General features: G+C 36.8%; 1 protein-coding gene across 1 annotated transcript; it reads left to right on the top strand.

Moving 5' to 3' along the window:
* Window positions 1–2090: 2090 nt before the first annotated feature.
* On the top strand, window positions 2091–84260 carry TBC1D32 (TBC1 domain family member 32; the record flags this gene model as incomplete). The annotated part of the gene is made up of 33 exons (XM_082305566.1): window positions 2091–2245; window positions 5860–6021; window positions 7782–7959; window positions 8588–8659; window positions 11822–11947; window positions 12866–12944; window positions 13092–13192; window positions 13279–13340; window positions 13846–13990; window positions 14729–14788; window positions 16242–16341; window positions 16617–16754; window positions 18150–18242; window positions 18493–18635; window positions 24036–24163; window positions 25290–25491; window positions 28507–28586; window positions 30287–30425; window positions 31134–31221; window positions 31851–31969; window positions 32592–32708; window positions 36093–36181; window positions 45337–45459; window positions 46647–46755; window positions 47590–47683; window positions 57358–57483; window positions 65362–65445; window positions 74628–74697; window positions 75511–75626; window positions 76582–76736; window positions 78199–78339; window positions 80218–80406; window positions 83676–84260. 33 exons carry the CDS (start codon window positions 2091–2093, stop codon window positions 83793–83795), a joined length of 3903 nt encoding a protein of 1300 aa, XP_082161692.1. The 3' UTR covers window positions 83796–84260.
* Window positions 84261–144179: the final 59919 nt, after the last annotated feature.

A 144179-nucleotide genomic window follows, 5' to 3' on the forward strand; every position in this document is an offset into this window, starting at 1 on the left:
GGCAAAGCCCCTCTGTGCCTTTAGCAACAGCGTGAGAGAAGGAGCGGGTCAGGTTTAGCCGCTTCTCCTGACGCTTTGAAAAAGACAAGCTGTTTTCATGTATGAGTTGTCATTAGACATCTGGTTACTGCCAAAAACTGACACGCAGTTGAATGACTGACGGTAAAAATCGAGAGGGGATAGGAATTCTCGCAGTACTCTTATTGCCCTTAACTGCTGTCCTTGGTTTGTTGCTAAAATTGTCACCTTTTTTGTTGTTCAAAGCCTTGCTCAGACAAGGGGGTTGGCTGTGTAAGGATAAATGCTGGCTACAACAGGCCGCTTCTGAATCATCCCGTGGGTTTTGCTTTGCAGTTGTGGGACAGTGCCGGGAAAATGAATTTGAACTTGAAAAAGCTGTACAAACTGGGCTTGGGGTGAGGTTGTTTAGGGATCATTTAAATTTTGCCCAGAAACTGGATGGGGGATATGCCTGCTGGGCAAAAAAAAAACCAAAACCAACCCAAAACAAAAAACCAAACACAACAAACCACAAACCTTTACAAATTAATTTTAAGATAAGTATCTCTGTGAGTGGTTACATAAGTCAAATAAGACTTTTCAAAGCAAGCTGGAGGTGAAACTGCAATATTCTCATGATCTGTGTTTATGAATAATTTGAGTGGGGCTTTGCACTGATTGCCAACCAGTATCCAGATACTTGTGCTTTTAAAAATTCCTAGTTATACCAAAATACTAAGTGAAGTTTTTTGCAGGGGATTAGGATATTATCCAATCTTAAGGTCAAAATAGACTTATGAGAGTGGTTTATATAGACCTAAAAATGCATTGACTGATTAAATACCTTCAGACTCTTAATTTATAAGAAACAGGACTGCAAATCAGGGAGTTAAGATTATTACAAGGGATTTGTGTGGGGTGTTTTTGTTTTTAATTTTATTTTAATGCTATTTCTGGTAAGATGATTGAGTTAATGTTGAATTATGTCTGATCAAACTAAAATGTTCAGCAACTGTGCTACTTACCACAGAGAACTGCTAACTCAAGGAACCGTTACCTTTCATAAAGGGTAACTCCTCCAGCTGGTGCTATATGGCTTTGATTTTTCTGTTACTGTTTAAATCTGAAGAAGTAATTTATTATATTGTCTGTTCCAAGTGTGCATATTGTTTATTCACAGGTGCTTAGAGAGCCCTTGATTGACCTTTTTTTTTAATTTATAAAAAAAAGTCAAAGGTCTCTAAATCATTTTTCCTCAAATAGACTAGAAATATATAAGCTAGAACTGCCGCTGGGGGTTGGAAGTACTCCTTGGCATATAAAGAAGTTTAAGGTATGAATTTAGGTTAATTAATTAATCAAGATAGAAATGGAGCTTTTGGGGTTTTTTTTGCAACCCTTGAAAATTAAACTGATAAGACACCGTCTTCTGGACTTGACAGATGTTTCCAGTTTCACAGTGCTGCTGCTCCTCCCAGTTTTCCCCAGTAGCTGTAGGGTTAAATTGACAGGACTCTGTCAGGTCACTGCAGTTAATTACTGCAGGGAAATTAAACAGTTCTGATAATTCCACCTGGCCCTTGCAAAAGCTGCCAGCACCTTTGATCACGGGCATGGCAACAGCTCTGAGTAGAGGAATCCAAAAGTCAGAACTGGGTAGTAATAGTGGATGAGAAGCAGCTGAGAGACTTGTAGAGGTTTCTTATCAAAATACAGTCATTACATCCGTAAAAACACCCTTTTTTAAAATTACGGTGTAGTCTTGTGCCTATTTGATGGGCAAGTCCTCAAACACCTGCAAACAGGAATATTCAGGCTTTTCTTAATGCAATATCTCATTTAAAAATATTGTACTAAGATAAGAGGTGGTTTATTAAAACTGATTTGATTATTTTGTTTGCAGTTAATTTGAAGATAAGCTCTATCAAATATTTCCTGTCTGCGGTTGTGTCTTTTGATAGAAAATGTCATGTTGTTGATAACAGGAAAAAAGTGCAATTTAAGGGATTTATGCCTTTCTTAGCATCTTGAGGGGAGGAAAAAAACCCAAAACTATGAGAGCTTGTTATTCTTATATTTGCTTTATACAGATGTCTCACTTTACAAGTGAAGATGAAGCTCTGTTACAGTCTATGCTTAGACAGTTGCTGCAGAGTGTGAAGGAAAAAATCACTGGAGCCCCATCAGTAGAATGTGCAGAAGAGATTCTCTTGCATTTGGAGGAAACAGATGAGAATTTTCACAAGTAAAAATATTTTTGCTATTTTTAATGTTTTGAAGGAGGTGAAATGTGTTGAACTATATTATTCTTGGGAAATGCTTATAATTTATATTGCTGTGTGAATGTGTATGTATTTATATATATCTCTCTAGATATTCCTGTCACTAATCAACTCTCAAAAGATGCTAATTTGGAGAATAAAAGTAATTTTGCCATTTTTCTGGTTTTTTTTTTTTTTTCACTCGATAATATATTTTTACTGTAATAGTAATTGATGAGCTGTTTGTGAGAGAGGAACTTGCAAAACTACCTGACTTAGTCAACTCTGATACACGTGTACGTGTAATGAGCTAAATGCACATGTGAACAGAAGCTAGAAGAAATCCTCACTGAAGGCTGTCAGGCAGTATTTTTGACAACTGCTAGACAATATAATTTTGTTTTTCAAAATAAGGTAAATTTTCAGAAGGCTACTTGGCTTCCATATTTGATTGTTCTGTCTGGCTTATACTACTGAACCCTTGTATATCTTATCAGGTAGTCGTTCTTTCAATTTATGTTTTGAATAAAGCAGAAATGTATCCCCATCACACTTCTTAAATCAGACTTGACAGTGACCTCACATGCAGTCTAGATTTCTGGAGCCCACACTCCTCTTTCCTTTCCATGGTATTCTAACTTGTTTATTTTTTTACTGCATGGGAGATTTTTAGTATGCATTTATGACAAGTCAAGAGAATATCAAGCTGAAATGACCTTGAAGACGTTTTAATAAGGACAGGAGTTCTGTGACCTGACGTCTTCTGAGAAATCTGGTTCCCTGCCATTTTTTTCAGAAGTCGCACTATCTACAGTCTCTTAAATTTATCTAGTTTTTAGCATTGCTTTGTCAGTGGTAGAAGTTAGGTAAAAGTAAATAAGTGAAATAGAACTAGGGTTTATCTAAAATTTCACTATAATTTTAAAATGTTCATGCTTTTGTGTCTTCTGAAGATGCTAAATGTTTTAAAATGTATTTTAGCTCAGTTTTAATTTGTATTACAAGTTGTATCAGATAACAGTTTTGTTGGCAGTCTTGTGACTTTGAAGCACCAGGTTACTGAGTGAGAAGCATGAGTTGGTTATGAACACACTGAAGTTGAAAATTACATGTAATTTTGAAAGAAAAACATTTTTATTTAAAGGACGATATATACAGTAAAAAAACCCAAACAACCAAAAGCTTATGAAATTACTTCTGTCAGTATTTCTTCTGAGGACTTATTAGGAAAATACCTAGGATGAGGGAGTAAAGTCTACAACTGGTGGAAACAATGCATACATAGCTTTCCCCTTCAGAACAGTGAAACCATGGCATCCATTACTTTTTCTGTTATGTTAAAAAATTGGTGATCCTAAAGATACTTTCATTTCATGAGGAAAGTTTTAACTTACATTTAATGAAAAATCAAGTGATGCTTTAAATGCAGAGAGTGAGCATTACTCTCTGGCGCTGGAATATTTCTGGAGGTATTCTAGTCTTGTTCGTAACCCACAGCAGTATAGGTTGGCTTTCATGGAAGGTCAGAGAGGTCATATGGCAATTTATTAGTGAGACCATTAAGAAACTTTCCTCTTGACCCTTACCCCAACCATCCAGGCTTCAAGCTCCTTTATTAGTAGTGTGTGTTTTTGGATTGTCCAATGTGCTAGTTCAGCTCAGCATTTTGATCAGCACTGTTTCTGCCTCGTGGTTATTTTGCCTCAGTAATTGTGTCAGATTTTGAGGCCCGACATTGTCCTTTTTTCCCACTTTGATGTAGAAAAGACAGAAACACAGGATCCTCAGCTAACAAAAAGGAAAATTGAATCAAGTTCAAAATGTATGTGTAGTAGTACAAATCAGGATTTTTAACTATAAGTAGCATGTTTCCTGTTGTATTTTTTTCCTAAATTAAAGTCCTAGAGTTTTTTTCGCACTTTTTTTCCCCCCCGGTGCTTCCTTTGTAAGCCCAACCAGATCAGTCTGACTTGATTCTGCATGTGAAGGAGTTCTGTCATTGCTGAAACACTTTATTTGTTGCAAAACATTTTTAAGGTGGAAGAATGATGCAGAAGATCAAGGCTAGGGCATCAAGCAGACATAAACTTAGTGGCATGAATAATGATGCGATTGCCGTGTATTTCAGAGCGAAGCAGTCACTGCAAAAATGCATACCCTGGAAACGTTACTGTCATAAAACAAATGGGAGAAAGTTTTATGAAAGCTTTCATTTAGTGGAGACTTGTGTGCAATTTCATTATTGCAGAAGTAAAAAACCAGCCTTGAAGACAAATGAAAATGCAAATAAACATGTTTGCATCTTTCTTGAGATGTATTTCTGTTACTTTCATTGAGAACAAAAGTGATGTAGGAATGGAAATAAGTGGGAAATGAAAAAAAAAAAAAAAAGGAGAGAAAAAAAAGACTGTTATACCTGATGGAACTTCAGGTCGGCAATCCAGTGATTGAAGATACAACATACAATATTATCATGATACATTGTATCATGATACAAGACACAATTTTCTGTGCTTATTTTTTTTAATATGTATCTTGAATGTAGTCTGATTTTTTTTTTTTTTTTAAATATCCAAGAAAGGCAAAAGCTCGTGCCTGTTCTAAGAGTTGCTTTTATTTACATTTGCATTTTATAGCTTTGGACTCTGTACCTATGTGGTGAACTGACTTTTTTATTTGAATTTTTCTCGGTCTGTATTTATCCAAATTAACACAAAGTAGTTGCACATCTACATTTGATATATGATATATATTTGATATATGATGCATCTAGTGTTTATGTATGATTACTTTTTTATGTGTTTCTGTTTGCCTTGTCCTTTTTACAAATCAGAAGACTAACAAAAAAATGTTTATATGTTCTGAGCACTACTTTTTAGCAATTTCTCTAGCTAATACAGAGTCTGAGGGCACAGCGAGTCTTTCGTTTGAAATCCCCCTCTGATTATTCTTTTGTTTAAACAAGTTTCTGAGAGTATCTAATAACAAGAGCACAAAGTGGCAGTTTCCTTTCGTTTAACATGTACATGTAATGACAGACAGCTAGTTTGTCAGTTTGACTGAGATCTTCTGCATACTGTCGTGACACACAGACTTTCATAAGCCTTAGACATGCTCATATGCTAGAATTTATAAATTGTGTTTTCTGTGCTGCTTCTCATTTTGTATGTATACTGCATAAATAATAATACTAGATGGATATACTGTAAGACAGAGCTATATTCAGGATGCTCCAAGTAATGTTTCTTCTGGAATTTTAAATTTGAGATTTCTTGATATTTCGTGATTTTTGTCTACAAAACCTTAACTTTTTATCTGAGTAGATTTTTACATTTAGAAGAAGCACAAAAGGAAGTTAGAAACTTATTGGGTATTGTTTCTTCCTGGAATATGCTGATAATGACCACATTGAAGAAAATCAAACTTTATTGTGTTTTTTTACACCGTTGAAGTTTATTTCGCTGCAAGTCATAAACCCTTACCTTAAAGTAACAGGTCTGCTGGGAGAGAAGATAGTGAATGTTAGTATAATGTTGAATATGTTTGGCAGTGAGCTCAAGGAAATCTATTGCATTTTACTTTTGTATATTTGTTGCAGCTATGAGTTTGTGAAATACCTTAGACAATATATAAATAATACTGTGGGATCTGTGATTGAAGAAGAAACAGAAAAATGTACTTCTGCTCAAAATCAGGGTGAGGTATCTGGCTATGACACGCTTGTCCAACGTGTTACTAAGAAGACCCGTGAATCAAAAGAGTGAGTATATATGTATAATTCACATTTTTGTTTCTTCTTGGTCTTTGTCTTCCTTTCTCCTTTCCAGAACTTTTTTTGAAAACATAAATTCTGAACCAGTGAGTAACAAAAGTGATTCTTTGCTTTCAAAAATCAGTGCTAAGCAATTCAAATATTCCCACCCTACATTGCTATTTGTCATGCTTCATCTCCCTCTGGAATTTTTTTTAAAAAGTGAATCATTTCATTCACTGAAATGGTGAATGTTGAAAAATGAAAAGCAGCCAAGCAATGCCACACTATTTTAGCATCAGTGGTCACTTTTATGTGTTGCAGAGGAAGAAAACAAGATAATTTTTGACTCTCATGTATTTTAACCACTAAAATGATTTTGTACACTACTTCAGCTGAACCATTTTTTCACTTATTTCTGTTGCACAATCTTAACTTCATCTCCATCTCTCTTTTTAGTGGAACTAGAGTTTTACTGTGGTGCCTATTGTTTACTATGTGTCCTCAGTAAGAAAGGAATTAAAAAATCATGTATGTTTCCATTCTAGCAGATTTTATTTTCTGTTTGTTTCAGAAGGTTTCGTATCTAGAAGTACACAGAAATGCTTTATGCACCATGCTTTTATAGGGTCCTTTTCTTGTCACCTGTCTGCGAGCATTCTGAATTCTGATCGAGCATTATTGGGTCTCGCTGTGATGGTCTTGATATAACTTCAGGATCATTCAAGGTTCCAGTTTTGTTCATTGTGATTACTAATTTTCCGTGGTAGGTAGTATACTTAAATGTATTTATGGAGAAAAATGTATTAAGGGATTTAACTCCTTAGTGACACATTTTGTATTTTCATAATACAGTCATTTATATTAGAAAGCAGTTCTTAATCAACTACACTTGGCTTTTGTTTTCACCTAGAAAATACATGTTGGGATGACTGTTTTTCAAATTATGCTGTTTGTGTCTTTTTGTTTCGAGGATCAGGACCTTAGGGTTCTCTTGCTTGTTAAAGTTGGTAGAAGACGCTCCAATGAACTAAATATGCCTGTATCTTATATTTTTAATTTGAGAGGTAGGAGGATATTAAAGCACAATATGGTAATTTATATCTTTGTGGACTGTAAAATAAGTAATAGTACCCTTAAAGTAAAAAATAATTTGAAATAAAATCCCAACATTTTACAATAGGATGTTTTTCTGAAGCAGCTTTTATTTTTGAATTGCTTCCTTGTGAATATTATTATTCAATTTATGTAACTTAGAAAAACCCTGATTTTCTTGAAAGAAAATTATTTTGTGTGCATGACCTGTACTCAAGATCATGAATCCAGATGATGTGTTGTCTTCTATTGGTTCTGCTTGAGGCTTATAGCAGAAGAAAAATTGGATGTTGAACTTGAAGAAACATAAACAGTAACAAGAATGAGAACTGGCCTGTTTTCTCAGGGACAGATTCTTCCTGTTGGTGGATTCACATTGTTCATTCTTAAGAACCTCCCAGAACATGATTATGTTAGCAATATTTCACTGAATGGTTTTAGAAGGGCAAAAAGGAATTTTATTATAATTTTAAAATATAGTTATCTGAAATGTATAAGGTACATACATGTTTTGTTGCTCATTTTGGATTTGCATTTGTTTTCTATTAATTTTTGTAAATTCAGTGAGTCTGGGTGTAAGTAGCATTATTCTATATTCAGTTATTAATGATTTAGTGTTTTTTTAATTAGTGAATTTTATGCTCTTTAATATTAAAATCATCTTTACTTTGAAGATACAGGGAAATGATGCACGCTTTGAAGAATGTCATGATGGTTGTAGTAGAATCTTTGATTGACAAGTTTGAAGAAGATCGAATACGTAACAAGGAGCTGGATAGTAAAACAAAGAAAGAACGTCAGAGTGGCTATTACACAGACAACTGTTCTGACAGCGATTCCTCGTTCAACCAAGTAAAATATGTTTTCTCTCTATGTTACGAAATAAGCATGGTAGTGCAAAATTGTTAAGTTTCTGTCAGTGGAGATTGAGAAGTAGCCCTAGAAAAAGATTCATCCTTCCTATCTTTGATATATCCTAAACCAAATTAATTACCTTTCTTTCACTCTGATGTACTAAGCTTATACTATCTGTCTAACCTTTAGACAGCATATGCTAGATGAGATGAATATGATGCCCATATGCTCTAAAGTACCTATGCGAGTACTGCATAGAAAAAGATAAAATAACGGTAAAAGCAATACATCATCTAACTTATTTGATTTTACTCTAGGAGCCAAGTAAAGTGCAGTTCATTTCCAGACTACTGCAGTATGCTATATTACTTATTGAATGAATTCTTATAAGGGATTTTGTGAAGATACAGGAAACTTTTAAGTAAAGCAAAGCAAAATATGTAACGAGAACTTTAGGCAAACAGCAGAAAACATTTAGAATGTTGACTTTCATGTTAAATTAGTATAAATGTTGAAGTCCTAATTATTAAAATTAAGTTAGATATCAGAAAGAGTGATGATTTTAATCTTCTGCTGTTCAGTTTAATAAAATATTCTAATGATCATTTTATAATGTGTATTACAGAGTTATACGTTCATGACTCAAGAACAGTTGCAGCTGCTTGTAGAAAGGCTTGACCCTATTCAGCCTAAGGAAGTAAGTTACAAAGAAGAAATAAAATGTTAATACAAATTAATGTTTATGGCATATTGGAAAACAGACTGTATGTACATAACAGTTCGTATGTACCTAAGTGGAATCTTGTCTTTGTTGGTTCATATATCTTGGCTTCAGTGGAGCAACTGCTCTGCAGTGCGGTATTTCATTGTTCATAACCATCTGGTTCAAAAGCTAGTGTTGCAGCAAGTATCTTTTTTTTTTTTGTTAGGAGTTTATGGGCATTTTGAGTTTGAAAAAAGTTGTTCTGTGAGAAGTGAGAGCTTTGGATGGAACTGAAGAAAAAAAGGAGAGCTTACCGCCTTTGGAAGAAGGGGCAGGCAACTCAGGAGGATTACAAGGATGTTGTGAGGATATGCAGGGAGAAGATCAGAAAGGCAAAGGCCCAGCTGGAACTTAAACTGGCCACCGCCGTTAAAGACAACAAAAAAAGTTTTTATAAATATATCAGTGACAAAAGGAGGGCCAGGGAGAATCTCCCTCCTTTGTTGGATGCAGAAGGTAACCTTGCCATGAAGGATGAGGAGAAGGCAGAGGTACTTAATGACTTCTTTGCCTCAGTCTTTAATAGTCAAGCTGGTCATACTCGGGTTTTTCAGGCCCCTGAGCTGGGAGATGGAGATAGGATACAGAGTGAAGTCCCAGTTGTTGAAGAGGTTGCAGTCACTGACCTGCTCCTCCACCTGGATGCGCGCAAGTCCATGGGGCCAGATGGAATTCACCCGAGGATACTGAGGGAGCTGGCAGAGGAGCTTGCCAAGCCACTCTCCATCATTTATCAGCAGTCCTGGTCACCCATGGAGGTCCCAGCTGACTGGAAGCTAGCAAATATGACGCCCCTCTACAAGAAGGGCAGGAAGGAGGATCCAGGGAACTACAGGCCTGTCAGCCTGACCTCGGTGCCAGGGAAGGTCATGGAGCAGATCATCTTGAGTGCCATTACACAGCACGTGTGGGACAACTGGGGGATCGGGCTCAGCCAGCATGGGTTTATGAAAGGGAGATCCTGTTTCACTAACCTGGTCTCCTTCTACGACAAGGTGACACGCTTAGCGGATGAGGGGAAGGCTGTGGATGTTGTCTACTTGTACTTTAGTAAGGCCTTTGACACTGTCTCCCACAGCATTCTCCTGGAAAAGCTGGCTGCTCACGGCTTGGATGGGTGCACTCTATGCTGGGTTAAAAACTGGCTGGACGGCCGAGCACAGAGAGTGGTGGTGAATGGAGTAAAATCCGGTTGGCGGCCGGTCACGAGTGGTGTTCCCCAGGGCTCAGTGTTGGGGCCGGTCCTGTTCAATATCTTCATTGATGATCTGGATGAGGGGATTGAGTGCACCCTCAGTAAGTTTGCAGATGACACCAAGTTGGGTGGAAGAGTCGATCTGCTGGAGGATAGGAAGGCCCTGCAGAGGGACCTGGACAGGCTGGATCGTTGGGCCGGGGCCAACTGCATGAGATTCAACAAGGCTCGGTGCCGGGTCCTGCACTTGGGTCACAACAACCCCAGGCAAGGCTACAGGCTTGGGGAGGAGTGGCTGGAGAGCTGCCTGGCAGAAAAGGACCTGGGGGTGTTGGTTGACAGCTGCCTGAACATGAGCCAGCAGTGTGCTCAGGTGGCCAAGAGGGCCAATGGCATCCTGGCCTGTGTCAGGAATAGTGTGGCCAGCAGGACCAGGGAGGTGATAGTGCCCCTGTACACGGCACTGGTGAGGCCACACCTCGGGTACTGTGTTCAGTTTTGGGCCCCTCACTACAAGAAGGACATCGAGGTGCTGGAGCGTGTCCAGAGAAGGGCAACGAAGTTGGTGAAGGGTCTAGAGCACCAGTCTTGTGAGGAGGGGCTGAGGGAGCTGGGGTTGTTTAGCCTGGAGAAGAGGAGGCTGAGGGGAGACCTTATTGCTCCCTACAACTACCTGAAAGGAGGTTGTAGTGAGGTGGGGGTCGGTCTCTTCTCCCTAGTAATGAGTGACAGGACAAGAGGAGATGGCCTCAAGGTGTGCCAGGGGAAGTTTAGGTGGGATATTAGGAAAAACTTGTTCACCGAAAGGGTGGTCAAGCGTTGGAACAGGCTGCCCAGGGAAGTGGTTGGAGGTATTTAAAGGATGGATAGACGTGGTGCTTGAGGACATGGTATAGTGATGGACTTGGCAGTGATAGGTTAATGGTTGGACTCGATGATCTTGAGGGTCTTTTCCAACCTTAACGATTCTATGATTCTATGATTCTAAGTAACGTTATTGAAGCTTATTTTCCTGTACACGTGCTCCTTGCCCTTCTTGGTATCTCCATGTTGTCCTTTGTGTTACCCTTAGAAGAGAGATGCCTGTTGATTTGCCAACAAGCTGCTGCCGGTTGGAATATATAAAGTCCAAGTTAGGTTTGCCTTACTGTCAGTGGCAGTACTAATTTTGGTCTGTAACCACCAATCAGCAGCAGCTGCTGCCATTTTTGAAGCTTGGAGAAACATTATTTTGAGAGTGCTGTCTCCATAAGATTTGTTTGGGATCGTCTGGCAGTTGAAAAAGGCATGGTAGATGGGAACTGGTATAAACATTGTGGTCGAGTTTTCATAGAAAAACAGGTAAAAAGTCTGATGCTATTAAATATTGTTACAATTTCCTACAGTTTGTTTCAGTAATATGAAATAAATTACTAGAGATTACAGTTGGCTACATATAGAACAAAATAAAAGTCATTTGAAATTATTTAAATTATAATGCTGATGAAAATTCAGCAGTAAAATATAGTGTCTAGTAACTCTCTTTCCACTTTCCCTTACTGACTTTTTAGAGAGCTGCTAGGCACATTTGTAGTATTTGGTGATAGCTTCCGATTTTCACTGATAAAAAAATATTTGATTACAAGCAGAAAGTAGAACATAATCCTTGCATCCAGTATTGAAAACCTGTATAAAACGGTTTTGTTGCTTCTTCAAATATATATTTGGGTTTTTTTTTCTCAGCGATGTAGTGTTTTATCTAAATCACCATAAAAGTATAGCAGAAGATAAGTATTCTGAAATTCCTTATCAGTTTTACAGCCAGGTCCTGTTCCTTCCTTCCTCCAAATTATATTGTAAATTACACATTTGAGAGGTTGTTGTGAACGGATTTGTGGTGTTTATCTTTTTGAACACTACAGGTTCGCCAAGAAGCATTGCAGGCACTGTGCTTTGCCCCTCCCTCTGATATACTGAACTCTGAGAGTTGGCCAAATCTGCGTAAGCATCTAACGATGTCTCTGTCAGATCCTGATGCAACGTTCAGTGTAAGCTAATGTTCTGTATTTAGTTAGCAGATGTGTAGCCTTAGTAAAGAGTACTGAAGAGGAATAAGAAGTTACATATGTATTATGAGTAGTCCAGCAGGGTCCCAAGGCATTTTATTATTTGTGTATGTATCAGGTAAACTCTTTGAAGTAGAAGAACTGTATGATTCCAGTACATCTTGATTTAAAGGATTACAACAGGATTTCAGTAGGATTTTTAGAGACTGGAGTACTCATTTACGTATCTTTTAATGGGAATGAAGAGGTTTGAGTGTCTTCTAGCAAACAGATGTAAAAAAAATTGACAAAACTTTTCTGTAAAACATATAATGTTAATATTTCCTATTTAAGTCAAGTATATGCTCCATGACAATGAGAAAATGATAATAGTAACATTACACAGGCACTGATGAGGGGAAAAAAAAATGGCAGCTGCTTAAACTGCTTTCAGATTATTTGTTATGCCAATTAAGCCTTTTTTTCTTTTTCTTTCAATTTTAAAGTGATTATCAAACAAATATGAAAGTTGCCCCAGCTGCTGTCACGTATTTCTCTTTCAGCTTAAAAGCTCAACAGTTTCTTTTGAAACAGTGCTAGTTACAAGTCATTGGTACATTTAATAATATAAAAACATTAATGTTAATGGAGAAGTACGGTAATATTCCCTCATCTGCTTCTTTGTATCTCAGTGAGGCTTTGCATTGGTGCTGTCAGTTAAAGTATTTGAGTAAAATTTCCTTTGGACTATAGGTTTCTGTGGTCCCAAACTGTATATTTTTATAAAATATGCTTCACATCTGTAGAGATATCTGAGCAATATGTAATATTAAGAATAATGCCACTACATACTGATTATTGTGCAATGATAATACACGGTTACATGACTATTTAACACATTGGTTGCTTTTTCTCCCTTAGGAGAAAATTCTTAGGTTCTATGCAAAAACCTTTTCTTCTTCTCCATTTAATATGACAAGAGAAGTCTATACAAGTTTAGGTATGTGCATTTAATTACATTTAAGACTTCGTGAGTCATGTACTTCCTGAAAATCAGTTAACTTTTATAATGAAGCTGTATAATACAGTCTGTTTTGCCACTATTGTCGTGGAGGTGAGTGGGTGTTTTTTTTTCCTTCTTTTTTAGCAAGACACTTGGAGTTGTACTTTCTTTCTGGAGAATATTCTCTTCATATTTCAGCTGGTCTGGATGTATCTAACGCAGACATAAATCGTTTACTTAAAAAGGTATAAATGAACTCTCCATACGTTTTTTGTCATTACTGAAACATCATACATTATTTATTTTTTAATTTTAATAATTATGTTTTCAGGTGCGCCTTTTAAATGAGTACCAAAAGGAAGCTCCCTCTTCCTGGATTCGACATCCAGAAAAGTATGTCACCTTCAAAAACTTGTCACTGTTTCTTAATTTAATGTTTTTTGAGGTATAATTAGATGCATATAATTTTAGCAAAAGGTTGATTACAGGATGCACGGATGACTGGTCAGTGATAAGGAGGGGAATATAAATAGAGGGTAGGAAAAGTGGAATAGGGAAGTTGCATAGGAGTAGTCATGGGTCATATTAAGCTGCTTACTTAGCTTTTGAAGTGTTTTAAGTGCTTTTTAACAAAAATAAGTTGGGTGTTTTACAAAGTAACAAGTATAATAAAATACGTAATCACGTAGGAGAATACACATGTATGTTGTTATTAGTTTTATTCATGGTCATACAAAGAATGAATATCCTTACAAGATCAAGTTAAAGATAATGTTGTTGATATATATGATTTATCTGAAGAATGAGGTTTTACCGGAAGTTTGTTCCTGAGTCTTACTGGTGGAAAGATTTAAGTGATTTTTGTTTTCTGTTCATTTTTTCCTATTCGTGTCATAAGGTACATGGAAGAAGTAGTGGAGAGTACCTTTTCACTTTTGTCAGTAAAACACGACCCTAATCATCCTGCCTCTGCAGATTTTTTGAGTCCGGTCTACTTCTTGGCTCTGCTGGATATCAAAGCAATATGGTTTAAAAAGTGGACGGTAAACAAAAAAAACCCACCCCAACAACCCGTAACTTATTCGTGTCTGACATGTATTTTGAAAAGTTTGATTTATTACTATTATTATCACAGACCTATTGTGACCTGATAACAACCTATAATGAGTACTGTAATTAAGGACGTCTGGGGTTTTTTTTTTTAGGCATTTATGTCCTTTGCCCTTTAACACTACTTTCTCCCTCCATTTCTATTCAGTTACTAGTTTTCATAAAATTTCTGAAATCTGCACTTTGGGACTTCAGTCCCTTTGTCATAATTGACTGACAGCCATCAAAAGATGCAAATATTTTTCAGGAAGAAGTGATGAGCATGAAAGTAGTTATGTATATGTGATATGCTGGACACAACTTACTAACCTCAAGTGGACATTAGAGCTTTTTGCAGCCTACCATGTATAAACTTATAATTTAGGATTTACATGGCAATGTCAAAACATGTTCTCTAACATTTCAGCATAGTTATTGTTTTTCTCTTTATTGCATGTTCTGCTGCACATTTTTCTAATGACATAATTTTTTTTTTTGTCGTCTTAAATGTACTGCAAACAAAAGGCTCAGCTGAGTATAATACTAGTTTACACAAGCTGGAGTTCAATACATTGAATATGTACTGTGCACAGGATCTCTAATAGAACAGAATTGGAAATAATTTCTACTCTTTAATTAAAAAATAAAACTTCGTGTTTGAAGTTGACATTAGGTCTTCTTTGTCATTTTAGCATGCGTACTACAGCAGAACAGTGGTATTTAGGCTTTTGGAAAAGAAATATAAACCTTTGGTGAGTATATCCCAAGGCAAATTTACTTGGAACTTGTTCTTGCTTTGCACGTTGTGGCTTGAGCATTTTTTTTCTTTTTTTTCCCTTTTGTCAGAGCTGTTCCATGTTGTTTAGCTAGATGAGCCTTTTTGATTTTAATTTTTTTTTTTAATTTCTTTTTGTTTTAATGAATCATTGTTAAATGCAAAGAAGGGTATGTGACCAGCTCTTGAGTAAGGGGAAATTTGGATGTTTTACAGCAGATGTTTAATTAGGATTATTATTTATTAATTTCTTATGTTGCATTCATATTTAGAATTATTTCTGACAATGTATAAAAATAGAAAATGGTGCATGAAAAAATATCATGAAAACTCTATGCTGAATTTTGATTTTTGATGGAAAGAGACTAAAATACCACCATTGTGTTCTTTAAGTTGTGATATGAAGCATTCAGGATTCAAAGTGACAGCAAAATAAATCAAACTGGGAAAACATCTTTAGTAACATAGGTGTTAATCCTATCACATATTCTGTATGGGAAGATCTCTTCACTGGGATGGAAGTTTCATTGTTTTCAGTGAGACCAATATAGATGTGAGATCCATTCATATAGACAGGACTTTGTAAAATCTTGTAATACAAATGAAATATAATGTAAAATATATGTGACTGATAAAACCTTAAGATAAGAGACAAGGATACAGACAACTATAAAAGGTGTTTGTCTTGTTTATCTGTATGCATAGAACAGAGCATAGAATAAAGCATGTTCCATGCAACAAAAAGTTTACAATAGGAAGTCCATGAGCAGGGAAGTTTAATCTACTTTATAAGCATAGAGTAAACATCCGATTAGATATTTTTTTATTACATATGTCTGTACATTTTACGTACACTTGTGAATGAATCTTAGCAGCTCCAAACTGTAATAAATCTAAATGTACTTCTTTGTTCAAATGCTGTATTTGTGGTTCATTTCTAAACCCATGCTGATAATTTTTAAACTTTTATATACATTGATTAGATGATAATGCTATGATAATGATACAACACTTCTGCAAAGAACAGTAATAGCACTGACAGCACCCAACAACCAAACTTACAGTTTAGTAAGTGTATTCAAGACAGTTTTTCACATGCGGAAAATGAAAATCTTCCATAGTAATGACAAAACGGCAATGACAGAGTGCCATTAACTTCTCAAAATACTTGCATGTTCTCTGTACTCTTTTTCATAGATTGGCTTAATGCTTATAGAGCTGCTAGTGTGATAATGTAATAATGGCAACGTGTTTTAATAGTCCTGTAAAATTTTGCCTCCTGTTGGTTAACCCATCCAAAGCACTGAAACATGAGGTAATTGCAGTGAAGTGGATATTTAGGTTCTTGTGTTAAGGGACAGTACTTGGATACAAGAGAGAATGACTTGTTAAAGACCAGGTATTTTATTATTTTGTGCTTTTATCAACAGATTAATGCAGCTGTCCAGCAGTGTCTTGATTATTTTGAATTTTGCAAGGCAGCAGTTAATAAAAACTCCGGAGTCAATGACTTCTCCCAGCAGCACTGTAGTGAGTATCTTTGCATATCTTGCATTATATGCACATGCGTCCACATTCTCTAGGTCTCTGAGCATGCTACCTCAAGAGGAAGGCATTCTATCTGTTTCTTTTCTTCCCAAAATATTGTATGTCTATCTTTTGAGAGAACACTAATAGCAGTGATTAGTTACTTAAGCTGCCTGCCTTTATATACAAAATGATCCATGTATGTTGCAGGTAGTAGCTGGGTACTGTGCACTAAACTAAAAAAGTCAAGTTCTAATTTTTTTGTTTTATTATTAAAGGTGATAAGCAGAACTTTTCTTACACTGGACCAGAATTGCAGTACATCTATTTTGTTCATTCACTGTGCCTTTTAGGAAGATTGTTGATCTATAAGCAAGGCCGAAATCTCTTTCCAGTACAGCTGAAGAATAAAAAAGGTAAGGGGAGGGCTGAGGAAAATGGAACCTGTTGAGCAACACTTTATCCGTACCTGATATATGTTTGCACTGAATATTGTGGACATTATAGGACAATACTCTGTTCAGCAATTCTGTGCCTGGAAACCTTTCTTAAAAGATGGTACAGGTAATTTTGAGCATCAACACAGTTTTTTAATCTTTGATGGATGTGGTTGAATAGATTGCTTTTATCCGTGACGTTTAATATATTAATATCATGTTGAAGGAAAGTTGGATCAGTGTGTAAGTGATGCAGTCTTTCTAGGTGTGAGTAATAGCTTTTGTGAAACCAATTGATATAATCGGTTGGAAGAGAGACATGTCCAGGGACCAAAACTGTTTTTCAGGTGTGAAACAAAATCACTAATTGCAAATTGAAAACAATTGCTCTGAGCTTAACCTATTAATCTAATTAAGGTAAAACAATGGTAGAGGAAAAGGTTGGTACCTGTCAAACAGACGTGTTAGTAAGGACAGAAGACAGGAGATGGAAAAGCCCTTGGATATCTAGAGAAATCTGCATACAGTGATACATTGTGCAGGGTTGGCAAATGCAAGTGTGTGAGAAGAATTGTAGTGTTCCATTACACTAATGTCTTTATTAATTCAGTGTAGAATTCAAAACATTACTGGATACTAATTCTGAGACTTGTCTTTTGAAGGTATTTTGTCCATCTGCTTTGAGGATCAGGACTTAATAGATCCAATGTAGAGCAGTTGTGAGGAAGAAACATCTACTAATTGAGTGCTTTTGTCATTTATGGATTATCTGTATACCACCATTCAAGCAGTGATCCATTGGTGATGGTTGGTTTTTTCTTTCTCCCCTACAAAAGTAACAATCTCGCCATCTGTCTTCTTAATAGTGTCCTTCTCAGCTTCATAGATAGCAACCCTTTCCCCACAAATTGTCTGATTTATTAACATAATTACATTAAACTTGGAGCAATAGTTCCCAACCTGCATTTAGCTACGTTTGTTGTTTTTGTTTCAGACCTGAAGAAGAGTTGTCTGACAGCTTGTCCCTTTTCCAGTTTCACTTAATCTAATAGCAAGGTAATGCTTTTTCCTGCAGCTGTGTATATTGAGCATTCTCAAACTTTGGCTGCCATTTGTTTCAATTAAAGACATGGTAAAATTGCAACTGGCTAAACTGTGAGCAAGATTAAGCCTTATAAGTTGATCATGAAATACCATGGTAGAGTCCCAGGGACATGCATGTCCTTTGCTTTATCAGTTGTACATATGTCGATTTCCTCAATAAAGCAAAGCATTGTTCATACATATTTACAAAATCCATTTCATTTGTAAAACTGAAGTTTTTGCACTTTAATTTTCAGAGTACTTTCCTTTTTTTTTTTTTTTGTTTAATAGATAGTGTATCCATAACCCATCTGTTGGTATTATTTACTCAGCTTATTTATTACTCTCCAAGTTACCCAAAGACAGCTTTGGCAGTGCGTACAGGTAAATGTTTGGTTTTAATATATGCTAATATATGTAATTATAATGAGGCATGCGGTAACTTCTTCTGTAACTTTTAATTTGAGTCTATTATTTGTGCAGATTTTTCTCTTCCCTTCCTCCCTTATCTTTCCTTCTTCCCTCTGTGTTACATCAGTGCTTAGCAAAATTATAATTCAGAAGCATCTATATAAGACGTATAGATATGTTTGTGTAAGTTAAAGTATAAACACATACTTCTTCTGTTCGCCAGACAATTATTCTCCAGCAAGTCTTGTTATGGATATTCTGCAAGTTTTTTGTGATCAAACAGGATGTGCTGCTGAATGTTTATATACGGATGCAGTGATAGATGCCTTACTTCATCCTGTTCAAAGTTTACTGAGTGGAACAGAGGTTTGTAGTAATCTTCAAATAATTTTTAAATCTATAGAATATTATCATTTTTCTGTATTTTCTATGTAGAAGATTTATTTAGTCACATGGTAACTTCTGTAGTATTTTTACATTAGCTATTATAGTTTGCTTTAAATAGCATAGGCTATCATTATGATTGATCTGACAAACTTGGTTTTCTTAAAATCTTGTGAACAGTAGCAAAAATTGTACTGTAGTGAGACCATTCCCTTGGGATAATCTCATAGCTTTTTTTTTTTTTTGGTTGCTTGTTTTTTTTCTTCCAATGTTTTTGTGTGCCTTTTGGATATTTCTTGGATACTTATTTGCTCTTCCTGCTATTTAAAAGGCAACCTACTTTTATTCCTTTATAAGTTCAGTTGGCAACTTGAAGTTAAGTGTTCTCAATAATTAGTAAAGGTAAAATATGTAATTCTTCATGGAAAATTATTATTTTCCAAATGGGTAAAAGGAAGAGTTTGGGTTGGGTTTTTTTTAACATTTCTATAAGAATTGTAAAAATCTTGGGAAACATTGTCTACCTCTAGGTACTTGAAAGTCTAGTTATAGTTTCAGCTTGTCCTGTTGGCTTGGATGGGTGCACTCTGCACTGGGTTAAAAACTGGCAGGATGGCTGAGCCCAGAGAGTGGTGGTGAATGGAGTCAAATCCGGTTGGCGGCTGGTCACGAGTGGTGTTCCCCAGGGCTCAGTGTTGGGGCCGGTTCTGTTCAACATCTTCATTGATGATCTGGATGAGGGGATTGAGTGCACCCTCAGTAAGTTTGCAGATGACACCAAGTTGGGTGGAAGAGTCGATCTGCTGGAGGATAGGAAGGCCCTGCAGAGGGACCTGGACAGGCTGGATCGTTGGGCCGGGGCCAACTGCATGAGATTCAACAAGGCTCGGTGCCGGGTCCTGCACTTGGGTCACAGCAACCCCAGGCAAGGCTACAGGCTTGGGGAGGAGTGGCTGGAGAGCTGCCTGGCGGAAAAGGACCTGGGGGTGTTGGTTGACAGCTGCCTGAACATGAGCCAGCAGTGTGCCCAGGTGGCCCAGAGGGCCAATGGCATCCTGGCCTGTATCAAGAACAGTGTGGCCAGCAGGACCAGGGAGGTGATAGTGCCCCTGTACACGGCACTGGTGAGGCCACACCTCGAGTACTGTGTTCAGTTTTGGGCCCCTCACTACAAGAAGGACATCGAGGTGCTGGAGCGTGTCCAGAGGAGGGCAATGAAGTTGGTGAAGGGTCTAGAGCACCAGTCTTGTGAGGAGGGGCTGAGGGAGCTGGGGTTGTTTAGCCTGGAGAAGAGGAGGCTGAGGGGAGACCTTATTGCTCCCTACAACTACCTGAAAGGAGGTTGTAGTGAGGTGGGGGTCGGTCTCTTCTCCCTAGTAATGAGTGATAGGACGAGAGGAGATGGCCTCAAGGTGTGCCAGGGGAAGTTTAGGTGGGATATTAGGAAAAACTTGTTCACCGAAAGGGTGGTCAAGCGTTGGAACAGGCTGCCCAGGGAAGTGGTTGAGTCTCCATCCCTGGAGGTATTTAAAGGATGGATAGACGTGGTGCTTGAGGACATGGTATAGTGATGGACTTGGCAGTGATAGGTTAATGGTTGGACTCGATGATCTTGAGGGTCTTTTCCAACCTTAACGATTCTATCATTCTATGATTCTATTGTTTTTGTTTTGACCAAGATGATTTAATTGATCTAGGTGACTATAAGTCTCAAGACAAGAGAGGCTGAGGGTCTGAAATGCCCATGGAGGAGCATGAGCTGTCTTACATAAAGAGACTTTGAGAGAAATTAATGGCTGAGGAGTTTTGAATTTACTTCCTGAGACTCATGCTTGCAAAGACAGTCTGGTTTCCTAACTTAAATACATCATCTTAAAGTTGAATTTTGTCAGTATTCTTCTGATTATTTTTTCAGTGCAGTTTGTTTGTTTTTCAGAAAAGACTCTTCATATTAATTCCTGAAAATATTTTTACTTATACAAAAATATTCCAATACTATTTCAAAAGTGTAAACAATCAGTTTCCAAGTAAATATTTTAAAGTATGTATTTCTGTAAAGGTTAAAACCATAGTCCTGCATAAACTTGGATCATGTCAATAATTTAGCTCTTCTGTGGGTATCTGTACTAAGTACAGCAGTAGCATTACTTATACATTTTATTATAAGGCTATCTATGGATGCTTTTGCAAGATTAACACGTTAAGTTGTCTTGGTTTTACTTTATATTGCAAAAATTTAGTGCAAATTTTTTCGTGTACAAAAAGTGTTTGAGCCTGCATATGCTTTGAACACCCGTAGTCAAATTTAAAAACAGTACTAAGGCAACGCTTCATTGATCTGCTGTGATGGAGGCCTCTGTAATCCCCCAGGCGATCTCTATGGTCACATGGCATTCTAAAGCATATAGAACTATCTCTCTTCTTTATTATACATTAGTAGTTAGAAATTATCTCATTGTTTAACAGTTCTTCCCTTTTTTTTTGTTTCTGCCATGCTCAACTGTCTCTCAGATGTAGCTGAACTTTTAACAAATTCTAAGCCCTCCTGTGACTTAATAACTGGTCTGTTTAAAAAAACAGGTCATGTTCCGGACTATTTAATGCACAGTAGCTGTAGTAGGTTGGTTATGTGTTGTGAATCTGGAATATGTCGTATTTGTTCTAACGAAGGTGCAAATAGTTATGTATTGCATCTGGCAAACCAATAGCTAGAAAAGGTAGGCTAAGTCAGAGTGACCCTCTTCCTCTTTTACAAGAATTTGAACTGGTTTTGCTTCCCAACCAAACCGTTGGCACTTCTTAGACACCCAGGAATCCTAATGCTGAACTCTAATACTGGACTATGCCTATCTCAAAAGGAAGGCTACGGCCACACATGCATCTTTCTTCAGCTGGAGTTAGGGGGTGGGTAGCACTGGAGCTGCATCTGGGGCTCCTTGGCTGTACGGTGGGCCTAATGAGCAAACACAACGCTGTTATTTTACATTTGAGCTCTGAATTTACTCAGATAAGTGCAAGCCTTACTTGCCTTTTAAGCAGAGTAGTATTGTGTATCTGTAGTAGAGAGAGGAGGAGAAACTCAGTGGCTATAAGCAGGAGTTGTCAGAAGGATCAGTTTGTGGGCAGCACTATTGACCTTTTGGGCTCTGTAGCCTCTGAGTTGCTGCTGAAGCATAGCTGGTGCAGAACATTGCATTCACATTTTAAATAAACAAAGTACCATGTTTTGGGTTTTTTTTGGTGTTGTACAGGGAAAGCAAAATAACAACATTCTCGAAGAAACGGTGACAGCACAGTATGTTCCTTTCTTAGAATCCTGAACAATGATACCCAGTAACCTAAAAATAAAAGGTCAGGGAGATTTTTAACCCTCTGTATCACTGAAAATTTTAACTAAAAAAATGAAGTCGAAATGGTGTTTTTCTTTTGGGTTACTTTGACCACCGGCATTAATAGTAAATTCCTTAAATTTTAAAGTAGGAAGACTATTTATTTTTCCTCTGTGCACTATATAAAATATAGAGCTACCTGTAAGAGAAGAAGCAGGAGCTGGATTGCATAGCATTTTAAAAATAATTTCTCTTTGAGTCCAGCTGTCCTTGATGAATAAGAGAAGAGTGGAAAAGTTACAAGCAGTGGACTTCAACTTCAGGAGAGTGGTGCTTTATTCCCAGTTCTGACATACTAGATATTTGACAAGTGTTACTGGGAACAGTAGTCCCCCCAGCTCATCTCGCTGTTGACTCCACTCTATTGTCCCAGGTGTGGGTAGGGGGAAGCTACCAAAGAAAACTCACTTTGAAAACTGTCCTTCTTCTTTGTAAGTACGTTTGTGTGTAAGTCCTAGGAATTTGGAGTGTTTCTCAGTCCCTGTGTGAGAAGGTATGCTCTGATTATCGCATGACCAAATTATTGAGGCATATGGACAGGAACAGAGTTTTGGTGAGCACCTTTAGGACACTGCGTAAGTCCTGCAGAATTACAGCTCTGTCTACTGTCAGACCCTCGGCATATCTCCCCATTATTTCCCCTCCCATGGGCTTGGCAGCCTGGGCTCAGAGCCAGCATAGGTAATAGTGTGGGTGTCCAGCCTTGAAGAGAGCTGTTTGAGAAAGCTCTGCTAGGAAGCCTCAGCAGAGATCCCCCCAGTGATGACTGCTAATAAGCCTCGGTGTGGACTCACTCCACCTTCCACTCAGGAGAGTTTTTTAAGCTCAGATTCTTGTCCTCATTCCCTGCCTGTACTATGGTGTAGCAGCATGGAAGCCTAGTGTCCCATTGATCTGAACCCTGACCCACAGACGTGGCTTCTTCACTTGCTTTTCCTCAGGCCTGCGTTGTCACTATAGATCCAGTTGCATGGTGATCATTGGGCTGTGTCTGACCCTGTGTACTGTGTCTGGAGCAGACCCTGACTCACTGACTTGGCTTCCTGCCTTAACCTTGGACCTCCCTCATCACTGTGGAGGAGATCTGGGTGTTGGGTGAACCTATTTACTGTCACTAGACTTTGTCTACTGACCTAGCTTGGGTATGGTGGGATTGCCTGCCCATCCAGTGACAAGCCACTGCCTCTGCCTACCTTGTTATCACGGTCAGTTCCTGGCTTCTTGTCCCTTGCAGAGCATCCTGCCCTTGCTGCTCCCTGACAGGTTATTCCTGGAACACCCATGTTCTGCTTGTCTACTATTGGAATATTGACTTCACTTATTAATGAGCAATAGCCAATTTAGCGTTAATTCGGGTAGTACATTCATTAGTGATGATGCCAGACTGAACAGTCTGAATCCCAGTGTTAAATGTTCATCTGCTTGACTACAGCCTAATTGTGCCTATACAGTGCTCTGAAGTCAATAAGGAATTGGCAGATGACTTTTGCTTTGCTCCGGTGTGGAAGACTTTCCTCATGATTCCAAAGCTGTTTGGGCCTACCGCAGCCTAGAAGTGAGGTGGGCACAGAAGATCTTTTTGGGAACTAGAGTTCTATTTCTAGCCAAAGAGTTTCCAATGCATATGCAGCAACGAGGGAGTTATTGCATTTCTCACCTTGATTCAGGTATTGCATTTATACCCCTAGAAGGCATATCAAGAGCCTTTCCACATTCATGGTAGGCAAAGAGAAAAAGAAGTTTAGAAATGTCTGTTCTCTATATCTGTGTGGTCATTCAACTTCTGCCACAATCATTAAAAGTGACAACTATTGCCATTTGTGAATATTTCTGTGTGATGGCATTTGAACATAAGCTGTTTACTTATTTTGTTTAAGCCATTAAGCAATCATCAGCAAGGTGACCTTCAGGTTCTGCATACATAAGCCAGACTTGAATAAACAGCTTTCACAAAAGCACTGAATCAAAAACTTTTTTCCTTACTTCCAAACAGGTGTATATAAATTGTTTCGAAACCACTTTAATTGATGTAGCTGATATTTTGGCAAGGATTGCTGCTGTAGAAGATGGTCTTTCTCTTCTTCTTTATGGAGAAAATGAAAAAACTGCCAAAGAAGATAGGTAAGAGTGCATTAATGAATTGCATTAGCGAGTACTTTAATGAATTACATTAGTCTTATGAGACTCATTTTTTCTTTTTTCATTTATCTATAACCTGATGTGTTTTATTTATGTTTGGAGTAAAATATCTGATTATCAAGTAAAGTAAAGTATTTTAGAAAATGTATTAGGGAGACATTTATGTGTATAACCAGGTGAAATGACAATTTAAAGAAATACTTTTATTGAGGGAGATTTCCATGGTTTACTTGTTTTTCTTATTCATGTGAGAGCTTTCCTTTCTCTGAATGTAGTTCCATTATATCCATAGTGCTGCTGTTCAGGCCAAAGGCCTCTCTTCTCTGTTTTTTGTTTGTTTGTTTTTAGAATAAATATTAAAAATCAACCTAATTTATTGAAAGAATAGATTTAATGTAGCATTCACTTTTCAGTACATCTAGTAGAGACAGATCTTGTAGCAGAACCTGACATAAATAACACTGTACCTAATTTAGGATCTGTGTGATCCTATGGGTATTATATTGTTAGCTGATGCTAAAACTTGAAACAGGGCAGTAAAATTGAGACTAGCCTTTAAAAATATCTAAGCTGCAGGTCATGAAAATGTATGAAATGTATGTCTTCTAAGTGGCATATGTTTTTAAGGAGGCTTGGAAGTAAAAGATAGTATTTTGGAGAAAGAGTTGTTCTTTGCATTACAAGCCTAGAAGACTTCAGAAGGAGATCACAGATAGGAAAAAGGAAGAACAAGAACAAATTTTGCCTTTTAGTGGTATCCTTAACACTGATTAAGCAGAAGCTAAAATGATTGTCTTGTTCTTCTTCCCAACTGGACTCCTATAAAACACACAGTCTGTGTTCGTGGCTATGTGGGCTGGATGGAAGACACTGGATGCATTTTTGCTTTATGTAGACCTGTAGCCAAAGTAAAATCACTTGCTTTACATTTCGTTTCTTCTGACTGGTGTTACAAGTTATAATGTAGTTGGCCCCTCCATAGTGGATCATAGTTTCTTTCCATAGTTTCGCTTCCCCTAGAAAAATTTAAATGTTTAGTCAGAGGATTTGTTTCAGGGCTTATTGATGACTGCAAACCAACATTTTAAAAGTGTTATTTTATTTCTAGTCCTACAGCTGCTCATGTAATTGTTCAGTTTACAAAGAAACTTCTTCATGACGACATTTCTCTTTTATCTGGATCCGAGATTTTGCCAGTTGTTAAAGGAGCTTTCATTTTTGTATGTCGTCAGATGTACAGAACTTGTGAAGGCCTGCAGATGCTAATTCCTTATGGCTTGCATGAATCTATTGGAGAGGCCTGGAAAAAGGTAAATCTTGTTTTGGATTGGGAAGACTGGAAAAAATCTTGATGTAAGAGGTTCAGCTTATGTAATAGTTGTTCTTTGCTTCAAGTTGCTTATATTCAAGTAGTGAGATAATGCTTGGAATTGTTCTAAAAATGAAGTTGTACTTTTCAAATTTTCCTTCTGTATGTGAACCTAGCAGAAACTTAGCTTGAGACTTGTGTGCCTTAAGATTAAACCAGGAACTCTCAAGATGCATCAATAGACCTATTATACATAGTTCAAATCCTTTCTAAACATTGTCCTTGATGCTAGAGGTCACCTGATGTCATGATAGCCAATGTCCACCACAGATCTGGTCTTCACTCTTGGTTTGGGATATTTTGAAAGGAAAAACTCCTGAGATGTGGTCTTAATAATTTTTAGGTTAAACTAGTTAGTTTCAGTGGGAGATATGGAGGAAAAAAGGAGATTCCAAATATTTGACTTAAATAGTTAGATGCCATTGAAATATTCTCAAGAGACCGTAATGAGAAGTACCAGCCAGCAGTTCTTGTCTTACCTGTGTATTTGGATATCTTACGAAATGTAGAGTCTGTACTTCAACTTCAGTTTGATTGCTAGTCTGATGCTTTTTCTGCATGAAAGAGCTTGGTTCCAACAGTTCCGTGTATTCTGCTTTCTGTTATAAATTTACTGAACAAAGTATAAGGATCTCTGCCTTATTCACTAAAGTTTTCTGTTTTCATTGTTCTGGTAGCTATGTGCAGTGTGAAAATTCTTAGCTATTACTATAAAAATTTAGCTAAGATGGAAAAATGACAGCAGATGCTGCAAGAGCAGTTTTCAAAAGGTTCACAGTGAAGTGAAATTCCAAAAAATGTTCGAATCATTAAAATAACATTGGCAGCATTTAAGTAAGTGTAGCATACAAAGCTTCAAATTCGGTTTCCAGCTAAATTGAAAGCATATTTAAACAATAGGTATTAGAACTCTTGGTGGAAAACCAAAATTTAGCTGTGTTGTTTCACTTTATACTGAAAAATGGAACTACATCTTTTTTTTTTTTTTTTTCTTTTTCCTCCAGTGATTGTAAAATATTTTCTTAGAGAAGGGTCAGACCAAACTGGAAGAAAAAAAAGTCTAAAAAACTAAAGATTCTTTTTAGAGGTGAGGAAGCAGGAGAGACATTGAATGCAAGGGAAAGAGAATGGAACATCTATTCTTCCTGTCAAATGCTGTATGCTTTTATTATGATTAGAAATTTAAAAAATACACTCGCAATGTAAACTGAGGCAGAACATATCAGAAACATAGAATATGAATAGAAGATAGATTTAAATCACCATCTTGTGGTTATTTCTCACTGCTTTTATATATGAATATTATCATGAAAGCATAGAATTTGATTGAAAATAAAATATATTATTACTTACAATCATAATTGTATCACAGTAAACTCTGTTTCTCATCAAAGAATGTTGGTTTTGAAGCATACATTCTTCCTTGCATTGAGAACTTTAGGATTTTATTGAATTAAGGAGTTTAGTTCACTTGAATCGTGCTGTAATTTACATAACTCGACAATCTGTCTGTCTCTCTGTGCTTTTCTGTTGTGTATCTAGTCAATCTTACTTGAACTAACCTGTTACTCTATTTAATATTTATCACAGGCAGACTGTTATATGCTCTTGATGGGCATTTCCTGTTATTTGCTCTAAAGCACCACAGCATTTGCACATGCACAAAAGACTTCTTTGCACATCAGAATCCTTTATTATGGTATAGAACATCATTTAGACAAATTGTTTTGACATACAAGATAAGTAGGCTGAATGTGTCAAACTTACAAAAAACCATGAAACAACAACAAAAAAAAAATCATGAAACAACAAAATGCCATTTCTTCACATCACTTTGGAGGTCAAATTGAGGCTGAAGTGGAATCTACATATTCAGGACTTCAAGAGTTGACAAGTTAGTACAGGAAAGTCACATTTTCAACCCTGCTATCTTGATTACTTTTTAAATTATTTTCTGTCATTGTTCGATTTTAGAACATCTGCAGTTTATAAAATACTCTACCATTTATAGTGTAGCAAAAATGGTGGACTTTGGACTCTATTCAAGCAGTAGTGACAATTTTTTAATGGATAGACTGGTAATTTGTTTCCTCCTATTTTACACGTCTCCTGGAGTTTTAAGACTGATGGAGAAACAATTTTTTTCTTGGCAGATTCTGCTGGAATTCTAGGACAGAATTTGTACAGATGATAATAAAAGGGGAACTTAACAGATCCAGGACAACTGAGTAGTTTAATAGAGTAATCTTTTGTGCATTTATTAGATCACGTTTATAAGAGAGTAAATTAATGACTAGTTACTTTCATTTGAATGGTGCAATATGCTTTTTATCCCTAGAAACATAAAACAGCTTAAATCATTTATCTTAAATACAGTGTTTTTCACACCAATTATTTTCAAATATAATTTAAATTAGAAACTCCATCAAATATAAAAATATGTATATATATTTATCTATGTCTGCAGCTCTAATTATATCCATACTGATATAGATAAATTTATATAATTTATAAATAAAATAAAATAAAAATTGGCAGAATTACTTAATAAATTTGGTATTGAGTTGTTGACTCCAGAGGCTGTTATTTCCATTACCAGTGACAGAAGTGGAGTAAAGAGTTGCTTTCTAATTTTTTTTTTTTTTAATGCCAATTTTTTTGCTTTGGGAGTCTCCAGTTAAAAAGTCAAAAGAAAAAGTTTTTTATTTTAAGAATTTTAATAAAAATTTTTAAAATTTACTAGCTTTAAAATGTTTTATACCCAAGGAAAAAATACAAAATAAGCTTTTCTGGAATAAAAAATGTAGTGGAATAGTGTATTCTGTGCCAAAGGCTAGACTAAAACCTGATCACCGTTACTTTTTTAACATATAACAAGAGAACGAACAAGATCTGGAGTTTAAAAATGGTGTAAATAAACAGTAAGGAGGGATTTATTTATTTTTTTATTTCACAGACAAGTTTGCTTTCAGAAAGAGTACCTACTCCTGTAACTGGTGCGGACTTGACTTCAATAAGTCTAGAGTCAAAAAACATGTAAGTTGATGCTTAATTTATGCACGTGCACAACTATGAACGCACACTGCTACTTTACCCACAATTGAGGCCTCTTATAACCCTGTGTTTTTTTGCCAAAAGCATACGGGTAGGTAGAGGGAATTAAGTCTACCTAGCATAGGTTGCAGTAGAGTTACGAAATTGTTCTTGACCTTTCAGAACTTTCTTGACATGCATAGATTAGTTGTGTCTAATCTGTGTAAAATTGTCTTATAGTTTATTCTCTCTGGCTACAGAAATTGGTTTGAGGAAAATGTGAATTAGAAAACATAAAATAGCTGTCAGAGTTCATCTTACAGCTTTAATGTGGTGTTAATTTAAAATGCTGTTCTGCTGAATGGTATCTACACCTTCAAAATATTATGTAGCAAGATTGGCAGCATTCTGGCTGAAAGCCTGATACATATTAAGTGAAAGGCATCCTTCCTCTTACTCTAAAACTTAATGTCCCTTTATAGATGGTTGTATGCGTTAAGATGAGAAATCTACAAATATTTGTGAGTCTGAAAATTCAGGGTGATGTTGGTGTGAGTGCAGAACCTAGTTAATTAAGTAGATTCTTATTTATACTTTACTGTAGATTTCATGTGTAATTTGCAAAGATATCTCAACAGTTATTACTGTAGTGGTGGCATGTGAACTGGTTATAACAATTCAAATCTAGTGGTAAAAAGAAATCTAGGGATGCAGAGCTCTGACTGAGGAGGCTGTCACTAATCTCCACCATTGACATAAACTACAGTTTCCTCCTAGCATCTGGATTTTTTGTTTAACTATGGAACAAGATGTGCTGATATATTTTTGGGTGAAATTTTTGCTTCTGAACATGACATGGCAGGAATTCTGCAGGGGAAGTGATTAAAGTTTGGGGTAATGGTTAACTGCTACAAGAAAAGCTACAGGCTGCTTGCTGGTGATAGGAGTCAAAATTGGGAAATGAGGACTAGAGATGCGAATCCAGTAAGCAAATGCTTTTAGAGAAGCAGAATCACAAGAGTCTAGTGATACCTGCAGGGATGGTACCTAGTCAAAGGTGATGTAATTGCTTCACTTTTCTTTTTAGGGCATAGAATGTTTTGTAGGGCAGATGGTATCATCATACTTTATCCTTGCAATTGCTGTTCTTCCTGCCATGTCTGTAGAAAATATTTTCCATTTACTGCTGTTAGTACGTGAAGCTGTTGTGTATATATAGCACCTTATTTTCATAATTCTGTACTAATTTCTAGCAGGAGACTTTATCTCCTCAAATGTGAGTTTTTATTAGTTCCTCATAGTGTTTTTACATTGGTGAGAAATTCTGTGCCTGCTTTGCCAATTTGTAACTGCCACATTAATAGTTTAAAAGACTTGTCTAGAGTCAGATAGTAAGTTGTAAGTACATTTAAGGATGGCATGGGTCTTTTGGGTTCCCCATTACAACATATTTCTGTTCTGTGTTCCTACCTAACCTTAGTTTTGCCAGGATGAGTTTGAATGTTTGTACAAAATACAGCCTAATACATATCATAAGTTTCCCAAATGCTTTTTTTAAACTAAGATAGAGTTAACATATAGAGTAAAAATAAGAGTCCAGTGAATGAAGTGGTGTTGTTTTTCAAAGTTAGAAATTGTAGTTTTTCTTTTTTCCCATGCTTCTTTACGTATCTTTTTGAATTATTATTTTGCTACTCTTGCAGTTTGTTATGGGAAGAGACTTTGTTAGATGCCTTGCTAAATTTTTCTGCTACACCCAAAGGACTATTTCTGCTTCATAGTACAGGTGCCATGAATGACTGTGTGAACTTTATGGTCAGCAGTTTATCAAAAAAACTTCAGGTAAGCATTACAGAGTCTGTACAGTTTTTCTTTCTTTTAGTGATTATAATAAAATAAAGAAGAAAGAAAATAATAAGAAAATAAATCCAGAAAACATTTTGTCCCGTAGTTTTGCAAAAATGAATTTAAAATGTAGCTTATCATCTTTGATATTGGTGCCACGCTGATTTAAGTTTGTTGGATGTTACTCATCTTCAGAATGTCAGGCATATATTTAGTTTTTCTGACTTTTTACTGTAAAGTTTGAAATGCTAAGCAAATTTTTTTTTTTTTCTTCTAAGTGCAAATTTTTCTAGACCAAGTTGGTAAGTGGTGTTGAAATCTAGATATGCTAGACAATATTTGAAATGTAACCAAAAATCGGATAATATGCATTTTAGGAGAAAAACCATAAAGTTACAGACATCCTACTGAATGTGTGCAAAAAAACATTCTAATACTAACGTTTTTATTCTTTGCTGATGTTGCATGTCTCAACCATAGTATTTTGCATTTAAATTTTGATAACACACTTGAGAAAGATGCTTGGTTTGGTATCTGACCCCGGTAAGTCTTTAGAGGATAATATCTGTGAACTGTTCAAGTCTAACCATACAGTGGATTAAATTCTGTAAACAAGTGCAGGAAAGATCAATATTTAAGAGATCATTTGAGAGTTTTGTGCCCTCTGAATAGCTAACACTGTGATTTTATATTTGTTACTAACAGACAAATGAGTATGAAGAGTTTGGTAACAGAGTGATTGTTACACAAATAGCAACAACACCAACAGGTGCAGTAGCTCTACAGAGTTCAGGTAAATTGAAGAATGATGTTATGAATAGTTACATTCTGTAGTCTTGCATATTAGAAAAAGACAGTGAGAAAGATGTTAAAAAAGATCAACTGAGTGGAATAATTACCCAGTATTAGCAAGGGCTGCTTAAATGTCTATTGATTGCTTAATATGTAACATTTTAAATTCAGCTAGTAGTGCTTCTCTTAAAAAGATTTTTTCAGTCCTTTTCATTGTGATCTGTTTTCATTCATTAATGAGTTATAGTAAATCTGTATTTTTAAAACCACAGAGCCTATACTAGCTAAGCCTTGATGTGTAGCAGCTAACTTATTAAAGAAGATCAGCAGCTCATTTACATGGAAAATTCATAAATACCATCCTACTCTAGTATAATAGTCTTTGCAAACTGTTGCTGTAGATTTTAGATTGAATATAAGCAGACAGCTGTGGAAAGGTAGTTTGACTAAAGGAGTGAGAATAGCAGGGAGAGTAACCCTCAGGCAGCCTGTCTTGTGAAATTTTAGTCCACAATGTAGAGAATTTTGAGAATCTGAGTTAGAATTGTGCTGTAAAATGTTTTTTTAATATGAAAATTGTTTTTCTGGTATTCTTGCCATTCTCATGATTAGAACAAAAATTTGTTTTAGGCTTTATAAAGGCACTTGTAAGTGAATTATGGGCTCTTTTGGAGTGTGGAAAAGATGATTTGAGGATAACCCAACCCAAATCTACTCCAGTTGACCCTATTGACCAAAGCTGTCAGAAGGTGAGAAATTACTTCATTTTCTGTATTGGCGTGGAAAAACAGTGCTGTATTTCAGATAGGATGATGCATATCTTTCTGTAAATTTTTGTTGTGACTACACCTGCTTCTTGGCACGTGGGGCAAAATTAGTGTAATACACTACTCAAATGATGACTGATTGAAAGGATTCCTGTGTTGCATGGCAGGTCACACCACCAAAGATCCATTAAAGTCAACATGAAATAATAAATAATAATCATGACAGAAGTGAATGTCTTAAAATACTGGCCATCAGTTTATGTCTCTGATTTCTGTAGTAAGATCAGGGAGTGATGTGTTTTAGAGTATGCTATGTCTCTAGATTTTAGAATTATGTGATAATGAAAATATTATATTTTTCAAAATTGCTTGTACAATTTGATAGATAATACGTATTTCACAGACACTACTGTCCTTTTAGATTATGTACACACCTGCCAGGGTTTGCAGTCTTATTTTGGGCAGCTCTATTTGTGTCAAGTTCAACCTACAAAGAAGGATAAGAACAAACTTAAAATAAATGGCAAATAATTATTAACGTTTACTTGGTTATACTTAACTGATTAACATTCCCTTTTGTTTCCCCCTTTTTTTCGTTCTCTAGTCTTTTCTGTCTCTGATAAATTTGCTCACTTACCCTGCAGTTTTTGAGCTCCTGAGTAAACAAGATATACCAAATAAACCAATGTATTCATTCCGTGAAGTACCTACAGATATTATTGTAAGTATAGTTTTTATTTTGAAAGAAAAATAAATACTTCTGTGAAGACATTTCTCCTGAGAAAATGATACTGTAATAATAGAGTAGGTTTTTGAATTTTTCTGCATTTTGTATTATATACAGCATGAGGGCAGTATATGCACATATCACTTCATGTTAACCTAAATTTTCATTTTGAAATCCTAAAGTGAATACAAAATTTGATGCCTAATTTAAAGATCATCTTTCCTGGCTTATGTTAGAATTGTGTTTTTTGATGGAAAAAAAAGGTGACATACATAAACAGCTCTGTAGATACATGCAGATACATGCTGGAAAATGCTGGAAAATATCTATACTTGTATTTATAATATTGCTCTATCACACTATCTGTGTATTTAAACAAAAATTAGAAAAACAACCAATCAAAAAACCTCAGACTTTCTTAATAGCACAGATCATTCACACACTAAAAATCACTGATTGGAAAGTTACTGATTAAGGCATATTTCAGTCCTAAGAAAAATAATATTAGCATTTCTGTATTTAGTATTATTTTGTATTAGTTCATCCAACTGCAGTTCATTAGTGTTTTTTCTGATCTACAAAGCACAGGCAAATTTAATCTGTGACCTTGAGTGGCAGTTAAAGTCAGATTTTTTTCTAATCAGCTAGCATTTTGAATTGCTGTTGTGTTCAAGTGTTTGTTTGGCACAAGCTCTAGATTGGTGGTAGTTTAAGTTGTTTAGACAGAGTATATCATAGTAGTGTATGTTATGTTTGGAAGGGGTTTTTGTAGTTCTTTTTTGTAATACTGTTTTGATGATTTCAGGAGGAAATGGGATGATAAATTTCATTTTTCCAGTGCACTCAGTGTTGGTGTGTCCACTGTTGGATAGTTCTGCTCAGTCATCAAGTTTTCTGAGGCACTGGGAGCAGGCGAGATAGATGTGTGTTGAAGGTGATACATATTTGAGAGCTTTCAGATTGGGGTAGATCTTAAGTGATGATTTTTGTGACTTTTGAAAGCCTATGTTGTTTTGGCTTTTGAGGCACTTCAACATTTTGATGGAATTCTCTAGGTTTCCAGGAATAGCAATACTAATGCAATTGTTCAAAGTTCCCTAAACAGTTACAGTGGGTTTTGTAAGCCTAAACTAGTCATCCAAGATTATGCAGTTAACAGAAGGGAAATAGTTCATCTAACATTAATTTAACATATAATGGCTAAGCCTAAGTACTCAGAAAACTTCTGGGGTTAAGCAGACATATAGATTTGTTATAACCACGTTTTTGGGCAGTAATTGCAGAAAGCTAAAGATAAAAGATGTGACCAGATGTAATTATGGTTAGAAAACAAAGTAAAAGCAATTTCTGTGTCACTAGAATATTTGGTTAGAAGACCTAATTGCTTTGTGTGCTTTGTTTTTCTATATTTCTGAATCATGTCACGTTGCCGCAGAATCTGACTTGTAATATTTATGCTGAACTATATTTGATAATGCACAGAACTTAATCATCTTTGTATGCCCTTTATTTCTTAAATACACAGGATTTAAAAATTTTTTTCCTCCTTTGTATTTTTGGCTAACTACTTGTATCATTGACTGAACAGGTTATCGGTTGGGCTTTTACTGCTTTTAACTCTTGACTGATCAGGTTTTTATTTTGTGCCCGTGGGAAAATTTTTCTTAATACATGCCAGATTTTTGTTTTACTGCTTGCCATATAAAAATAGTTTAGAAAATGGAGCAGATGAATCAAGGTCTTTCTGCCTGCCGCCACTCTTCCTTTGAGAGGTTCTACAGTACACATACGCAAGGGAGTCTAGCTTGGAAGGTAGCCTCCAGATCTGTAGCTTTGAAAGGCATGTTAAACACGTGAATTTTTTTTTTTTTTCTTTTTTTTGCAGTGATTATGGAGAATCTTATATTTAGGTGGTGTATCTTAGGTATTCAAAGTAGATGACATCCTACCTGTAATATTTAAGCTATGCTCTGTAGTTGAGCAGCACAGGTCTATCTGCACGTTTTTCTAATCGGACCTTGTGTTGGACCTTGTTCGTTATCTTTCTTCCTCGTATCCCAAATCAGAGCTTGGTCTGCTTTCTCAATAGTCCTCTCTCTGTACCTGCTCTTTCTACTCTTTTGCAGGCTCCAAGCTTTGATGTATAGATAAGAGGAGGAGGCTGTTGCCAGAGAAATATCCTGTGGCATTTAACTCTTTATATGTGCAAGTATCTAAAAAGCCTTAAAGTCCAAACAAATCAATTGCTTGCATTACCGATTTTATGAACAGCCTTGAGGTCCGAGTTGAATTGCTTTATTGTGAATTTTATCATGAACATACTATGTGGAAAAAGTGCATTCATCACAGCCCTTTCCCCTACTGCTTAAAAAAATCTAATAGGGAAAATACGGTTTCACTGTATTTTAAATAAGAATGCATTTTATGAAGACAGTTTACTTTGACAAGTTCTAGATTTTTTTTCTATTACTGGGAGCTTTACTCGTGATGTTTACTTTTCTCTCTGTTGAAAACCAGAGCTTTGGTTGATTTCATGAAAGTATGAATCCTCACTTTTCTCTCATCTCATATTGAAATGACTCATTGATCTAACCAGTTGAATAATAACTCTCTCTGCTGTCTCTGAGACTAAACTTCTTAAAAGTGGAGAAAATAAAAGTTTGGATTTAATCCAGATTAAATAAAGCCTATAAGGACTCTGCAGTTTGTTTCTTCTGACCATAGCACAGCAATCTTCTCTGAGACGATAACATCAGTGAATGTTTTTATGCATTTCTTAGTCTTTTAATAAAATTATTTCTTCAGAAGCAGTTTGGATATTCAGTGCACCACAGGGGAAGATAATTAGGTTGGATTTGTGGAAGAAGGGGGAAGCAGCCACAGGTCATTGTCTGTTACATGAGATGCTGTAGGATGAAACATGTAAGCCTCGACATGCAAGCCAAGCCTTGCTACACTGAGAATAAATGGCCATGTTTTGAAGCATGTAGTACTAACCAGTGTTAGAAAGTATTATACTAAAGGATTTGCTGTTCTTTTCATTAAAATAGATGTATACACAATTCAAACATACAAAAACCAGTTTAATATTTTTGTTATGGTTTAATGCGAAATAAGAACTAGGATACTTGATGTGCTAGGATCTTTTTGTATGTTTAGTGATTTACTTTTTTTAACTGAGATTTTTTTTTTCCCCCTAACCTTCTGTATGGTTTCTTTTTGCCATTGACTTATGGTGAAAAGCACCACTTCTTACAGAAATAATTTCAATGTGCATTTTAGTAATAGGGTTTTTATAGTAAACATCCCTATGAAACTACTATACGCATAAAATATAAAATCATACATGAGTTTTTTACATTTGTCTTCCTTTGGCAGGATATCATTGACAGGCTTATAATTTTGAATTCAGAAGCTAAAATTCATTCCTTATTCAGTTACGAACAATCACATATCTTTGGTCTGAGGTAAGCTCATTTTTTATTCGCTGGTCACATTCACTAAATAGGATATAACATGCTTGGGTGTGTTGCTTCTGATAAGATAACATTGTTTGGTTTTTATTATGCATGAAGGTGAAATTCCCCCTTTTTTTAACATAAGAAGATCAAATGAAAAATGGCCTACAAAATGAGACTAGCAATGAATCTAATCTTATTACCTGTAAATGGATATATTGTAATATGATAAGCAGTAATAGAAATTGCATGTTGTTATTTTGCCCAGTTGATTGAAAAGAACGTGTGGTACATCCACTGTAATGCATCAAACAAAAATCATACTGAAATACTAAAATAAACAAAGTATTTTTTGTCATGTTTATATCAGTTTGATTTATCTAGTCTCCCTGTACTTAAAAATATTTTTCTTAATGTATTGGTTTGATTATCACCAATTTCACCAAAATTTATTTTGAGAAGGAGAGTACCGTATGATCCCAAATATTTCTAGAACCTGAAGGAACACTTAAAATATGCTCACACTGTCATGCTCATGTCTTGTAATATTAAGTGCTTTATAATATTTTAAAATAGAAATTAGTTTCTGCATTTTTTTCTGTTTTCCAAAGTTGAATATATAAATCCTTGAATTCGTATTTTTGTTATGAACATATTTTGTGCCATTGAAATAAAAGATCTGCTGGATTGTACTTTATAGCATGGAAAACTTTGATAACTGTGCATGGGCAAGATATAGCCCAGTTGATTAAGTACTGCAACATTAGCTTTCTGCAGCTGTATTTGTACTTTGGTATCATAGTAATATTATTTCATACTATGTATGAATAACCATAAGATACAGTATAATTTGCTGATAACGATAAGCATGGAGGAGATGAACAGTGGTAGAATTTGCAGTTGGGAGATACATGATTTTGTTGTATAAATCAGAAGTTATAAATGCTGTTTTGGAGGAAATAGCTAGTTGGATAGGAATGAGAAGTCCTAAGATGAAATTTGAAAAATAAGATACTGTTCTTCATTTAGGATTATACTGACTCCATTAAAAGCTTGACAAAGCTCCCATTGATTTAATTAGGGATAAGGGAAAGTGAGATGTTTTACAGTTTAAAGTAATAGTTTGCTTTTAAATTGTGTTGTACCTTTATAAGGTAAAAGAACAGATTTCTCCTACAATGATATTAGGAACTCCTGTTAAGGTATTGGCAAAAATGAATTATTCAGTCTGATTGCATAAAGCGGTTGACTCCCATGCTGTAAGACAGAGACTGGTACACAAATACATGGATCATATGTTGAAGTTGTGTTGAATGCTTAGAATATTTTTAACAAGGCCTATATCCTGTGAAGCAACAGACTACCCATAACTACATGTATGAACAATGTAACAAGCTCATCTGTAATCATGTGAAAAAGGCTATATTGTTACTTAGGTAAGATGAGCTTTAGAGTTCACTGTGGTAATGACATTTTGTGCTGGACACTGACAAAGTAAAAAATGAAGTGAAAATCCAGTCAAACTGCCAGATTTCAAGAAAAGATTAAGTAGTATTTTCAATGTGGAAACCTACTCATAAAAGTGGTAGATAGCTTAATAATTAAGTAGTAATCAGATAAAGGAAAAATTTTTAAAACATTTAAATATAAATTTCAGTAGAGGCTTCCTGTTCTGCAGGGACTTTTGGAATCTCAGTCATACCTAGGACCTCATATTTAACTTCATTTTTAACATATTCAGTCTTTTTTTTTTTTTTTTTTTTAATTGTTCAAAAGCCCTCTTTCCTTCCACCCACCTTTCCTTGCCTTTCCTTTAGAAGAAAGGAAGATGATACAATTCTAGGGGTTTTAATATGGGCCTGCGTATACCACAGATAATATAAGACCATGTTTTCTTATTGATTAAATGGCTTTTCATGAGCATGCGGGGCTTGCTGTACAAATGTTTTGTGCAAATAATAGAGAATTGGCACATTTATTGGCACTTCTATTATGACTAATTCAACTGCCTGCAGAAAGAGAATTTTTATTATTAAATAGTTATTCAGAGTTCCCTATTAAAAGGATACCAGAATTCTGGATGATTCTGGAATTTGTTATGCTTACTGTATTGTTTACAGTATTAAGGCTTGCAAGAAACCCGAGGCTATATTATCTGAATATGAGAGGTACACAGTTCATTTTAAATACCTTTTGAAACCAAGTTCCATGAGCTTTTCTGTGAGCACTGCTGACTGCAGACACCTGTGTTCTGTAATGGGAACCTTGCCTTGTGTAGTTGGTTTGCTCCTTGACCAGGTTCCATCAAGAATACCAAATACAGCAGCAGTTAGCTCAAATAATATCAGATGCTTAACAGATCTGAAAATTTAAAAAGTTAAATAGAAAGAGCATAGATCTACATTTCTCTGCTGCTATGTAGAAAAAAGCCTCAGGATTGTAGAGCTACAGAATGAAAAAGAATATTGGCTTGTTATTTTCAGATTTGTATAATAATATTTTGATGTTGTTAAGTCACATTTTTTTGGTCATATAAAACACCACGGAGAATATGTTTTTTCTTATAATCATTTTCTTATTTGCTGAATGGATGCAGAAAGTGATAAAAATGCATTGTATTTATTCCTGTTGGCCTACAAAACTAGTAAGAGAAAGGTTTAGGAAAGAGAGTTTAAATGGCTTATACTATATTGACATCAAAATCAATCAGCGTCTTGAAATTTGCCTCAAAGCAGTGTGTATTAGTCAAAATTTCATCTAGTGCACTCCAGTGAAATCCAAGTGAATGAATTAAATCCTACAGGAGCTGGGAGATGAACAAACAGGTGATAGGCAAGATACAGCTTTGTGTGTTTAGGAAATACAGATGATAAACACCCGTGCATTCTTTTCCAATGTGTTTTCATCTGCATTGTACACAGACCCTCTTATATATAATTGCATTTTAATAATGAGGTAGCTTCAGCATATACAATAATTTGTTCCCTTAATTGTGCTTGTATTATGTGTATTGTTAATTAAGACAATGTCTGATTTTAATGATTGCAACACAACGGAAGGAGCATTAATTATCTGGTTTTCTAAAAGTAGAAGATAGGAATCCTGATCATTCTTTTTCCTCAGGTCAACATGCTATTTAGATTTATCCCCTCCTTCTCTCTATTAAAAAGCATTATGAGGAGCAGAAGCTTTTTGAAAATGTTTGTATATAATTCTTAAAAATCTCATTCATTATAAATTGAAGCAAGACTTTTTATTTAAAACTGGTTTTAAACAAATTCAGTTTCCCCTTTAGGAAACATGGCATTCTTTTACTGGTTTCATGTTTTCTTTTCCATCTTCCTTGCAGAGCCGGAAACAAGGCTGTACCTCCTCTTGCTTTCCACATATCTTTGTTTTAAATATACTGTCATAGCCCATGAACGCTGTTGTCTAATGCCACTGATAAATCTTTTTGATCACTAACATTTGAATGACTGGCTGGTATGTCTAGTCTGGCAACATTTATTGTGCTGTTGGCTGGATGTGCTGAAGAAACCCTTCTCATGCCACATCTTGTGGCATTCAACATCCTTACGTCTTTGTGAACGGAAGAAAGCCATGTTCATAGAGTTCCTCCTCTCAAGAGGAGGGAGTAGTATGGTGAGAGAGGGGGCGAATTGAGCCTGACAGTATTCTTTTCTTCCTCTGAATCTACCAGGTTTGAATTCTTATGGTGGAAGCATGAAAGACTATGTCATCCTCCAGTTATTTCTTACCAAACCTTTTTTAATTAAGTAAGGAGAATTGATGGAATAATTAATTAGTGACCCATTTTCCATTATTTTAAGTGTGTTTTCTATTTAGTAAGTGATATACAGTTCTTTGGAAACGAACCTCTTCCTTCCAAGTGTGCATGCTGAATGTGTGTGAGAGAAAAGACTTCTGCAGTAGTGATCACTGGAGAGTGCATGTGTCCTGTAAATCTTTGTCCCCTGTTTAATAATCCAAAGGTAAAAAAGGACAGACTTGACGTTAGTAGTGATGGGGATTTGCAACAGGATTATGTTGGCATGTTTCCACATCATGTAGTTATACAGTTAATTCAGTTTTTTGTTAGTTAATATGTTAATAGAAATTTATTAGGTTTATTAATTTAAAATAATTTATAATTAATAAAATAGGAACAACAGATTCTGTGATAGGATTATGTCACTTATTTGTTGATGGCTTTTTTTTTTTCTTTACTTCACTGAGGGAAATTAAAACGCTTCACTTCCTGCAATTTAAAATCTGCTTCACTTCTGAGTCCTCTAGGCTGGCAGATGATGCTCATGAAAAGCATTTTTGTTTAGCTAGGGAAACTCTTACCATTAGCAATCATATTACACGTGATTTGTAAGTACATTGAGTAGCTAAAGTGCTGTAGGTGCTCTTTTGAAAATCTTTTCATGTGGAAAACATCGTAAGGAATACATCAGTCCCTGAGTTTTCTTACTGGGAGAAGCATGACTGCCCTGAGGTAGTATCTTCCAGTGCCCCAGGCATCGGAGGTGTACCTCGGGGTATTGATAAATACTCTGTATCCAGAAGATCTCATATTTTTCAAAACCACTGTGAGCATCGCCTTCAGTGGGACAATTAAAAGCCTTGATTCTTTAGAAAGACCACATGCAGAGGCATGTTCTCTCTGCTCATTACTAATGCCCTTTGTTCAGTCTGCAAAGGCAGCGTGCGAAGCTTTGCGTGGCTGAGGCTTCCAAGTGCCCCTTGTGTTCTAACGCTGACTAGGTGGCTTTTTTTTTTGGTTGGTTGGTTTTTTGCTAGCCATTTGCCTTTGTCTACTGGTCTGACACACTTGATAGTAATTGCCACTTGCTGTTTGGATCAGTGTTCTCATTGGAGCTCAGGCTGTTACTCAAAGCATAATAAAGAATAAATCAAATTGCTAATGTAGGCTCTGATGTTAAATGTTTTGGGGCTGTTCCCCATGATGATGACACTGGAATTATTTAATGAAAATTTTGCTTTGGGTTTCTCTGTGGGTATATGTATTCATTTATCAGGAAGGAGGTCCTGCTACTGCAAAGAGGTTCCACTCCTCATTTTTTTCCACTTATGTTTTTAATATTGGTTCCTGGGATAGAAAGACAGACCTCACCTTGTCCCATAGCTGAGCTCTCTACAAATGTCATGCTGTATATTTTGCACTGGCCTGAATCAACCGTGCCTGTATCTATAGAAGGCAGTAACTGCAAGCCAAAAGACGACCAGTTTAGCCCACCATTTTGGGGTCACAGCACTGGAACACCTTATAGACAACATAGACGCAAGCATTTCAGGTTTAGTTAGCCATTGCATGCTGCCCCAACACATGTATTACTGAGATTGCAGTATAGGTTACTTTGGATGTGCCAGTTGCTTTTTTCCCTATGGTGGATGCACTTCTGCTTATAGCATGAAATTTTATCTTCTTTTGCTAGGACTATGTACTGGCTGGGACGGAGTTGATTTTCTCCATAGTAGCCCACATGGTGCTGTGTTTTGGATTTGTGACTAAAATAGTATGGATAACACACCCGTGTTTGGGCTGACACTGTGCAAGCACTGCTCAGCAGCAGCGCTTTCTTTTTTTTCCCCTCTCCCCAGCAAGTAGGCTAGGGCTGTGCAAGAGGCTGGGAATGAACAGAGCTGGGACAGCTGACCCGACTTGACCAGAGGGATGTTCCATACCATCTAACGCCACGCTCGGCAATAAAAACTGGGGGGTGGGGGGTTGGTCTTGCAGGTAGCCATTGCTCGGAGACTGGTTAGGCATTGGTCTGCTTGTGGGAGGTGGGGACTGAGTGAGCAACTGGGTGAGTGCTTAGTTGCTGGCTGGTGTCAACCCACCACAGACTATTGCAACTACTGTATCCAAGAACAGTATCTTGCATCTTTCACTGCCAGCGGAGCATTTGCACGCATCCCTGAAGTGAAGACAGAGCATCAGATTGGCTTTGGAAAGAACACGTTATGAAAGTAAGGAAGTGTATGGGGATATGGGGAGTCTATGGGAGTGTAATGGGAACTGCAGAAAACTAGAACTGGGTTTACCATAATAAAGGTGGTGTTTGAGAGAGGTATGATTTGAAGTTGGGGAAAAAAAAAAACAACTGAGAAAATGGGAGTACAGGGAACATCGTATTATTTTTTTGTTCTTAAAAGGAGCTCACAGAAAGAATATTGAGAAATATGATAATAAGCTATCCTCGTAAAGGGTGTTTTTAGCAACTCAGAGAAATTCATAGGTGGTTTAATTATATTATTTTCAGGTGAAAAAATTTAGAGAAGCAACATAAAAATTAACAAGGTTTTTTTTAGCAGCTAGAATTATTTACTAGCTATTTTATATCCCATGAAGGACCTTCTGTTCTGCCGTAATTAAAGAAGTCATTATGATTCCACCTACCAAAACCAAGGAGAGAGTCAGTTTACATAGGTACACAAGTACTAGTTAGCATGCCTTCTTTCAGACTAGAGATTTCTACAGTGAAGTATTAGTTGTAAAATTATAGTTGAAGGGGGAGAATCCAGGGAGCACCCTCCAAGAAAGACAAGGATGATGTAGGACAGGAAATGCAGAATTCAGAAACAAAATTACTTATTACTACCATATTTTCACAACTATTATATGTATTTTGATTTTTCTGAATTTCTTTAAAATTACTGTTCTATAAAAGACTGCCTTCAGATAACCTTTTATTTTATCTGTATTGCAGTTTGTTTCAGGGAATATGGTATATCTTATTAGCAGTTTTCACAGAATTATAGAATCAGGATTGAAAGGAAGATTGAAGATTGCGTAGTCCAACTGCTCTGCTCAATGTGGGTTTGACTAGAGAGCATTACTCAGGGCTGTGTCCAGTCTGGCTTAGAATGCTGGCGATCCTGCAACATGTCTGGGCAACCTGTTCCACTGTTTCACCACTGTCACAGTATGTTAAAATGGAATTTCCTGTGTTTCAATTCATGCCCATTGCCTCTCGTCCTTTCACTGGGTACCACTGAGAAGAGGCTGGCTCCATCTTCTTCAAACCCATGTGTCAGGTATTTCTACACATTGACAAGATCTCGCCTGAGCCTTCTCTTCTCCAGGCTGAGCAGTTCCAGCTCTCTCAGCTTCTCTCCCTATGTCAGATGGCCCAGGCCCTTAATCATCTTTGTGGCCTTTTGCTGGACCTGTTCCAGTGCATCCGTGTCATTCTTGTGCTGAGGAGCCCAGAACTGGACCCAGCATTCCAGGTATGACCTCACCAGTGCTGATAGAGGGGAGGGGTCACCTCCCTCACATGACCTTCTGGCAGCGCTCTTCCTTGCACTGCCCAGGATGCTGTTGGCCTTCAAGGGCATGTTGCTGTCTCATGTTCAACCGATCGTCCACCAGGACCCCCAAGTCCTTGTCTGCAAAGTTGCTTTCTAACTGGTCATTCCCCAGCCTGTACTATTGCTTGGGGTTATTCCTTCTCAGGTACAAGATCTTGCATTAAAGCATATCTTTCAATTTTCAGCAACATTTAGGTTGGGAATTCTATCTTCTCCTTTAAAAACAAAAATTTTAAATATGTCTGAAAAAGATATGCTTTGATTTTATTGTATTATATCTGTCAAGGTTTTATACCTTTTCATAAGCATGCACTCCTTATAGATAGGATATTGAGCTGAGTGTTCTGATCCGATTCTTACATTCCAAACGCAATTAAAAACAAACAAAAAAGAAAAACTCCACAGCCATATGCAAGCATGCTCACAAATATACACACTATAAAATGTAATTTTTTTAATTTCAAACTTTAGTCTAGACATTTATGACTTTGGAAGGTAAAGCAATGGAATATTACCTTTAACCAAATATCTGTACTTCAGTGATGGCATTTTTAAATGGATTTTTCCATGTAGATGAAAATTTCATTTGAATGCCCCAGCAGAGGCTGCTCGTGTTAGATCTCATATATTTTGTCATTTATCCTACCACTATCCCTTCTACCTAATTTTATTTGCTTATGGTTTATTTTATTTTTTTGCTCTGCCTTATGTACCACAGGAGATGTTATAAGCATTCTCAGCCATTAGTCTTCTCCCAAGTGGTTTGTAACTGCTGGAAACAGGTTCTTTTGCCATTTAAAGTCATCGTACTTAACAGAAGAAATGGTCCATCTTCATAATGGTTTCAGTGCTCTTTTTGTGGATTTTTCTTTTATGTAATAATAAAAAAAATTATAGTTGAACTGTCATTTCTTCTGTGATTTAGAAAAGTGCTGAGAACAAATCAGTGTCAGGAAATAGTTAACGTAAAATAAATAAAACTTGAACTGAAACTGAACAGATCAAGTTATATTAAAAAAACAACAGGGGAAAAAGAAAAAGATGTATTATCATCTTGACTATTTAATCCTTGGCCACAACTATGTGAATTTGCAGGTGTTAAATTATCCAGAGAATGGCATGCGAATTTTTGCTATTGTCAGTAGAAGCATATTGGGAATTACATGGAAGAAAATAAGCATTGACTAACAGGCTACAAATTTCAAACAATATTTATTCCCTAGTTCATATCAAGTCTTATGTGAATGCAAAATATAATGCTGATCAGACTTAATTTGTTGGTTTTGTTACATGTTAAATCTTTTACTGCTTTTGAACTGTGTTAAATTTGGTTGTACAGAAGTGCTTAAAAGCATGTTTTCTAAAGGAAAGATGCATTTTTATCTCCCTCCCTTCACCCCCCTTTGGACAACCCGATTCTGAGTTGCCTTAGCAGCCTATTATTGTATAATTTCTTCACATTTCAGATGGAATGTCTTATTAAGTCTATGTCACTTTTGTTCTTTTGTGATACAAACTCAAAAGCAGACTGAGCTGACCAGTGAATATTTTCTGTGATTGTTCAGTGCACATGAAAAATCTGTTGGGAACCATTCCCCGTTTGCTCAAGGCTGTGCCACTTGAGTGGCTAAAAAGGATATAAAAGAGTGTTCCTGACCCAGTTCTGTCTGGGTATTTTTCAGACACTTCAAGTTTCTTGGCGGTTTTTTTTTTTTTCTTTTTTTCCATTTTGAGATCTCACAAACACGTTCGCCTTTGTCTTACTCTGCATTACTGGATTCCTGACTGATGTGCTATCATTTCAATGTGTCCTTCTGCAGGTTGTTAAATGTGCTATGCTGTGAGCTCGATACCCTTTTACTCTTGGAGACTCAGTATAAGGTGTCACAAGTTTTGCTAACTGCTCAGGAGGAAAATGTCACAGAAACTTCAGAAGGACCAGGGTAAGAAGTGACTGATGTAAATGTTATTTTAACTATCAAACTTTTCTCCTGAGAATGAATACCTTAGTGGCTTTAAACATACAAATGCTCTCACTCAAGTTGGCTTCTAATGTGCATGTTTGTCATCAATCTTAAATTACAAAAAGATAGAACAGTCTTGTTCTTTCTCCCATGTCCACCTCAAAAGTGTAAGAAATAGAAAAGCAAATATTTTTCTCATCTTAAGTTATTTCTTAAATAGAGTGCAAAATTTGTGGATGTAAATATGTCTTTTTATTTTTATTTTATATTATTCTTTTATGTATATAATATAAAATTAAGGTATTGTTTTCATGTTTATAAATTAAAGGCATGATCAGTACTTTGGTATTTTGGGATTTGTGGTTTTTTTACTTCTTTATAATTCCGACAACTCTCCAACTTGTGTGACTTTCCATTGATGACTTCTAAATAAAATTCTACAATGCATCCTTTCAAAAGGGAGAGTGTGTTTTTGGGACAGAAGTGGACAGTCATTTAGTCACAGACATTTTGTCCTTTCTCTCAGCATGCTGAATTTTGAGAACTTCCCTCTTACCGTTTGCTATATGGGACCAGTACGGTGTTTGAATCAAACAGTATGGGTGAAATCTCAGCAGATATAGATGAGTGTTATATACCGTTTGAGGATGAAACCTACTATTTCTTTACTAAAGGAAAAAGTTGTAAGAAATTTGATGTATAAAAACTGATTTTTATTCCTTTTAAAAAATTTTGTACCTTGGGCTTCAGACAGCAGGTTGGCTGTGTGTTAAGTTATGAATAACTCTGCTTACTTGCGACAGCAGAGATTTGCTGGTAGACCAAATAAGGAGCAAATTTTGATGGTCCATTAACTGTCTCTGCCCTAATTACTGAGCATGTGGGCATAACAAAGCTTGCGAAGTTTTCTACTCTTTTGTGTCCAGTAATTGCTCAGACGTTTCCAATCGGCAGTAGGTAGGGAAGTACAAAGTTAGGATAATGTTTGCAGACATCTCAAAATACTTCATGTTTCTGTTTATTTCTTTATGCCTATGTGTTTTCCAGGTTGTGTTTTAACTTTGGTATGTCTCTCAAGGTATCCTTGCTTATTAAAGTTTTCTGAATTAAAGTCGGTAAATCAAAGTGGTTCTAATTTTTGGAGTTTGGTTTTTTTTTCCCCCCAGAGATTTTATAATTGATGGTCTATCAGTGGAGAGAAACCATGTTCTTGTAAGGATAAATCTGATTGGAGGACCACAGGAAAGGATTTTGCCTTTGAGAGTACTAGATAAGGTTAGAATCTAAAGTTTAACAGTTTCTCTTTCTGTAACTCCTGCCTTCATTAAGTGAACATTTTTGCTGATAATTCAGCATGTGAAAAATTATTTAACATTAAGAAATACCAGTCCACTTTTAGCTTTATAAAGGGCTAAAATTTTTAAGAAACAATACACTGAAATAATATATTGTTCCCGCTATCTGGGGATTGGCATGTGCCTAGGATATATCATGTTTCGAGGAAATGTTTATATTGCTCCATTTTAATGTTACGTTTCCTACTATAAAAGTGAGTGCAGTTTGTCTACTTTTTACTTATGTATTTCTGTGTTTTCTTTATTAGCTTTCCATTTGTTATACCTTCCTTTTATTTGATATTTTTTCCGTGCTTGGGTTTTTATCTGCAGTATCTAATACCTGGAGCTTTCATCGATGTTCTAACAATACAGTGTTTGTTAAGCAGCTCCTTTAAATGTTATGCTTCTCACTGGCTGTCAACACAGCAAAGACAACTAGATCAATGTATAAAATTGGAAATACAGTTTTGTGGGTTTTTTTAAATTATTTTAAAATAATTAAAAACTGCAATTTCCTTTTTAGTTGAAAAAAAGAACTGTGAAATCAAAACTGTCGGTCGTATATACTGGAAAAAATTCTGGCTCAAATGCTTTTTGGATTTTGTATCCTTTAACTTTATTTTTTTAGTTATGGAGTATCTCATTGCAAATTGTATTATCAAGAGTAATTTTTGTGCATACGCAATGATTCTGGGAACTTTACCTGTGTGTTAGTTGGGCAAATGCTATTAATTCTTCTTCTAAATTAATTTCTTTCTGTTCCTGTTTCTAGGGCAGTGATCCATATCCTTGGCCAATGTTTTCATCGTTCCCTTTGCCAAAGTGCTATCTTGCAGAAATTCCTAGGAAAGCTGAATTCAGACAAGGTACATACAAAGCATGCAAGCAGTGTAGATGTCAAACATCTCTGTCGATTTTTAAATTTTTTTCCTTCTTCCCTGCCCTCCACCCCCCCATTCCCCAGATTATAATCTCATAAGTACTTAAGGATTTTTTATTGTTGGCTGCATTTGTAGCTAAATAAGTTCGTTTGGTTTTGCTTGTCTGGCTTTGTGCAACTGTCAATCTGCAAAGCTCTGTTTAGTAATCTAATTCTTATGCAAACTTCAAGATTAACCTTTTGGCTCGTCTCAGGTGGGTGACTCATGAGATGTATTTATATCATCTCTCTAGTAACTGAAGCAAGACAGTATGGTTAAGCTACAAATTTTTTGTACACTATTTTTGTGATTCAGATCCCTGTGTTTACAAAGCTTGGTGGTGTGTGAAATAGACAGCGTTTAGGATAGTTGGTTTCCACACTGAACATCAATTTGGAATGTGGGCAGACTGAAGAAGCCTTTGAAGAACTATCTAGGCAAAGCAGTTGAATTCATACAGAGAAACCATTTTAAGGTTTTAATTTGCATAGACAATGCAAAGGAATCTGGTGAATGGTTTAGAGTAAATAAATCATTCTTTGTATTTGTTCATGTCTACTGTATCCTTGAGATGTAGTTATTAGAAATTATTTGTGAATTTCCTTAGCAGATACAGATTTTCAAAAGTGATAGAAATTCTGCATTAACTGTAGAATACAAAATAGCCTGTTTATAAGTATCTAGAAAAAAAAACAACAAAAGAAAAGGTGATTCCCTTCTCTGACAAGAGGAAAGGCCATGTAGTCATAAAAGAAGGGAGTTTTCTGTTTCTTAACTTTGGTAATACTGTTCCAGGCTTCCCAAGGCAATTTTCATATGACAGCCATCAAACCACTGTAAAGTGGGTGCTCAGTTGTTTTACATATGTCTTCAAGGAGGCAGGTAGTATCGCTCTTGGATTGGAAAAGCATATTTTATTGTATCCCACAGAACCTCTCTGTTCTCTTGTTCAGAGCAATTCTGTTGCTCATCATTAACAAGTGGGATAATGGAATGGAGATATTAGTTGTCACTTTTGTGGATGACAACCAGGTGGGAAAGCTAGGGTAAAACTTTTTGACTGACAGTAAATCTGCTGAAGTTAAGTTTCAAAGGTTTGCAGATGTGTTTGATGAAGTATTGAAATATTTTTATTTGAAATGGCACTTTTTATATTAAACATAACTGAAGTAAAAGACTATATAACTGAAAAATGAACAAAACATTTAGTTTCATAGTCAAACAAAATATTTTGTGTTTGCTGTTTGAAAAAAAGGAAAACAAAGCATTGGAAGTGTTCAATTTCAGTTCTGATTTAAAAAAAAAAAAAAAATTCTTCCACCAAACTGTGAATATCTGATTTGCCAGCCTGAAGCTTTCAGGATGCGTTATTTTGAAAGAAAGTATCAGAATAAATAGAACAAACATGAAAAGAATGAAATTCATAAATTCCTATTTCCAGTTCTTGGAAAAAAAAGAAATCAAGAGCATGAGTAGAAGATGGGGAATATCTGAACTGTTTTCTTCAGCACTACAGTATGGCAGTGATAGGAGTGCTCTTTCACAAGAGAGGTTAAAAATGTGATTGTGAGAAAGATCTGTGAGTTACATTTATACAAGACAGAAGATGATCTTTGTCAGTTGAAGGTGGTGAGTCTGTGGGTGGAGTACCTCTAGCGCGGGCACTGCAGTCTAAGGAAAATAGTTACGTTTGAGGGGTTCTGGAGCACAGCTACGGATCATGACTTTGCAATGTGATATGCGAGTATAGATTGAAATAATTGGAACTGGCTGATGCTGAAAAGACAGAGGTCATGCAAGTCTCTTAGTATGTTAAAAGCAGTTATAAGGAGGGCAGATTGATTGTTCTATGTCCCTGTGCAGAAAAAGGAATAGTTGGCTTACTTGGCAATAAAGATTTGTTACAAATTAATAAAAAAAAAATCTAGTGGGATACATCTGGAAGTCATGAAATCATCACTGGAGGTTTTAAGAACATCATCTTTGATGTTGTGAATATTCAGAATTCACATTGTGTGTTACACAACTTGCCTGGCGGTTTTAAAAACAGTTTAGACAAATAGTTGTTAGATTTTAATTCTGCTTCAGTGCAAGGAGATGGACAGACTTCACACAGACTTCTGAATGGCAAGAGTTCTGCAGCCGTGCAGGCCCTGGTACCTTGTATGAGTGGGAATGTGTGACTGCTTTGTTACCCCTGTCAGCAGGGATCGAAGGCCAGCACAGTGTTTCTGCGATTCCCTGAAGCTGTCTGCATTCAGATTTCACGCTGCGGTGTTTCATTGTGTAACCTGTGCAGTATCATTTCTGTCCTCTTTTTGGGGTGTTTCTATTAAGTAAATAATTAATACTACTAGATTCTTAGCACTGTTAGAGAATGTAGAGTTTCTTTGGCTGAAAAGGCTTAACTGTAGGTTTGATTCTGTCTGTCCTGACTTCTTATTTACCTCCTCTCTTATTACCCAGGTGACACGGACACCTGAAGAGAAGTTTACCTTTTCTTTCTCCTTTGACAACTGGTTGTGTGTCCATCACGTAATTGTGATGTCAGCTGTAAAAACAGAACCTGAGTTGATTTTTTTTTTTTTTTAAATATATCTATAGAACAGATATTGGAGATGGCTGGGGGGAGGAAAAAAAGGGTTACAGATGTGCACTCATATATGATACTGCTGTCTCTGAACATGTTTCTCTTCTGACCCTCCCTTTAGATGGAGTTGAAGGACAGGTGCAATAACAGAACCTTTGTTTCCCAGGGGTGCCTCTGTCAACTAATGGAAGTTGCCTTCCTGAGTGCAAGCTGAAATTACTGAATATTTTGGAACTAGTGTGGCTGTTGCTCGCTGAAAAGATGATGTACTACTGAGATCAGGGAACAGGAAGCTTCATTTCCACAGCCCTAGACCTCATGTATCCTGTGAATGTACCTAGTGTAATGGAAACCATAGATAAAACTTAAAGTAACATATGAGGGCTGGTCACTGAAAAGAACTTATTCACGCTGAGTTTTCTATGAAGAAAACCCAAGAAACAGGTTTTTTTTTTTTTTTCTTCCCTCTCTAAATTCTTTTGAAGGACGGGGTAAGCGTGCAGCAGTGGCACCTTTTCGGTTGTTCAGTTTGGGGGGGAAAGCGGGGAGGACTAATTAGCTGTAAGAAAAAGCAGAGCAGCGCTTACTCTGCAGTGTGTCTGGAACATGTGTTTCCCAGCACCAAGGCCTGAAGGCTGCATCTTAGAGAACGTTTTTTTAACACTCGTGCTATTGTTCTATGCTGATGTAGTGCTCACAAAGACTGGCAACTGGATATTTTGCCTCAGTGGATGAAAAATGAAGCTACCATAATTTATTCTGGTAAAATTAGTAACTAAATTGGAATAGTGGAGTAATTCCTCCATTTCATGATGACGCTTTGAATGGGTAGACTCACCCAAAAAGTATATTTGTATTTAAGGAAAATCTGTAGTGCATCACTCTCTACAAATATCTGCCCTGATTTTGCAGATGTTAGGTGTTTGCCTGTATGGTATATGTGGCTGTAGGAAAGGATATATGGAAAAATAAACTCGCTGGGTTGTGTATTAGTATGCATTAATTATTTCAGCCAGTATTTAGAGTTGGAAAACTATTGGATAGCAGTATATTAATGGTTCACTTCTGTCAAAGATAATTTATAGTGAAGCTTCAAATGATTTATGTGGATCATTATTTACATGTGGAAATTAATTATGCCATTTCCACCTGTTTACACTGCAGCAAGATACCCTGTTACTTTTCTTTTGTCTTAATTGTTCAATTATTATTTCAGTAAGATAATTCGAGGAAGAACTATTAAGTGGTTTTCAAAGAGTGATATAGTCCTTTGTTATTCAGGATACAACTGTTAAAAATAGTGATTTTTTTTTTTTACTTGTATTATTAACTATGCTGTAGGTTATTAAAAGTTAAACTTTTTAGAACTGTATTAAACTGTAATATTCACTCTTCTATTTGCACAGAAGACCTATTTTCCTTTTCTTCTCCTAGCTCTGCAGTTGTGACAGTTGGTGATGCGTGTGACTGAAGAATAGTGTCCATAATTGTCCTGCAATGATGCATTCACTGCTTAGCATTTCCATATACATAGGCACCCCATCATTCATTAATGTTACTCTCTTCCTGACTCATAAAGTCCAGAATTGCTGCTAAAAATCTTCTGCGATAATGTTCTTAAAGTCTTTTGATGTTTTATTTCAGCCACTGTTCTCTGAGTTCTTTGCTTTATACTCTAACTTGAATGGAAACATGCTGCCATGTTTCTGTTTTGTGGTTTGTTGTTTTTTTTTTTTTTTTCTTAAATCAGATTTCTTTTCAGCCTTGTTATTTTGATACTTGCCTGAAACTAGCAGTCTCTCTTTTTAATTTTTTTTTTAAACTTTCTCTGTCAAAGAACCACCTATATTAGCTTTCCTGTTATCCCTTATAATTTCACATAAATGTCTTCATCACCTGCACTTCTTTGACTTGTCCTCCTTTTTATTTTTGGCTCAGTGTTCATGTATGAGCCTGTTGTCTTCCACGCTTTAAGAAGTCCACTCAATTAATGAAAGAGAAATAAATGGACAGGTCTATCAGAAATGTACATGGGCTTTCCTAAAATTTATATCCTTATATGGATTTATTTTCACGTACTAGTCAAATATAATATAGTCAGGTTATTCATTACCTCTAAAATTCGATTTTGAATAAGATACACATGCTTGTGGCATTTCTGACGTTTTCTAAAACATTTACTAATTTTCCTAGGTTTTACCTGCTTTAGACACAAAAGCTAGCTGAAGAATTACGTGAAGAATTATAAAGCAGCATCTTTTAGGGAATGAGATCAGTTTAAACTTGCAAAGTTATGGTGTGGTGGTTCAGATTTCACACATGCAGGTAGCTGTAGATTATTTATAGTGCAGTTCCATAGCTTCATAAAGTAGTAAACGTGGTTATTTTTTTTGACAAGGCTACACGAACCAACCACTGGTAGCACAAAGGAAGGGATGGGATGGCAAAATATAACCACATATGAGGAAGAAGGCAGGATTGCAGCAGATTAAATTGACATAAGGTTCTTTTCAATCACACTGTTAGGGTATGATTTCTTGTTATGGTTGAGCATATTTAAAAGCTCACTATCATCAGAAGAGGAAGGTCTTATTTCCTTCCTCACTTTTTCTTTTCTTTCTGTTGCTCTTTCGCCCCCCCGCCCCCCCCTCTGTTCCCTCACCTTCTGCCCTTCACCTCCTTCAGTAGTTCTGGTATTTCTTCCAGAAAAAAAAAAAAAAAAAAAAATTCAAGTCATTAATCTAGGATAACTAGTGAACCCATTTAGTGATGCACTAGAAAGGAGAAGAAAGAAGAGCAGGACTTCTCTCTTTCAGCATTGGCATGTGTTTAGAACACGTCTAGCGATAGTGTGAAAGCCCACCCTCAGTAACAAGCAATATGCATAGCCCAGGACTGTGTGGTAGTTGGAGTTCCAGCTACGTGGTAACACTGTTGGGGGGTAAGTTATAGTTGCCTACTAACTTGTGAAAGTGAGCTGGCATTTATTTGGTATCAAGAGTCTTTTTGGAAGCAATTTTCTTTCCAAAAAAACCCCAAGGTTCACTTTTTTGTACTGTGAGGACCTGCTGGAGGAAGAGATAGTCCATGTTTAACGACAAGCTGTTAAGAGAAATGAATGGTTTAGCTGGAAGAAAATAAGATACTGTGAGTTGCCACAATATGATACTAGTTACAGTATGTAATGGATATATTAAATACATGGTTATGCTATAGTGTCTTGGTTGCATGGAACTTAAGCTTGTTCCTCTGTCATTTGAGTTTGAACATCCCTGTGAGCTCTCTGAGGATCCCAAGTCTTGTGTCCTCCTTGACTGCGGAAAAAAAAATCCATTGGTTATATAAAAATGAGTTCTTGTTTTCAGTAGCTTGCTTGCCTGTCTCTATTCTGATGACAGAAATGGAAATTAAATGTTGACTTTGCAGTTGTCATAAGTAGGTGGCTCATATTTTACTGAAAGTATTTACTCTTGGATTTTGTCTCTTCTCTAGACGTTTTGCAGACTTGCATACACATATCTGTGTTAGTTATATTTGGTACATATTTGAAGTTCTTAAGTTCTTTTTTTGTTAAAGACTACCTCCCCAGAGGAACCTTAAGGCAAATATAGTGGTCCATGGTCTTTAGCAAAATTTCAGAAAAGACTGTAATATCATAATCTTTATTTCCTTATCCTATTGTTGGAGCATAAATTAACATTATAAAAGATTATGTGTTTACACAGTAGAATTTTGGATGCATTGACGCTGCTAGATACTAGCATGTGTGCATTTCAGCAATCACAGAATAAAGATTTAATTTTGTAAAACCTGCAGGATAGGAAGAATATTAGAGAGACAAACTGTGCAGGGAAAAATAGGGGTCAAATCAAGAAGCCTGAAGGAGGCAGCAGAGATGGATGAGCCATGGTCTTGAAGCTCTACTTTCTTGAAATTATTGGGGGATTTTTTTTAGTAGTTTTATTTCCTTCAGAGGAATCAAAATTTCACCCTGGTTTCTGGTAAATTGAGTGATTAAATCTCAGCCTGTAGTCTCTGATCCTCATCTACCAAACTGAATTACTACAATCCTTCAGGAAGTAAAATAACTATTTAACTTGTAGAGCAGTGTTGCTTCGCAGTTCTAAGATTTTCTTCAACCCTCACCTGTTACAGAAATAGCAGAAAAGGGCAGAAAAAGAACTAGAAATCCTACTGATAATACTATAAGAGTAAATCCTTCTTCACATTAAATTTTCATACTCACGTAAGCTGTTCTAAGCATCGGTGCATGTTATTTGGAAAGATACTAACTGAGGATTTAGTTATTTGAGGATGACAAAGGAATTTCATGTTAATTAATTTGGAATAATTATTAGTTATAATAATTAAGTTACTATAATCAGCTTTTTTTTTTTTAAATACTGTGTGTCATATAATAAATTCCGGTGACAGGGATACAATTTACTGATTATAAATCATTAAGGTCTTTAGACCAGCTTAAAATAAATTATATGCAATATCGTAATTCTGTTGAAAATATTCTAATCATCTTAAAAGAATAAGATAATTTGAAAATAGTATTTTGTTTGTAGAAACAATTATGTTTTTAGAATATTTCAGTATGTTTTCCAATAAGAAGTAGAAGTAACAGGAAGTATTCTAAATAGCTGTAGAGTGGCTCAAATAGTTGTTGAATCTTTAATCAGAAGTCTCTTTTCATGACAGAATTAATTTCTATAGTGTTTTTTTTCTGAAATGTAGAAACAGAACAAAGGAGAGTTTGCAAGGTATGAAGAACCTTCATCACCTTAGCGAATAGGTAGTAGTAGTAGTAGTAGTAGTAGTATAGCCTACAATCCATTCATAATGATGGGAACTGCTTGGTCCCATACCAAAGGGATTGCACACAGCTGGAGTGAGTACATGTGCATTTACCTTATTACAGATACCACCATTATTTTTCTCCTGAAGTTGACCAGAAAATATTTCATAGCAGCATCAAGTGTAAGCACTACTTAGCTACAACTAAAACATCAGTGTGTTGTCAACATTATTCTCATATTAAATCCAAAACACAGCACTACATCAGCTACTAAGAAGAAAATTAACTCTATCTATCTCAGCTGAAACTAGGACACTTGGCATTTGAACTTGAAATTTGTTCTGGCTTCAGAAAAATAGAATTTGAACAGTCAACCCTTCCCAATATGTTAGCAGTTTTTAACAAATCTTGCATATGGAAAGAAATTATTTCCTTTTTGATTTGCCAAAGCATAGGTATGCATTCTCTTAATTGCTGCCTTGCATGTATTATTCATTGTGCTGTGTCATCTTGCATCATGGTAGCTTGCTCATATTCATTGTTCAGTGTGAATTCCAAGGTAGACATTTTGGTTGCAGAAGATGTTTGATTTAAAGAAAAAATTCTTAAGGCTTTAAGTACAGACATCATATTGTTGAAAGCTGACTTAACATTTTCATGTATGGTTCTGTATTCGTGGCTATGGTTCTTCTGTTTTCAAACCTCTGTGAGACTCATCTAGTTGTGAAATTTACTGCCTCAGCCTGTAATATTTTATTCTAGAAAATTGGTAAAGTATGTGTAATTTCCTCTAACTTAGTAGAAAATAGAGGAAAAAAAATCACTTTAGCCAAGAAAGGAGAGAACATACTTAATGTCCTTTTGTCATTGCATCAATGGCGATTTTAATTTTGAAGGCAAGTCTCCCTATTGTAAAAAGAGAACGTGTCTTTAATAACAAGGTAAAAGTAACAGTAAGGAGTAATCTTTGAAATTCTTTCTTTGCATTTAAAAGGAATCTTTCATAAAGATCTTTTTGTAAACTCTTCCACAAATTTGTTTTATAAGCAAGCTGAACATATAATGAAAAACGTTATCTGATACATTTGCGCCTCATATATAACAATTGTACCAAAAGACTGTGTTTTAATAGTGCTCAGGTAAAAAGTCAAGCATTCAGAAGTTAGAAAATGCCCGAATTACATTGTTGCAGCCTCTGACAGCACCAACAAAGAGCCTGTGGCCCTGGGCTGAAGCATGTTGGATGCACCTAGATTCTTCAGAAAACTCAATTTAAAATTCTAAGTTTCTCTAAATATTAATGGAAAACTTGCAAGGTGACATTTCAGCGACCGCTAAAGTATACTTTTAGTGTAACCTTTTGCCCCAATTTTAAGTTCTTGTGCTAAAGTTGGGAAATGCTGGAGATTATCAGCAAAGTTATTATAAGAATTCTCATAGCATGGGCAGCCCAATGCATTTTTTCAAAATGTACTCGATAGGTATGCCTAGCAACCTGAAGGCATACACATATATATGCCATAATATCTGTCCGTAGTAGAAGCATCTGAAGGAAACCTGCTTACAGAAAGAAGCAGAAGTTTTCTATGGCGCACTGTTATATTGCTGTCTTATCATGCTTCATTTCATGTTCTACAAAATAGTGCTGCCACCTCACGGTTTTATTATTAAACCAATGATATTTGCTGGAGGATCTTTGCCTATCTTTTCTATTTTAGATTCTCAGAGCGATGAAATTACATGGAAATACCAAACTACTTTCTTTAAAATGTCTTTCCAGTTCTTATCATTTCAGGACAGGGGAGTAGTAACTTTAGGGGAGTTACAAAACGTGCCTCAGTAATGTCTTAAATGTTCAAAACCCAGCAGTAAGTAGAATGAATATTTCTGTTCTGTATAAAGCAGAATGTCATCAGCTTTAGGACTGCTTCTCCAGTTTAGTTGTCATAGGATAAGGGATATTTATTTAGTCTTTTCTTCCTAAGGTATGAGGTCTGCCAAAAATACCAGGCCATGAGAGGGTTCTCAGCTGCATCTGACTTTCCTGTTGTTCATTGGAATGGTTTCTAGTTTCTGAATGCATCTACTTGTCTCTGTGGTATTTGGTAACTAATAGCTTCTTATTACTTACATAGTAAGTTTAAAAGAAAGAGGGGAAAAAAAAAAAGAAAAAAAATGAGACAAGATTATTATTACAGAATAACACTCATTTTTAATTTCTTCTAGATAAAGATCTTGACAAGCTCTTATCACTCTTAAAAAGTCCAGAGAAGCAAACTGGGTGGACAGAAGTTTGTAGAAAACAGTTCTGCAAAGTCATGAAAGCCAGACCAGATACCATCAGTGGAACAAGTGAGTATGACTTACTGAGTTAAACAAAGCAAGCAAATAGAAGGCCACTAGTAAGCAACCGTTCTTTAAAGTTTCATTGAGGATTACATTATCTATACGAGTAGTCAATAATTTTGTGTTGATCATGAAAAGTATTTCAGTGGGATTTTCCTAAGAAAACAAGGCTTATGACTTATATCCTATTTTTCTCTCTTTATGGCCATCATCCCTCTGTGTTGGCTGTTTTCAGTGAAGTTTGACACAGAAAGAGGACTCAAATATAAGTCTCTGTTTCAGATCTCTAAAGGGTCCATGATTGAGGTGCTGAGAAAATGGAAAAGAGCCCGAGAGAAAACAGACATTTCCCAGAGATCAGCGAATGACTTTAAGGCGGGTTAGGAAATTATATTAATGGCAAATTTCAGTAAAAATTTTCAGAATTAAGCCATACTGAACATCAAAGAACCCACTTTTTCAGGTTTTTCTTCATTTTCATATGTGTTTTCTAGTGAAGCGTGTGCTCATGCAGGAGCATTGATAGATCAGTTAAAACAACAAAACAGCCAAAACGGAAACAGTGATCACCCATATGACATAAATCATCAGAAATCAGATGTAATAATTCACTTGTTGTATCAGATAAACTTGTGTAGCAATAAAGAAGCTAGTTGTTTTCAGAAATTGCTGGCTTTCATTTCTCTAAGAATTCTGATTACGGTCAGATGGTCAGTACATAGTCTAACTTTTTGTTTACAGATGCCAAAGGTTTCCCTTCAAATTCTTTAGGTAAGCAATTAATACCACGGACAGTGAAGACACATGAAATATCTTCTATATGGGATCAAAGTAACCCAGCATGTGTGTTTTACATAAGAGACCTGAATTTTAGGATAAATTGTATGGCAATATAAAAGTTATAGGGCAGTTTCAGAAGCCTTAAGGAAGTAATTCATACAGGAACTGATTTAATATTAAAATAGTTAATAAGAAATTTGTCATTTGTATAATGTGGTTAAAGTCAGTAATTATTGAACGTTTCTAAGTTCTCAGAGCTTTCTGTTCTTATTGCTTGTTTGAAACAAGCTTGAGTCTGTAGTCTTAGGTGATTATAAATCAGTCAGAGCTTTCACCTTCCATTTGGAAGAATGTGTGTGTAGGCAGAATACATATGTATTTGTATATAATGCATACATGCACTTATAATGTACATTATATTGTACATGTCCACAAATGCATGTATTCAGACAGCTTTGTGAAATAGGTGAACAAATAGAGATTCATAACCATTCAGAAACAACTGAATGTATTTTATAGGAACTTCTGCTAGTATAAGAAAAATAAACTGAAGAGTAGCAATTAAAAAACCCCTAGATTTTTCTAGCAAAATGGTATGTCTACTTTTCCTGCATGACTCTGATCTAGTAGTTCAGTGAGGGGTTTTTTTGATGTTATACATTGTGAAGCACGAATGATTTAGTCTTTGTAAAATCAATTTTATTTCAATGCAGCATATTTTCTACACTGTTCTCTTCTTGGATTATATGAAATTTTTGTTGAAAATTGCTAGTCTGTCTTCCTGCATCTAAAAGGAATTATTTGTTGAAAAAATATATTTTTACAAAAAACAGAACATACATTTAAAGTAGGTGGCTTACAAAGAAAAAGAACAGTCTTTCCTTTTGTGCTTTGTAGTTATCCATACACAGCCCCAAAATCCCTGTAGGTTGTTTTCTGTAACTTTGTTGGAGGTACCAGAAGCTAGAATGAGGAATTACAGAGAGTCATTAAGATTTGTTAACCCAAAGCAAAAAATTATGCTTGCTTTTGAATAACTGTTTCCAGCTGAGATGGAACTGGGAGTAAAAGTCAGCAAGAAAGTATCCGTGGAATTGTTGTTAAGCCTCACAGGCATTTCTGCAACTGCTTTCACAAACCACACGAAAAAATGAAGTATGAAAATAGAAACAGAATAGCATAATGAAACACTAAATAAATAAATAAAAACACCCTACAAAAGAATAGTAATATTATAAACTAAGTGTAAGTACTGGTAATTTAAGGCAGATGCAAAGCTGTTCAAATGATGCATATCTGCTTGGAGATATTTCAGAAGCAGCAAAATATCTGCTAGCTGTGTGGTTTGAGACAACATCATGTTCACTGAAACTATTTTATGAGAGACAGCTGTGCTGCTATGTAACTTTTGCAGCATGTGAAGCTCTCCCAGATTTCAGAGGGCTGAGAGGCTTCACTCCAGATCCCAAGAAATCAAAACTTTGTCTTTAGTTACAGATGGAGCAAACTCCAAGGATTACAGAGCAAAGATGCATACTGTACTGTACAAAGATGCTTCCTGTACGGAGCCCTTTCTAAGGAAGACTAAGATTAACAGGAGTTGAACCAGAACATAATCAGCAAGGATGACAATGGATTCAATGACTGTATAGTGTAGCGTGTATTGATTTTTAAAGTATTTTGTGATCTGGTGTCAGGATTACCAGATGCTGAATCTATACAGCCTGCTTGAACTCCATCAGAAAATTCTTGAGCAAACTGTATAGTGTCAATATCTCTAATTCACTCTTCCCGTGTTGATTACCATCACATTGACTTGGTCAATGTTTTTGTGCTAAATGCTATGGTATCGCATTACTTTTGGGAATGTCCATCTTCATCCCTAGATTGGCATTTTCTCTACTAAAGCATCACCTCTGCATCACAGTCCCCAAATCCTAATTGTTCTCCTCAAGCTTTATGTCCATATATGGATATGGATAGGGATAGTAAACTCAGCTAAAGTGACTTGTTCCATGGAGTCATTCAGAGCTTCCATGGTATATCTGCCTCAGGAACCTGGACTTAGATTACCAATATTCTTTAGGGCCTATTAATTTACCTCCGAAATGTTATCTCTTAAACAAACAAACAAATACATAAATGTGGGAGGCATGTTTCTTTTTTAAGGTAATTTTCATCTTCAGGCAGTTATTTTTTTAGTCTCAGCAACTATTGATGACTTAAAAGATATGAAAAACAGCAGCTCTTGAAATTGCATATGAGATCTTACTGGAAAACACAGGATTTTTCTTCATTTTTTACAAGCGGAATGGTTGATGAAAGCAGAGTGGTGATGATCAACAGAATGTTCTGCAATCCATTAATCCTTCTGAGCTCTGTATCATCTGGGGTAGCTCTGTCAAAACATGCTAACGAAAAATACTATGATCCTTTGAGGCAATGTCATTGTTTGTGGTGTTTGGGTGCTACAGCCTTTAGTGATTGCTGCGAGAAGTTGAAAGTAACTGCAGAACTTTCCCTGTGGGATGAAGAACCAAAAAGATGGATATTTTCAGTAGGTATGACTGTTGTATGTGGTTGTGGGTTTTTTTATTGAGGATAACAAAAAGCTAAACTTTAGCAGTTTACCAAAATAGCCTAATGAGGCATTGTAAATGTAGCTTATATCAAGATATACTTTACAGCTACTAGAATCTCAACCACAAGGGTATCTCAGTTGTCACCACTCTACCTGTATATAGAAGTAAAGATAATAAGGACTTCAGTTTTTGTTGAAAAGGATCTTCTGGATTCAAAGACAATGAAATACTACATTTTTAGAGCCATTACTAGCATGTTGTTCCTTCTTTTAAGGGGAAAATTATTTAAATTTCAGTCTTCATTGGGTCCAGCTAAAGAAGATTTGACTAACTTTAGTCTTGCACAGTAGTCTTCCATAGGCTCTCTTGTTAAGTGTATGGGAGAGGATTCTCTAGGCTGTGATTTCAAAAAGGCAAATCGGGGTAACTGCGTTAGATTTCCATTCTGAATTGATCCTCAGAGGAGCCTGTTCTTCTCTGCAAGAAAAACATAGATTCTCTAAGCTCAATTTGATCTTTTTAAATATGGACCAAATCTTAGATCTAGATTCTGCATGTGGTCTGCTCTCATTTTTTAGTATGACCAATTTAAAAATATTGCATTCACAAAAGAAGTTTTTAGGATAATACAGAAAAGATGTTTACCTTTTTATGTCCTTACTTGATTCCTCAAAGAAGAGGCTTGTTTCAGAATTAGAGTGGAACAGTAGGTCCTTATGTTACGCAGGAAGAACAATTGCAGATCAAAACTTCTTTCATCTGTCCCCCAACCAGTTTGGAGCAACTTCCAAAGGAATATCCTGTAAGCAGTGTGAGGGTATGAGAACGTGCATGCATGTGTGTGAAGATTATGACATTTGATTAGGATTTGAAAGGCATTAATAAAGAAGATACTTGTATATTGGTATAAGATACGCAACCTTCATCTCTAATGGAAGCACTGTCAGCATTTTTATTATATTGTTTTCTTCCTTTCAAAGAAAATGCAGGTTGTTCCTTTGCCATTTCAATGTACAATAATTGAAAGTCTCTCCCATTATCTTAGGAATTCAAGAAAGTCCTCCTTATCGTTGCCATTAAGAAGGGAATTGCCAACTGGATTTTTCATAGAGTTATTAAACTGAAGTATGGTTGATGGAGTTGAAAATTTCTGACACTGCTGTTACAAAGAAGTCAGCTGTCCAGGGTTTTCACTCTTGAATTTTTAGCCTCTAACACAAGCCAAGCAGGACTACTGTTAACTCTTGAGAAAGTTCTTTCTATTTTAAACTCTTCTGAAGCATCTGTGAGTTGGTATAGAATATGATCCAGTAACACTAGTTACATTAGAGGATCTAAAAAAATCTGATGCTTTTCACAGTTTTTGACCTTTTTGGCTTAAACTTTTCCGAGTAGGAATTAGATAACCTCTCATGGTGGTTACCTATTAAAACAGTTTTAATCACATGAATTTTTTTAATCAGTGTTCTTATGCAGTTTAGAAGCCATTTTGATTACCTTCCTTTTGTACATTAGTTCTTCAACAACAAAAAACCCACCATCCTGCAGGAATTCAGCTGTTTTACGAGCATACTCAACTATGTTGCAATCATTTAGGGAATTTTAAAACCCTTTCATTTATTTCGTATATGATTACACACTTCTAAATTAAAATTCTCTTTATTTTGGATGTGTGGATTAAATTTGAATGAGGTAATTGCCAGTCTCTTAAAAACTTCAATGTTAATACAGCCAAGTTTCCATAATTTATGAAAATTAACGTTTTCATTGAGTTGGTAGGCCACAATACTAATCTCTATCTCTGCACATAACCTCTGCATGAGAATGTGGGCTTTTATAACCGTAGCAGCTGTACTATACAAGGAACTTTCCTAAATTTCTTTTGTCTGCTTTTCCAGTTAAATGAAAAATCACTGAGCCAGTTTCCACCTTTATAAAGATTTCAGGGAGTGTCCACATGGCAGCTAGATGATTTAGTATTAGAAGACAAAAATTAAAATAACTACTTGTCATTTCACGTGGACGTTCTTTTGGAAGAGACGGTGTCCTGTGAAAACCCTCTATTTGTTTATTAACCAAATTTGTTTTGATAAACTCTTGTGAGTGTCTTCCTCTCTCAAACTTGGTTAAAAGCTTTTCAAAGATCCTGATAGGCACTTAGATAAATACTTTCAAATGGTGGAAATCAATTTAGTGCTTGAGTTTCAAAACATTGCTTAGCAGTTGAGCTGTCACTTCTCCCATTAACTCAAGCACTGAACTGAAATATTTGACTGCTAGGTCAAGCGTGTGGATGCCTTCCAACAAAGAGGGAAGAAACGTACAACGTTCTGACTTGGTTTTAAATTTTCTGAATTATGTGGTATTTTAGTCTTCTTAACATAGTTCCTTTTTGTTACTATCGTATGGCATATTTGAGTAATCACAATACTAATAGTCATACAGTAAACATCTGGCTAGTTAGAAATTTTAAGTTTAATTTCTGCTTTTTGCTATCTACAGTTCCAGGTATAGACACCTTTTCTCATTTTACACAAATATTTATTATATTGTTTGTGGACCAAATTCCACTAAGCACATTAGTGAAGATTAGTGAGATTGTTTATTCTGTTTATTCTCACAAAACTAATAAACTGTTACTCTTCTATAAAATAAATTGCTTTTTGCTAGCCCCATGTGGTTTATTAACCATGATTAAAAATAGCTATATTATGTTTAATTAGCAGTTTCTTCTCTCCATAAAAATGCATAAGAATATAAATTACACATGTAATTCTTTTGCTTTGATTTAGTAGTCCTTTGCAATGGAAAATGAATTTTGTTACTGTTGGAGTTGGCTACTCTAACTGTAAATCCATGTTTAGCTGTTGTAGTGAAACTTCTTTTCCTCTTTGCCCTACACATCAACATAGTATTACCAAAACTCAACCTTTTAAAAACTTCTTCTGGACTCATTCAATGTAAATGAATTTCTGTAAATGTTTTAGACAACTAATCAAGAAAAAAAAAATCATGATTTAATGTCAGTATGTTAGCTTAAAATGGTTGGAAGAGTTAATTGTCTTTATGATATCTTTTTCTTCATTATTTTTCTCGTATAACAAGCATCAGACTGTGGGTGCAGGTTTTGTCTTCCTCCTCACGCACGAAAGAGCTTGCACTGCAGTCTCCTGTGTTAGTTTTCCTGTCAGCAAGGCTAGTTCAAGAGTTTTTCTAGCTTTCTCAATTGCCACCTCCACCACAGATTGTTATGCCTTACTTGTGCTGCTACAACTGTTTGTACAGCTATCTGCTAAAATGGTGTAATGGAATTATTCCGTCTAAAACCAGCAAAACCACCTGTGGGGGCATGGAGTTACGTGCACAAATGGGGGACCAGGGGTTGAAGCTTCAGTGCTATTAAATTGAGGTGCTGCCAAGGGGATGGTAACATGCGGTCTTAAAACAGGAAACCCCATGGGTAGCAGCACTCGTTACTCTCTAAATATACTTCCTTGCTTTGCATTATTGTGAAAAGAAGGTTATATCGCGATTCTTTAAATCCTGTTTATCATGACAACAGCAGCTGTTTTAGGATAGGATTTATTATAAAAAGTGTTCATTGTTACTGTCTTTCTTACATTCTTAATATGGCTTATCTCCACGCAGCATGCATAAAGGCTTCCTTGTATCCTTTGTTTAAACCCGTAAAGTGGCAGTGTGCTCAGTTGCAGTAGCCTCAAACTTGCAGAACTGAGGAATCAGGAACAGTTTTTGTTAATGGTTTGTCATTGAAAATTCTCGCTAACATCCTGTTAAGGTGGGAGATATGATTTCCTACATAGTGACCAGATGTCACCATCTGACTTATCTACGCAGTATCTGCAAACTCAAAGTTCCATGGCAAGAACTGAATAAGAACATTATGGTCATCATAAAATACAGAATTTCCCAAAGGAAATAAATACTCCTAATCATAAAATACAGAATTTCCCAAAGGAAATTCTCCTATTGCTTAGTTTTAAGTGAGTAATTTTTATCTGGTGATGGCATAGGTGGTTTTATATACATATTTTTTTTTAACAGCCCTTAAAACTTCATTAACTTTTGTTAGCATCATTTCGGGGTGGTGTGGGTTTTTTGTTGTGTGGGGGGGTTGGTTTTTTTTTCTTTCCTGTCTACATACACAGACAAATGTGGTAAGATATTGTAGTTTAATTATAGTTAATTTTCATTTCATACTGAAACCGTGTAACAAATTCTGAAGTAATCCTTGGAGGATATAAAGATAATATGGGATTCTCTTTCCGTTTCCACTGAATATATTCTCAGTAAAGCTATTAAAATTTAATTTAAGTTAGGAATGGTGTTAGGAATGCAAAAGCGCAATGCATGCTTTGAATTGTTCCCCCATAAAAACATGAATAAACATGCAGGAATTCAAATAGCTTTAGTTTCTCACATATCGTCATTTTGTTAGGTAATGTAGTTCCACATTTTGTTCATTGCCTCTAATGTTTTAATGGCTTATTACTTCTTGCAGTTTTGGCAGAATTAATTGAAAAGTTCGTGTCACATCTTTCTGAAAGCCGATTGGATTGTTACTTCAGCACAGGAAACTATAAAGGTCAGTTTCCTTATAATTTATTGCCATGCAGACTCTTCATATTTAAATTACTTTCCTTTTAAATCTGTAGCATTTTGGGGGTTGTTTAAAATGTTCTTTAACAGCTCAGAAATTCATTACTTAAGTGGTGGGAAATACCTCACTTTGGAGCAAAAGAGGATGTGCTTGAGTAAACAGTACAGATAATTATTGGCAATGGGCTTTCACATTTCTCTGTGTGTAATGGAAAGATGGAAATGCACAACAGGTGAGGGTATGAATCAAAGTATTTGTTGACACCTATTATAGAATGATTTGCAAAGCTGGTGGCATAAACATTTAAGATGGTGTAAGCAATCTGTCTCACCTTTTGAAAGACCCATAACATATAATGAACCCAAAGGTATGCAATTTATATTGCGTTAAAGGGTATGTATTAAAGACCTGCTACTGTTGGCAGAGTAATCTGAATGTTAGTTTTGTACAGATGTCGTGCTTACAGCCAAGAACAAAGGATGAATGATGAAGTTAATTTATTCTGAGTGTACAGTAATACATTTTAATATTTTTAAGCACTTGCAAAATTAGAAGATTTAGAAGCATTGTTAATATCTGCTGGAAAATGCACTTTCATTCTTTATTATCTGTGCAGGACTTTTCTCTTAGGTTGTAGTTCAGTCATTTAGAGTACTTATGCTGCCACTAACTCTGGAGAACCAAGCCTGCTTTGGGGAGAGTCTGTTATTTATACCGATATTTTATTCTCACATCCATAGGATGCAAATAGAGTGTCCTTGGAGACTTCAGACTTGCCTTTGAAGTTTCAAAGCATAAAACCCCTTTAGTAATTTAGAGGATCACTTTCTTTTATGTAGTGGCCTTTACCTTCTGAAAGCTTGCTAACGGAATACTCTTAATTTTATTTGAGAATCTCCCTCTGTGCTTAATGAAGAGAGTTGCTGAAGTGACAGTTCTTTCTGTCACTATTTTATTTTTCCTTAAAAGATCCTTAAAGGTTTTTTTTGGTGTCCTGCATTAGTTTGTCATTTACATTTCAACTTCTCAGGAGGCATAATGAGCAATGAAAATCTTTGTGCGCTCATAAGACTTGCTATTTACATATTTCTGACACTTCCCAATTCAAATCATGATTTTGATGGTTCCTTTAAAAGCCCACATAATGTCTTCATGACGTAAATGATTTATTTGACGCCTAGACTGCCCCTCTTGCTCCTGTCTGTACATCTCTCTTTTTAGGTTGCAGTTCAAAGTATCACACATTCTCCAATGATATGGAAGGCCCAGGTGTAGTTTTCTTTTCTGCCTTGAGGAACACCTATCTCGCATTTATTTGGAGAACTGCATAGCCCGCAGACCTAACTTTTCAAGGTTATCCTAGTGTTTCCTGTTAGAAAAACAGGAAAACCCGCTTGGTTTGAATAAGGCAAAAACTAATGAGGAGGAACAGACATCTAACTGTGCAACCTCCAAGTGGATGCCTTGCCCAGCAAAGACAGCATCCTGCTGTTTCTTAATCATAACAGCCAAGTGCTTCTATCCAGTGTGGAAGGACTCTAATGAAGGGAAGCAGTAGTCTGTACTCTGTTCACTTAGATGTTGAGTACCTTAGTTTCAATCGCCTCTTCTCAAGCTTCTGTTCAAAGCTAGGATTTAAAACACATTCAGGAAGGTTGAACCTGGATCTTCTACTTCATTGGTTTCACCGTGAACCATTGATTAGGTGGAGGTGCCAACAACACCACATTATTTATTTAAAACTTAATGCAACTTTGAAGAAACACTAGGTTTGAAAATCCTGTGACAGTTGCATACGTTAATTTTTTAGAATGGAAAATCCCAAAGAATAGGTACAGAAACAAAACAAAGAACATAGTAGAAGCCTTAATTCTTGATTTTCTTGAGCTTGACAGATTTTCTTTCCATGATAAACCAACCCAGTCTGTATGACATTCCTTTTTGTATTTTCAGAATATTTTTTTAATTCAGTCTTATACAGGCACTATTGGACGTTACTTCCGGATACGTGTACCTGTTCAGTTCTCAAATAAAAGCTCCAAGATTTAAAGAGTTGGCTGATGAACAATTGCTCATTTGCAAATGCTTTTGATATTCCATGTGCTTTAATGAAGACAAGCTTAGAAATGGGAGAGTGAGAAGCCTTCTCAAGGATAGTCAGTAGTCTAGTAGTAAGAAATTTATGTGAAATGTAGGCAGCGGGCTGGTGTTGTCTTAATGCTTTCTTTCCCTGTCAGCAAAACCATTATCACAGATTCTTTTTGTGAAGAGTTCTCCAGTCCAGGGAAAGAGTGTTGCTCAGGCAAACAGCATATGTTTCATCAAGGGTTTCTTTTAAGTTTTATAGGAAAACAGTTACTAAAATTTCGTAGCACCTTTTTGAGACAGGTGTAGCAATGACTGTTGTCCGGGGAAGCTAGTTTAGACCAATAAATTCATGCTGATTGACATGAAAGTGAAACAAACATCTGGCTCTAAAATTGAATCTATGATCGTACTCCACTCTGGAACAGTAGAAGGGCTTATTGTAAGAATCACTTGTATAGCTAAATTTACATTCATTTCAGGTTCTTTTTTACATCATAAAACATGCAGTGTGGCATTCCTATGAAGACAGGGAGTGCGCTTTGAGAACCCAAGTCTGTATTACGCTTCCTATGTTTGTACAGAAGGGACAAACAAAACACGCTCAAATCTTTATCAGACCTTATTTACTTAAAATTAGGTTTCTCACTGATTGAATAATGATCGATCAGATTTGTATACATTTCCCAGGGGCTTCTGCTAATGTGTATGAAGGGTTGGAATTTCTCCAAGGAGAACAATTAATTATTGAACACCATGTTATTTCACAGTATCTTTTCCATATATGTATGTGTAAGCGCTATCTAAACTAAACCCTAAGACCGCTGTTACAGTAGAGACATTTTTCTGAATTAGGTAAAGCTAATGAGTTGTTAGAAGGTAAAGTATATTCCAGATACATCTTTCTAGCTGAACATCTAAGTAAGCCAAACATGCACTTGGCAATTCCATGTGTCCACCATTCTCTTGAATAAATTTGTGTCTGAGGAACTGAAAAACAGTTTCTAATAGTTGTTTACTTTTAATGAAGAGAAGCCACAATTTTCATGAAAGTGGATTCAGTACAATGCATAGATATTCAGTGTTTATCATGTTTCTTGAAATGAGAAATTGATTATCTTAAAAAATGACAGCTTTCTAAACCCATAGGTAGTTCTAATTAGAATAACACAGTCATCCATCTGCTGTGGAATCCCTCAGGATTTCAGTCTATCATAAAATTTGCAAATATGGAAAAATCAAATTAGTTTGGGTTGTTATCATTTTTAAGATAAGAGAGAAGGAAAACTATCTGATAAACCACTATGTAGTGTTTAATTATAAACAGTAACACAAATCTTACTTGAAGTTTACTTCCTGCTAGCAGCAATGATACTGCTGTGATGTGGATTCAGATAAGTAAAATAACATACAATATGTATGTTAAATGTTAATGAACTCTGTCTATCCCCTTTCCCAGAATTAATACTTTCTAGTTTGCTTTTATTTTTCTTTCTTCTTAAAAAAAACCCAAAACATTGAAAACCAATGATGCTGTCTAGCTGTAATAGGCAATAGGATGGCAAGAAAATGAAATTTGCTATAGCAGTAAAATAGGCATTACGCGTTAGGGATATGAAGTTCCTAAAATAGCCACTTGCTCTTCCTGTTAGCAGATTCCAGTTCATTGCAACTTAAATGCTTTGTGCAAATGTATTGGTTTTCTCAATGTTCCAGCAAACCCAGTTCTGAAAGAATTCCACTTGCAGGGTTAATTGATCTCTGCGATGTGTTGCAGACTGCCCAAACTTGGGAATCCTAAGACCTTTCAGGATCAACTGGTTTTTTTGGTTGCTCTGGTTGTGCAGATGACCTTGCAGATGAGTTCTCTATTTCCACCAGACTTTGTCTCTGAAACAGCTGTGCCATGTACTGTCAAAGGGACAGAACCTCAGGGATTTCAGGTCTTGGCCGTAAAACTCAAATGTCACGGTGTGTTCCTTCTCTAGATGAGGCCTAGTTCTCTGCCTGAACAACATCTCATAGGAACTTTCTGCCATTTAATGAGCTCTTAATCTTCTAAGGGTCAGGTGGATCGGGTAATGAACTGAGAAATTTTAAAAACGCCAATGGGAATCTGTCAGTATAGAGCTGATCAGAAGGAGTAGCAAATGAGAAATACAGGACTACAACCCCAAACTGGGCTGAAAGGGAAGGAGGAGGAAGGGCATTCTTCCCTTCTTCCTGCATCATTTGATGAATGCCCTTATTTAAAGATGGGTGCCCACTTTAAAGATGCTGTTAGCAAAAAGCATTTTGCCCTTTGCCAGTTTCTATGTAACTGGATTGAAAATGTGGTTCATTCTTACTGATGTTGCTGCCAAAAATAGAGTATTTGTGATAACCAAACATAAAGAAGTTCTAGATATGAATATTTTGACCTTGTACTGTTATGACAAGCGTTTTGATGACGTAACAGATATACTTTCAATAGTTAAGGTGCAATTGCACATGAGATTACGTAGCTCTGATGAGAAGCCAACAACATTCTCCATCAGTTATTCTTGGATCTTGTTTACATTGTCTCCATTCACAGTTCAAATCCAACAATAATAATACTTTTCTTTGAAATGGGATTTTTTTTATAGACAATTCTGACAATGAATATGAGATTCAGACTGTCAGAAGTGCTCTAGATGAGTAGCCTCATGGAGGAGGCAATGCCATCAAAAAAACGGTAGCAAAATGGCAGAAGAGAATATAGTGAGAAACGTATGACTTCTGCTTTGCCCCAACACCAAATAATGTTTTAAAATAGAAAACTTTCATAAGGACATCAGAAGGAGAGAGCATAGGTGCTAACAAAACATAAAGTTCTATACTGACTGCTTGGGCACCTGCCCACTGACAGTGTCAATGTTTAGGTACCTGTTGAAGAGTAAGTAAAAAACCTGCTTTTTTGTTAAAAAAAAAAAAAAAAAATAAAACTGTGAATTCCACAATTTCAGTTTATATGGACAAAGCCAAGGATTAGAGATCTGATAGTGAACATAACTACATACTTTGAAGATTTTTGAAGCATTTGCAGGAATTATGCAGGTGGCTCTGGCCATCATGGGATTTTCAACTGTTTGCAGTATTGTTACTTACATGCTTCCTTTGAATCAAAAGTATTTTCCATCCATACAAAGAAAACTAATCTTTCTTACCATCACTGAAGTTAAAATTTAACATTCTTCATTAGCATTTTGCAAAGATTATTTATATAGCCATAAAAACATTTGGCCTGGGCACCAGGAAGTGAAAAAGCCAAATCAATAACGTGAGCAACAGCTTTAGTCATTTTCTTTGCTTAACACAAAAGGGAAGCCAGTAGTTTCTTAGGGGTAACAGCAGTTAAACAGGGAAATAAAGTAATTATTACCTAAAGACTACACAAGTTGTATGAAATACGCTGTAAAGCTGTTTCAGCTTGATATCCTGTCATTTCAGTATGAATGTGATGTAGCCCATTTTCTGACTTAAACACATAAAAGCTTCTTCATGGTAAGAGGGAAAATGAATAAGAAAGCAATCTTTCATATGAGTTGTAAAGTTGAAGTCTAGCCTGATCAGGAAGAATACTACTGGACTGTGCGTGCCAGTTAACTTGCTCTGAAGTGTTTGTAGCTATAGATTGAGTTTAATAATAACATGTAACTACGTTCGCAAATCATGCCTTATGGGATGTCCGTTTTTGTGCTCCTAAATGCTACAGAACATTTTGAGAAGTACTGCCCAGAGAGATGCTTGAAATGGGCATGATCATAGTCAGTACGAATGATCAGTCATGACCTCAAAGCAAGGAAACACTAAGATTGCTTAAAGAATTGCTCCCCATCTTCCCTTCATCTTGTTCTTCCCATTCCCCCTAATCCCTTTTGGCATTTATGATTGCTCAGAGTTTTGCAGGAAGACCTGCAAGATAAAAAACACAGAAGACAATCAGCCCTTTTTTGTTCTTTTTTGTTTGTTTAAATTTATCACTGACACTTAATAGTTTACAGTCCTTGGTGTTTCAAATGAAGCATTTTCTCTTTTGAATGAACAAGATCGTGTTAAATAGTGGATTAAAAAAAGATTTGAGAGCAGGCATACCAATATTTCTTATGATTAGTTTATCTGAAGTCTATGGTGGGTTGCTAATATGAAGAGCTAAAAAAGGCTTAAAAAAAATATGTATCATTTACACTTAAAAATGGTCCATACTTACCGCTGTGGGGTTTTTACGCATTTTAGAATGAGAGATAAAGTCAACTTTCTATTATAATATTTTTTTTAATTGTAAATCAACTCCTAGAGAATACTGAAATCCTTCAAGTCGCTAGTTTAATTTTGGCTTAATTTCTATTTTACAGTGGTTTACGTTTTTAAAGAAAAAAGTGTAAAACACCTGTTCAACATAGAATTTTTTATTTTATTAGGTAAATAAAAAGGAAGCTGCCAAAGCATGTTGTTCATTCCATTTAATAATAGCCACGGTGCTGTATCATGTTGTTATCTAATTCACAGTTCAGAGCGGTGTGCTGTCCATTGTTTGAGGATAAACGGCATTCCTATTTAGAAAATTGATCTGTCGATGCCTTTTGTTCTGAAACCCATTGTTTTTCAAGACAGTTAGTTATATCAGGTGTATTGATAAATATCTGTGAAGTGAATTTTGTAGAAAATGAAATTCAGTCTATTAAATCAGAGGTATGAGCATTATTACAATAGTACAGTCGCAACATACTCCTCCAAGATTACTAGTCAACTTTTTATCCATGGATTGCAATATGCAGTATTTCAATATTCCACTTATTGTTAATAACAATTTTCTAAGCTTAATGGAGCATTTAAGGTTTCTAGGTCCAGTTTTTAATCAGTGGGAAGTGGTCCTTTGTGTGTTCGAAATGACTTTATAGTTTTCTAAAGCCTAGTCTTCCTATTAATTGGTAAAAAAAAATGAAAAATCAAAACTTTTGACCCAGGACAAAGAACCACAGTTTGTGTGTTCCCGTTATGAGCTGTGGATTGGCAGCAACCTGACTGCCTAGTGTATGGAGCTATGATTGATTGTATCAAATACACTGGTGTACAAAAGCAAGAGTTTTTGCCTTGATGAGGTACTGTGTAATATAGAATTATTCAATCCAAACTCTATGTTAATTTTATCTTCTTTCACAATACAGGGGAAAATATCAAAAGGAAAACTGATAAGGAGAAAACCCTTTTCAGCAACTAAGAAATTATTACAACAGAGAAGAAAAGGCAGTGAGAATCAGTGAAATCAGTTGTGTTATTTTAATTTTAATGGGAAATAAGCATTCAGTACTTGCTGTAAACTGTTACAGAATGGAAACTGGGCGCAGATTGTGGGTTGTGATACAGCTGTTCCTCATTGCACCCTTGCTGGACTTAGATACCAGCTCCTGCATTGCCACCCACAGGAGGATCCACCTCAAAATGGAGGCAGGGCTTCCTTGTGACTTAGAGGTTGTTACACTGCTTGCCTCTCTCCGGCCATTAAATATGGTCATGTCAGGACTGAATTAGCCATTAGTCATAGCCAACTCATTCAAATTCCCCCTGGTTTCTAGGATATAAGTATGCCTCTTGCCTTCACAGTTGCACACAGGAACCTGAAAATGAAGTGGCTTAGTATGGTAATTGCAGCCTGAGTAAACAGGTAACTTGAACAGGAGCTGTAAAAGGTTATGAACTGTTTCACTCATCTCTGTGGGTTTTTAACTGAAATGCCCTGTGATTTTATATATATTCTTCCAAATATTGTGTTGCTGGTATGCTATGCAAAAGATACTTGAACTTCCATTCTTTGGGTAAAAACCCTCTCTGATGGGGGTTTGCTGTTTCAATCCCAATTCCTCTGCTGCGTTTTATTGCTTCATTGTCAAGTGTAATTTTGCTGTATCATTTTCTTCATGAAAATTTTAACTTACTTCATCTCATCTGAGCAGAGTGCTGCTTAATTTTTTTTTCTTTAACTTTTCTTGCTAACCAGAGGCATTTCCTCCCTTACCTGTAAATTTGTCATCTTTAACACCTTAGTCCTTGTTTGTTTACCAGGAACATAGAGTGTTTACCTGAATGGGTAGCCGGGGAATCCTTCAGTTTGATTTCTCTATCTGTCTGAGAAGGATATAGAAAAAAATACATATCAAGTTACTGTGTGATCTGCTTAATCAGATTTTTACATTTATCACTTACATGAATGTATTTTAACTTCTGCTGCCATATGTTATTTACATTTTTAACAAATTATGTCAGTTGTTAGGGGTTTTTTTTATTTATTTGTTTCATTTGTTGTTTTTTAAGTAGCACTTTGAAAGAGTATATTAAAGGTTTAAACCTTCAGCTTTGTAACTCATGATATTATTGGACTGTAATTTTTTTTTTGAGCTATAGTTATCTTAGATGGTATATGTACATGAGAGAAACAATGCCCCATTTTTAATTGCATTTAGAATTTAAATTTTGAGAAAATATTACAACAGAGATTGCTTTAATTCATGATTTCTTAATTTGTCTAACTTGGATTTTTATTTTAAACAAATGCAGGAAATGGGGTATATATTACTGTGGGAAAGAACATGTATAGAAATACAGGATTTTTTAAATCTATCAGTTATAAAGTTTTCTGTGATTTGTACCAAAATAGGATTTTTGTTAATAAAGTTGGTTTTACAGCTAGGAGACCTAACGCCACTGGAATGGAAGAAAGTAGATCAGAAAATGCTACTTTGTCTGATTTCTTGGCCAGAATAAAACTCTGCTAAGAAATGGGACTTAAAAAGATGATGTTTGTTTACATCGTGCTGTAAAGCTAATGATAACCATACTAACAGTGAAGATTTCCTTATAAAGAAAGTGATTTTAATCAAAAAAAACAAATAGATATGAAGAATGCATGTTCTTGATGCATCCTTTGCAAACACTACTAAAGTAATTTCAAATAAGAAACAGTTCTCCAGAATTTGTATGCATACATAAAAGAAGCTTTACTTCAGTATTCAGTTAAAATCATATTATCATAATGCTTTTTAATATTTTTTCTTTTGTTTTAGCCATGGATGCAGATGTGAAGAATGAAAGCCTTTCGCCTGTGCAGCACCTTGGTGTTGAAATGACAGTCAGGTACATGGTATTAAAATATCTCCGTAGTGTATTTCTAGGATTTGTTTGATTTTCATGGAATGACTTTAATGATATTTAATCCACCAACTCAATGCTTTATAACATTTAAATCTAAAGATCACCTTTAAGAAAATGAATTCTAACTTTGAAAATGAAAAAGGTATTAGTACCTAATTAAAATATCTTTACAGATTATATAGGTTATTATCCTTTATTGTTGTAAAGGCTAATTGTAACTTGTTAGTAAGATTTACCATAAAATTACATTATCCTGAGTTATTTGTCTTTTTTTTCCCCTCACATTACTTCTCTAAAAGCTTCTGTTTAGCTAAGCTTAGTTATATGCCATTTAAACATTTATTTGGCTGGTAATTTGCAGAACCGTGATGAAGGAAAAGCTAATGTGTCTGTACTTCCACAGATTGTTATCTTTAGCATTAATATTTGAATTCTGATGCTAATAATTACACATACAATATACTTAGATGGAATTCTAAATAATGTATGTGAAGAAAATGAGTTGTGTGTGTTAGAGTATTTGCTCCTCCTCACTACAGTCTCTAAAACTAAAAGGAATTTAGGTGAGGAATTGTAATGCTGAATAGCAGATGTTTGGTGTGTATCCTTCCTAGATAAAGCATAATAGGTTTTATTAAACCATTTATGTGTATATCTACAACATAGTGTTTGTGATGAACAATGCTATGACAGCTTAACTTTCACAGGCCTGTTAAATATGAGTTCTTGCTTTTTAGAAATTAAAAAAAAATATTTAACCTTTAAACAGTTTTGGTTATTAACTTTTTGTGCTAGATATGGAAAATATCTAAACTTGCTAAAAGAACATGCTGAAAATGGGCTGTGCTTCGTGTTAATGAATTGTGAGAAATTTCTGAAACAGCAGCAAAGAACTGTGGTATCCTCACTTCGTATCCTTTCTTGATGGCATAAATTATATTGCCTAAAAACGCCAGTGGAATTTGAACTCTCAGTTTGGGCTTCTGATGGTGCTGTAGATGTGTAATATGTACTGAAAGAAAAAAAAAAGGCACTTTGAAATTTTGTTACGTTAAAATGCACACCTAATGCACTCAAGAAAATCTTCACCCTTTTTTCCCATACTTTGTTAAAATTGTAAGTCTGATTCATTTTTGTCATAAACTCTTTTGGAGTAGGATCACATCTTTCTGTACGTGATAAGGAGTCTGCAGCAATGCACCTTTGAGCATTAATGAGTATTTGTGGTATTCCCACAATACCGACAGTGTTAATGGTATTGCCCATGTAATGATATGTGGCTGTATCTGATCAACAGGAATGTTTTGACTTCTGACTCTTTTAGATCTACTGTGGAACTTTTTTTTTAAATAAAACAGGTACCCCTTTCCAACAAGCTTTGCTATATTCTTCAGGTATTAGACTTACATACCACTATTAAAATACACTTCAGGTATATTAGTCAGAATATGCTTAATCTCTTTTTTAAAGCTTTTCTTTTACTTTGTTTTTTTCCGTAATCTTCACAACTTCTGTTTTTCTCCTCCACCATTCTCCTTTCTTGTACTACAAGCACACTTATTTTGGTGCAAGGTTTTTTGCATTTACTTGTTTTTTGTTTACTTTTGTTGATTTAGCTTGACTACTTATGGACTGGAAAAAAAGTAGTGTATAGGGAAAATAGCTTAAATCGTTTCTCTTAATTCAGTTTGAGAGGCGGCCGTGCCTCAAGAAGCTTCCTTCTGTGCAGCTATATTCCCCTTGTCCCATGTCTAAGAAACCAGCTCTTGGCTCTGCGTGCGTGGGGCTGGGGAGGAGGAGGGCCGCCGTTCCTGCAGGGCAGCGAGGAGGAGATCTCTGCCCCAGTTCCTTAACCTTCTCACGCAGGCTGCTTGCGGGAGCGCTATGCTGGCTACGACTGGTTTGCGTCTTCTGTCTTCCTCATAATGTCAGGGGACGGGGAGAAGACACTGACGTTTCTTCAGCGATTTTCATGTCTTCTTGTTTCAGCGTTTCTCTGGCTACCAAGACTGCATATATCTGTAAGAATTTAAAAGCTGTTTCTTGCTGAAAGGCAACTTTGAAAGTTTCTAAAGGAGACTTTATCAATTTCCTTAGTTTTGAGTGGGGTTTTTTAATGCATTAAGTTGTCATTAAGGCCCTCTGACTGAATACGTGACCCTGAAAAATTCTCTCAGAAAAATATAGATTTGACATTTGCTCAAATGGCTGTTTAAAAGTAGTGAAATAACAGGTGGACTGACAGCAAAGGCAATGTTATTGAATTTTAAAGCTGGCAGTAAAACAAACTTTGTTAGTGGCATTAAATTCTATGTGAAGGCTGCAATACTGTTGAATGCCCTTTTTTTTATTATTACAGTGTGCAAGTCCATCCTTTTGATTTTTGTAGTAAAACTATCTGTTTTAAAATTTACTGAATACACTAGAATGTATTTAGTAAATTTAAAAAATTATTACTGCCCAAATACTGAATGCTTGACAGTTTTAAATTATTAGTATTTTGGATCATTTGTAGTATAGGAAACATCATTTCCATCTTTCATTAGGGGTGATTCCATCTATTTAAAATAAAACCCTTCCAGTGTGACTTTGTACATTGTCACGTTGTCTTGAATGTTTTGAACATAAACTATAAAGCAACTGTAATCTTTACTAGAGAACTCTGGGGTATAAGAAGCACGGATTAGGTTCTGTACCTCTTCTGCATGCAAACTTTCTGTATTATTATGAATTGGTCTGTCTTGTCACCAGAAGTGACCGTATCGGTCCACTCACAGCACTGAGTCCAGCCCTGAGGCTGTTCTAGCACAATGAAATTTGGCTCCATTGTGTAAATATAATTGTGCTGAACACCATCAGTGCTGAGAACTTCAGTGTCGTCTTCCATACAAGAACCAGCCAGCATTAGAGGCAGGTTGCTGCAGTGCTAACGTTCATTCTCAATACCTAATAATTCCATACTGATAAAACCTCTGTTCCTTTTGCTGTACAAAATAGAATTTCACTCATACCAGCCATGCATACTGCAAAGAAACGTGCACACAACTTCAAATACCATAGAAGTTCTACTCTGGCCACCAGTAAATGGGAAAAAAAAAAATCGAACAGAAATTAGTCTTCTTTTTTTTTTTTTTTCCTTTCTGTTCTTTTGTTCAAAATATAACAACAGTTTCTCCATCCCTGCTTTGACAATTAAAGCTTACATGCAGTACAGAACTAGATTGCTAATGCAAAGGAATAGCCAGGATGCATTTAATAACAGTTTCTAACTTTTAATTTTCTTTAGTTTAACTACACGTTTTTCCTGATGGTACTACCAGCTTTTTTGTTTGTTCTATTTCCTGTCTCTAAAATAACTGCAGTGACTTACCTTACAAGTAAATGTATATATTTTTATATATTGTTCTCAGCAAGGTATTTTAAAATAACACATTTTTGTAGTCTGTAATCCTTTTCCTCAGTTCTGTTGTTGTTGTTAATCAGATGCACCTGCCTATTACCACAGTGGAATCTGGTATCCATCCAGTCTATTTTTGCAGTGCTCACCACATTGAAATGTTGCTGAAAGCTGAGTTGCCACTTGTCTTTTCAGCCTTCCACATGTCTGGTTTCACTCCATCCCAGGTAATTGATGAAAGCATATCAAAGTATCATCAAGTTCTTGACTTAAATCCACAAAATCAAGGATGTTCAGGAACTACTGTGGTTTTTCTATACAGCGCTTGTGTGCTGGTTTTGAAACTGGGTGTAAGAGATAGTATTGAATGCGTAGTGACTTAAAGTGTCTGAAAATAGAAAGCAACTGACTTTGGTAGAATAATGACAGTGTACTGCAGCTGATGACCTTCCATTACATGTTCATGCAGAAAACTTGATAAAAATAATACATACTGAATCCTCAGATTTGTCATTAAAAATAAACAGAATATTTTATTCCCTGGAATAATTTTCTAAATTTTTCCATCAGAAGAAAATGAGTAATTTGGGATAGGTATATAATAGGAAGCAGTTCAGGTGATATTAGAGCAAAATTAATTTTCTATGAGCTACCATAACTATCACAATCAGGTAACACACTAATCTTCTATATTAAAGAGATGTTACTAAAGAAGAATATTTATCCATAATGTTAGCTTTCATTTTACCTACTTAGTACAATTCCTTAGTAATAAGGAATACTACGTATGGAGCATTACTTGTAAAGACTACAGTCATGATGAAGCATAAACAACTCAATGCAATAATGAGTTAGATTGCCAATGCAAAGGACCTCTCACCACAGTAAGAAAGCTTATTGCTGTTCCAAGGCAAGAAAAATACTTTTCATCTTATGCCTTCAAAACTCCTTTTTGCCACAAGATTTGCAGCTTACGAGACTTCCTAATGGGAGCAGATGCCAGTGTGGTACAGATATTGCTTAAAATAGTCAGTTTGGGATTTGGTCTTTGAGGAGGGAAGATTGGCAGATGAGGGACTTCAGCTCAGCATAGGAATGAGGTGCTTATAATAAGGTTCCTGCTTTGGGGTGGGAAAACACATGGGGACAGTCACTCTTTCCTCAACTATTCTTGTGTAAGTTATACTGTATGCTTTTTTATTGTTTGCGCTCAATTAATAATAGACTAGTTATTGTTCTAAACTGCTGACAAGGTTTTTGTTTGTCGATTTTTTTTTTTTTTTTTTTTTTTTCCTTCATCGTGTTACTGAAATGCCACTGGTGGGTGCCACTGTATCTTCTGTGTGATTTTGCAGTTCTGCTGCAGGATTAAAAACAAACAAACCCTGAACTGTGATAACAACTCTGATGTACTTAAATGCTTATGTGCATCAATAAATACCTGAAAACAGATTTAATGACAGAGTATGGCTGCTGTCATCTAATTAGAATCTTGGTACTTCTGCTGCTGCATATTTTTAAACACTTTAAGGACTGATTAGCAGAAGATTTGTGGTCTAGAACTAAATGAAATGTGCTGTACACATCTTAATACGTGGTGATTTAGAACTGGAAAAAGGAGTCGCTAAGTGCGTTCCATACCCACTTCATTAAATGAAAACATGTCTTTAGGGAAGGGCCTAACATTCATTTGTAAGGCAAAGAGCTACTTTATTTTAAAGGAAAATCCACATTAAACACACCTTCATCACCCTCATTACCCTTTAGGCCACATTTAAAAAAAAATTTGAAAAAATCACCTTTGCTTTCATTGGACTTTGAGTTTTATGTCTCAACCTCAGGAATTGCCAGAATATACTTAGATAAGTGAGATGCACGGATGCAGGGTGTTATGTTTAGCAGAACTCACTGGAAGTCTATTCAGAGGCTGCGATTTAAAAAATGGTGATTCTTGGCTTCTTTTGTACTTTATCCCTTTTGTTTTCATAAGTAGAGTAACGTTATAGGAAAAAGGATCTGTAGTATAGAAAAGTTAAGAGATAAAGCTGATGAATTATGACAATGTCTACAGCAATTTAATTATATCTAATTTCATTCTCATCTAGATTTGTCTGCAATGGATAACTCAGTGTTTCTGGAATTACATGGACTGGAGTGAGATCTGTCACTACATTGCTATATGTATTTTCCTTGGTCCTGATTATCAAATATATATGTGTATTTCTGTGTTCAAACATCTACAGCAAGACATCCTGAAGCACACTGAAGCCCAGGATCTCCAGGTTTTTCTTAAAGTAGGGGTTTCTTTTTTAATTTTTCAATTGCTGAAGGGAAGCAAAGCTCTCCATTCTGAAAATATATATGTTACTTAATCTGAAGCTCTTACTGAATTTCACTTACTGATTTTAAGTGAGTGAAATAATACTTTTGTTTACTTCCTGGAAGGAAATTTTGGTATAGTATTTTCCAGAGAATAACTTTCCTACATTTTGTCCTGATCAGTTCCCTTTGTAAGCAAAGTAAGTAGCTACATTAAGTCATGAGGGCATTTGATTCAGTTCTCTTTATGTGGCCCCAGTCTCATTAAACTAGATGTTCTCTAGAAAGCTAGGTTTACACAGTGGTCTCCTAATGAAGCTTGGAAGAGTTGTGGCACAAAGCTCAGTGAGCTGTTATTTTTAACAGATGCCAGTTACTATACAACCAGCCTCACAATTTTGTATTTGCCATATTATAAATTACGTTTGGTTATTGGATACTTTTTGCAGGGTACTGCTATAGCTATAGATGCAGTCATGAATAGATACAAATATTTGACTCTTCTTCCCAGAGACATTTTTGCTTTTTTCTCTGATGTTTTTTTTCCTTCCCCAGGCAAAATTCTTTTGAGATCTATATATCTACATCTTAGTCTGTCCTGGCAACGATAGTTTTCTGCCTAGTTTGCATCCAACTTATATATTCTTAAATAAGTCTTAAATTCAGTCATTTTTCTTGAAAATGTTTGGTATACAGTCTAATGAGTGAATTGTTTTGTTTGACTTGGATTTGGTCAATGTCACTTAAAAACTACTTCACCTTGATGGCATTATTGTGATAGTTTCTGTAAATTATAGAAGAGAAAATTTGTGTGTTGTCACCTACAGTATAAACAGGCCAAAGATTTGACATGGTAATGTTAAATTAATGAGAAATACTGTGTATTAATGCACTACTGGAGTATTTACAATTCATTGAGTAACTACTGCAGAAAAAGAGGAGTTAATAGCATACTTAAACTGTATTCTTGCTTTTGATAGCTCTTAAATCATGTAAAGAAAAAAAATTATTCTGTCATTGTATTAATTCAATTTCAGCTATATAATGTGCTTCATGTGAGGTTACTTGTGTTTAATACTTGCAAAGGCGTTAGTCAGCTGCCCTGTTATTGAAATAACCAAATTCAGTTTAAAGTTTTAGCCTATTTCTCAGCACAACATTCACAAATTTATATTACTGTTCTCTTAAAAGTGTAAGTATAAACTATTCTGAGAACATAATCTAAGTTAAGAAAAAAAAACGACGCACCTACAACCTTTGAATATTCATTTTATATTTTTTTTTTAATATAATGTCACATCTTGAACTTTGTACTAGCAATGGTCATTTGCTATATGAACAAGTCCTGCTGCCTATTTTCCTTCCAAGAACAGATAGTACTTTATGTTTCTAAGCTTCTAACATGCTTGATATCTGTAATGAAGAGATGATGATTTGACAGTAATACACCTTTGTTGGTATTATCTAATAAGTAGTTCCAGCTAGCTGTTAAATTAAAAAGAAATATTTTCTTCTTAAAATATAAATATACTTTCATTTGCATACAAAAAAAGAAGTTGGAGACAACTTTGCTGTCAATTCAGATGACATTATGCCTAGCACTTACTTAAAATAAGTAAAACATTCACCCTTTCAATGTGTCCTTCTAGTGATAAAAAATAGCTGACCACCAGTGTGAAAGAGATCATCTTCTATTACTCTATAATTTGCCTTTCCTCTGTGCCAAGAGGAAAGTAGAAGTAACAAATTCTCCATGAACACTTTTCCCTTTTTCTGGTTCTTTCTGTTGGCTGAGATGGGTTACTAACAGTTATAATCCCTTCGAGATATCTTGAAGTTTCAGCATTAACTGACTTTTAAATTTATTGCTTGGTCTTTTATTAATCCTTTCATGGAAAGATGAAGGTGCATAGCTTTGTAATTTCCACACGTGAACCAAGAATACTGTAACCTGCCACCTCAGTAAACCCATCTTGACTATCTTGGTTTCATTGATTTCATTTGGATAAAATAGAGAAACTGGGGCTACAGGGTTTGTGACTTGGTGTAATAGCACATGTAGGCCACTATGTCCGTCTCTTCTAGGAGTAATTTAGCTACTCTTCACTTCATTTTCTGTGAGTATGGGCCATATTATTGACAACTAAGTGGCTGACCAATGCTTTAATATGTGCACGCATTTAATCAGTATAGGATTTGACTGCTTAAAAAAAAAAAATTAGTTAAATACCTACTACAGTTCTCTATTGGAGTCAGTTTTCTTTTCCGCTGTAGTCAACCTTCTCACAGTGCATGAAGAGCAACTTGGAAGGTAAAATCATGCCTTTGCTTTCACTTGTGAGTACGGGAAGAGAAATATAAAGACCATCTCGAATTCCTGTTCAGATGCCAAAGTGCAGCCTTCCAAGCCTGAGTAGATGTTCTCAGGAGAATTCTACTTAGCAGAGACGCACAGTCAGTACACCTGCAGATACAGCTTGTGTCCCCAACGACTGTCTGGCTCCAGAGAGCTCTTTGCAGCACATGCTGCCAACAGTGGTAATACTGCTTAGTAGATGGTGGGCACACAAGTTGTTCCAGTTCAAAGCAGCAAGAAATTCACCCATTTTACCTAGACTGTTCTTCAGGACTCTGCTTTCTGCAGTGCATCCTCCCTCTCCAATATTGTAGCCATGAGAAGAAACATGGCCCGTTCATTTCTTTTTCCTGAGGGCACCTTCTTTTACTCTGTGATGCAGAAGTGTTTATTCTGTTTTTATTTAAGCATTTCATAAAGATCTTTCTTTATAATTGATTTTAAAAATAAGTACCTACTGTTACTCTCCTGGTTTTATTGAGAGTCTAGGTGGATATGAAAGGCACATTAACAAACTTTTAGCATGCCACATGTTGGTATAGAAATCTTTTAAAAGAATATTTTAGTACCTGGCTTTACCTTCTTAAATCTTACTTTGTTTTCCTTAAAAATCTTCATATGACATGTTCTCCAGAAATGAGATGAACAACGTCCACCTGAAAAAAACTATTTGTTACCAAGACTGTAATTGGAACGAACTGTCTGGAAGCAGATACTATCACTTCTTTATTTCTAAATGAAATGTAATAAAATGTGTGTATTTTAAACACCCAGGCTGTGACAAGCAGAACAAAATAAGCTATCTTTAGAAGCTTGGAATTCATTAAGTTTGAGTTGTGTATCTTTTTTTTCCTTGCTACTAAATGTTTTCTGTGTGTATTTGTGCAGGAAGAAGCACTCCATGGATTTCGAGTGAGTGATTATTTAGAATACATGGAAAGCTTGGAGGCGATCTACAGACCTGTGCTGCTGAAAGACATGAGGAACATAACAGTGCAGAACACATAGATGAAGCAAACAAGCACTTTTTTTTTTCCCAGTTTTGGTTACATCCTTTAAATGGATGCTGATTAATTGATATATCAATCTCACCTAAAATAAGTCGGGCTGTGTAAATTGTAAAATAAATAAGGAGGGGTTTCAGAATATATTTTTTGCAAAAGGACTTAATCTAAGTTTGATGACCTAAAATACCACATTTTCCCAGACAGGCTATATGCACAGCCTCATTTTCAGTTAGCAGAAGGCAGCTTCAGAACCCACCCGCAGGATGCTGAAGTGTCTTCCTTAGAACATAAGTCTTCCTCATAAAGCCTTGAACCTGTTCCCAACTCGTTGCATTATTGTCATCTCCTTGTAGCACAGTCCTAAAACCTTCATATTTTGCTAGGGTCTGACAAAGTGATTTTTCTTGGAAACAAGTGCTAAGTGCGTATTCATATGCATGAAAAGTCAATAAATGAAAAACAAATTCCCTGTACACGGCTGTTCTGATGTTGTGGATAAGGTTGAGAAAATGGGGTGTTCAAATACATGTAATGAAAAGACTGATATTCCTGTCTTTTTTTAAATAAAATAAATCATTTTATGCCATAAACCATCTATTTGTAACATACGCTCTCTGTCTGCATAAGAAGTCCTTGAGCAGCCTGCTTTTCCTATCTCTGGAAAATTGTAATTTTTAAAGATTCTGATTTCATTCAGATAGGAAAACTAGTAAGAAGCTTCATCTGTGCTTGCCTTTCATCATCAGTGAAAAGCAAGAACTAAGGCTGCTAGGTATTTTCTAACACCAATGCAGTGTTGGCAAAATTACAACATTGTTGAAGTTGACAAAAGTTCCCAATTTCAAAAGAAACATGGTTTTCTCGAGAAGCGCTGCATCCCATTTGCTGTAAGGATAGGTTTTAGGTAACAGTCAGTGGGCAGCTGAGGAAATATTCTAGCAGCTTTCTTTTCCATATTATATTATATCATTGTTAAATATTATTTAAGAAATCAATATATGTTTGTGCATCAATTCACAGTTGTTTTTTGAATCCAAATTTCGAAGCACTGGGCATAATGTTGAGTCAATAAATAATACTCAATTATGTGACAACATATTCCTAAACTGAATACTACAGTTGGCTTGTCAAAAATTCATAAATGCCTTTGTATTTGATTGAAATTATGGCCAATAAAATGATATATTGGCAAGCAGGAGGGTTTCCTTCAGTATTTGCAAGTAATCAAAGGATGTAGATGGAAAATGTCAAGGTATTATCCTGTGGCCATTTAATATTTTTTATACAGTCAATCAGATCTGCATCACAATTTCCAAAAAAGAAAATATCAAGTAGAAATGTAACCTTTACAATGCCCACATGAGGATAGATGAAAAGTAGACATTTAAGACGATAGCTTACTAACTGCAGAAATTCACAGTCACATGGAAAGAAAATCTAAAATTAGAACAGTTATTAAAATTTATTCTCAAATTTGTTATACTATATATGTCTTGGAAGAGGAGAAGAAGTGTGGTCTGTTTGGTACATCCTACCCATCACCAGCCAAGCTTCCTCTCCCATCTCCGTCACCACCCCTCCCCCCCCACCCCTGCCCTCCCAGTATTTGTAGATTGCTCGTTCTTTTCATTTTGCAAGATTCCCGCCCCCGACTTCTGTATTTTGCTGGCCTCTTCTGTTCAGGGCTTTTCATCTGTGCTTAAAGGTATTCTCTCAGTAGACGTGCTAATTCCCATTTCTCACAACCTCTACTCTACCCTGGTTTTTTTTCGTTCTCCACTATGAGAGGCATTATAGTGACATGGACTTTCATCTGTTTTCTTACATACCTACGTCACCAGTAGAACTTTATGGTTTGAAGCTCTGTCTCATGCGTTGCCCAAGTTCACTATCGGGGTATTGGGAAGGTTGAAAGAGTTCAGACAGTGGGATTAGCTCAGCCTACAAGGCTTGGAGACTGGCCTGGAGCAAAACTTTTGGGAGCATTTCAGAGCAGTAGCATCCATCCATGAAGTGAGATACACTTCCCTGCTTTTTCTCCTGTGCTACACTAGGTGCAGAACTGGCATTTGTTGCATGCTGGCTCACAGCCTTCCCCTCAGAGTAACAGTACTGATGATTTGTAATATTCATTTATCCATACTGGTAGTTTTGACTGATGATCTCTGACTTCGGTCTGAAGGCTGGGTTTGTCTTTTTGTAATTATTTCACAGATGTCTCTTTCTAGATTATCTATTAAGAACTTTACGGTGCATGATTAATTTTTACATTAAAAGGCCCAAGGGACCTCTGGATAGGTTTTAAAACTGGTGCATAGCTCCTTTTGGGTGCTGTGAAGAAACTCACCAAGGAATCCTACTTGTGTACTGTGCGTTGGCTCACTAGCAGCTGCTTAGGCAGTGACTGTCATTTTCTCTTCCTGTCTTAGAGGTGGGAAGCAGTCTGTTTTCAGAGGTATTGCAGCCAGTAGGCAAATCTTAGGTGAAAGTTGACTTAATGGAAGAAAGGAAGTCATGGCTTTAGTGGAGATTTTGCTTAGAAGGCTTCATCTCTAGACGCCCACCCCCTCTTATCTGCCTTACACATGCCCTTTATTAAGGCATTTTTTCAAATTGTGTTCTTTGAAAAAAAAAATCTTTCAAAAACTCAGACTTAACACAACCACGCTGTCATCTAGCCCAGCCTTGATGAAGACTTATCTAGTACCTAGATTTATAAAGTCTTTCTATGAAGCTGCGTTAACTTTCATTTAAGGTGTTAAGATCCTGTGTTGGAACCTAGTGTCACTAATGGCATGTTCAGTGATGGCATCTAAATTAGGCTTTGCAATTGGATGAAGTAAAAGTTCTACTCCATAGAAAACAGCAAATACTAGGCTGTTGCTTACTTTGAGAGTATAAGAGATTCTCTAGTATCATCAGTATCAACTTCCTAAACAGCTTTTTGAAAACAAGGTTATTTTTGGCTTAGTCTTGGACAATAAACCTGTTCTCGCCCTGAGATACTCATTTTCCCTGAGTAAATTTGCATCAATAATTCTGAAGTTTCTTGAGGTTCATCCTTCCTCCTTCAACCACCCAGAGTTTCTAAAAGGCAAATACTAAATGTACCTTTTTATTAGGCAATCTATCCTTTCTTAGGATTTCAGTTTCATTTCGGCCAAAGTAATAGTTGCACTACTTCAACTTAGAGTGAAATGCCCTGTCCTTGCAGTTACCTTTAAAGAGATTTTTGGTCTTGGTAATTATTTTGAATAGAAAGTTGGTAAATTGTCCTGTACCTTGTAATATCAGATCCTTAGTAGCTTGATATTTCCAGTGACATTGCTTCTTTATCAAATTAAACAAGATCCAGCTTCTCTAGCAGAAAGTTACTTATTATCTGTATTCTTATAGGAAGAAGTCTTTACATGGTGAAGTATAAGTAGCCAGCATAATTGGTCAAGTCCCTGCTGTAGCTAGTTTAGTAACTGAGCAGCATAAATTCCCCAAGTGCATCCTAGTTATGTAGACAACATTACCAGCTGATGTTACATAGTGAAAGTTAAGCATTAGAGTAGTTATTTGGTTAAAGAAGTAGGGAAAATATTATGTTTTATCAACACCTGCAACAACATTTTCTTTACAGAATGTCTGGAATCTCAAAATACTTTGATTAGGATTTGTGATATAATAAATGTTTTAAAAGTCCAACAAAAACCACAAATGTTGAATTTAGACTTATCCAGTATCATTGCCACATTCCTGTGAGACAAACTAAACATTACTGCAAAGTTCTTGAAAAACAACTTCACTAGATAAAATGAATGTGTGAGCACATACACAAATTCAAATTATAAAATACATTAGAACCTGCAGTGAACTTTCTGTAATTATATGCAACCTAAGAGTGAACACTGACAAAGGTTTTGCCACTAATTTTTATTTTCCTGACTGTGCATTTCATAAGTTCATGGCTTTACCTTTTTTTCCTGTCTAGAAAAAAAAAAAAGTTTTAAATATTTTTGGACTTTTGTGAACTGTGTTGGCTCATCTACATTAAGAAAAGAGGCTGGCAAGTATGAGGAAAGAATTATGACAACAACTGATGGAACCAAGTATTTGCCTGACACCAGGGTCAAAGAATGCTAAGACTCCCATAAAATCTGTTCTTTTAACCTTAATAGCAGTCTCTTTTTTTAAAATAACTTTTTGGCATATATCTCAAAATAACCAAATGACAAACATCCATATGCTGATTAACACTAGAACACTTAATATATATGCGTTTCTAGAAATTCTATACATTTTTAAAGAGACCATGGTTGATTAAGCTACCAATTATGAAGTTGTCAGTTCCTTTATCAGCAGCAGATATTTGTCAGGAAAATTAGCTCTTGTGCTAGGCATTTGGGTAACCCAGGGACTCTTGCCATCTAAATAGCTGCCACTTTGTATTCCTCATCCCCCAACAAAGAAGAGAGAGGCACTGCAGAGCTGACCCTTAATATCAACGACTTTCATCAGTATTGCATCAAATCAGTGCGAAGAGGTACAGTACACAATAATCAGGAAGATGAGTCAAATACAAATATAAAGCAAACAGCCTGAGTACCCAGTGCTGCTACTGACAAAAGCACTTTTTGCATTGCCTCCAGCAATTCAATCAGCTGCAGCTTCCCCATCTGCAAAACAGCTACAATTTCATACAGTCCATGTAGGTGCTGAGATGATTAATTAGAGAATATTTTTAAAACATTTAGTGCATGAAAATTCTACATAAATGCTAAATCTTAGTACCTGATAATAATATAAAATTCCATTGTGCCCTATGACAGGAACAGGACATTGACACGTTACAAGTAGACTGAAACAGAGCCTCAAGCGATGGTAGTCGGGAAACCAATGGCATCTCCTTTGGATCAACGACAGTCTAAAAACAAATGACCATTTTAGCAACAGATACCTGAAGACATGCTCACATGGTATATTACCTCTGGTTTGAAGACTCCCTCATCCAGCTTTGCTGGCTTATGTATAGACTTCTCCCTTCACTCAGCTCACCATTTTCTTTCAGGGAACTAAAGTCTACTGAGATGTAGACATTGTCTTTCTCTAAATCTATTTGCATTTTTCTGGTTGCCTCTTCCAGCTTCTTTTTCCCTGTTTTCCATCTTGATTGTATTTATCTCTCTCAGGCTATTTCTCTCTCTTATTTTCAGCTGTCTCATTGTTTCCAATCCGCAGTGACAGTCCAAGCACTAAAGGATAAGAAGGTTTCCTTGCTTGTACCTAAAATGTGTAACTAAACATGATTTAAAACAAACATAAGGGGAGGGGGGGGGGAGAGAAACACTAAATAAAACCCCAACTTGGAAAAATTGAGAAGCCAGTTGTAGGAAGACGTGACCCCCCCAAATAAGCTGTTGGCAGTCCTGACCCAGTCTCCTGCTGGAGGGAGGTAAGCACTGCTGCCTCTGCCTGTCTGTCACATCCCCCTAACCATCAGCTGAGATGCCATGCTGAATAGAAACACCTGTGTTATCCCTAAAAGACATGCAGTTTCCAGGCCACTTCCTTCAGCAGCCTCTGCAGCATGACTCAGCCTTTTGGGATAAAATCAGTAATCTACAAAAATATTTTTTACCTGTTTCTGTCTGCCGTATTGCCTATTGCCAAGTTATTTTACTTCTAAAAACTTTGAGTACCTATCTAAAAACATACAAGTAATGCTTACTTGCTTTTGTAAAAATGACAGTTCTGCAGGTGGAAACAGGTTCTCCATTACCATATATAGTGTTCATGCAACAAGAGAAATACTGGCAGTGGAAGCAACTAGAAGGTTAAAAAAAAATTCTTTAGATCTGTTAGGAAAAAAATAGATCAAAGTTAAATAGGGACACTCTAAACTCTGTTTTTGACTGTTTTGAGATGTCCAACTCAAACAATCACTAGGTCCACAGATAAACAGTCTCAGCTTCTCTAAACCATTTTGTGTTGTCTTAAAGTAACTGCTAGCTAATCCATAGCAATATTGCATAGGTTTCAAAAGGAGCTAAGTTTGAATAACATTAAAAGATCCCGGTAAACAGGCTGAATTTCAGTATAACATGTTATCATTAAAGACAAGAGATCACAATACAGTATAAGAGCAGAAGCACTGCTGAGCTGACATCCAGAAGGAAACTGGAAAATGCCAGACTACAGGCAAAGCTGTGGTGCCCTATAACACACAGTAATGACACAATGCTTCATTGCCAAGCTCTTTGCATTTCATCACCTCCAGCATGAGAATCATCCTTTATTGCTTGTCTAGGTAGTCTTAGTGAACATGTATGTGGTTCAATCATTTGCATTTTTGATACAGGGATGATGCTTCAAGGATGGCAAGAAATTTGGCAAGAAGAATAGAGTCAGTACCAGTAGAGTTTCAGGGTATGTGTTCTCTGTCCCTGCTAACAGCAATGCTCAGATTACAGCAGGTCCCTCACTCACTAGTGAGTTACAGCAGCAGCTTCCCAGGGAAGGAAACTGGGAGTCTGTCAACATTTGAGAAAAAAAGGTACATTATTGGCCATCGTTACTGAAAACCAACCACTGAAAGCAATCACTTTAGGCTGCATTTCCTAAGGAAACAGGCAGGTTCATCAGGCTAATTAGAATGCATGCATTTTAATACAGCCAACTACCAGGTCATATATCTCAACAGGGGCCAAACATCATGTTTACAACATGAAGGACTTTGTTATGAAAGGACAGTGGCAAAGACAAGTAAGTTCGCTGTCCAAAAGAATTCCATACTGTCGCAGTAGAGAAATTTATGAGTTGTGGCTAAGAAAGAAATCCTAATTTGTAAATGAAGAAATTATTTTCCTCTATTTATAACATCAGGGACTATTAAATAAATAATGTCCTATTCCATTCCCAATGCTTCCAGGAAGCATGTGTAAAAATTAGAAGGCTGAGAAAAGAGCTACAATAAGTGTCGTACTAAATAACTGTCATGCAGTTAAGGACCTATGAGGCATAGTCTAGTTAGTCCATTCGAGAGAAGATTGTTAGGTTAGATTGTTAGAAGATGGTTTGCTCACTGTCTGTGATTGCTATGTGGAGAAGAGATTTCTGATAACATCTTTTTAATCTAGCCAAACATCTTCCTCTCCCCCTTCCCCCACAAACAAGAAAACACATCGCCAACAAGAACGTGTGAGATCTAGGAATGAGGAGCTATGGAAACAGACTGGAAGAAGTTGTCATTTTGCAATGAAGATATCTAGTAGAACAAAGTTATTTTTAAGATAATAAATCATCAGGTCAATATTTCCAGTCATGATCTGATTTTTTTAAATACATGCTATTCTAGAACACATGCCATTCTAAAATACGTAGTTTATTCCAAGTTCCACAGCTCAAGTTACACAGTGAGTTAACTCTGTGATATCTGACCTTTCTGTCCCTAAAATACACTTAAAAAAAAAAAAAAACAAAAAAAAAACCCTTAGTATCAATGGGATATGATCTCTTCCAGTTCTCTTTGACGCATTTTAGGCAAAACATAACAAAAAAAACCAAACCAAAACAAAACTTATACAAGGAGTTAGAGATGAACAAATCTGAGGTAGAACAGCAAAAAAATTTCTATAAAGAATTTAAGAATAGATGGTAATGACAGCACACATTTTCCCTTTCAAATTATAATATATACCTATATACCACATTGGATTAGAACTGAATATAGAATTTTAACTAGTTTGAGCAGACAGAAAATCAAAACTTGTTTGAAACATAACATTATATTTGTGTCAGAAGTAGTAACTAGCATTTATTTCCTGTAAGGAAGTCATTTGGAGAGCTGCAATGTTTGTACCATTTCTGCAAATCAGTGGAGTATATTCATGACACCTCTTCTGGCATTTTGTTTATTAGCTGATCACACATAAGTAGACAGAGGTATGACTCTTACTTCAAAGCCAGATTTTTCAACCTAGTTTCCAATCGTTTAAAATACTATTTCCAGGTACACAGACCATTTCAGATTTCACTTTTGTTCAAAATCTAAGCTAAAGCAGAACAAATCTTTAAATTTCAGATCATGAATGAGGAACCAGTTGTATTACTAACGAGGACTGGTTCAAAAAGTTTTGTATACTCAGGAGAGTATCAGGGAAAAAAAACACCTTCCCTGTTCCTCTGATACCAAACTACCAGTAAATTAAAAAAGCCCCACAGCTCCAGAGCATAATGCTGTTTGATTCTGTTTCATCACAAAAAAAATAGTCTTAAAGCTTAACATACAAATGCAGTGGTGCATAGGGACATATCAACGTGGTTTGAAAAATTAGTTTAGATGGGGTTAAATTGGGAACTGACACTTGACTAATATTGCATCAGGTCAGTTTCGTGCTCAGAAATAGAATGAGACAAGGAGAATACATGAAATTTGCTTAGAATGATGAATGGGGAAAACAGGCTTTTTTGTGGTAGATTTTTAAAGAAACAAACCCAAGAAAAATAAAAACTCCAAGGGAAATTAACCATTTGAAAGAAATCAATGTTTACTCTCTCAAAAGATTTCATCTGCTCTTGGTATTTCCTGTGCTCTAACTCAAAGCCTATCATGGTATCGGATTCATCCATGATGTGGGAATTAGCTGCTTTTAAAATGGACTCAACTTTTAAAATATTACTTTAAATTAATACAGACATTCATAAGCCAACACAGCGATCCATTTACACTGCAGCATTCCTTTGCACCATGGCTACAGCTAAGGTCACTGCTGAAAGAAAGCAATATTCCTAATAAAGCCAGGAGGCTGAGGGTCTCACCATGTTGACAAAATAAACACTAATTGAAAGGGGAAGGAGCCTAATAACAAAATTCACTTGTTAGTTGTTCTCTAGAGGAGAAGATGAAATTTCAAGCAAAGCAGTAAAAGTGATGAAAAAATCAGTGTGCCCATTTCATCATATTTGCATTCATCTATTTGAACTCTCCTCCAAATTCTTGATGCTTTAGATAAGGTACATTTTCTGGAGCTATCAAGACTACCTCTTGCAGCACAATTCTCACTTAGAAGGCAAATGACAAGTAGTTTTTTTCAGATCAAAGTTTTCTTGGTTTGTAAAACCCACTGTTGTGAACAATGCCATATACTGTCACAATTTGTGTCATGGACCTTCTAGGAAAAGCTTTCAGGTCCAAAAGAACTTATTCCCCATTTTGATTCAGGATGGTGTTTCGTTATAATGTTATTTTTCTCCAGCTCTAAATCAACAAAGAAAAGCCTCCTCCTAGAAAATAAGAAACCAAGGTTTGGAACAAATACAATTTTGGCAAGGAATTCCTTCTGAGGGAAATTATAGACCCATGAAGCCAGTTAGACCATCTGTCTAAATCACTTTGGAGTCATTCAGATACTCATAGGAAGTTCATTTTGTACAGATCCTGGAGGTGAGGGGAAACCATGGCCTCTAGATACCCCAATCCTTTCAGACTCCCATGAAAATTAAATTTAATGATTTTTCAGCCAAATCACTTGGAGCCAAACAGCTTTGTTCCTTAGAGAAACTAATTTCATATCCTGAATAATTGCCTTCACCCTTAACATGCAGTAGACTTGAAGCTTCCAAAACATCCTGAACTGCAGGAGTGGGAGAATCTCAGTGTAGCACCGAACAACCACTGTTCTGGATTTATTCTGCAATGACACTGCAGACTATCACTATCGCTATTCTTAGTGCCAGCTGCTTTTCATCTGTGAAGCCAGAGTTTCAAACAGCTATTGACAACATCATGCAATACTAACATGCTATGCTGAGGAAAACAGTATCATCTTCCACTGTCAAGCTGCTAGCTCATTCTCTATTGTGAATAATAATGGAATTGTTTGCCGCAACAAAATTTTGACATCAGATTTCATTAAATATTTTCCAAAAGTACAGTGATTCTTTTCAGAGAGGGAAATCCTCTTCAATGTCTCCCATAAAAATAGCCCCCGTCTCCATCAGCACTACCCCCCAAAATAACAAGGAATTGTTTAGAATACAATATTTCTTAGAGAAAGAGAGTAATAAATAACTCCCAGAATGTGCTCTTACACAGAGCTAAAACAACCTAACAACCTGCTACCTTCTATAATCCCTGCTTCTATGTTAAATACTCCCACTGCTTGCACCACTCTGATTCTTCCCAGATCCTTCCACTAGCTGGTTTACATCCTTAAAACAGCAAAAGGACATCTTCTTATATGTGGGGGTTGTTTTCTAGATGCTCGGATGGGGAGTGGGAGCCCCATCAGGGTTGCAGGCTGAACCTGTAACATGAGTAATAGCGCACACATGGAAAAATCTCTCCTCCACTTGTGTCATGCACAGTTAAACTAATTTGTTACAGCAGAGAAGATGAAACTGTCAAAACTCCAATGTAAGAATAGTTTGTTTTCCCCCCATGTGAATGTATTCCTACTATAAATTTCAGCTATTGAAGAAGAAGTTTGAAAGATTTAAAGAAATACATTAACATACTTTATGGTATGGCATGGTCTGGATTGTAAGCAGCCAGTTTGACTTGACTTTACAGAGCAGAGGAGGCAAATGTCAGAATCTGGTCTTCTAAATGAGCCTTTCAGAAGATATGAATGGGCAATAAACTAGAAAAAGCCAAATGTTCTCTCCTATTCTAACCAAGAAAACCAGCTCAGCACCTAAAACACAGCAAATCTTTTCCTTTGGGAAAATCCTGGCTGAGACCCACAGTAAATTTTCTTTGGCACACAGCTTTTACTTCAGCTTGCTGATTGAACTGTCCTTTTCGTCCACTATCTACCACAGTTGCCAGTGTCTATCCTTAAGGTCCTTATATGCCCACCACTTACTTACACTTGTTAAAAAAACAATAGCAAAGTTATACAATGACTGCACTAGTATAAAGTCAGGAATTCATTTTAAAGGGTTTGTGATCTTCAAGCAGAAGGGTGCACTTGAACCAGTAACTGTAAAGCAGTAATTGAACCGTTACTTGCAAAATCCAGGTTGATGACAATACAGTCAACTCATGATGGTTTTGGGGTCTCACAAAGTGTATTGTGGATCAGCCAGGTTTAGCCTTTCTCCAGCTTCCCTGACTGCAGCCACAGGCTCCTTGCACAAGGCTTTGCTCAGCTTGCTACTGCTTACGAGTTGTCACAGCTCCTAACAGAAACCTGTCTGGAAGCTTGTCCCAAAGTGAATGCTCTAAATATAGTCTCTAATTGAGTGTTAGCTACTTAAAAGTGTGAGCAATGTGGGAAACTCCACATACATGTCTTCAAAGGTCTTTTGTCAGCAGACACTCAAGACAAAGAGTTGCCTTTAGTTCCTGACTCCGCATCCCTCCTCATGGGCAATGGCGTGCAAATCACAAGGTCTCCATGCTGCAGAGCCACAGCCCTCTCCACCTTAGCTCCTGCAAGATCTTCAGGAAAGAGCCTCCTCCTTAGTATTTGTACTAGCAGTTTCTATTGCATTTTCAAAGCATTTCAGGACACGGGACAGGAAGGTATGAAGAATTCCTTGAATTACAGTAACAGTCTCATCGTTTATGTTTATGAAAAAGTCAAAGTCACAAAAAGAACGTGCTGCTCACAAAGGCCAAGGGACCTAGCTGCACTTTATCACTTTAGAAAAGTATGCCACTTTGCCGTGTAGTAGAAACCAATGTTGATATATCTTTGTTTTGTTTAATCCCAGTGATAATTTCACTGAGGTTAGATTAGGCTATTTGTAAATTCAAATTCAAAAGTTTCATTTGTGAATACAGAAAGCCATGCTAAGACTTGCTAAATCTTTTCTGAAAAAAGATATGTTGAGGAATTTAGGCTAGATATGATGGTTACGTTAATATGTAACTTCAGAGTTATTCAATTTGGCCGAAGAAAGTAAAGCTTTATATGTTCTGCTTGCAAAGAAAATCTTAGAATTATAAACTCAGTGAACAACAAGGCAGGGCAGTCGATTTAAAACAGTAGCTTGGAAAAGTACATACTTTTCTCTGTTGGCCTCAAACTAACATTCTATTAAGATACATCATTACCTTTAACAAAGAACAGTTTTTCTGGGGGGAAACCTTTTGCTTTTATTAATTCCAGAGCAACTGACCTGAGAAGATCCCAGGCTTTCTTCTGATAGCGCTGAATGTCAGGTAAAATTTCTAGTCAGGTGTCAATATGGAGAATGAGAGCTCATAAAATTCAGCATAAGTTTTAGCAAACATACTGTGATCATTTGTGAGGTGACTGTGCAGTTTGATAGATTGCAATTATTATCAGTTAAATGTTCAATTCTTTCCACAAAGTAATCAGCCAACAAAGATTAGCTCATTATGCAAATGCAGACAGTGAACACTGTGTGCACAGTGGTGTAGCAAAGATGCTGCACTGGCGGCAAGCTACTTAAGGTACAGAGAGAAACCAGAATTTAAAACAGTAAATGTAATAATAAAAAACAATTAGAGGGAGTGTAAACATTAGGTCTGAGACTAAGAAATTAGAAAAGAAATAACTACCAAATTAGTATGCCAGCATGGAGTTGGAAAGCAAGGCCCTTCATAAAATAATCAGAGCACAACAGAGACCATCTGAATTTAAAATTGCAGTTCCAATGGATATGAAAGTATCATCCGCTTGCAACAAAAATCAGCCCCAAGGGGTATATGAAATCAACAGAGCTCTCACCCTACTGTAGAATGGTTTCTTCTGTGCGATGCTGTCCTGTGTTTACACAGCTGACAATTTCTTGACAGAAGCATTTTGTTAAAACTGCCAGCGTACTGGCCTCAGGCAAGTCTTTTGAAACATCTTACAGTGAAGAGTTTTCCACAAACCCATGACAGGTATTTTAAAAACCCTGCTTGGCTTACCTGAGACCAAGCTCTTCCCACCCTCCCAGCCTGGCTGCTCTGGAAGTGCTGGCAACCTCATCAGAAGCAAACGGGAAAGTACCCACCTTGTAACACCAGACAAGTTGCCCAGGCTGTAAGCTAACAAGGCACAGCCCAGCCCAGGCTGGGAAGCCTTTTAGAGACATGAATGCACATGTGCCCATGCTATGGCCATACAACTTCCAGGCAAGAGTGATCAGCTTTGAGTTAGCACATAACTGCACAACTCCATGTCAGCCTAGCCAGTTCCAGTCTCACTGAGAAACTGCAAACTCTGAACACCTTCTTATTTTATGGAAGTGCTTAAATAGGTTCAGATTTTTGAATCAAAAAACAATTAAAAAATATCAACTGGAAGTCCCAGCTGTACACATTTGTTTAGGCAAAGGTATTCCAACAGCACTACAACAGGTAACAAATCCTGGAAACTAGCTTAAAGAAACATACTTGTTTCAAAGTTTGGGGCACAATATGTGGCATCCAATTCTTTCTATAGGCGTTCAAATTTCCATATGTTTTTCATATCTTTAGAAGGATCTTAGGCTTTAAAACCAGTTTTTGGTTGTTCCACTGTCAGCTGTGGGTGTGTCCTAAGAATTTGCTCAGTTTCTTTTAAATATTTGATCATTCAGTCAGTCTCAGATATACACCACTGATACATTACCATCCAATATCTAGCTGCAAATAGTTCACTGCTTTTCAATACGATCTTCTTCAGGCTTTATCCACAAGCCAGCAATAATCTATCTCAACTGCTTTTTGCAAAGCAGAAAGCAGTAATGGATTTTAATTAGCCACATAGAGTAGGAAAGCATTCGTTCAGGAGACTGCTTTCTTTCTTACTATTTTCAAATTGTGACTAACCCCATCTCCCCACTCTGCTCTGCTGTGACTCTGCAAGAGCCATTTATTTCTTTGTGAATAAGGAACACTGTAAGAGAAAATCTGTTCTGAAATGCAGCAATGCAGCACTCCACCTGGTCTAGAGATGAAAGGTACAAAAGCTCTTAAGCAGCATAGGCCATTCATCAAAGAGAAGGATTTCAGACTGGAAAAAAAATTAACCCTCTTCACCTGCAAAAAAGTAGGGATTAAGCCCACGCCCAATGGGCTGTATGTTAGATTGAAAGTGAAACACCAGTCTTAGAACCTGATATAGATGAGATGTTTGCAAGAGAGGAATTACGGAGGAATTAATTACTAATTATCTTGGTTTCTCAAATTTCCCAGTAAACACCAAAAGTTAATTGGAGAGGGAAGGAGTGAAAGAAAACAAACAAGCAAAAAAGCTCTCAAATCACCAAGAATAAATAAAAATGGGGATAGATAGCGATTTTTTTTCTAATTCTCTTCTGATACGGCTTTAAGTTTCTGTTCCACACCTCAGTCTAACGCCAATAGGAGAAAGTTATTTATACTTTATGATTGTGATGATATTATAATACAGGCCATTTCCCATAATACGAAAAGAATTAGGACCCAACTGCCTATGAACCTTTTGGTTAATATACCTTTGATATTGTAAAAATCACTGCTGATCTCTGATCTAACCCTATAGGCACTTCAGCCTCTGAAATTTCAGATAGGGAGATCACCAAACCGAATCCAACCCTTTTAGATTTACTAAAACTCTAAAATTTATACCTGACTCTTCCATAATTCCTAAATCTCTACCATATAATACCTAACTCTTGGGTGTAATCTCAGCCTGCCTGCCTGTGCACAAAAGAGGTCAGTAAAAGAAATTTATACTAGCTACTACCACTACATGTATAACATTTCTAAAGAAACTCTAAGGACCTGTTTTTTCACAACCTAAGGCCACTGATAACACTCTTCCTGTGTTTACTATGATTACTTTTTCAGCTTTACCTCTTTTTCCATACTGCTTCTGCACATGGCGCTGATCCTCGTTTGTATTGCTTCCATTTCCCTCAGGCTCCCTTTGCCCGTAACACCAGGGCTGCAATAGGCTCATGAATACCTGTAGTTTAAAGCAGTAGAGATTAATTCATTACAGGCCAGAGTTCTGTGACATAAGCTTTACAACTAATGACCCACCCAAAATTATGTTAGCACTTAGATAAACACTTATTTGACCAGCATTCTTACTCATTCTTTTTCTGCTTAATCTCCAGGAGCCAGGCAGGAGCGTGCAGAGCTGCAGGCTGTGTGAGGCCCCAGTCTGTAAGGGGCTCCATGACAGCATATGCCGCTTCCAACATGGGTTCAGCCCTGCTGAGTTTCCAGCAGATCATTTGAAACATAAAAGTCCTTAGTTTTTTTATAAAATGTCTTTCTGAACCTTTGCCAAAACTGATCTCAGCATTTTGCATTCAAAGCTAGTATTTTAAAAATTGGAAAGCAGCAAGGAAGGCACTCCAGCAGCCTGCTGTGGAAACCACACCAAGAACAAAGCAGTGAGAATATTTTGGCCATCCCTTCCAGATACCCATATAAATGAATACTACAGTTTCTTTCTGCCTGCTTTTTCCTCCCCTCTTCTACAGCATATGCTAAAAGTTCTTGTTTTATTTTTTTTGTTCCTTCCAACATCCCTTTTGTGTGTGTACCGGGTGCAGGTGCCCAGGCACTTGTGGGGGGCTGCAGGGCGGCCTCTGTGAGGAGCGGCCGGGGCCGCCCCGTGCCGGACACAGCCGGTTCCAGCCAGCTCCAACGGCCCCACCGCAGGGCACGGCTGAGCCCCGCAGCCAAGATGGCGTAAGGTAAGGAAGGGTAAGGAAGGGCGAAACATTGCCCCGCAGTGAGGAGTGAGGGAAAACTCATCCCTCATGGTGTGAGGAGGTAGAGGAGTTGGGAATGAAGGAGTGAAGTTGAGCCGGGGAAGAAGGGGGGTGCGGGGAAAGGTGTTTTAGTTTTGTCTTTGTTTCTCACCATCCTACTCTATTTTTAACCAGCAATAATTTTCAAGTCAAGTCTGTTTTGCCCATGACAGTAATTGGTGAGTGATCTACTTGCCTTTATGTCCATCCACGAGCTTTTTCATTGTATTTTCTCCCCCTGTCCTTTTGAGGAGGGGGGGTGAGAGAACAGCTGGGTAGGGGTCTAGCAGCTGGCCAAGGTCAGCCCACCACAATGTGTTTTTTTCTGATATTGCTAATCACCTTTTCCCCATACTTTAGGAGGAAATAAAATACTAACTTTGTCTTTAATTGTTACAGCTTCTTTGCTTTTCTTCCACCCAGGAAAATTAACAACTATTTCTGGTATTTTCCCTATTTTTGTATCACTGGAGCAAATAATGTAACTGTTTTTTTAAAAACAGATAGCATTTACCTCATTCCCATCCTTTCAGATGGTTGCTTTCCTGGTATACTGATGAATGGTGTGATGCAACTTTCACCATTTTTGTGGCATCATCAATGGACAAACTATAGCCATGTTCAGCTTACAACAATTTAAGAATTCAGCTGTGGAAAATCTCATTTATTCTATCCCACTTGAAAGGATAAACCAAATTGTAAGACGTGATCAGCTGCACTACATGAACTATGAACCTTAAGGGTTTGCCACAGTGGCTATATTAAGAGGGCATTATTTCCAAATCTAGAGAGAAAAAATGTCTATGACAGTGTATGCAGACTGAAATTTTGAACCCTGAAGCCCTTCCCAAAGTCCTGTTGCATTCAGATTTAATACCTGGTCCTCAAAGGTGTATAACCAAACTAATTGATCAAAACATAATCAATCAAACCTTAACCAAATACCCAGATAGAATTTTCTTTAGTAATGAGATGATACTTGCATGTACAGTAGTACAGTAGAGGATATCAGACTGATCAATTCTGCAGGTTAATTTCTGAAGTATGACAACAGTGAATCCAACGATTTGTCTTGCAGACTTGCAAAAAACAATCTAAAGACACCTCCACCTATATAATGAGTTAAAGTCAAATTTTGCAGGCTGATACACAACTCTATTCATGACTAAGCTACCTAAACCCTGCATACAGAGCTTGGCAAAAGATTTAACAGAAATTTGCAGTTTTGCCTTACCATTTTTCACAATATACAGTTTCTTCCAGCAGGAGATTCTGGTTTTCAACACTCTTCAGGATACACACCTCGGCCTCACTAGTGCCTTCAATCAGCACAGGTAAGCCAAACAATATGTTTTTTGTTATGCTCTGAAACTAGTTTCTCTCCAGGTTGCATCCAGACTGATCAATAAGTAGTCACCTGTATTTATAGTCTGAGGGCCTCTCTGTGGTCCTGTGCCTATGCTTTCAAGGCTTTTGTTATCATCCCAGGATTGTCATTTGACATCCTTAACGATTCTAAATTGTTTCCTCTGAGGTGGTTTCTGACAATTTCAGCACACCTTATTGATGACTGGTACACATGCTTGTTACGAGGCAGCTGAAAATTCATTCTGTATAGCAGTGATTCATTAAAAGAATCTATATACATAATATTTCCTCAACTACTCATTATAAATATCTATGTCAGCTTTATTAGTATGTGTTTGAATTTGGTTCTTTTCAGGTTATAACATTCCTTTCTTCCTGAAATGCTTGTCCATACATGCGTACTATACTGTTTGGACAAGTAAAACTAGGTTTGGGACTTTTCAGTTAGCAATGTTTGTTGCTACATCGGCAGAATACACTTAAGTGTACTTCTGCCTCCAGCCCAAGCCCTCTCCTTCTCACCATGCCTGGCTGTAAAGAGGAACTTAGAGGGCTTCTGCACACATTCAGGAAGTTACTTTTCTTTATGCATTTTTTGAAACAGATTAATAGTTCACTATAACATCTGTCAGTACTAAGCATGTATTTATTATCATTTACATTGTCATGGAAGAATGTAGATTCCCAAAGTTAAAAACTTTGCCAGGCCACGAGCAGTTAATGACATTCAGCAACATTTGATTTCCCTGACCAAAGAGTACCTGGAAAGCAGATGTGCCATTGGTATTTCTGTTTCACAAAACACCCAGCAAGCAACAAAGTTTAATCTTAACCAAACAGGTATTTCAGAGGCAGGTGCACCCTGTCACTGATGTTGGTTGGCACTAATATCTGGTCTGGAAAAAACAGAAGTATCTTACAAATGGTATCTTATTGGATATCAGTTCTTCTGTTTTAAAGGTATCTTGCTGGTACTAACTCTTCTGTCTTAAGCAAAGCAGTACCGAGTACACCACAGCAGATCCTAATGCTGTCTACAAACACAGCCCCAGGGGAGTCATTACCACCATCCGTTGCCATAGCCCAGTGATTATGGTTCAGGAGGATTCTTTCCGTTGATGCATCATGTCAGGTATTGAAATAACAGTAGCAGCAAACTGCTATATGCCAGCATGGGGGGAACTTTAATGAGAACAGAAGCTCCTTTGCGTTAGCAATATGCTTAACAATTTTTTCGTCTTTTCCCACAGATATCAGAGCAATGGAAAAACTTCCCCACTTATATTCCTGAATAAAAACAGATAGGCTCTTCTGTGAGACCCCATAAGGAGTCTACCATCACACATTAAGCACTATATACCTTCTTCCCCCTTAGAAAAAGAAAATTCAGAAGAAGGTTTCAGTTCCTCCCTTTTTTCTTCTTTCCCTTCCCCACTGTCCCCACACAAATAGTAAATGAGGGGGATATACTTCTGTTGGAGCAGATCGTATCCAAGCTCATTACCCTACCACTATTGTTATCTAAACCACGACTGCAAGTTACAGGCAAGTGAATAGGCACTGGTGAGATGCTGAGGTATATCAGGCAGCCAGCCATGCTTGCAGTGTCTGCTGCCAGACCTGAACTTTCAGCCATTTAGAGTTCATTCTGAGTTCACACTGGCCTCTGATAAAGTCAGAGTAGTTACCCCATCAACTTCAACAGCATCGATAATTCACTTTTTGTTTTTCCACCTTTATTTGTATGTAAAAGGTAAGATTTAGTGGCATATCATTCATGTGCTCAGCCATAAAGTGGAAGGAATAAAGATGCTTCTGGTTTCTCTTTGTCAACTCCTTTTTTTTTTTTTTAAAAAAAAAAAAAAAAAAAAACAAAACACATTACTGGCAGTACTTGCTGTAGGGAAAGCACTGAGAAAATTAACAAAAAGGAATAATCATCTTACTGTTATCACTATCCTATTTTAGCAGCCGGCTAAGAGTTACACATGTAAAAAGATTACAGAAAACATTTCAAAGCTCTTACATTATATTTTGCTTCAAACTATCCAAGCAACCTTCAGTAATTGCATTGATTGTTACAAAAATGCAATCCCTGAATTAGCAATGGATCATTATCAACATTTTTTCACCTTGCCAAGAAAAGCAAAGCACTTGTTCCAATAAATTTAATTAAAGGTGCATTAAGCCTGAATCATCAGAAAGAAATACTTAGGTTATTAACATTCCAGTTCCACTTTAATGCTACTGGCTTTAGCAATAGGTCAGTTACAAAACCAAATTTTTCATTACAAAATAATAAAAGAAAGAGCTACTCATTCAATCCTTCCTTATTTAGCACAAATTTCTTTTGCTTTATTTGAATGTTGCTGTTTGTTCTCTCTGCCTTGCACTGCTGCCTGCAGTGATTAGCTCTAATTCAGTCCTAAGCTCTGAATCAGACATCAGCATGACATACCTGCACCCAGACCAAGGTCAGCTCTACCAAGGGCTGTATTTTTGAAGGTCCCAGATGGTTAGTTCATCCCAGGCTTTTTAATGTCATCCTGTCTGAGTTTACTACACACCATGATGTGGAATAAAATGGCCTACTCTTCTGTGAGGTTGCCTGGTAATCTAATAGCAGCAGTGAGAAAGAAGAGGGACTTCATGAGCAATAAATCAATGTTGGATGTGCAGTATGTCAGGGAAAATTCACATTTGGTTCCTGTTGATTACAAGAATTGATCATTCTTCAACTGATAGAGAGTGACTCGGTGCCTTAGCCTCTTTGAGATACTTAGGATGATTCTCTGTGCTCTCAGAAATATCTGAAACATAATCCCTTTTACGAAAGTAACAGTCATCAGCAGAAGCTCGGCCTTTGAGATAGGAGTAAAATAGAATACGTCCATTTTGCCTGACATTGTGGTCTTTAACAATAGTTTTTTTAGTACATGACTGATAGGCGATGAGACTCTTCTTACAGAATGCCACTGCTGATGAATTGATTTGGCACTGCAAAACTAACACAGACAGCTAAAAAGGCAGATGAGGAAAATAAGGAACTGTTCATATTGCTTTCCCAGTCAATGTAAGAAATGATGCCACTCTCTAGTGAGCTTTCATTTACAAGTTGTCTATTATTTGCTGTGAACAGAACTGGCTCTCATTAGATCAGCCCTCCTTATCCTCACTCAGAATCAAACTGGCCTTTACCAAATATATAGAAAGATCACATTTCTGTAAATAAAAGTTAAGATTCTGAACATCACCAGTGCATGTGGAAACGTTTACAATACATGGATAAAAGTCTCAAAAAATCTAAAAATTTCCCATCCTCCTCAGTTCTAACAGAAGTTAAAAGGGAAAATTTCTATACATTTTTAGCATCTTAGGAAGAATAAGAAATCATGCCTTTTTCCATTATTGTTAAGTTCTGAATTATTTTTTTAATAACAATGAAGCTAAATTATGGCTCCATGTTTATCTCATTACAAGAGCTGATTCTATGCAAAACTAAAAAGACTTTTTTAAAAAAAATTATGAATCACCATTTCAGGATCCAAATTTCATACCTGAGACCTTTCCCAACTTTTGCCTGTGAGCAATGCTCACCTCAGTCTACATCACCTATGCAAACATGATATTCCATAGTAGCACAGCATTATGAAGTCACTGTTAGTTTCAAATGCTAGACTGTTGTACTCTTAAAAGCTAGTCAGAGGTAAAACCAGACCTAATGAAGTAGGCTCCAGGCCTATGCTTCTCCTTCCAAGAAACTGTGCAGATTTCTAGATGCCTCACATAATTCTGTAACTTTCATGATTCTCAACTAAACTACAGAAAACTGTTTCTCATTCACATTTTGTTATTTATTTCTGCATGCATCACAACTGACAGTGTTGATCCCCTCGCTAATCATTCAGCAGAGACTGGAGAGTAAGGCATTTATAAGGTCAACTCAGAAAGACCTTTGTTGGGAAAATATTTCCTTTCATTCTTTTCTTTCTTTAATTTCAGTAAAATCAAAAGCAACCCTCAAAACAGAGCCTATAGGGTATCCTGGAGCCCATTTAAAAGCCTTCCCTGAGGCTGTTTAAGTTGTTGCTTCCTGCTCTAGGCGTTACAGTATGCTGACACCTTCAAAAACTCCTGTTAGCAAATATCACTATACTAAAACTTCTCCCACTTCCTCAGATAGGTATGAAAAAAAAAGAAAAGAAACAGAAAGAAACTTTTGGTTCAGCCAGCTCCAAGTATCACAACTTTTTATAAAGCACAAAGCACAGATACGAAGTTCTATTTCAATACAGCCTTTTGGGACAATGTAATTTCTATTCCACAGCAGCAGACAAGGAATGATTCGCCTATGCTGTCTTCTGGCAGTGGTGGTTATACTACATCTTTTAAACCTGTTATCAGCTCATACTGAATACTGATGCCTTTCTGTTCAGGCTAGCACCCTTTGATGAGGAAATCATCCTTTCCTGACTTTAATTCATCTCATTGGAGTTTTCTAGTGCATTGAGCTCCCACTGTCCTCACAAGGCCAAGTTTGTGGGAAGAATACAGGCAGCAGGTAGGGCTAAGTGCAATTCCTCCCCACAGTTTCCTCACCCATTGCAGTACATGCAGGCTGGACACATTATAAACCCGTATAGATGCCACCTTTGTGTGAGAAAGATCTTTCCTGAAAGAAGGAATATACGGTACTGCACTGCAATGAATTCCTATTTCGTCTGCCTATTATGGCCAGATATCTCAACTCTTACAAACCATTATACCTTTGTCTCTCCATCTCCTCCTCCCTCCAAAATCAATCCTACAATGATTTACAGTTACGGAGGATATTGCCTCTTTCCTATAACTCCATTTTTCCTTCAAGAAGAGATGAGAAAACTCCCGGCAAGATGGATGGAACGTTAAATCTGAACAGAGACAATGCTCTGTTGACATAAAGTGGTCAGTGCTTCATCAACATTTCTGGCAACTACAAAAATTAACCCATACGAGGATCTGCTCCTAGGACTGCTATGAGGATGAAACTTGAACACTGGTTTTAGCAATAAGCAATGTGAACATACATAAGCAAGTAAATGCCTTGGTATTCTAATAAAAGATGTAAAGCCTTAGGTAAAAGACAAAGCAAAACAAAAGTTCCATCTGCCTTCCCCTGGAACACAGATATATAATGCAGACAGTCTCTGGCTATCACAAAGACAGTTAGTGTGGAGTAAAGGTAGAAGTGCTAGATAAAAGCTGAAATAGGCTACAATTTGAAAAACACTCAGAACAGGATTTTTAAAAGCCCATTAAGAAGAACAGGCTATTCAAGAAATCCTAAAGTGCTGTTCTGCACCTTTGCAAAAGTTCAGACTTCACATTTTAGTTCCAGAAATGAGTAGCAAAAAGAGCAAAGGGCTTATCTTTTCTGTTCTAACCTCACTACAAGCTTTAGTAGTGAAAGCCTAGTCTCCATTCTAGAATCACAAATTGAATTCAGCTGAAAAGATGCAGTGCATTTGGCCTCTAGTTCCCTTACACTCAATAAATACAGGAGATTTTAACCGCTATGAAAATTGTTTCAGGCCACAGCTAGAAAGCACAGCCCATGTAGCAAATGATATTTCATTATAAAAGCAAGTGATTTCCTCCTGTTTTTAGGGGAAGAGATGTCATAACTTTAGACTTATGTGGCATTTCTGATTTAGCTAACAAGGGCACTATAAACCCAAATGATGCTAGCATTGTAAAGAAGCGAAGCTGACTTACTCATTGCTTCTGGTTTCCTTCAGAACTGATACTCATCCTCTGGATGTGTAATGCATAGATCTGCAAGAAATTAATCTTGCTAGGGTAAGTAAAGACGGCACAGACTGTTTTGTTCTTACCACTTCAAAAATTATTCCTCCCTGCTGGGTTTTCTGTCAGAACCAAAGCGAGTAGCTTTCTTCTATTTTAAGTGCGGTTAAAAGATTTTCATCTTGGAATGAAAGGAAAACTGGCCAAATCTCATCAATCAAGAGCTAAATTAAATGAGGATAGAGATCGTGTCTTTTAGCTGTCACTTAATCTGTGAACTGCCAGACCCCCACTGACTCCATTGATGGACAGACACATACTGGCTGTACATAGAAATGCAGCAATATCCTTGCTAGGATGAAATCCAGATACTGGCTATGACACAAACCCACTTCAACAGAAAACTTTCTGTCTGCAGCCACCTGGTCTCCATTTTTATTGTTGCAGTTCAATAATAAATACATCAATCAAAGGATATGGTCTTGTCCTGTTTAGTCACTGACAAGCAGACACATAGCTGTATCCGTATCTTTATCTGTATGGACAAAATGTGGAATAAGAGGACAACAGCTCCTGTGTTAGCATCGCTTGTCAGTCCATATGCTCTGCATAGTGATTACACAGTCCCACCATCCACAATGTTCCCATTCTATTCCATGGTGATAGCAAAGAGCTGGACTATGATACAGTTACTTTCACATCTGGCCAACAAAAGTTAATATGCACAGTAAGAAAAGGTCTGCTTACTGCTACCCAAGATCAAAGTAGTAGATGTGACATCAAATACTCTGCCTGCAGACAGCTGGTCAGGGAAAATACACTGGTTCTGGACATTCAGGTAACTGTTTACTTGTCTGTTTACTGCTCTGTGGGGGCCTTTCCTCATCTCTGCCCCAGAAAACAAACTGCTTCATAGTTAAAGAGCCATGCAACTCGATCCCCAGTCCATCCCAAATCCATCTAGTGACACACAGAATACACTCCTACCTTCAAAAGTGCTAATGAGATGGATGGATGATTTTGAGGGAACTAGGATGTAAGTGTTCAATTGGGAGCATTCCAAAAAGGACGACATAAACGCTCTGAACAAACCTAGCCGTAGGTAAATTGAGGATTAAAGGGAAAAGCTGTTTTCCTTGGAAATATGGATTAAAGCACTAATAAGAAAACAGGCTTTACAGAAAAGTCACAAATCTTCAGACCAAACAAATAATTTATGATCAAGTACTGACTTCCTGTATAACATAGGCCACACACCTCACCCGAGCAATAACTTCTATTTGATCTATATCTAAATCTTGACATAAGGCTCAAGTATTAAAGGATCATCATGCTGCTTTATAGCCATATTTAATTGCCATCCTTAAGAAAAGTGAAAAGTAGCAGTATATTCCTTATTATGGAAACATATCTGGTTGAAATCAACCTTTTTTCAGTGGTTTGCATTTTTCTGCTACTTTAATAAACTCCTCACTTTCAGAAATCGCGATAGCTAGGTACCTCTGTACTGTAATCAATTCACCTTTTAAGTTGCTTTAAATTAAACACTAAGTTGACTGGGTTTCTTAGATCTCTCACTGAAATGGAGTCTTTAGTGTTTTTTTGTTGTTGCTTGTTTTTTTTCTTTTCTTCTTTTTTTTTTTTTTTTTTTTTTTTTTCTTTCTCCAAGAGCTAAAATTGCCTGATTTCTTTATTAAACCCTTTCCAAGTTTTCAGTGTGCTCAATTGTGGACATCTCACTGTCTTCATTGATAGATTCCTGCTCTTGCATCCATGGACCATGCTTGTTCCAGCACAGGAGGGAACCACTAGTTCGCAGTGAACTGATAACCTACCATCACTCATTCTCATCCCTAGATACATTTTGCAGATGTAACCTGTTTTTTTAAATTTATTTATAGATACATGAACTTGCAAGAGGAGAGCTTCAACATGCAACTGTTGAATGTAGTAGCATAAAATGGCAACCATTGCCCAAAGGTTGGACTACGCTCCTAAGTTTGCTCTTTCATTCTTCCATTCTTTTGTTATTTTCTTTCTTTCATGAAAAGAAAACTGTCTTATATGAATGATCACTGGTTTTAATTAGTCATAGGATTCCTGCTATGTTTTGTTTGGTTGCTCTAAAGGGCAGAAATATCATCTTCCTCCTTTCATCCTTCACAGTGAAGCAAAATGCCCCATTTAATACATATTTTTCAAAATTTTATCTACCACTTATTAGAAGACAAAGCTTCCCACTGATATATCTGTCTCCATGCTCCTGGAAGGCAATGTGGTTTGTACGTGAGAATAAGCACAGCAGATGAAGAGAAAAGAATATGTTAAGCAATCTTGCATCATGGTGACTCTGCAGTGACTCCATATATGACCTGATAGAAGTTACTTAAAACACATTGTATCCCACTTCTCCTATCCATGACAGAAGGCTAATACTTTTCTGTCTTGTAAGAGAGTTATGAGACTAAATTAATGTAAAGGCCTTTCAGATAAGTGCAAAGGTATTATTTCTAGAAAAAAAATGAGGTATTAGAAAGATTTGAGCAAAAAAAATGAACCATTCTTGTTATCTGACATTGCAGACGACAGCATATGGGTTTGTTTTGGTTTGTTTTGTTTTGCTTTTAATAAACATTTCCCAGCAGCTTACCAGAAAGAGGCATTTTATGTAGTACAGTTAAGGACTTCTGACAAAACTTTCTGCAAGGAACATTTATCCCTAACATTTTGCTCTATTAAACAACATATAGGAATTCTCCCTAGAACATTTCTTGCACAAAGGAAAAAGGAGTAATAGCTCAGAATTATATTCTCTCTCAGAGATCAGCTGAGACGCTCCCCTCCATTTGCAAGAGGTGGAGAACAGATAGCTAGTTGGACTGAAGAAATGAGAGGCAAGCAAAAGAGTATTTTATAATCTTTACTTATTACAGGCTTGGACTTTCTGCGCAGTACTCCCAAAGTTATCATCCACTGTAAGACGTAAGTCCAAGGCTCTAGCACAAAACCTACTACCCACATTCAAATGAAATAAAAATGACTATGTTCTGATTCATTCTGCATCCTTGCACAGTTATTGAGCAAAGCCTGAAAGACCAGAAAAAGAAGATAAAAGGAAAGTCACAATCTGAATACAACCTTTCTTTTGTACTCAAATGTTTTCCCTCATAGACTACAGGGTATCCTTTTTAAGGAGCATCGCTTTCCAACCTACAAAGCTGAACTAGATCAGAGGTTCTTTGAAAGGTCATCAGGGTAGGACCCAATCAGAGTATTTCACACCATTGTTATATGAATTCACTTTGTCATGTTTTCTGACTACCACTTTTCATTAATTCCCATTTCTTTCAAAACCAAGATCCCTTATAAAAACTTCTTCTTAAAACTCAATACTGCAGAACTTTAGTAAGTATGAATCATTTAAACAGCTCTTGCCTTATCTTATAGACCGAAATCATGTCATTTAGATGAACGTTTGGGTACTGAAAGAATAATCTATTTTTTGCATTTCCAACCCAAGAAAGCCCACAACATTCCTATTCAGCCAATTCTGTGGACACAAGAATAGTTTTAAAGCTGTTCTACACTATTTTCACTTGTTTAATTAAAATATGTAGAAGGGGGAAAATTAACAAAAACCTATTCAGAAAAAAAACAAACCACAAAACATGTCATAAATATTTAATCTAGAATATTCGTGACTTCTGAAAAACAATATACCTATCCTTAAAAACCAGAGAGATTTAAGAAGGTAGATTTGTTTTTTTCCCCTAGGAGATCTATTCTCTGTAACCCATTGAAATGCATCATTTCTCAGCAGCTAATGAATTTTCTTTCATATCATTCTACACCCTCAGACTTCGCTGGTTAGAGTGTAAATCTTCAGGGATGAGGATGGAGTAGTTCTATATATCAATTCGAATCTGCATAGATTCTTAAGTCTATACTGAAACTACATGTCCTCCAAGGACCTATAGAAATGTAGCTCACTGTAGCATCCAACCATTTTTCACAGTCCCTGAATTTGTAGACCATCAGCTGCATCAACAGTGTCCACTCTGTCATCCACTTTCCAGAGGAATGGCTGCATGCTGTTTTATTTTAGTGGGGCCTGGGTTTGGGTTTTCCTTAGTGAATGGTGCTGAACATTAAGCCCTGCCTGTGACCAGTTCAGAACGTTCCTGCCTTTCTTTGGCCCAGCAGCCAGTGAGCTCTGTCTTCCTCATGACCAAGCTCTACTCTCCAGTAGAAACCTCTGTTTCACTTGAGCCAAATTTTAGGAAAAGGTTTCCATCTTGAAACTCCAGGTGTCAAGCAATGGCTTTGAAAACACGGTCTGGATGATGCTGAATCCCTGATTTTGTATTGACATTCTGTGAGAAGCCAGTATGCACATAAAAAAGATGGTCTGATGTGCACTTTAAGGGCTAACTTCTTAAAAGATGTAAAAGCTATTACCTCAGTCAGTATTCTTCTCGGTGGGAATGGGAGGGGGCCATTTCAGGAGACTAAAGACAGAAAACAATGAATGCTATTTTACAACATTACTATAGTTCTGCAAAGCCACAAATGTGTCTACTACCAGATTCAATTACTATAATCATTCTGAAGCATCCCATACTGGAAGAACTAAACACACTGTCTCTCCTGCTTAAATAAGGTAGGGAAGAGAGATGAGCTACTGTCATTATGCCTGTTGTCTACCCAGCCTTTTCATAAGTAATTTATCAAGAGGGTTTTATGTGTCCCAGGGTAAGGGCCAAGCACTATGAATGTCAGGATCTACTGACAAGGTAGATAATGCAATACCTTTTACTGGGCCAACAAATAAAATATTATGCACCAGCTTTCAGGCCAAAAAGGCTGTGTCTTTTGAACGTTGTCAGAATTTCAAGAGTATGGCATTTAAATGAGGCAGCTGATTTAAAGCATTTCAGCTGTCCAACTTAAATCACATCTTAGGGCTAAATCAAAAAGAAAAGCCTTCTGGGAGAAAAAGACAGGCAAGATATCCATAAGCTCTATTTCCTCTGTTTTAGAGAACCTGTCCTGATATGTCTAACTATAAAATTATTCTATGCTTTTCTTCAAAGGTATCTGAAGAACAACATAGGTTCTGTAAAAAATTGTCAAAATAAGAATCAGGAGTTGGGATACGCAAGGAGAAACTATACTGCTTAATTAATTTGCAAGTGACTCAGAAAGCTTAAAAAGAAGCAGAAGTTTCTTAGAACACCTTCTGATAAAACTGATGAATGTGTTCATCAACAGATGATGAACATTGAGAGAAACAAAGTAGAGACAAAAAAGAGCATTAGAACTCTGTTTAATTTAATAGAAACTAAGCTATTCCAGAGGAAAACCAGAAAATTCCAGCAGAAAAAAAAAGGCAGCCAAAAATTCCTGCAGTTCAACTGCCCTGATCTAAGGAATCAGTTATCAGGGTAACATGACAACTTCCTGTATGTTTGACTAGCTTTTTTGGTGAAGGCAGGGGAAAGACCAAATCATGTTGTCAGTAAAGGTTCAAGGATGGGAAAGGCAAAAGTAAAATTTTAAAATTTCCAAAATGGTTCTAAAGGCATCTCGCTTGCTGCCTTTGTTTTAAACTTTGAAAACTATAATCATCACAAGCGTAGAGGAAATTTTTACTTGTCTTATTCAGAAGAGTAATATAAAACATTAAACTACATCCTGAAATGTTATATGAGAACTGCAGAACCTGAGAATAGAGACTGTTTCAGCTCTAAGCCTCTGCAAAGAGCATAGCCAGGGGAAGAAGTCTAGACAAAAAGCTGACAAGGGCCCCTCTGTAGCCTCTCAACAAAGAAGCTGTAGCTGTCCAGGGAAACTAGTGCGAGGACACACATTGCTCCTTTGAAATTACTCAGCTTGAGAAAAAACAGATTTCCTTAGAAAAGGACTTTAGACCTTCAGCTAGCACGATGTCTCAGGCCTCTTTTCCAGCCATTTTCTTTCACTGATGCATCTTTGGGGAGTTAAGGCACCATTTCATTATTAATAACTCCTGATGCTACATGTGAAAATAACAGATTATTCTCATCCTCCTTTACAGTGCGCAGTAAGTCTCGTATATAGCTGCCACTGTTGATTGCTTTATGACCTATTTAATGCTTTCACACCTCTTCCAGAAGTGTCCCCAAATCCCTTTCTCCTCTCACAAGAGTTAATTTCACTGCAGACCCCAAGGTGATGAGGAATCACTGTACTTTTTAATCTTTTTACAATGGCAAATTAGTACTCTCTGTGCTAAAAGACAGCAGTAAGCATTCTTTAAACAAGCTTCCTTAATCTTTAATTCCCAGTGTAATGGAAGAACTACAGCTAGCAATAGGCAGTCACTTTAAAGCAATTGTGTAAGGACACTAAGTCATCAGTGCCTTGGCTTATAAGATTTATGGAACCCTCAAAACCTTGAAACTGCTTAACCTACGCTATACAAAGGGCAATTTTATAGCTTGAATGCATGAGAAGAACGTCCTGTTTCTTGAATGCGAAAGCAGGAGATGTAGTTGTCTAACATCTCAGACTCAAAAATCTGTCACAGTATCAGGACAAATTAAAAAATGTAGAGCACCTAAGCAATGGTCAGTACCTTATTTTTTGTAATTTGTAAATTAACTTTTTCTATTATTTGCAAGATATTATCAAGTCCTTTCCAGCTAGTGATCTAGCACTCATTTTTTCCTTTTTCCCCATAATAGTCCCTTTGGTATTACCTAGACATTTTCTAATATATTACTCATGGTGTCAAAGTGTTAATAATAATTAACAAAGTAGCATACTAAGAAACACAGCTGTCTCTCTAGATTAGGAATCAAATTCAATCTGTGGATTCATACAGAATTTTACATTTTCAGAACTCTGTGTACACTCTGGATAATTATTTCTCCAAGCAACAATATTAAGAAAGCAACTATGTCATATATTACTCTCATTCTAAGCATGGATGCAGTGACAGAGAGGTAAAATGATTAGCCTAGGGTCACACAAAACAAGGTGGACGGAGGCACTGTTACTAAGGAATATGCTCTGCCCAGCTCAATACCTAGTTTGCATGGCAGCTGCAAAGGAATTTCATTAGGAATTACATGGTTTTACTTGTCAGTCAGGGTTTAGATGCTTATTTGCAGAACATTGTAGTCTATAATACAAGCCTAGGAACTGCAGTTAGGCAGGTAATAGCTTGCTTTTTGAGGTCCAGGTGTAAATCCCTTCCCTCATTCACATACACCTCATAGGTGGCAAATATCTGTTGTTCATTTTTAAGAGGGACTATTAAAACCACAAGCAGAAACGTTGACATAGAATCTTGGTCTTTGCCACAGCTACATCTGAGCTCAACTTTACAGAACAGCTGCCCTATCTCCTTTAACCAGCAAGAGCTTAGAAACAATTTAATTTTGGTGAAAAAGAAATCTTGATAGCAGTGTGCTTCATGTATTGATCTGGACACACAATCACAAGACTCACTCCAGTCTTGTTTCAAAGACCACTCCGCTTATCTTGGTGGAAATAAGCACCTGGATTTTCAGGTTGGTGAGGCACATTTCCTTTTTGAAGCTGGCCTTACCAGTGTTAGCATAATGGATTAACCCTCCTATGCCTGCCTGATCCCTTTGGAAAATCTTAAGTAACGTGGTGGGAATACAGGAGCATGGCACCACAAGGCCTTCCAGGATATACAGGTCAGCTAGGAAATGAACAGCAGCAGAACTACGGGCTTTGTTTATCATCATTGCCCTGAGTGCGTGGGCCACAGGCAGGTTAGGGTTCTGTATAGGGGAGTAGACCAAGGCCTATAAGAATCCCGCCCACAACTAGTCCTTGATTCAAACACTGAGTGTAAAACAAAAGGAGATATACAGATGCATATACACATTCACAGGCACATACAACAAAATATAAATACCAAGTAATAAACTTCCAGTTTCAACAGAGGCCAAAACATTATTACTTACTATTATTTTTTACTTATATTTACTTTTATTTTACTTTGTTCTTTATTGTATCAGGTATAATGATGACTTATATAACTTCCATGAACTTTTCTGGATCATAGTGTTCTAGGAAACAAGAGAAGCTCTACATGAAGACCATTTACAGATACTTCTCCAAAATGGCTGCATGCTCAGACTTTTAAAAATGGGGGTAGAATATTTTTGAAAGGTTGCCTGATTCACTGCATTAAAAGAGTCCTTTAGAACCATGCAAAAAATGTCCTTGAGGCACACATATTCAAATTTATAGTAATGAAAAAAAAAGTTATGAAGAATCGATTCTGGATTAATCATCTAGCTTATTTCACAACAAAATTTCTGTGTACTGTTTGCTCGCCTAAACAATAAGGCAATATAACAAGGGACCTTTCCAGTGCTACTATTAATAAATATTATTTTGAAATTTTTAACTCCTTATATTTCCCTAGTTACATTACTAATTACCTAATTAAATTTCTTTGAAGTATTAGCTCATTGTCAATTGTCATACACAATATTTTATAAATCCAACACAATATTAGAGTAAAAATATGGGTCAATAAAATCATGCAGCCCCAAATGAAACTTGTTCCAGGCTATATATTTAGTATACACAAATATGTCCATGTTTGTATGCAGGAGGTAGAAAATCTAGAACAGAAAGTATATATCATAGAAAATAAGCAATGGTATGTTTTTCTTCATCATGGTTCCCATATCAACAAAATTATATATGTATATGTTATAAATATTAGTTCTATAAATAAAACACATTGTAACACTTCATATTTGACTGTTTATCAAGTAAAACAATAGGCTTTAAATTTATTGTGAAGGGTGATCTCACATCTCTGATGGATTACAAACAGATCGTTTGTCGAATCTCCAAAATATTAAGTACTAGTAAGAATCTTCTTACATAGCAGAGCACATGCTAAGTACGTACTGGAAAAAATGGTAACACCAGTTGCACACTTTCAAATATTGATTCACTCTGGTAAAGATCATTTCCTCTGCTGATTCATGTTACAGTTCAGTCCTCTCCTGTCTAACTTCCACAGCATCGATAAAAGCAAAAGACCTTTTCTGCTCAGAACTTTTAATGAAGCCTGGCTCCAACAGACATTAACTACATTTCTTTTTTTTGCTGGTTGAGATCTTTCAAATAGCACTATGTCATACGGATACGTTCAGCCAAATTAAATCAGTTGTCCCCTCTCCCACATAAGTGTTATTATCATGAGAAGTAAAGGACAGTAAGTCACTCTGGAAAATCAATCTGAACAAAAAAATATTTTTATATAAACAGTGTTGGCTTTTTTTTTTTTTCAGAGGTTCTGCATCAGTTAGAAGACAAGATAGACAGAAATCATAATCTGATAAAAATGGAAATCTCAAAAGAAGAAAAAGAAACAACGCACCAGGTTAAACTCTCAGCCAGATTTTCAAATAGAACAGTAGGCTTATTGGGAGATCAGACGGTTCCAATGATTTTGTTAAAGTTGTCTTTGATCTAACTGAGAATCTGGCCCTTTGTTTTAACACTGGTTAAAACATTAGGACATGCAATATTCTGTTAGAAGCAGGGGCAAAATATTTCTTAATCCACACAAAAAAAGTGTATCTACGTTAAAAGAAAAAGGATTTCCAATGTGGTATTTCCCAAACGTTGCATAAGAACATTTCTAAACTCCTTCAGAAAACAACATGATTATGTACTTGCACATGGTTTCAGTGCCAGAATTTAGGGTCAAGTTTTGATGCCCTGTTCTGCTGTAAAGATGTGCTATACCCATGCAGACCCAGGTCTCAAACTTTCCCATCTCCATCCAAATATCCTATCCTCTCTTTTCTAGTGATGACATTGAGAAAGATCATCCTTTACTTCCCCTGTGCTCTGAGCATTCAATGTTGTTATAGTCTGGAAGAACATACCAAAGTATTCCAATTAAAAAGTAAGCATGTTTTAAATCAGAAGATGGATAGTGCTTGAAACAAGCTAACCAAAGAAGTGGTAAATGTTGATTTCTTAACATCTTCACATCAATAATTTATGCCTTCTTGATCAGACATGCCTATCAAATACTGGTTACTGAGCTTAGTGAATTTCTCTCAGTCAGTGACCTGCCATACATGAATGAACAGACAGGATGTTATCGTCTGATGTTGCGCACCATGAATCTCATTATCACTTATGTTTGAAGTTCTAACTTTAGATGTCTAAAAAAAAAATGGGTTTAAGGCTTACCTTCAGGGTCCATGTTTGAATCTTTTTCTGTATACATAAAAATACCAACTGTATTCAGCTACCCTTTCTGAACGTCTAACTTACCTTTCACTGTTAACAGTGAAGCACTGAAGTTTAGAAAAAAAGCAGAGACTTAAAGCCAGTAAGAAAGTCTTCTAGGAACAATACAGTTTTGCATCAGATGCGGTACTTGCTTAAGTTCAAGCACATTATATATCGGAGAGTAAAGGTTTTGATATTCAGTGGTTTAGATTCAGATTATACCAGTCTGTAAAATTTAATAGATGTTACTATTTCCTGGTAAGTTATTTTAAAATCACTATTTGATTCAATCTACTCCAAATATTAAGATAAAGTGGCAAAAGTTTGCATTTCTTAAAATAATTTCTATAAGACTCAGCTTCACTGAAAGCTTTTTCTATCATAATGACAACATAGAGTTTTCTACAAGATATTTGGTAGTTTATTAAAATCACTGAAAGTCCCCCAGGGCAGATTTTTATTATTTTTTTATTATTTTTTATTTAGCAGACATTTTTATTCTTATATGGCTGGTCAGCCCTTGACTAGTGAAACACTTTTGAAAGGAAAAAAAAAAAAAAACAAACAGATGTTCCAATCTGCTGAAGGTCTTCAAATTTGGCCGAGGACCTGATCTCAGACCTACTAACACTGTCTTGTTCTGGACAGCCCTTCCCTAGTTATTAATAAGGTTGTATGCTTCCACGTACAGATTCAAAAGGTCATGCAAAATTACTTTTGCCTGTGCAGTTCTCCAAATCGTCTATGCTTTACATCTGTCCCATGTGCCTGTCGCTCACACTTCTGAACTTTACTTAACTATAGCACCTGTTGAATATTACAATCTGTTTGATGAAGGTAGAGACACAGCTCTTGACCTTCATGAATATGTGACAGCAGAGCTTTCACACAATGGACCATGGCTCATTTGACAGACATTAGAGTTGTAGTACTCACTTTCAAAAGTGATTTAGTTTCCACATCTTCAAAGAGCAAACATAGGCTTCCAGTCTGAACAAAATTAAGTTTACATTAAGAGAAATGTTTAAAAAGAGTGAAGATTCCAGCAGCTTTATCCGAATTCTCTTGCGACAGTGGGAGGGATGCTGAAAAGAGAGAGAGGAGAAAGATAAACACTCTGCCCTGTAATATCAACTGTGCCACTTCATTCTTCTGGAGACAAGAAAGTCCCTTCAATATTTTAGAGATATAGTTGTACCTAAAGCTCTCTCTCTTATGCAACTAAGTATCCTACCTAAGAGAAATCTAGAGATCACTCATTCAAGCAACATTCATAAAAACAACTGGGGGTGCCATGTGCTTCAAGATACTTAAAACAGTTTGTCAACACTGAGAACTGAATAAGAAAAAATCAAAATCAAAATAGCTATGGAAAATATTTATGTGCTTAGCTAATAGGCTGTATCTCCACAGAGACGATTTCTGGTTGTCCAAAGCAATAGACTAGCGATGCCACATTTTTCTTTTGTAGAGACTCGCAGTAAAGGAACATGTGTACCAAGTCCACTTCATCATTTTATGTTATGCTATTTTAAAAGACAGACTATATATGTGTTCCAGAAATGTTCCTCAAAACAGCACTGTAGTCACAAGTCTCACAGCACACTAACTCTGCTTAGAATAGGTTACTCATAGGTTGGAAGTATACTCTTCTATAACATGTTTAAAATAATTTTTAATATTAACAAATAGAATATACAAATGCCGTGCTTACTAACATTTGCTTTATAAATGTCCAAATACACCGTGTTATTTGCTTTATCTGTTATGTACATTTCTGTATTGTCTCTCTCGCACATTTTGTTGAGTTCACATTCTCAGTGTTAATTTCAGTAGCACTCAGAACTGACAATGCAAAAGCAATATGATTAATGAACATGCGATACAAACAGAATGAGCATGCCAGGAAGTTTATTGTATGCTTCAGACACCGTTGTTTATAGTTAAATGCACTCAGAAGCAGTGGGTTTTTTCAGTTGTGACATATAAAAGCAGAGCTTTGATTACTCTGTTCTACTGGTAATGGATGAAAGATGCAATAATGGTTAAATGTGACTGACATTTTCTACTACTTGGCTACCCAGTAAGTAGGTTAACAAGTTAAATATGTTTGGAAAAATGTTGCAAGGCTACAAATACCCAGAATTACATATCCTAGCTGTTACATGCTTACAGAAAAGGATGTACTGCTGTATAACTTTTGTGATTGTTTCTGTAATTTGAATGCATTTGCTGTTTTTACCTTTGACTGAAGAGAAGAATTTCTAAATGTTTTGTGTCCTAGCAGGATGGCACCTTAAATAAATGCTAAAACAAAGATGTCTTCTCTGCATACTGCAAATGTAAGTAGGGCAAAAAGTCAGAAGAGTTAGAAAGAATCTCTCAGTGACAAATTATAGATTTAAGAAATATTCCAACCACTTAGACATATATTTGGAAACTGCATCTAAACTAAGTTTACATATAAAAGGGATCGTTTCTCTTACAGAAGTCATGGAGGTATTCAACTGATCTTGTTTTTTGTAGGTTGTTTGGAAAAAAACATAAAATCCTACTCCTCCAAAGGTAAAAAAAATCTGAAGCATCATCAAGATGCTCTGAGTCTCCAACAAAACTGCTACCATATTAAGATACACAGATTGTACCTATTGGCATATAATTCAGTAAGAAGAAAAACTACAGCAGGACAAAAATAATTTAAAAATTTTTAAACTGTCTTATTATCGCTGGTAAGGATTGTAACCCATGGTTTTCCCTAGAATATCTACATCTTAATATAACCTTTAATTCAAACTTGCATTTTGTGTGGTCATATACAAAGCAGTTACAATGTTTTTCAAGTATAGGGAAATTGTCCCCTGCCACTCAGTTCCCACATTTGGATTTCTGAACCCTAGCAGGCATAAGAAAAGAGGATTAACTCAGTAATAATTGTGTGCTTATTACTACTATTTAAACAGCTTACTTTTCCCTTGCTCATTTCCTTTTCTAGATGTTTCCACTTGTCATATTTAACTTGGCTGGCTTTACACACAAAGAAACAACTACATCCATTGATCAACCTGTGATGCAGCACAGAATTTATCAATCCATACTCATACAAAAAATAGCTGTATTCCATGCTCAGTAGAAGGAACTCGGACACTTGGTGTCAGTATCTTGGGTGTTTAAGCCTGGCCAGCATTCCCGGGTCTTGCTTCAGCTCCCCCTGCAGTCGTCCTCTGGTCTGCAGTGACCCAAAGCAGCAGAAGGCTGAGGAGGAACTTAATGCAAGCTGGGGGTGCAGTGACAATTACAGACCTCTTAGCTTTCTTCTTGGTCTGTGTATAAGACTCCTCATCATGTTACATTATAGAATCATAGAATCATTAAGGTTGGAAGATCATCAAGTCCAACTGTTAACCTAGCACTGCCAAGTCCACCACTAAACCATGTCCCTAAGCACTACATCTATACGTCTTTTAAATACCTCCAGGGATGGGGACTCAACCACTTCCCCGGGCAGCCTGGTCCAATGCCTGACTACCCTTTCAGTGAAGAAGTTTTTCCTAATATCCAACCTCAACCTGCCCTGGTGCAACTTGAGGCCATTTCCTCTTGTCCTATCACTTGTTACTTGGGAGAAGAGACTGACCCCCACCTCGCTACAACCTCCTTTCAGGTAGTTGTAGAGAGCAATAAGGTGTCCCCTCAACCTCCTCTTCTCCAAACTAAACAACCCCAGCTCCCTCAGATGCTCCTCATGTGACTTGTTCTCTAGACCCTTCACCAGCTTCGTTGCCCTTCTTCGGACACGCTCCAGCATCTCAATGTCCTTCTTGTAGTGAGGGGCCCAAAACTGAACACAGTACTCGAGGTGTGGCCTCACCAGTGCCGAGTACAGGGGCACTATCACCTCCCTGGTCCTGCTGGCCACACTGTTCTTGATACAGGCCAGGATGCTATTGTCCTTCTTGGCCACCTGGGGACACTGCTGGCTCCTATTCAGCCAGCTGTCGACCAGCACACCCAGGTCCTTTTCTGCTGGGCAGCTCTCCAGCCACTCCTCCCCAAGCCCGTAGCGTTGCATGGGGTTGTTGTGACCCAAGTGCAGGACCCGGCACTTGGCCTTGTTGAACGTCATGCAGTTGGCCTCAGCCCATTGATCCAGCCTGTCCAGATCCCTCTGTAGGGCCTTCATATCTTCAGGCAGATCAACACTCCCAGCCAACTTACTGAGGGTAAGTAAGTCTGCAAACTTACTGAGGGTGCACTCGATCCCCTCATCCAGATCATTGATAAAGATATTAAACAGAACTGGCCCCAATACTGAGCTCTGGGGAACACCACTTGTGACCGGCCACCAACTGGATTTAACTCCATTCACCACAACTCTTTGGACCCAGCCATCCAGCCAGTTTTTACCCAGCAAAGCATACGTCTGTCCAAGCCATGAGCAGCCAGTTTCTCCAGGAGAATGCTGTGGGAAATGGTGTCAAAGGCTTTACTAAAGTCCAGGTAGACAACATCCACAGCCTTTCCCTCATCCTTTAAGCGGGTCACCTTGTCGTAGAAGGAGATCAGGTTAGTCAAGGAGGACCTGCCTTTCATAAACCCATGATGACTGTGCCCTATCCTCTGGTTGTCCTGTACTGCTGCATGATGGCACTCAGGCTGATCTGATCCATAACCTTCCCTGGCACCGAGGTCAGGCTGACAGGCCTGTAGTTCCCTGGATCCTCCTTCCGGCCCTTCTTGTAGATGGGCATCACATTTACTAACCTCCAGTCAACTGAGACCTCCCCAGTTAGCCAGGACTGCTGATAGATGATGGAAAGTGGCTTGGTGAGCACTTCTGCCAGCTCCCTCAGTATCCTTGGGTGGATCCCATCTGGCCCCATGGACTTGTGCGTGTCTAGGTCATGTAGCAGGTCTCTAACCATTTCCCCTTGGATCATGGGGGCTTCATTCTGCTCCCTGTCCCTGTCTTCTAGCTCAGGGGGCTGGGTACCCCGAGAACAACTGGTCTGACTATTAAAGACTGAGGTAAAGAAGGCATTAAGTACCTCAGCCTTTTCCTCATCCTTTGTCACTATGTTTCCCCCCACGTCCAATAAAGGATGGAGATTCTCCTTAGCTCTCCTTTTGTTGCTAATGTATTTGTAGAAACATTTTTTGTTGCCTTTTACAGCAGTAGCCAGATTAAGTTCCAGCTGGGCTTTGGTCCTTCTAATCCTCTCCTTGCACAACCTCACTACATCCTTGTAGTCCTCCTGAGTTGCCTGCCCCTTCTTCCAAAGGTCGTAAATTCTCCTTTTATTCCTGAGTTCCAGCCGAAGCTTTCTGTTCAGCCAGGCTGGTCTTCTCCCTCACTGGCTCATCTTCTGGCACATGGGGACAGCCTGCTCCTGTGCCTGTAAGATTTCCTTCTTGAAGAAAGTCCAGCCTTCCTGGACTCCTTTGCCCTCCAGAAATGCCTCCCAAGGGACTCTGTCAACCAGGCTCCTGAACAGGTCAAAGTGTGCCCTCCGAAAGTCCAAGGTAGCAGTTCTGCTGACCCCCTCTCTTTACTTCTCCAAGAATCAAAAACTCTATCATTCATGATCACTATGCCCAAGAGGGCCTCCAGCTGTCACGTCACCCACCAGGCCTTCTCTGTTCACAAACAACAGGTCCAGCGGGCACCTTCCCTAGTTGGCTCGTCACCAGCTGTGTCAAGCAGTTATCTTCCACACGCTCCAGGAACCTCCTTAGACTGTTTTCTCTCTGCTGTATTCTATTTCCAGCAGGCAACTGGTAAGTTGAAGTCTCCCACGAGAACAAGGGCTAACAATAATGAGACTTCTCCTAGCTGTTTATAGAATACTTCATCTGTCTCTTCATCCTGGTTGGGTGCTCTATAACAGACTCCCACCATGACATCTGCCTTGTTGGCCTTCCCCCTGATTCTTACCCATAAACACTCAACCCTATCGTCACCATCGTTAACTTCTAGACAATTATAAGGACAGTGAGTGTGATAAGGCCACAAGGAAAGTCTGTCTTCCACCAGAGCTTAGGCTGCATCTCAGAAATCCTTGCCAGGGATGAATACTGCAGCATAGTGCAGCAAGTTAACCAAAACTCCAGGTGTGACAGTGAGGTGAGGTCATGAACAAACCCCAGGCTTGGTAATAAGAACTTGCCAGGTACGTAAGTTGTTAATGTCAATTTCTGAATGGGAACTCTTAATATATTAGGCTTGGTTCAATCATGTAAACCCAGCCTCTAGTGATGCTGGTGATCAGCTTTGTTATCATATGTTACAGTGGCTTTTCAATCAAGATAGTCCTATGCTGTTGCCTTGAGTCCATGTAGAACTACATAGTCACAGTGATTAGGTAGAAGTCATTAAATATTTTAGTCAACTACAATGTATTCTGTAAGATCATACTAAATAAGACTGGAAAAGAATTTCAAAAGTTCAGTCTTCAAACACAGACTGAAATCCTTCTGTTAATATTTTTTGAGATAAAAAGCTTTACACATATTTGTTATTCTGTTAAGAGTTTCTGGAACAGAAAAAAGTTGGCTGCAGGTAGCAAATTTCTTCAAGGATGCAACTTTTAATCTATTTGAACACAGGCCAAGAATATACAGAGGCTTGTGAATTATTATACAGAGACTCAAAAGAATTATACATTTGGAGCTGATACTTTGCAGTTTTGTACAGAAATAAAAACAAAGAAAGACTGCATATCTATTTCAACTGCAAAATTGAACTTTTTTTTAATATTAGATGGAAAAATGAAATTTCTTTGTATCTAGTATATTAGGAACCACAAGAGAAAGTTTGGCTATTAATTAAAGGAAATGTGTTCCCTTAATTATAACATGCAGAAGTTTAAAATTGTTTAGATATTTGTCTTGTTTTCACACTACAAATAAAGAGTACCACATTCATGTACAGCACAAGCACTTTTCAAATGTCTTTAAAGCAGACAAATAATATTAATTTACACCTAATGAGCCAAAAGTACCGCTTCTACTTAGAGAACCATGAACGAAGAAACTAAAAAGCACAGATCCATTCTAGCCAAAGAAGAGGCCACCTCAGAGAATTCCGCCTTCTGCCTTTTTCAAAGGGAGAAACATTGTTTAAACTTATTGTGTCTGAGAAGTAAATTTTTCAATCAAAAATAAAATATGGAGAGTTGATTCTGTAGCATGATGACTTATTGCAATGCTTAAGATGCAAACATGACAAGTATTTTACACATATAAAGTGTTTGCAAAATATGACAAAATAATCATTTACTTATTTTAAAATAAGACAATCGCAGTAGAATTTGAACTCACAGCCTTATAAACATACAGTAGTGTTACATTAACCAGTAGGGTACTTTTTCATCAGTTAATAGTTATGGGAGCTCACAGATATTAGATTATCTCTAGGGACATATATTCTTTTTCCATGACTTCAGTTGAAATGGATTAAGTATTGCAAAGGAATACTAATAAAGATGCTGAATATCAATGCTTACACATGTTAAAGCAAGTACATTCACTAGTTCATGTCACTAACTAAATTTTTAAATGTCACAGAGATTTGTTATGAGATACCTTCTCCTCAAAATAGGAAGAGGAAATTAGGATTAAAAAGTTAGCTTTATAAACACAGGTTTTTCTGCATAAATTAGATTTATTAGGCTATAACTAAAGGAGAAAACTGGATGAAAGTCAGTCTAAGATCCTTCCAGAAATTAAAAGGAAATAAGCACCTTTTCCAATCTGTGCCCAGGAATTACAGTAAGTTCTTAAGTGGCAGTCCAATAAAATACAAATGTTGCTAGGAATTTGAACAATACTAAACTGACAGAACACTTAAAATACAACAGGGTTTTTTTGTTTGTTTGTTTGTTTTATTACATTACTATTAGTTTCTAACACTGAAAGAAGTTCTTTAAAACATTCAAGCAGAATATTAATGAGCATAGGAGACTTCTATTTCAAAATAAATGCTTGAAATTGATATGTCAACAACTGCAGTGGTATCCTAATCACCAGCTGTGTCATAGCTCCTTCCTTCCCTCTTCCCTTTCTGACAACAAAAAAACCAAGCTATTAAAATTCACTAGCACATCAGAACACCATCATCACACCAAAACAAAAACCAATCATCACCTAACTTCAAAACCTTTGCCTTCTAGCAAGTGCTGAAAGAAAATACATTTCCTATTCTTTAACCACACACAGTCCTAAATCTCAAAATCACATTGTATATTTTTGTCTGAGAGTGGTATCTAAGTCAAAGTCGCTTCCTATCTCTATCTCCTTCCAGAGTCTGGAATCTCTTCCACTCAAGCATTTTATTACTCCCAAGATCTAAATTTCCAATCTCAGTTGTATCTCTTAGGACTGACAGAAGTTTGTCAGAAGCATGAGGTTTCACGTTCCAGCTGCCTTGCAATTTTAAAATCTCAACTTCCCATCTGAGGACTGTCATCAGAGATTGCACCAGCAAATGAGGTTTAAGAGTATTTAAAACTTAATCATCATTTTAAATTACTCCCTTCTTCAACACTAACAAGAGCACATTTTAAATCCATGGGTAGGATTGCTTTTCTTCCCTCAGTTTTGAAACACATATTAAAAAGAGGATTTCTTTCATATACTTGTGTGAGCAATGATGCCTGAATGTAAATGAAGGCCTTTTGTTTGTAACTGCTTTTATCTTCCAAATCATAGTTGTTTTCTGCAAAGCAACAGAACACACTCATTCCTTTTCAAAGAAATCTTTTTGACAAAGTGGCTCATACACCTGTCAGAGCAATAGAGGATGGGTTTTTGTTAAACAAAAACACAAAACCCTCAGCAATACCAGTGTTAATTGCTGTATTGTTTCAAGAAACAAAAACTCACAGGAAAAATAGCAACTGCCTACATAACACTGTGTATCTAGAAATTGTTGGAAGCTAATTGCAACAAGCCTGAGACAGTTGTTCCAGCACTCACATTTCACAGTGCAGAGGCTTCAGGAAAAACTAATTCTTTCATCTGTCTGGCTTCTGAATCTTTGGTTTTCTTATCAGCTTACTTCCCATGTAGTGACTGTTGCTTTTAAGTAGCTACTGCAGCACAAACTGTTATCTGAATTAGAAGAGTCACTGCTTCAGGCAGAAACACATTTCTTGGGGAAACCAAAGGTACAACAGCATCAGCACCACTGTGGCTTGGTGCCGGGTGTGCTGCCAGGCACCAGATGCAGTAGCTGCCCTCCCATCCCTTGGTTCATACCCCAAACCCTCTCACCTGTGGTTTCCACAAGCAACTGGGATAAACTTCTGTTCAGTTATGATTAAATCCGGGACAGGAAAGGGGGTGGAACATGACACAGCAGGGGACAGGACAGGACACAAACACATGATGAAACCAAAAAAAACCAAAAGAACCCCTCAAGTTACTATTCTGGGAGACAACACTCATTAGCAAAAAGGAAAAGTATTATCATGTCTTTTATTTGCAAATAATGTTATCGCCGCAAATTCATAATTATCTCCATAAAAAGTGAAATAATACTGTAATTTTATAACCTGTTTAGTTCAAAATCCTGCATTTTCAAATCAAGAAACTAGAACTGAACTGTGAATTAAAAGTAACTCCTTCAGGTCAAAGACATCTCTAGTTTGCCTCAAATGTCACAGAAAATGGGATTTTATGTATCTCTTTTTATAACTGGTTCTATCATATAATTTGGTTTTGTAAAAACACAGACCTAAATAATCAAGTGGAAATTTCAAAATGACACATTTTCTTACTCTTCAGTGTGGTCTCTCTAAGCAGCAGGAAATAAGGGACAACAGACACTGTAAATTCTCTTCTCACCTTTCAGAGTGTTTTGAAAGCACAAGAAAGAAAACTGAAGTAGACGATTAGAGAGAAGCATGGTTATACCATACATGGTAAAAGGATCTTTAAGTTTCTACCTAAAAACAGGTAAGGCAGACTAACCACCAATGCTGCCCCACCAACCTGAACTAGAAAGGACTGCCAAGCACCACGCAACCCTAACACAATCAAAGAGCTCACAGCGGCCCTATCCATTCCACATGATTTTCTCCCTGTGAAAATATCTATGGTAAAATCCCATCAGCTTAAACAGGGCCAAAACTTCACTCACAGATCCATTCTCAAACAATGTCCCAACTATATCTCCCAAATTCAGAACTCGGCTTTGGCCTTAACTGCAACAGATTTGTTACACAAAACTTTCTGGATCAAGCCTAAAGAGACAAGGTCGGGTAGGAAATTTTATTTAAAAAAAAAAAACAACAACAACAAAAAAAAAACCAAACAGCAGATGAGAGAGAGCTGTAGGTGGATTTGTTTGACTAAATATCAGTATCTGGATCATTCAACACAGACCCCCTTTTGAGTCAGAAGGGAGCTAGTCAGAGTTAATTCCATCCCAAAGAAAATGTTCAGCAATGTTAAAAACAGCTGAATTGAACTTCCTCCTAAAGCACCCAATTCTCTCCACTGAATAATGAACGGAAAACTTACACCGAGTTGCATACAGCTAGGATTTTACCTTAGGAATTCTTAGCCTATATTTAAAGTGATGCCCTTAAAGCTGCATTTCAAAACCAGGTGCCTTCTCAATTACTTTATTTTATAGAGCATATCAGATTTTAGTGAGCTTTCCTAAAAAAAAAAAAATTCAAGTGATTATACTGTCTGTCGCTGTCCCCTCAATAGGTTGATTTCATTAACATTTGAAAGTGGACAGAGTTTTAAGGATACTAAGGTCTTTTTTTTTCCCCCCGTAGAAATTTACTTCAAGGGAGAAGAGAAAGATTGTATTTATCCCCTTAGTAATGGAAAATCAGAAAGAGCTCAGTCCAAATCTGTTTCAAGAGGCAGCAGCCAACATACAGGGGGAAAAAAAAAAAAGGAAAAAAAATCTTTTATCCATTAAGCAGGTGCACAGCTCCAGACAAACTGCACTGCTTGGTGTGGTGGTTGCATGACAAAATATACAAATGTAGGCTGGTGTGCAAGGACTGATGACAATAGGAAAGCAAGTTTCATTAGTTCTGCTACTAATGGAACGGTTTGTTTTAGCTTATAAATGTTCTAGAAAAATTTAACGGCTATTAGAATCTTTGAAGATTACATTTGATCATTAAAGTGTGAAATAGAGAAATTTATGTCTGTTTTAATTGAAAAGCTTAATACAACCTTTACGGCAGAGTTACCTCCTGATATATCTGCAAATGTCTGCAGGAATTTTTTTACTGTGCATATTTTACATAAGCCAGGAGATTTTAACTACAAGAATTAAATGGTGAGGACAGAGACAAATTAATGGAGATTCAATTAAGATGCTCATAATTAAAATCTGTACACTTAAGACTGAACAATTTGTCCTTTCTACATTTTCTAGTTGTACAAAACAAGGGAAAAAGTTGGTGCAATCCTAAAGCGGTCATTTTAGCACTTCTCAAGGGAATACCTCTCCACACAATGTATACACAAACTGTAGATTTGATGGTGAGGAGGTCAGCACCTCAAATCTCCACCTGCAGCACCCTAAAGAGTTGAATTATTCTATTGCAGCTAGTCAAGTTTGTACTTATGTGAGATAAAACAAAGATAATGAAGCTGCAAGGCCTGCAAGAATCAAAAAGATAATCCTCCTGCTCTCCAATGCATCTGATGTTGCATAAACTATATGCAGAACCCACTTTGTCTCCTGGAGACTGTCAACTATAGGGTCAACACAAGAGGGTCCAAAGATGAAAGCAGATTTGATATAGAAAATGATCCTTAATACTTTCAAATGTGTATGTCTAATTAAGTACGTAGATTCAAAATTAAGTTCCTTTACAAGCAGGAATTTAAATTCATACTTAATTTCTTACTGTAAGTAGACTTATTTCCAGAAGTGACAAAAAGCTATTGAAGTCAACATAATGAAGAAAGTTCTGTGGAACTACTTTTATTTGGCAACTATGCCAGAATTTAGACCATCACTTGTGGCAGAGAATATGTAACAGTTCCATCAAAAAACTGGAGCCACAACTGCCAGAGGAAAATAGGTGTGAGGTGCACAGGAGTATCTACAACTGTAGCAGCCACTCATCCACTGCAAAACTTGGATTCCATCCTCTCCAGCAGCATCAGAAAAGCTCAATATCAATGCATTAATCATAAGACTATACTAAATTTAAATGTGAAAACCAAAACAGCCAAGTTTGAAAATCATAGAATCATAGAATGCTTTGGGTTGGAAGGGACCTTTAAAGGTCATCTAGTCCAACCCCTCTGCAATCAGCAGGGACATCTTCAGCTAGATCAGGTTGCTTAGAGCCCTGTCCAACCTGACATTGAATGTTTCCAGGGATGGAGCTTCTACCACCTCCCTGGGCAACCTCTTCCAGTGTTTCACCACCCCCATCATAAAAACTTTCTTCCTCATGTCTAGTCTAAATCTACCCTCTTTTAGTTTAAAACCATTACCCCTTGTCCTATCGCAAGACGCCCTAATAAAAAGTTTGTCACCATCTTTCTTATAAACCCCCTTTAAGAATTGAAAGGCTGCAATAAGGTGTCCCCGGAGCCTTCTCTTCTTCAGGCTGAACAACCCCAGCTCTTTCAGCCTTTCCTCACAGGAGAGGTGTTCCATCCCTCTGATCATTTTTGTGGCCCTCCTCTGGACCCGCTCCAACAGGTCCATGTCCTTCCTGTGCTGAGGACCCCAGAGCTGGATGCAGGACTCCAGGTGTGGTCTCAGCAGAGCAGAGGGGCAGAATCACCTCCCTCGACCTGCTGGCCATGCTTCTTTTGATGCATCCCAGGATATGGTTGGCCTTCTGGGCTGCGAGCACAGATTGTCGGCTCATGTCCAGCTTTCCATCCACCAGTACCCCCAAGTCCTTCTCTGCAAGGCTGCTCTCAATCCCTTCATCCCCCAGCCTGTATTGATACCAGGGGCTGCCCTGACCCAGGTGCAGTACCTTGCAATGTTAGTCTATATATATCTATAGCGTCACAACTGTGTGTCTGAGCACCATTACATTGAGACCCTGTACAACTCACTGGGAGCATAATGTGGGTCAGATCGTTCCCTCACCATTTGCATGGGGAAATTTATGTTCCATTCTCCTCAGATTAGTAATGTAGTCAGGAGCAACTTATCAGGTTTCAATAAAAGTTCCTGCCTTGGGATTAATGGCAAAAGTTGATCAGAAAGCCATCACCTACTGGCTTTATTTAGATCAAAAACACTGAAAAGAAAAAACATAGGAAACAAACCTGTCTTCACTGTTAAATATGTGTTTGCACCATCCAATGGATAACTACATTACTGAAGTCTGTGAGTTCTTTGCTCCTTTTGGAGCAGTTTGAATACTCTGACAGAACAGATGTGGTGCTTTCAAGTACACAGAGCTCAAGTTACTAGTTGAGGTCAAAACAAAGGAAGCAGCAAAAAACACATTTCAAAGTGTCTGATAGCTTGTCCATAGCTTCTGTAAAACAAGTTGAGGGAGGTGATTACTGAATTGGACCTTAGACAGGTGATTTGAAGGATAGATAAACAGCTGTTGGCTGGCATGTACTCTCAACTTCATTTGAACTGGCAATTTGAGACTAGGAAATACAATTTGCATCCTTACTGTACAGCATGGGAAAATGGCATGGCGGCAGCTTGCAATAAGATACAAGAGGAAAAGCAATTGCTTTTCAGCAAATGCTGAAGAAACATCTTCAATAATTCATAAAAAACATGACTCAAGGAGGCTGTGCATGTGAGAGAAAAACCCCATCCTATAGAAGTTAATAGAAAATAATATCCCTGTAATTTTCTGCAGAGGATTCAGAACTCTAACATTTCTGTACGATGCTCAGTTTTGTAAATGCTATATTCTACCGGTGACCACTGATTTATGTGGCAGTGGGTCAATTAGAATAAGTTGTCTATTATGTTTAAGGGCTTGACTATAGAACCCTACAAGAAGTTTTATTTTAAAAGTCAGTTTTATGAAATTAAATTAATAACAAGACAAACTAGCAGTTCTGTGATTTCCACATTATTCAAATAGTGTGAGGCACAGTGATGTTGTACCAATCAGTAGGTGTAGAAGCCTCTGCACTAGAAAGAAAGGAGCAGAGAGAGAAGAGGTGAAGGAAGGAGAAAAGTCAAAATGATGACAGAAGAAAAATTGCCTAGAAAAATGAACAAGGTGCCTAAGAGAAAGAATTGGAAGGAAGAAAAAAAAAAAAAAGAATCTTAAATGTATCATCTTGAGGGATAGGTCTCAGAGAAGGAAACTGATGAGAATGAAAGGAAGACAAAAGATTAAAAAAAGAACATTGGAAGCTGTATGCTTCTACAATATTAAGATGAAATACACAATGAAGTACACAACACACACATCTATGTTGATATGTAAAAGATGTTCTTCCCCAAATAAAATGCATGCTACTGTGACATTCTTACTGATGAGTTATTTTGGAGGTATACCACACTTCATTAATCTCAGGTTTTTTCTTTCCTTTTAACCCCTTTCACTGTGATTCTAGGTACTGAACTTTACATGTTAAGAGATGGCTATAAGAAATAATTTTGCTGAAAGTGCTCCATGCAGTTCTAAAATGTTGCCATGTCATTACTACAAGATAGGATCTCTTTGAACATTATAATTCTAGTAGCCTGTATGAGTCCTACTAGCTAGGCTCTTTTTCCGTTTGTTTTACATAGTTTCTTCATATTCTTCTTCGTATTTTCACACACAGGGAATACACATGTATATACTTTGTGAATACTGAAGGACAGGGTAATCTTTGTCCATAGAGATAGATTCACATTACAAATGAACCATGTGAAGCTCCTGAGGTCCTTACAGACAAAAGACACTGAACTTACCTCTGGAACCAATTATTTCCCCTTCTAAATTCTGGGTCAGAATGAGATCATCAGAATTCATACACTTGAAAAGAAAAAATGACTCATAAAGCATCCTGAAAATTTAATAGTAATTCTGGTAAGTTATTGCATTTGTACATTCTTCTTCCATATTTACTTCTCTTCTACTTTTTTTCAGACTTTTTTTCACTGCCTTAAGTATAAGATATAATCCTAAAACCTCCTTTCCTATACCTGCTAAAACAAGATGTTAAATGAACAAACGCTCAGGATAAAAAACTGTATTATTTCACAGCCACTTCTTGTCTTCCTATCTGAAGGCATGGTGACCAGGACTGCAAAGAAAAACTTTCTTCAATAACACAGAATCTCTGTTTGATCTTTATCATTTCAAACAACACTGTTCCTGGGTTACCTGTCTTCCACAACTTTTCCTTACGTCGTAATATTTCTTCCTACCTCAGTCATCTGGGGATTCTCTTGCACATATTTCAAAACTTAAAATGTTTACACAGAGTTAATTTATTCATTCACTAGACAAAAAAATGAAATAGTAATGTCATGGCTCAAGATTATTATTAGAACTGGGAAATACTTTGAATTGTTTTGATAGAAAATCAAATTTATGAAATTTAACTTGCAGTCAAATTTGCTGTGAAACAATTTACTATTTCATAATTACAATAAGATACCTAAAATGAAAAGTGTCATTGCAAATTAAAAGCAGACACTTTTTCTCTTACAGCGTTTTCAGAATATCTTGTTCTTATATCAAGAATAGCCTCCCTTCTAATACATTACAATTTTAAAAATAAATTTTATTTCAGAAGTTTATTGGGATAAACTGGGATAATTTCCCATCAGAAACATGTGGAATACTTAATGTTATTTTAAATTATTATGCATTTTTTGCATGTAAATTTTTGTGGGGTTTTTTGTAGATTTTTGGGTAGCTTTTCCACTCTCTTCACAAATTACATCAATTCATATCTTTTTGTTTTGAAGTCAGCTATTAAAGATTCAACATAGCAAAGCAGTGCCTCACAATATGTGAAATCCAGACAAGTGTTTTTCCAGACTTTTGGTTCTGAGAATAGAATTATGTGTCTTCATTTAGTGATGTCTTTACTGGTTTTAATAACATTTGGTGTCTTACAAGGGATCTAGAAACCCCTGCCAACTTCAGGCCTTTTGTTAGGTAACATAATAACTACTGAAAGAGCCCTTTTCTCAAAGAGCCTAAAATCTAGGAAAATATAGTTCTACTTAGTTAGACTTAACTCCTCTTTCAGTAGTGTCAAATTGATGGTTGAACAATTTAGGCGTCCAAGGTTTCTGTCAGGGCATCATGCAGAAAGCCAAATGCAGGGTTAAATGTGTAACATGGAAAGATTTCATAGAAGTTAGCGATTTAAGCAAATGAGAAGATCAGGATCTTTCATGTCAGTAAGAGAGAGGCTCTAGACAGCAATGCAGATCATATGTGGGTCAAACCACGCTCTCAAGATGCCTATCATTTCAGTCTTGAAAGGAGTGGCTTGATGTAATTAATGATCTTGAGTTAGGAATTGTAGTTAAATGTCTAAAAAATTCAGTGGCATGCACCCTGAAGTTCAATACTGCATATCTTCCACTCAGCCAAGGTGCTGGAACAGCCCTCATGCTGTACCTAAGCCATCTGAGATTCACAAACTTGGCATCCTGATCTCCGAGAGGCATCCAATAGGCATACCCTGAGGAATAACTCCAGGATTTCCTCAATACTTTTTGCATCAAAAAGCCACAGAAGGCGGGGAGGGGGAGTTAACCTAGAAGTACATGTGTAAATGAAAAATATCTTAAGTAAGTGTCCTAACAAACAGACTAGAGTCAGGCATCCAGCTGTTGCTGCTTCTTTCATTTCCAGGATCCTGCACAGGTTTTGCATAGTGGTCAAGTGCTGGTAAATATGGGTCTACAACTTACCCAAATGCTCTGGCAACCTTATAATACCACTGATAACCTTTTGTATCAGCCAAGAACCTACAAGTCCATATAATCACACAAAGTTTCTTTTTGAATCTGGGCTAAATATGTTATAGGACACCACGTGATTGTATGCAGCATTGTTTTTTTCTTCCAAATCCAGAAGATATACATCACAGGAAAGCAAGTTAGATTGTTTTAAATATGAGTACGTAGATGGTAGTTTATAGGTATGTGCATCTGAATTCAGGATCAAGCTATAATTTATAAACCTATCATTAGCTAAACCCATACCAGTACTTAGAAGACAACAAAATAATGCATTCTTCCACATGAAATTATGTCTTTTAATGCTGATTTTCCCCATGTTATTCTTTTCTTTCTGACAAAAGGCTACATTTGAGTCATTAAGAAGAAGAATTTTCCCTTTCAAATCAATGAAGGTTTCAATTCCGATTTCAGTGTTTTGGGAATGGTGATAGTTTCTGAATTACAGGTTCCTGTACACTTGTCTGACTCAGATTTATCAGCAAGGTCAGATATGGCAGTGCAAGAATGGCATTGTAATTAGAAAGGTGCTTGTTCTGCCAGCTAGGTGTAAAATGCCCCAGCAGTGCGCAGTGAAGCCTTTATTTTATGCGCAAATTAATTGCAGTAACTATCAAGCTACAGCTGGTAAGGGAGCCAGCCAGCCAGGCGTAAATGGGAATTCCAGACTGCCAGAGTGTTCCTGCTGGAAAAACAGTGTCTCCACAACACAAACTTCAGCTGTTCAAAGTGACAAACAGGAAAGGGGAAATGCCAGCTTGAGCCCCTGACTTGAAAGTGAGCAACCAAACAGCTGATACTCTATATAAAGGCAAAAGAGGAACACAGAAAAAGCCTTCAAGAGCTGTTATATAGTGTAGTACAAGACCAAACGTTTGAGATTTCAGGTTTTTGCAAATTACACTTGAACTACAAAGCCTCTATGTAGAACTGTTAGTTTCTACAACTTCTATACTTAGTTATCCCTTCAACCACTTCCTTCTGCTTTTCTGTATGGAGATGAACACCAGTTAAAAGAAAGCAATTACACAGCAAGGAAGCAGCTCCATGAAACAGGGTGTCCAGCAGCAGTAATAGGAATTCTGACCTCCTTCCCCTGCATTCAGTGATGCCTCTTTCACTTTAATGACACAACCATTTGTGAGGCCATCCTTTGAACTGACTCACTGAAAACATACGAGTGAAAATAAACCTTGAGGAAAAAAGTTGTTATACTTAAAATCTGATGCAGAGGTGATGGCCTCAAGTGAACGTCCTTCTTTTTCAGAAGAGATGGCTTGCTCTGGTTCCTTCCACTCTGAAGAAAAGCATTTTCCTTGCTTCTTGTAGTTTTGAGAGTGAATGATGGGAGAAGAAAACTGTGTGAATTGACACAAGATCTGACCAGGATAGTCCCATAGGAGGGTGGGAGGGAAAGAAACCCTAAAATACCACAACAGAGTTGTAAGTGAATTTATTGAACACCCTCTTTCATCACCTGTAGTAAGCATAGACAATTATTGACCATACTTGCAGGGACTGTTTTTGGTATTAGATAACAGGGTTGCTACTCATGGAGAGTTGGCAGAGGAGGAGTGAGGGAAGACCGATGCTCCACTGTTCAGCAGAAGTCTTGGGAAAGTCTAAGACATCTTGATGACTGTAAAAATATCTAAGCTTGAATGTCAAGCTTGACTTATATTAGGAGATACAGGAATATATGGCTCTATTTCTTTCTTTACTTATGCTAAAGTTAAAAAATGTACCAAAAAAACCCTTCACAACATTCTGCAAAACTGATCTGATTGGGTGAATTCTCATTTGCCATGTGTAACTGTCTGAAAACGTGCTGTTCTCACCTTTTTTAAAAATTAGTGTGACCTGAATAAGATGCGGACTATACTCTAAAAGGCAACTTAAAAAGCAGTTAACTGAAAAGACATTTCAGAGTTCGTACCTGTTGGAGTGATCTAGAATTCAAAACTTTACAAGCAAAAAATGCTGCAGAGTCAGGAGCAAACCAGGTAACAGGCTGCAGTCCCTCAGGGGAGTCCCCGGTCTGGTGTGGGTCACCCACAGGCTGCAGTCCCTCAGGAGTGTCCTTGCCCTGGCATGGGCTGCCCACAGCCACAGCTGGTCAGAGTCATACCTTCCCCAGCACAGAGCGTCTCCTTCCAAGAGCACATCTCTGGCTATATTTCCTTTGGTTTGCATCACCCTGTGACACCTACTCCAGTGGCTACTGCCCTTTCAGGTGTATTTAAGCAAGGCATCATGTTCTGGCATGCAGTGGGCTGTTGCCATCCATTGGCAGCCCTGCAGCTTGCCCCAAACCCTTCCAGCTCTGCCTGGTATCGGAGACCACCCTGGCCACTGGCGCCTGAAAAATACTGGACGTAGTGGACTATAAGCTATAAAAAAGAAACAGATGAAGCAGAGATGAAAGGAAACATCAGAAATGACTGATGAGGAAACCTAACTGCAGCACAGCTTTTGACAATTATTGCCTGAAGCTGAAAAGAGATTATATGTTTTGCCCAGGCAAGCTCAAAATGGCTGCACAATAAACTGGCAACGCCTTGAACAAGTTTGCTTTTTGGTCTATAAAAATAGTAGCAATTTCCTCTCATAAAGCCCCTAAAATGTGATTCTACTACAGTCTCAGAAACATTTTAAAATCACATGGTCTTACAGAGTTTCAAAATGCGGGTGTTTTACTACAGTCATTGACCTAGACAGTGTTCAGAAAGAAACCAAAAAAGCCAATTATAGAAATAATGAATGATGATAAAAAAAGACCTCCTCAGCTTCAGAAAAAAAAAAAATCTAATTTTCAGAGTCCTAAGATTTTATTTACTTCTATACAATAACACACACAATGGACCTACTTCTTTTTTGTGTTTTAATAACTTTCTCATGTCAACAAAGCTGACAGGTGGGGAACTGTAAACCTCTGAATCTGTGCATAGGCTGCAGTCACGGATGGATTCAGAACTTAAACGAAGGTCTGAAACATAGGGCAGAAAACCAGCCGTTCATCTATGTCCTGTGAAGGTGTGTTCATGCAGAAGAGGTTGGTTTCTGGTTAAATACATGCTGATGAGAACATCTTCTGCATTCGATACTTGTCTCCCTTTCCTTTTTCTTCTTTTAAAGCCTGCAAGTTCATTCATACAGGCTCTGCTAGTAGAGTAAAGTCATTTGGAAAAGCATTTTCTAAGCTACTCTGATCATCCACAAGGTATGAATAATAAATTGAGAATAACCTTTCCTGGAATAAAACTTCCATCAATCAAAACAAGGATGAAACACATCCACTCATTTACGAACACAGAGCATATAATCTATTTTTGCTTCTTTGCACCTGTTCACTTTGTCCCTCTGTCAGAACAGGGAGGAATGCAGTCGAGATCAGGAATTAAGAGTACAGATCTTGTGCTGCTGAAAATCCTCAATGGGCTCGTCCACTTCCAAAAAATTGCATTAATTAAGAACATTAATGCTCAATTTGTCTAATACAAGATTGTGCTTGTCTGTGCCAGCTATCCATATATCAAGCCCATCGATCACTAATTTGAGTGTTCAGAATCGTACTTAAACAAGCCAACAAGCCTAGCTGAAATCACACAAACAATGAAAACACCAACAGCCTCTAGAATTTCTCCTAGGACTGTATTTTCAAGTTATAATCCCTACTCTGAGAGAACAATTGTGCCTTTTAAGAATACTAGACCTTGAAAATAAGTAAGAAGATGATCTCTTCAAATAACTTATGGAAAAAAGAAAAAAGAAAAAAAAAAAAAGGAAAATAAAAAGGAGCCAAGGGCAGGAGAGAGTGTTGAAGGAGAAACATACAAATGGATCAGAGGCCTTGGAGCTGCCTGAGAAAGAATTCCTATGAATCCTGACCTATGAATTCAAACTGCTGATAATTCACAAATTTAGCTTGGTAAGGCTTTCTGTCTTCTGTTATTTTAGACAGATGACCAGAAGTCAATTCATATGCTTGAAATATAGATGTTTCCAAAATACCTGCTCTTTTTTCTAAACACTCCATTTGCATTTTGACCATAGGGAAAGAGCATTTTCTTTAGGAAAGCTGAATTTTAAAAAGAAAACTAATCAAAATAAAAATGTTGATCCAGAATGTATGCTGTGACTCATATGCTTCCATTCTCCCCTCTAAGCTCAATTAGATCTCTCAAGATGCATTCCTCAGTAACAAGATGCAATGTAGTGGAACACATCATTGGGAGATGAAGACAATTTTCATCATTTTAGTTGTTTCACTGAAAATTCTTGAGATTTCCATGGACAGAACACAATAGGCATGAAATAGTTCATTTAGTCAAAATCCCACTTTTCCATTACAATCAGTTTTGATAGAAGATGACTGATTAGCCCAAATTAAAAAGCAGAAGAGCAAAATCATACTTATTTGTGCATTGAAACATCACAAAACAACCAAGTGGTGTTCCCTCCTGGAATATATATCCTTTAATTAAAAATATAAAGAAGGTTCAAATATGCTGAAAACAAAAGTGTCACAATTGTTACTATTGTCTGCCTCCCCTACCACATTTGCATCCTCCCTTCCTTCATCTAGTCTCAGGTATTTCATAAAGCATTCATCTTAAACAACAAACTTTTGGATTTTGCCTTTTTTTTTTTTTTAAGTACACTTGGCTATTCTTAAGTAGTCATGTGTTCTGATTTTCCCTATTTCAATGATATTCAAAGAACTAACTGGCTAGTAATCAGATAAAACAGTTCTTGATATCCATTATAAGTAGTCTAAACATTAAAATCACTGGAAGCTGCAGGACAGATTTTACTGCCAAAAAGTAATTTCCATGGAAATTGGCATCTTCTCCAAACTCAGAGTACCTAAGCTATGCTAAAGTGTTATAGACCTCTTCATTAATTATGTTAATTTGACAATTTGCTCATATGTGTACTTAGAGTAAAGCATTTCTTCATAGAATCACACAGTAAAGGATAAATTTCTCTCTTCATATATATGTGTATATATATGCATGTGTTGTATATATACATATATATACATACATACCTTTAGAAGAAGGCAGTAGTGATTTCTAAGTATACTGCATGTATTCTATAGTGCACTCAAACTACAGTTGTGACAGTTTTAATGAATTTTAGCACAATTCAATCCAAAAAGCTCAAAAAATCATCAGAAGAGAGGTAATATTCCTCCTATGAGCAAAATGATATTGTTTCCTAAATCCTAAAAATCCTAAAAATCTGTTAACAATGTGTGTGCTAAATACGCTTTTTAGAACAGACATTAGAGACATTTGATTGACCCAGTGTATTTGAATCACTATTAGGAAAGCAAATTCAACTTGTTTCACAAGGTTTCTGAATGACCAAAGCATCTTTGTGAGGTTATGTTACCCAGGAAAGAGGACTACCAGTAAAATAAAGTGTTTTCACATATGAAAACACTGCTAACAGTCAAAAAGCCAAATTCTTTTAACAGCTATCAAGTAGTTGGCACCAAAAAGGAAGTTTTAGATATTGTGATTTTTTGCAATTTTTAAAATTTTTTTTTTTTAAGATAAGAATATGTATCTGTCTTACCTATTGAAAGAAGCTCACAAATGAGGTTTTTAGAAAAAAAAATCTTTTCCATTCTGGCCACACAGCACCAATCTACCACTTTCCTTCTTTCCCAGAGAAGACAATATATTAGGGAGTAAAAACAAATGAACAGCAAATGATGAAGTATATAAGAGATTTTAAAGCAGCAAAGGAAAAAAGCAAGACGTCATATCTGTCAGAACTTTGCCTTTATTACCTAACCTGAAGTTAATTTTTACAAAAGCTATTTGGGTGTTGCTGTAATTAGCAGCTATAGCAATGAATTCCACTCTTCTTCTGTGAATCAAAGCACACCACTTTCTTTACATTACACTATTTGAAGACCATTTCTTACTGCAGCATTCACAGCTGGAGCAGCGCATCCTCCCATACCCTAAACTCAACAAAACCACTTACAGGAATTAACACTGATTCTACTCTAATCAAGAACACTTTTGGAAGAGACAGTTCATTACCACTCAGGTCAAACTAACCAAATAACTCAACTGCTTTGAACTTTGCATGTTACTCTTTGAAGAAGGCACAGAACATATAAAAAAAATTAAGAAACTATTAACAGTGAACACACAAAAGCCATTCAGTCTGCCACTAGGGAGACAGTAATCAAGAAAGCTGTGCTACTGAATCAAAATAATCTTTCAGAGCTTGAACAAGTAGACAAATGCCACTGTACATATTTGCTTGGACTTGAGTCTGCAGTTAACCAGTGTCTTAAAAATGCATGAGTCTCACAGAGAACAGTCATTCCTTGTGGTTTCCCCAGTCCAAACACATGCAGTTGGGGGTGTTAAACACATTAGCGAATAACTTATTAAATTTAGCCTTAAACATGACCAGCTGTTTCTCAATATAGGCTCTGTTACTTTGTTTTGTGGCTGAAAACACATTTGTTTGCATTTACAATGTATTATTGCCCAGGGTGTTCGTCTGCAATGAACTGTATTGTTCTGAAGCTAAGAAATTTTGGAAGACAATTACAAGAAATCATCAGTTAATGAGGAACATGTTACCAAACTAAACATCTTCAAGATCTCTTAGATGAAAGACTAATGCTAGGTCAAAGGAGCCATACTGTCAACTATTTTATCCAACATTGCGGGTGAGTATGCAATAATTTTAAAGCAGAAACAGACCTGAAATTAACTCGTAGATGGTCTCACTCCCTCGTCTTAAAGGACTGTTGAGGAGGGTTTGAACCAATGTTTGTCCTACAGACAGGAGTCCCAAAGAGGTCTACATGCTCTGAGTTTCAATTTTCTTATAAAGTTGCTCCGAAGAACTGTAAGATAACAGGCTGACGACAATGAAGCCTGTAAAATGATACTTCTGGTATGTCTTCTTTTCAGTCCAATACTGCTTGACAATCTAATTTCTTTTTTCATTTTGGCTCAGGATTAAGATCGATTAAATCAACTTTGTTCATTCCAGATGAAGTGGGAGTGACATTTATTGTCACGGGAAGGCGTAGAGTGGTGTCTCTGAAAGATCTTTTGGTAGATGACACAATTTATTGCTAAAATGGTTCAGAGGCATTACAGGCCTTTGGGCTTTGAAAAAAAGGGTTTGGATTCTCAAAGAGTAGCACAGACTTGAATCACTTTTTTCTTTTTGACCAGCCATGAGAAAAAATAATGACCTTTCTATGTTATGTTTGACCAGATCACTTAAGGTTGCAATAAGAATTGTCTTACCACGCAGTGGACTACACTGACCTAGTAAGAGTGAGCACACTCATTCCATCTCTAAGCAGATTTATTAATGTAAACTTCTGATAGACATTTTAGTCCAAGCATGCTGAACAAGACCTTGCTACAAGCAACATTTTGCCTTACTATCTGGTATATGGCAATGTAATATCTCTAGGAAAAAACAGCGTTAATATTTACAGTTATAGTAAGTCACTGAAGGAACTGAAAATGCATGGATCAGTTTTCAGAAACCTAGTTATACTTTAGGAAGCCAAGTTTGAAACTTCAGACTGGATGTTCCTCTTTTCTACATCTTCTGGATGTTTAGATGAAATATGACCTCTTGAGAAAATAAGGCAAAAAAATTAAAGATGATACTTAGACCTAAACAGTATGCCTCTCCTCATTCAGTAGCAGCTCGGCATTTTCTATCAGTCATGCAGGGCTTTACTTACAGAATTTGTGTGGCAAAACCCTCACGCAGTGCTTTGAAAAACCTAAAAGCTAACATTGAAAGCTGTGCATGCAAACTATTATCCCATATTTACTTGATCCATTCTCTTCCACAGATACTGTATTTCTCTTCATCTATCTCATTCATGAAGTACTTTGAATTGCCTGCCTCATAAAATCTCAAGAAGAAAAGAACTTTTAAAGAAACAGATTAGCAATAGAATAAAATCTGAATGGAAGACAGTTTTCCTCTTGCCATTTCAAAGAGAGTCAGAACCCCAGGGGAGAGGGCAAAAGAGTATGAAATGTGCAGCCAACATGATAAAAATCAATCCTATGAAAGGGAGATGATCCTTTTAAGATGTAATTTAATAACAAGATGACCATCTCCTCTACAGCGTATCCTGTCTAACACTCAGTAAATATTTGAAGGCATATCTTCTATGAATGCATTTTATTCTGCCATGTCTAGTCAGACAACTGAATGATTAAATGAACACCTTAAATGATCATAAAACAGCTCCTCTTTGTACTATCATCCAGTATCCCTGAGGCAAGAAAAATGAGAAGAACAAATATTCATTGCTCATTCTATATATTGAAAAATGGGTTGCCATGTTAAGAAGGCCCTCTTTTTTTTCCAGTAGAGACATGAGTTTTCAAGACAAACTATGAAAGATTTAATTTCTCCTGCTTTTCATCAATAAAATCAAATACATTTTTATTTGTAATGATTTCTGAAAGTTAGCTCTAGATTTAGATTAAAAAAAAAATCAAGTCATTACAAAACAAAAATGCAACCCCTTCCCCCCCTCCCCTCAAAAGCTCTAAGGAATATAAATTTAGATTTCAGATTAAGGATGTGAAGCTTAATGAAGAACTCCAGGGACAGGCTGCTTTCTAACAGCTACCCTGGGGAAAGTGTGACAGAGTACTGAAGAGGTACCGATCCCCGTGTGTATGAAACAAGCAGATTTTTAAGCTTCCCCTTTTCTTCTTGATAAAGCTCAAGCATTCTTGCATTAACTACCAAGCAAAAATATCCACTCTTTTCTGCTTATCCTGACCTTATTAGCATCCTGTCGATTGTTTAAGAGAAGATTCTTTTTCGTTGTAAATTCTCTTTCAAACCATACTCCCCTCACCACCCCCGCTTCCCTCCAAGGGCCTTTAATTGTGCAGACTACAGACATTTGACAAGTATGACAACTACTTTTAATTAATGCCGCAAGATTATTTATGTGCTGCTTTAATTTTAAAGAGCAAACCTGATTAAAACCAAAACCTTGAGTTCCAGGATTCTATAAATGAGCTGCAGAATCAGCAGCGCAAGATGGGCATTTCCAGCAAAGGACCATTTTACTAAAACATTTCAAACAAAAATGGCAATAAATCATCGCCCATATCAATTACAAATATGCACACACACTCTCCGGTCATGAAGTAAGATCTTCTCAAAGTCTGGAGCCCTGAAATGCACCTGTTCAATATAGTCAAGAGAAAGGAAACCGTTTGAGTTAAAAGAAACCTTCTGCCCACTCTACACCTGTGTCTAATTTACACTGCACTGATTATGAAGTTAACACAATTAAATTTCAAATGGAAATCACAGTCTCTTGCTTTTTTTCCATGCAGCTATATGCTTATCAGAACACAATCTAGAAAAAGGAAAATTCTTGGAGTAATTTAAGAGAGGTTGTTATATTACAGCAGTGAGTGTGAAAAAAATGAAGGCAAGGAGTTGGGGAAAGAAGGTTTCCTTCAGTGCTAATGACTGCAGTCTTGTTTTATTTCCATAATGCTGTTCTTGAAGTGTACAAGCACTTGACCTGAAGCCTGTGACCATGAAATCCCTCATCTACCTTACTGAGTTTGAACACAAAATAGTAGTTGGTCTTTTTTTATGAAGTTTAAGTAGTCAACTCTGAACATCTGAAGAAGAGACGGTGTAGAGGAGAGTTATACAGCACTTTTAGGGTTCCAAAATGTTTTATAAGCACAGGCAAATTATTACACTACCACAGATATGCAGCCACATCTTGGAGGAAGCAAAGAAATTAGTTAATAGCACACTGCACCTCAGTACATTTGCTTAGGTCATGAAAAATAGTTGAATTAAAATAATAAAATAGGAAACTATGAAGAGGCGGAATATAATTTTAACTGAAAACCGCTAAGGAAACTTGTTAACCTTGCTAGTCCTGTAGGCAGTGAATCAGCACTTGAGCAGCAGCACTGTTAGGATGTGTAATAAGCAGCTGGCTTCCCCAGGCATGAAGGAGCAGCGCAGCCCAGCGCTGGTGGGGGAGAACACCAATCACCCAGTCAGGGACATGAGTCCCTGCCCTGCCCTCCCTAGGGCATCCCAGGAGGGTGTCAGCCCCAGGGGCTGGTCGTGACACCCACCTCTATGAGTCAGCAGGGCACCCTGTCCTGAGATCACCTACAGACTGAGGGGTCACTGCTGGGGGATATGGGCTCATTATGGGGGAATTCCATAAAATTTATTAGGGACAGAACTAAACAGGAAGAGGAGACACCTGCAGGTGCAAGGAGCCAGGCAGCTCCTGGATGGACTGCATGTCTGAGGGCAATCACTGGAGGGATCCAGTGAATGTGT

Source organism: Platalea leucorodia (assembly GCF_965183815.1).
Source record: "Platalea leucorodia genome assembly, chromosome: 3".
Lineage (NCBI taxonomy): Eukaryota > Metazoa > Chordata > Aves > Pelecaniformes > Threskiornithidae > Platalea > Platalea leucorodia.